Source organism: Aotus nancymaae, unplaced genomic scaffold, assembly GCF_030222135.1.
Source record: "Aotus nancymaae isolate 86718 unplaced genomic scaffold, 86718_ANA_hifiasm-v0.15.2.pri h1tg000016l, whole genome shotgun sequence".
Taxonomy (NCBI): domain Eukaryota; kingdom Metazoa; phylum Chordata; class Mammalia; order Primates; family Aotidae; genus Aotus; species Aotus nancymaae.
In genome coordinates this window covers 35,993,595-36,123,180 of record NW_026988428.1, presented here as the reverse complement: position 1 = coordinate 36,123,180, position 129,586 = coordinate 35,993,595, and the positions used below count along the sequence as shown (strand labels likewise).

The 129,586-nt window shown below is 52.2% G+C and overlaps 3 protein-coding genes, 1 long non-coding RNA gene, 1 other non-coding gene and 3 pseudogenes across 6 annotated transcripts; 5 read left to right on the top strand and 3 right to left on the bottom strand.

The window, feature by feature from the left end:
• The first annotated feature begins 7,355 nt into the window (after positions 1-7,355).
• LOC110567222 (keratin, type II cuticular Hb1) lies at positions 7,356-12,520 on the top strand. Its single transcript, XM_021666070.2, has 9 exons — positions 7,356-7,724; positions 8,519-8,727; positions 9,502-9,562; positions 10,319-10,414; positions 10,626-10,790; positions 11,052-11,177; positions 11,450-11,670; positions 11,951-11,982; positions 12,282-12,520. The coding sequence occupies exons 1-9, from the start codon at positions 7,356-7,358 to the stop codon at positions 12,518-12,520; spliced, it is 1,518 nt and encodes a 505-aa protein (XP_021521745.2).
• A 2,673-nt stretch (positions 12,521-15,193) lies between these two features.
• Positions 15,194-15,877, bottom strand: LOC105715984 (Krueppel-like factor 4; annotated as a pseudogene).
• A 19,712-nt stretch (positions 15,878-35,589) lies between these two features.
• On the top strand, positions 35,590-44,133 carry LOC105715983 (keratin, type II cuticular Hb1-like; annotated as a pseudogene).
• A 1,707-nt stretch (positions 44,134-45,840) lies between these two features.
• On the bottom strand, positions 45,841-61,421 carry KRT7 (keratin 7). Its single transcript, XM_012450252.2, has 9 exons — positions 61,044-61,421; positions 59,394-59,605; positions 57,232-57,292; positions 55,969-56,064; positions 53,106-53,270; positions 51,596-51,721; positions 49,095-49,315; positions 46,545-46,579; positions 45,841-46,169 (listed from the first exon to the last, which is right to left on the bottom strand). Exons 1-9 carry the CDS (start codon positions 61,365-61,367, stop codon positions 46,000-46,002), a joined length of 1,410 nt encoding a protein of 469 aa, XP_012305675.1. The 5' UTR covers positions 61,368-61,421; the 3' UTR covers positions 45,841-45,999.
• Positions 61,422-61,990: 569 nt separating this feature from the next.
• On the top strand, positions 61,991-71,075 carry LOC105715982 (thiol S-methyltransferase TMT1A-like; annotated as a pseudogene).
• An 803-nt stretch (positions 71,076-71,878) lies between these two features.
• LOC105715824 (uncharacterized) lies at positions 71,879-85,152 on the bottom strand. Its single transcript, XR_001107139.3, has 5 exons — positions 85,055-85,152; positions 83,928-84,040; positions 83,049-83,488; positions 74,004-74,055; positions 71,879-72,310 (listed from the first exon to the last, which is right to left on the bottom strand). It is a non-coding gene; the product is annotated as an uncharacterized LOC105715824 (long non-coding RNA).
• On the top strand, positions 82,511-91,353 carry LINC02874 (long intergenic non-protein coding RNA 2874). Its single transcript, XR_010342911.1, has 5 exons — positions 82,511-82,578; positions 83,191-83,299; positions 83,485-83,538; positions 89,561-89,690; positions 90,025-91,353. It is a non-coding gene; the product is annotated as a long intergenic non-protein coding RNA 2874 (transcript).
• A 12,729-nt stretch (positions 91,354-104,082) lies between these two features.
• KRT80 (keratin 80) lies at positions 104,083-125,966 on the top strand. Of its 2 annotated transcripts, none has more exons than XM_012450247.2 (9): positions 104,083-104,382; positions 110,378-110,586; positions 115,022-115,082; positions 115,378-115,473; positions 122,135-122,299; positions 122,722-122,847; positions 123,500-123,720; positions 124,210-124,265; positions 124,402-125,966. In XM_012450247.2, the coding sequence occupies exons 1-9, from the start codon at positions 104,083-104,085 to the stop codon at positions 124,524-124,526; spliced, it is 1,359 nt and encodes a 452-aa protein (XP_012305670.1). In that variant the 3' UTR covers positions 124,527-125,966. The 2 variants fall into 2 exon arrangements, with proteins under 2 accessions (XP_012305670.1, XP_012305671.1); XM_012450248.2 differs by having other exon boundaries at positions 124,367-124,471.
• The last annotated feature ends 3,620 nt before the right edge of the window (positions 125,967-129,586 follow it).

Genomic DNA, 129,586 nt, shown 5'->3' with positions numbered 1-129,586 from the left:
CCAATTACTCTGATTTGATCAGTACACATTTTATGCTTATATCAAAATATTTTATGTAGCCCATAAATATGTATAACTATTACATACCCAAAAAAAGAAACATAAAAATAAATAAATAAAAAGTTTGAATACATGGCATATTGGTTAAGCAGACAGACTCAGATTCCAAACTGCCTTGTTTCAAATTCTAGCTCTGCCACTCTCTAGCTGTGTAAACTCAGGCAATTACGTAACCTCTATGTACCTCATTTCATGATTTCTAAAATGAAAATAGTAATAGTACCCATCTCATAAAGTTGTTGTAAGGATTAAAAGAGTTAATCCATGTAAATCACTTAGAACTAAGCCTGACACACTCTTAAGTGTGTCATCATGTTAGATGTTGCGGCTGCTGCTGCTGCCGTGGACATAGCAGCAGCATTGATGGGATATACTCACCCACATGCCTAAACTGCCTATGTCTCTATGTCCAGTTCCCATTATTGTACCTATCTTAAATGACTTGTAGAAGGATTAAATGAAATAATGCATGGACAATGTTTAACAGCACCTGGCACATAGAAAATGCTCAATAAATGTTATCTACTAGACTCTACCATGGGAACAAGTCCAAGGGGCAGAGGATCTGAGATGTTTGGCCATGGTTACTTCATTTGCCCTAGAAAAGAACCCCAAAACAAATGCCCCTCCTTCAATCTCTGCTCCGGCCTGATTCCCTCAGAGAAGGTCTAATGAGAATATCTTTTCTTTGACAAGGGAACACATCACCAGTCCTTGGGCAACCACACTACTGGATGAGAAGAGAGGCTTGGATAATCTGAAAAGTCTGTAATCCATGAATAATTATTTATTTATTTATTTATTAAATGTGTATTTATTATTTGGACTTAACAGACCATCCAAAGTCCTCAGTCATAAATCAAATAATGGCATGCTCACTCATCTTGCTTTTTGCCTGATCCTAAAACCTCCTGATTGGTCAGTAGCCAGATGATTTCATGAAGCTGAGGATAGGGGATACGGCCTTGATAGTTCATCCAAGTATAATGGCGCTCCAATGAGAGCAAGAGAAGGCAAACTTTCATTGCAGATGGACAAATGGAAGTTGGAGTTCAGGAAGAACTTCCCAGGAGAGAAGTGGTCATGATTTTCTAAAGGAGCTTGCATTATCTCTTCCATTTAAGGAAGCTTTATGTAAAAGAAAGACATTTATTCTGCAGTGGCCACCATTTTTGTGGAGACAAGGTGAACCAAAAGATCTTCAGATCTGGAGATCAGAGTTTCTTCTTTTAGCCCAAGTGGACCTTTATTTCAAGGGCACCTGTAAAGAATGGGCAAATTGGGTGGTTTTAACATTAGGAAGTTCTTGTTCAATTCTCCCTTCAGTGCATCTTGCTCCCTGGAGGGTATTATAAGGCAGACTCCTCAAGATAGTTGATCACTTGGACTAGATAACATCTTCCAGCTGGGGGACTCAGGAATTTTGTGACTGATATTTCCTAGCTGTATGTTCAATCCTGTCTAAATTTTGGAGGGAAGGAGGAACTAAGAGGAGGAAGGAGACATGGATTCTGGAGCTCCCAGTCTGGTGGAACATACCTGAATTCATGAGAAAGGCCGGAAGTCTAAAGAGGGCTGCTTTTAAGATGTACTAACAGATACTGAGGAATGCAATACCTGCCGACAGTGTCCATTCTGGGACAATGTGCAATTGCAGCTAGTCTGATGGGAAAGGAAAGAAAGGCTCTCTAGAAAGGGCGAGGACAAGCTTTAGGCAAAATGCAGGCAGGACAGCGTTGGTGAGAAGATGTGCATGGAGGCATTTCAGAGAGTGAGACACAATGAGACAGGGCCAGGGGCTGGACAGCAGGGGATCCTGTGGGTCCTTGCATGAGTGGAGAGGATCATGAGCTGCTGCAACAGTGGAGAGAGAAGAAGAAAGCCAGTTGAGGCACAGCCCTTATAAGCAGGGCCAGTGTCATCCCTGAGACTCTGCTTCACAGCTGTGGGCTAGAAGACAGCCTGTGGGCTCTACATTTGGAGGGTGTCAAAGTATCTGCATGCTGAGCTTACAGGTGTCCAGAGGGTCATGCCCTTACTAACCTTGCAGCTAGCTCATGCTTTCTACTCATAGAAAGCAGGTGCAGGCCAGGGTCCAGTGAAGGAAGTTGAGGGATAGTGGGGTGGCTGCTTACACAACACTTGGACTGTTGAGATGTTGATGATGGAGTTGACCCCAGGCCAGTTGTGTGGGTCACTGGGAAGAGGCCCAAGTCAGAGCCCTGCCTTCTCAGTCAAGATAGCCCAGGACACTAGCCAATTATCCATTAGAACTCACCAGAGAGGAGTCCCTCTGGACAAAGGGGCAAAAGACCCTTGTGGGATACCTGGGTGGGGCTGGAGCCTGACTCAAAACTCCACCCCGGTGAGGTTGGTCCCACTAACCAGCTTAGTGCCTGCACCTTCCTCACCCCATGTCCCTGCCCTGTGAGGGTTCATTACTATAAATCTGGTGCTATGGTGCCCATCTCTTCAATGGGTCTACACGCTTCCCCTTGGTGCTGTGCTGCTTCCCCCATCCACCTCCTCCTCCTCTGCTCTTCCAACCCTGGAGTGACCCCTCCACCATCCTCCCCAGATCTTCTCCCATTTTTCCCCCACTGTCCTCCAGTACCTTCCTCTTCTTGACTATCTCCTGAGATCTCTCCCTCATTTTCTTCTCCAGCCATGGAGAACCCTCCTTCCCTTCTTCTAAGTGGCCCTCGAGAATAATAATCTAAGACCAAGTATTGCCTTCTCCCTCTTTTCCTAGAAATACTCTCTGATTCGCTTCTCTCTTTCCCTCACGAACCCAACCCCTGGTCTCTACGCTGCCCCAAAGCCTTCAAGATCCTTGCTTTCATTGGCTGACTTTCACTACCACCCCCTTAGAGCCCAAGCCAAGGACTTCGTTTGGGTTAAAGACACATCTCACTCACTTCATTCTTCCTTCAGGCCCCAGAAAGGAAGATCACCCCTCTCCACCCCCACCCCCAGGAATGACCACATCATCTGCTTCATCTGTCCCCACCCTATCCTACCACAAAGCTTTGCACAATAAACCACCAAGCTTCAATGGCTCCATTACTCAGCACTTAATATGCAGCTGGTAGTCTTTTCATTCATTCAACAAATATTTATTGAGCACCTACTATGTGCCAAGCCCTTGAAATATGCTCACGAAGAAAACATTTGTACACATTGATGTGTTGCAGGGTTTGCATTTTTGTTCTTGATCTAGATCTGTGTCCAACTTTCCTCTTAATACTGAAAGCTCGCCAAGAACAAGGGTGAGCTCTCCTATACCCTGAACCCTGAAAGCAATCTGCAGGGCGCTCCAGAGGGCACGGGACAAGATGAGTGTTTGTGTTTGTGTGTTATGTACAAACACCAGCTACTGTGTGACCACTGATGGCCGATGGTGTACAGATGGGAGTGCAATGGGGCAAATGCATCCCTTCCTTTGGGATCAGACACACAGGCTCTGGATGCCAGCTCTGCTACTAACATGCAACCTAAGCCTTAACCTCCCTACATCTCAGTGTCCTCATCTATAAAACAAGAATAACAACACCAACCTCAGAGGTTAACTGTAAAAATTAGATGAGTTAATGCATGTTGGGCTCTTAAAATAGTATCTAGCATGGTGCAATATGAACATCAAAAGATGTTATTATTAAGTTTGGAAGAATATTCATGAAATAGTTTTCTATATGAAACATCTACTATTTACATAACTTTTTTTAAAAAATGGTCAAATACCCCAGAAAAAACTCTTACATAAACACACCAGACAACATGGGAGAGGATGTTCATAGCAGGTCTGTTCAATCTACAGAACCCCGGAAACAACCATGAGGCTATTGAGGTAGAAAGGGGAATAAACTACAGTATAGTCATGCAAGGAGTGCAATCCACAGTGAAAATGAACACAGGAAGCAAATTTAATGAAAGAAACCAAATACAAAAGGATACATGCAACATGATTCCATTTATGTGAAGTTCAAAAGCTGGAAAATGAAACAATGTGTCACTGCAAGGTGGATACATTGGTTCCACAACTTAAGTAAGGCAAAGGAATAATTAAATACGAATTGCAAAAGAGAAGTCACCCTAACAAGGTATATAGGAAGCTCCTGAAATCTATTTCCTCCTATAAGTGGTAGATATTGGGACAGATCTAACCACCTATACATTCTTTTGTGTGTCGAAATATTTCACAATAAAAACAATTGTTCCTCCATAAAGTTAAAATCGATTCTCTTTACCTTGCCAGAGCCAAGGCCATAGACTGGAGAGTCTGCCAGCCTCTTCCCTCCCCTCCTCCCTTCCCGATGACAAGGAATTTTTACTCTAAAGAAAAAGTTGAATGTCCTTTTAGGTCTTCCAAAATTAGCAGCAATTAATTCCTGAAGCTTAATGAAATGGTGTCACATTTGAATTTTTTAGACCTTGTTTTGCTTCTTACATCTTTCAAATTGCTTAGTAAGGGCCAGCCATTAGTAATTAGCTTGTGTTTATGCATGTCGTTTTTATAAGGAGTTATACTGGTTGAAAAGGTGAAGTGTGGATGAGATGTACTTTGACTCACAGCACTCCTCAGGACACCCAACCGCTGGTTTGCTGGGGACACCACTGCTTAATTGTGGGCAGTGCGCAGAATTGCAGATGAGGGTACAAAGAGCTTCAGAAGTGCTGTCCCAGCTGCCCCAAACTCGCAAAGGGACAGCAGGTGCCATACTCTTCTCTGGGGTGACTAGATAGCTCAACATAGTCCGTGACCCTCCACATCTGTCCTGACACAAGGCCACACTCTGAATGTTTTGCACAGATGCCCTGAGCCCTACTCTCTTCTCTTTTCCTCCTCTCTTCTCTTTTCCCATCAATCCTACCACTGTTCTCATTCCCAAAGGCTGCTCTGCCTGTCTTTGCCCTTGAAGCACAGCAGCTCTGGGGGGCTACAAACCAGGTCATTTCACTTCTCTTTTTGTCTCCTCAATTTAATCCAAACCTCTGTACTTTAGAAGATAATTTTTCTAGGACCTGCTCTATTGGAGTGAGGGTGGTTCATGGGTAAGCAGAACACAGTACAATCTATCAAAGTATTGCCAAATGCTAGAGGTATGCAAATAACTAAAACTGATGTTTTCTACCCCATCCTTCAGTTCTTAGCCACCGATGCTGCACATCTAACTCGTACTCCTTCCCAGCCTCCAAATAGCCTCACATCGCCATGTGCCACATGTCCCTCACTGGCCCCTCATGGTCCTAACCATCCCAACCCACTCTGACTCTGCCCATCTTCCTTAGATTGACTCTCCCACTCCTAAATTCACAGATATTCCCCTGTAAACAACTTTCTTTACCCTGTTGAACTTATCCAAGGATTAGGAAGTCAATGGGTAGTCATCGCTTATAGGCGAGAAGGCATTGCAATTCCTGTCACTTACCAGCTGGGAGAGTTTGGGCAAGTTATTTAACCTCCCTGAACCTTGGTTTCCTCACCCATAAAATGGGGATAATGGTACATACTTCGTATGATTGATGTGAGACTTAGAGATCATTTATGATATATAATGATGATCACATAGTAGGTGACCAATTAAAAAGAAACATCTTATCAAACCAGGATCTATGCTTCTCTACACAGTTCTTTCTAATTCTAATTCTCTACACAGTTTTTCCTAACATGGGGAAATTTACTTAAGTGATCCAACCTCCACCTCCCAGGTTCAAGCAATTCTCCTGCCTCAGCCTCCCAAGTAGCTGGGAATACAGGTGTGTGCCACCACACCAAGCTAATTTTTGTATTTGTAGTAGAGATGGCGTTTCACTTGCTCTAGTCTTGAACTCCTCCACCAAGGCTGGTCTTCAATCCTGACCTCAGGTGATCCACCTGCCTCAACTTCCCAAAGTGCTGGCATTACAGGTGTGAGCCACTGCACCCAGCTGTGATCCAATTTAGCACCACCAATCTGACATTTTGTGCATCCTCAAGTGACATAATAAAAGTTATACAGCATCTCTTATGAAGTATTCTGCCCAACAGTGTCGAATTTAAACCTAATCCAGCCTCTAACCCAGTGCTGTCCAATAGAATTTTATGTGAAAATAAACAATAAATAAAATAAAAACAAATAATAAAGCACTGTTCTTTATTTGTTCTTTAAGGTAGGCACTACTTATGGGTAGCTGCTGAGGACTGAAAACATGGATAATGCAACTGATAACTAGATTTTTAACTTATTTAATTTTAACTAACTGAAATGTAAGTAGCCACATCTGCCTATTGTCAACCTAATTGGACAGCCCAGTTCAAGATTTTATTTCCAGTTTATAGAAAACACAAGGGCTAGAGCCACAAATTAAATTATGCAAAATCTGGTTTTAAAATTCTTAGGACAATTAGGAAAATTGAATCTGAGATGAATAGTAAGAGGTGCTCTGGAATTATTGTTAATTTTCCTGCATGTGAAAACAGTACTCTCTTTATTCTTAAGAAATTCATGCTGATGTATTTAAGGGTTACATGCCATGCTTTCTGCTACTCAAATAATTGGGCAAATGTGAAAGCAAATAGGGCATAATGTTAACCATTGAATCTGGGTATCCAGGTGGAACATCAATGCTTGTGTGTTGTATTATTTCAAATTTCTCAATGTTTGAAAGCTCCCATCATAAAAAAGATAAAAGACAAATATTTAATAATCTGCTGACTGCTGCCATGGCAGGAAAAGTGAGATGGTTTTCAGCTGCCCACTGAAAAAGCTGGAGATGGGGAAATCCAGGTTTGTGTTTTGGGAACACTTTAGCCACAGCTGGGATGGAAACGTGAGATGGTATTTATTAATGCCTCAGCCTTTCCTGAACCCCCGTCCCCACATCACTTTAACACACAGGCCTCCTCCCAGTTTCTCCAGCACCTGGCCCCCCTTCTCCTCCGCTTGTCAAGAGCTACTCCTCCTTCTCCTCCTCACCCCTGCCCTCCCCAATGCCTGCAGATGAAGGAATGCCCTGCTGGCAAGACACTTTGAAGATGAAACATGCTGACTCCCGCTAGAGCCCAAGGCTGACATCCTTTACAAAGAAGAGGGTGCAGGCCACTCCACCATTAAAGCACTTTCTGGACAGGCGTTGGACCCGGCTAACCACCCAAGCCCATAAAGCGAAAATTGCCCCAACACTGTCTTCAAGCCAAGCCCCTTCGGAATCTGCGCATAAATAGGGCTGCGGTGCCCTGAGGAGCACATTGGAGTTTCCACCAGGACTCCAGGTCCCCTATCCTCTCCTCTGTAACCCAAACGGCCAGGAGCACCATGACCTGCGGATCAGGATTTGGCGGCCGCGCCTTCAGCTGCATCTCCGCCTGCGGGCCCCGGCCCGGCCGCTGCTGCATCACCGCCGCCCCCTACCGCGGCATCTCCTGCTACCGCGGCCTCGCCGGGGGCTTCGGCAGCCACAGCGTGTGCGGGGGCTTCCGCGCCGGCTCCTGCGGGCGCAGCTTCGGCTACCGCTCCGGGGGCGTGTGCGGGCCCAGCCCCCCATGCATCACCACCGTGTCGGTCAACGAGAGTCTCCTCACGCCCCTCAACCTGGAGATCGACCCCAACGCGCAGTGCGTGAAGCAGGAGGAGAAGGAGCAGATCAAGTGCCTCAACAGCAGGTTCGCGGCCTTCATCGACAAGGTGGGTGTCCTGGATCACACCCTTCCTGAACCACAACCACCACCTACACAGCCAGGGCTGGGCACTGAGGATGGAGTCAGAGACAGAAAGACCTCTGCCTGCCTGAGATCCGAGTCTGATGGGAGAGGCACACAGACAGACAGACACACACACACACACACACACAAATACACACACACACTCAAGACCCAGACTCAGATAGGGGGAGCTTGTGGAGGAAAAGTGTGACCAGGCTGCTCTGGGGCACAAGCTAGACATCAGGGAATTGGGGATGGGGACCATGTGACCACTGATGCTCAACTCAAAGGGGTCTGGGGAGCCCCAGGGTGAGAGTAGGGTGCACTGACTTCCAGATGACATAGGGGAAGGGCTGGGACAGCTGAGCTCCTTTCCAGATGGCCTGTGACATCCTCTGCCTGACACCATCCCCAGAAGCCCCATCTGTGATCTGAACCTGGACACTCTGCCTGTGAGGATTGCTGCCTTACCCGGCTTCAGAGTGAGGGGCTGAGCCTCCACTTGTGTTCATCTGCTTGGAGTCACTCGACTCCCCTGAGAGCAGGCACTGACACCCCACCCACAGCCCTTGCTCCATTCTTGAGTGGAAAATCTAGACACAGATCAGGGCCAGGAAATCCAGAAACTGTCTGTCTCCCACTGCCCACCTCTACTCAATCTCAGATAAGCTCCAGACTTGGGAATTCCCATTAAAGCATCACCCTTCCTCCAGGCCCCCAGAGCTGGCTTTGGGGCACCAGAAACCATCTGCCCCTCCTTCCCACCCTGAATTGCAGGTGCGCTTCCTGGAGCAGCAGAACAAGCTGCTGGAGACCAAGCTGCAGTTCTTCCAGAACCGCGAGTGCTGCCAGAGCAACCTGGAGCCCCTGTTTGAGGGCTACATCGAGACTCTGCGGCGGGAGGCCGAGTGTGTGGAGGCCGACAGTGGGAGGCTGGCCTCAGAGCTCAACCACGTGCAGGAGGTGCTGGAGGGCTACAAGAAGAAGTGAGTGCGGGCAGGAGGGATACTGGGCACAGGAATGGGTTTAGGTTAAATACACTGAATTAGACAATAGGAAGAACTCCCAGGTGGGTTCAGTGGCCATGACCACTAGGTTGACCGAGGATGGTGGAGTCTGGGTCTTTTCCTTTGTGGAATCTTTGCCCAGACACCTTTGTAAGAGGAGGGCTATGACTCCCACGACCTGTCTCTATCTCACTTCAGCCCTCTCTTCCCTGAGCCACATCACCCAGCAGCTCTCCCCTGTGCTTGATGGGAATGAAGCCTCTGTGGGGTCCAGGCTTCTGTCCTGCCCCTCAGACCCTACAGTTGTAGCACCTATCAGATGTGAGCCCAGGGTCGCTCAGGTGTGACAGGTCTGGGGCGGTTCTGGGTGTGTCTGCGGGTCTGGGAGGCCCCCACACCTGATCTAAGATTGGCACCAGTGAGGGGTGTTGGGGCTACAGGCCCTGGGAGGCCATGCTGTCTACTCCCAGGATGGGGCTGGGGGCTGAGTTCTATTTGCCCCCTGGGAGAACTCATAGCCCCTTTGGGAATAGGACTGGGAGGTCCCAGATAAGCCCTCTCCATCCCCAATTCAAAATGGTGAGGGAATCCAAGACACATCCCACATCGAACCAGAAAGGACTCAGCTGGACTGCCAGGGCCTGCTGTGTGGCTGTGTTCCTAGTACTGCCCCCATGGCTGTGATCAGGGTTGGGGCTCTGCAGAGACCTGCCCTGCTCTGACTTCCTCTCTCTGCCCTCTGCTCTGTCTCAGGTATGAGGAGGAGGTTTCTCTGAGAGCAACAGCTGAGAATGAGTTTGTGGCTCTGAAGAAGGCAAGTGACACAGGATTGAGAAGCACAGACCCTTGGGATCTCAGAATGCCAGGCTCTTCCTGGGGAGACACAGGGGATCTCAATCTCAGTGTGGGGTGCAATGACTTTTCCACAGCAGTCTGGGACTGTCCAGATGGAGGCCATTGGATAGAGCATCCAGGGCCTTGACAGAGGACAATGACCTTGGAATATCCACCAGCATCTGTCCTGGGCAGGGGGGTGGCTGCATTGACCTCTGGGTGTCTTCCTCTGTTCCAGAGGTTGTGGTTTGTGGTTGAGTCCCCTGGAGCCTTAGTAGATTCTGTCTCTGCTGAGGGACAGTGCAGTCCGTCTTGCATTCTGAGGAGTCTGACCTTGAGGCAGGGACACAATCCCAGGGTCTAGCGGAGGATGGAGCAGAAGCAGGATCAGCCATTAGGCTCTTGGAGCACTGCTGGGGGACAGGAAAGGGTCAGGGTTTGAGAGCTGGGGGGTCAGTCTGGGCAGGCTTCCTGGACCAGGAGAGGGGAGAAAGGAGATATGGCAGGGCAGGCAGGGGTGAAAGGCTGGTGAGCCATGCCCAAGGCCACAGGGTTTGCCCTTAGAGGGAAGAGGATGCTAGATCATTCCGGGAAGGGCCAGAAGGGAACGAGAGGGCATGGGAATGGGATGCTGGGGACTGTTTTTCCCTGGCTGCATGGATTGGGTGGGATGAAAGAGTAGTCTGGGGACTAGATCACCAGGGTCCTTGCACTCCAACACTCCCCACCTTTGCAGGATGTGGACTGCGCCTACCTCCGCAAGTCAGACCTGGAGGCCAACGTGGAGGCCCTGGTCCAGGAGATCGACTTCCTGAGGCGGCTGTACGAAGAGGTGCGGGCTCAGGGGCCAGGCAGAGGCCTGGCAGCCAGCAGAGAGGAGAGTTGGGGGTGGGGTGTTGGAATGGATGTGGGTAGGGGCTGCGGTCCCTGAGGCTGTGTGAGTGGGCGGGCTGAGGACCAGAGAAGGCCTGAGAAGGTGGAGTCCAGGACATGGTAGGTGGGGCTGTGTTCTCAACTAAAGTCGCTGCCCTCACCTCCTGCAGGAGATCCGCGTTCTCCAATCCCACATCTCAGACACCTCCGTGGTCGTCAAGCTGGACAACAGCCGGGACCTAAACATGGACTGCATTGTCGCTGAGATCAAGGCACAGTACGACGACATTGTCACCCGCAGCCGGGCTGAAGCCGAGTCCTGGTACCGCAGCAAGGTGAGTGGGGCAGCACACCTGCCTGCTAGACATGGCAGTAGGAGGGATGTGAGGTATCTATTAAATAGGCTTCCTTTTCTGGGGATGCTGGTCCCTAAGGGTGAGAAGCGAAGAGCTGTCTCTCTGAGGCTGGGGTGGCAGGGCAGGACTGCCACGTGTGGTTGCACAGGCTGAGCACTGCACAACTGCACAACCATCCGTGGTGTCCTGAATGGATGGGAGTTCCCACCCTGAGCCTCATGAGCATCTCTACTTCCCCAGTGCGAGGAGATGAAGGCCACAGTGATCAGGCACGGGGAGACCCTGCGCCGCACCAAGGAGGAGATCAACGAGCTGAACCGCATGATCCAGAGGCTGACGGCTGAGGTGGAGAACGCCAAGTGCCAGGTATGGGGCATCTGTGCCCAAGGCCAGAGAGACTGAGTGCCAACACTTGTCGCACAGCCTATGTGTGCCCTTCCTGGATCTCAGCGTTCATTCACCAGCCCCTTTGTCCATGTAGAGTCCCTGGTGTGGTCTTTCAGTGAGTCCTAGGTGATGAAGGCAAGAGGCTCTGTTTCTGGGATGCTCTCAGCTTGGTAGGGAGTGTGGTCTCATCCAGGTAAGCATCAGAGAGACCCAGAGACTCTAATCTACCTTCTTCTCTCTGTTCTCTTCAGAACTCCAAGCTGGAGGCCGCGGTGGCCCAGTCTGAGCAGCAGGGTGAGGCGGCTCTCAGTGACGCCCGCTGCAAGCTGGCCGAGCTGGAGGCCGCCCTGCAGAAGGCCAAGCAGGACATGGCCTGCCTGATCAGGGAGTACCAGGAGGTCATGAACTCCAAGCTGGGCCTGGACATCGAGATTGCCACCTACAGGCGCCTGCTGGAGGGCGAGGAGCAGAGGTGGGTCCAACCAAGCCTGGCAGAGAGCCACCCTTCCCGACCCTTGGCACAAGCCTACCCTTGGCCTTGGCTGAGTAATGGCCAGAGCTCTAGGGGGCAGAAAATCATTCATAACTTCCAGTGTGGGGAGGGCTGGTGTGTGGATTTGTCTGGGGCAAGGCGTTCCCTCAGACTCTCTGTTCTTAATTGCCCGACTGTGGAGCCTACCCTAGGACCTGGGGAGCTTTTTCAGCCTCTCTGGAGCAGTTACTAACGTTGCCTTTTTCTCTTTTGCCCTCAGGCTATGTGAAGGTGTTGGGGCTGTGAATGTCTGTGAGTATTTGGGGCCCAGTGTAGACAGATTTAGTACCTCCCTGTGATGGAGGGCAGAGTTTGGGAAGAGGCGTGTCACTGAGATTGAATATAAAAGAGTGGGCTGGCATCACAACAGGAGAGACCTGGAGTCAGACAGCTGAAAGACCCCAGCTCGTGGACTAGATGGCCCTAGAATTGTCCACTAAAGATGCTTCTGACTTTCAGTACCCAGAGCTCAGGGCTTGGGCAGGGGAGGTGGTCAGGGAGGCAGGATGGCTTGCCCTCCAGAATTTTGACTCAGCCTTCGGGGTTCACAGGTGTCAGCAGCTCCCGGGGCGGGGTCGTGTGCGGGGACCTCTGTGTGACAGGCTCCCGGCCAGTGACTGGCAGCGTCTGCAGCGCTCCGTGCAATGGGAACGTGGCGGTGAGCACCGGCCTGTGTGCGCCCTGCGGCCAGTTGAACACCACCTGCAGAGGGGGTTCCTGTGGCGTGGGCTCCTGCGGTATCAGCTCCTTGGGTGTGGGGTCCTGCAGCAGCAGCTGCCGGAAATGTTAGGCACCCCAACTCAAGCCCCAGACCCCAGCACCTTTCCTGCCCTGCCTTGCTCGGTCCATCCAGCCCAGGCGCCTGGACCAAGTGCTCAGCTATTGCTCCTGCACTTTGAAAGACCCCTCCCACTCCTGGCCTCTCATTGCTCCATGTGATTCCCCCACTTCTGGGCTCTGCCACCCCAGCCGGGAAAGGTTACCCTAGAAAGAAGTCCCCCGGCACCCACAAGAGGAGCAGGGAGAGCCAGGACCAGAAACTCGCCCATGGCCACTGCCTTCCTGCCTCTCCCCTTCCTCCCCTGCCCTGTTTATCTCTGCCTTGATCTGTGTTTCAATAAATTAATGTAACCAAACTGGGTCTTGTCCGCATCTCTGTTACCCTCCTCAGGGGTCAGGGTTAGAGAGGGTCCCCAGAGTCACGTGGAGCAGCAAGAGGCCCAAGGGTCTTCAGTACAGTTCTCTATCCCTCACCTCACAGAAGGCTCAGATGTACCCAAGAGTTGTGCTAGGCCCCTACGTGATGTAACTTTATCCACAAAACCCTAATGATGCACCTTGTAGATGAAGAAGCCAGAACTCAGAAGCACTCAGTAATTGGGGCAGGGTCCCTGCTTAGTTGGGTGCTTCAGCTGGGGTTTAAGCCCTGTGTGTGTTGCTAGCGCTCATTTCACTAAACCGCAGCTATCTCCCAGAAAACACCTCACGCATTTCTGTAAACTGATGGATCATGAAGATCAGATTCACCAATCACTCAAAGCTGAGGCAACATCATCCAGTGCTTTGGTAGGGAAGACTCATGCCTGAGTAATTTATTGGAATTCTTTAAGGGGTGAATACATGAATATTATTTAAAGTTTCAAAAAGCCTTCGACGTGGCTTTCTTTTGTTTTTAATGGAGTCACTCTGGGGCTTTGGAGACCTGCCATAGTTGATACATTTCCTTAAAGACAGAAAACAGCACATAGCAAGATGATAGGGCATAGAGTGGGGAACATGGACTCCAGCCAGACTGCCTGGGCCCCAAGCTGGGCTCTGGTCCTTCCTACTTGAGTGGGGTTGGGCGGTGTGCTTACCCTCTCTGTGCCTGTTTCCACACCTCTAAAATGAGGATGACAGAAAGGGCAACCACCTCATAAGTTGATGAGAGGATTAAAGGATTTCATATATGTAAAAGGCTTAGATGGTTCATGCCACAAAATAATCATTCTGTTTTGTTTTTGTTTTTGTTTTTGTTTTTGAGACGGAGTTTCGCTCTTGTTACCCAGGCTGGAGTGCAATGGCACGATCTCGGTTCACCGCAACCTCCGCCTCCTGGGTTCAGGCAATTCTCCTGCCTCAGCCTCCTGAGTAGCTGGGATTACAGGCACGCGCCACCATGCCCAGCTAATTTTTTGTATTTTTAGTAGAGACAGGGTTTCACCATGTTGACCAGGATGGTCTCGATCTCTTGACCTCGTAATCCACCAGCCTCGGCCTCTCAAAGTGCTGGGATTACAGGCGTGAGCCACCATGCCCGGCCCTCTATTCTTTTTTAATCATTAGTATTATTCTTTTGCAGGATGTAAAGTAGAAGTCCCTCCAGGGATCAGGGCCTCTTATGGCCAACCTCTTATGACACTTGTATCTATGATCAGAGATCACAAGTACACAGAGAAATCTCCATGTTTACCAAGGGCTGCTCAGCACCTTCATGCATGGAAGTGTTCACCAAACACTGATGAGGTAGGGATGGGGGAAATGACAGCTCCGCCCCACTATGGGCCAAGGTGACTCCCTGAACATACATCTTTTTTTCAATATTTCAGGTTTATTTAAAACTTAATTTTCACCTTGAGTATGCAAAATACAAACTCCACAAAATGTTCATTTTACTTTGTAGTTTACAAGTATACAAAATAGACATTTGCTTAAATTTATATTACATATTTATTAAGGCAAGGAACTATATAGAAAAAAACATTTGTTCTGCTTAAGGCATACTTGGGAATAAACCATCGTACAAATTATTGCATGTCTGAAACCACAGTGCATAACAGACTGTCTGCATAAAAATGGTAAAGAAGTAAACCAGGTGTATTATCTGGCTTAGGTCACAAATGTAGATCAGAAGACAAATATAGATGCTCCTGGTCAAAGTTTGCAGCAGTTTGAAAACTTTGGCTCTCTCATTTGGTACCTTTAGAATCAAGACTCACCAAGAACCATCATTTAGGCTATTTAAACATGTTTCTGTACCTGAATTTCTTCCTCTTCTAACATCATAAAAATGGCTTTTAGAAAGTAGAGAGAATACAAGGCGATCTTTTATGCTTACATTGCATCCATACACAATTCAAGGGAATTCTGGTCTTCCCTACCCCAACTCACGGATATAATTTATACCCTGAGATCCACAACTTCCAGTCACCCCCTTGGCATTTTGTAAGTCCAGGAATATTCAAGTCGGATTTAGAATTGGAATGAAAGAAGATCCGATCACAGACCTCAGCTGTTCTTTGCTTTTGTCTTTTGGATTCCTCATTTTTCCTGATTATCCACTGACAAATTGACTCAGTTGGGAATTTGATCATGATTGTAGTGCTTTCTGGCTGAGCTCCTCCCCTCATCAGGAAGACAATGTGAAAGGTAAAAAATACTGAATTCTCTTCCGGCAATGTGGGTCATATCCACTGTCTGGGATTTAAAAATGCCTTTTCCTGTGTAAGGTGAGGTAGTCCAACCTGGAAAAGGCTCAGTGGCATTTCTGGCACTGGAATGGGCGGTGCCCAGTATGTTTATACAGTAGTGCCTGGTCAGTTCATCTGAGCGGGCAAATTTCCACCCACAGCCTTCCCAGTCACAGTGATAAGGTTTCTCACCTGTGTGGGTTCGCAGGTGTGCCTTGAGATGGGAACTCTTTGTGTAGGTTTTGCTGCAGCCCGTGTAATCACAAGTGTGGGTGGCGGTCCTTTTCCGGGGCCACAATTGCCTTGCCCTCTTCAGCTTGGGCTCCTCCAGCATGTGGGAACCGGCTGGCATGGGCTCTTGGTAATGGAGCAGTGGGACTTGTGGCTGCATCTGGTCAGGCAGGAAGGATGAGTAATTGGGCCCCGGGTGGGGATGGAAGCTAGGGGGAAGCAGTAGGGCAGGGTGACACCCCCTCTCAGCAATTCCTCAGGACCCAGGGTCAGGGTAGTCCTGCTGGGGAGCTGCCGCCCCAGGGGGAAGTCGTGTGTAGCTGGCCGATGGTCATTGCTGAGAGGGTTCCAGCGCCCAAGTGGGTGCACGAGACGATCACCTCCTGCTTGATCTTGGGGCACATGCATGGCGGCCTGCCGTTGTAGGACGCCACCAGCACCAGGTGGCTGCCACCCTGAACATACATCTTTACACCAGAGTGAATCTCTAAACTTCCAGTCTGAGGCCCAGAAAATGCAGCAGAAATGGAAGTCTCACACCTCTACCCTTCTGGACACTAGAGATGATTAAGAATATTAAGAGACCAAAAGCATCTAGACTAAAAATACAAAGTCTCTTGTAAAAGGTAGAATCAAACCAAGGTCTCTCGGCCACCTCTGATGAAATTTTTAGCAGGACAGAATCCTGGAAAGTTCCAGAATTTGTCATCGATCATTCACACCCTTTATGCTGTAACATCACACAGCTCTGTGACATCACACAGCTCAGAAGCTGGCCCTAGGCTGGGTGCAATGGCTCACACTATAATCCCAACACTTCAGGAGGCCAAGGTGAAAAGATTGCTTGAGCCCGGGAGTTAGAGATCAGCCCAGACAAGATGGTGAGACTCCATCTCTACAAAATATAAAAGCATTAGCTGGCGAAGTGGTGTGCACCTATAGTCCCAGCTACTTAGGAGGCTGAAGCAGGACAGTTTGAGCTCAGGAGGTGAGGCTACACATTGAGCCATGTTTGCACCACTCCCTTCCAGCATGGGTGACAGTGCAAGACTCTGTTTCAAAAAAATAAAGGAAACAAGCAGCAGCAGCAGCAGCCCCTGTCTGGAGTCCAGACACCAGCTCCATCCCTCCCTAGCTCAGAAGCCAACTGCAACTCCAGTCCTGATGAACTTCTCACCTCTGCCAACTTCCCCACCCTTGCGTCTCACTGGCGTCATCAGCCCAGCTGGGCCTTAGAGACCTGCCATATTTCACTCCCTCACTTTCCCTCTAGCTCTGACCCTGTCTTCCTTCCTACTCCGGCCACACATCCCTCACCAATTTCTAGGTTCCCATTCCTGCACAGACATGGGCAGAGGAGCAAGGCGGGAATGAATCAAATACATGATGCCCCTGGTGCAGAGTGGTGAAGAAAAGGAACATCTCACTGTGTGACCTTTAGCAGGTCACCTCCCCTCTCTGGGCCTTAGTGTATCTGCTAATGAAATACAATGTTTGGATTAGGTGGCTGCTAACATCCTTTACCAATTTAAAGCTCTATTATTCTTTGGGAGAGGTGGGACAGGACTAGGAGCTAGAGAGAAATGCGTGGTCCAGGTCTCATGCAACTATGCAGTGTATGCACTTGTTGACTGTATATTCATTCTGCGTTGCTCCATGTCTACAGGTAGCTGTGAGTGGAACAATATGATTGCATCCAGGTACATGCATATTCCAGGCACCTGTGTGGAAACACGTGCATGTGAGAGAGATGGTGAGGGTTTCTAAATGTGTGATTATGTGTGTGACTGTGTGTGCTATGTGCTGAAAAGGGGAGATTTAGCCAGGCGCGGCGGCTCACACCTGTAATCCCAGCACTTTGGGAGGCCAAGGTGGGTGGATCACCTGAGGTCAAGAGTTCGAGACCAGCCTGACCAACATGGAGAAACTCATCTCTACTAAAAAATAAATAAAAATAAAAAATTCACTAGGCATGGTGGCAGGTGCCTGTAATCCCATCTACTCAAGGGGGCTGAGGCAGGAGAATTGCTTGAACCTGGGAGGCGGAGGTTGCAGTGTCATGCCATTGCACTTTAACCTGGGCAATAAGAGAGAAAATCTGAAGAAAGAAAGGAAGAGAGAGAGAAAGAGAATGAGAGAGAGAGAGAGAAAGAAGGAAGGAAGGAAGGAAGGAAGGAAGGGAGGGAGGGAGGGAGGGAGGGAGGAAGGAAGGAAGGAAAAAGAAAGAGAGAAAGGAAGGAAGGGAGGGAGGGAAAGAAAGAAAGGAAAGAAAGAAGGAAAGGGTACATGTGAATATGAGTGCAGTGTGGGCACACGGGTAGACACGTGTGCTTGTGAGGCTGGGGTCACCAATGGGGAATGGGGTTAAAGTGGGAGTAGTGATGGGCGGGTGCTGCTGGGGGTCATTACCAGGGAGGTGCCCCCTGGCTAAGGAGCCCTTGCTGTAACCCCTAGGCATCCCTACTTATTCCTCCTGCCCTACTGTCACTCTCACTCCAGGTGGGGCAGAGGGAGTTTAGCTGGACTTAGACTTTGTAGAGCTTTCTTTAAAGGGGCTCCAAACTCTTCCAAAGAATTCCAGTAAGTGAAATAATAATTAGACATATATAACTCCCTATGCTTTAAGCACTTTACATGTAGCAATATCTTTCTCAAACAACTCTCTGATAGCTACTATTCTATTTTGCAGCTACTCTTTGGCTCAGAGGGACTAAGTAGGGAAGAAAATAAGGAAAATGGAGCCAGGCAAGTGGCTCACACCTGTAATCCCAGCACTTTGGGAGGCTGAGGCAGGAGGATTGCTTGAGCCCAGGAGTTCAAGGCTGCAGTAAGCTATAATCCTGCCACTGCACTTCATCTTGGGTGATAGAGCAAGACTTCATCTCTACAAAAATAAATTTAAAATTAAATAAAGGGAAAAATGGATCTTCACGATTTAAATCTAGAGGAGAGCAGGACTGAGGCCCAGAAATAGGTGAAAAGTGTGGTCAAGGTAAGAACAAGACTGGGAACAGGATCCAGGCCCTTCCTTCATTACTTCAGGCTGGTCTGGTTGGTATTTTGCAGCTGAAATCACAGAGGGAAGGACTGCATTTAGATTCCACAAGAGACTGCAAAGGGGTTATGCAGGATGCAACATGCTAATGGTCAAAAACAGGGCCCAATACATCTCAGGACAGGCACACCAACCAGGACCATGCAGCCTCAGCCCTGTCACATCTGCTCTGAGGCAGACCCTAGGGATGGATGAGACCTTCACTGCCCTCCAGGGGCTCAGATAGAGACATGATCACAGCTAAGTCAGCCTCTGACATGTTTAAGTACAATGAACTGTGAGGCAGTCACAGAGAGCCAACAGAGGACTCACGCCTCATGGTGCCCTTCCGCTAAGAAGCAATACTGAACAGAGGACAGTCCTCCTCCCATCAGAAGCCACCCCGACTCACGATGCTTATAAATGGGCTGGTGAATGACTCTCCATAAATGCACCGGGCAGTTTCCTCCCACCCCGAGCTGGAATGTGGCCCATGGCCAGGGGAGCCTCTCAGGGAATTAGTCTCCAAAGCACAAAATTGCTTGTGACCCACATGGCCCTGGCCCAGGAAGAAATTCAAACCTGACCCCAAAGCCCTTGGGATCTTCTGGATTGACATCAGTCAAGTCCAGGTTCAGTGTTTAAAAAGGGAAGATGTGCCAGGCGTGGCGGCTCACACCTGTAATCCCTGCACTTTGAGAGTCCAAGGCAGGTAGATCACAAGTTCAGGAGTTCGAGACCAGCGTGACCAACATGGTGAAACCCCGTCTCTACTAAAAATACAAAATCACTTTCAGCTTTCGGCTTGGAGGAGGCCAAAGTGCAACTTCCTTTGGTCAACCTGAATCCGGGTTCATCTGACACCAGCTGCCTCCCTCGTGCTGCCGAAGTTTGACCCCAGTGAGATCAAAGTCATATACCTGAGGTGCACTGGGGGTGAAGTCAGTGCCACTCCTGCGCTGGCCGCCAAGATCAGCCCCTGGGTCTGTCTCCAAAAAAGTTGATGATGACATTGCCAAAGCAATGGGTGACTGGAAGGGCCTGAGGATTACAGTGAAACTGACCATTCAGAACAGACAGGCCCAGATTGAGTGGTGCCTTCTGCCTCTGCTGTGATCATCAAAGCCCTCAAGGAACCAACCAGAGACAGAAAGAAACAGAAAAACACCAAACACAGTGTAAATATCATTTTTGATGTGATCGTCAACATTGCTCAACAGATGCAGCACTGATCTTTACCCACAGAACTGTCTGGAACCATTAAAGAGATCCTGGGGACTGCCCAGTCTGTGGACTGTAATGCTGATGGCCACCACCCTCATGACATCATAGATGACATCAACAGTGGTGCTGTGGAAAGCCCAGCTAGTTAAGAAGCACAAAGGAAGATATTTCAATAAAGGATCACTTGACAACTAAAATAATAATAATAATAATACAAAATCAGCCAGGCATGGTGGCGCACATCTGTAATCTCAGCTACTTAGGAGGCTGAGGCAGGAGAATCGCTTGAATCCAGGAAGCGGAGGTTGCAGTGAGCCAAGATGACGCCATTGCATTCCAGGCTGGGCAACAGAGCGAGACTCCATCTCAAAAAAAAGCGAGGGGTCAGGGGTGGATGTGAGCAACCAGTCCTGGGTGACACAGGTTGCAGAATGTACATCCTAGATCCTGCCTACAATTCCCACAAAGTTCCCTTGTTGACATGATCATCACAGCAGAAGCTGGAGAAAATTGGCCTTGAATATCACAGAACCTCATGACCCCCTAGCAAAATGCGAGGAGCACAGAGCTAGACTAAAGAATCTTGAAAGAATCTTCAGGCAGCTGGTTTGCATTTGTGAGTGTTGGCAGGTCAGAGTTTATCAACCAGGGCTGATGTGTGAGCCCAGTGGGGCCATACCCCCTACCCAGGAGGGTGGCAGCCTGCCAGCCAAGTTTCAGTCCCATTCCTCTTGCATGAGACTTTTCTGTTTACACAGGAAGAGGGCCTTTTGCATACCTGTCCTCTGGGCAGAACCCAGAAGAACACAGCAGACACTCTGGCACTAGAGTGCCTTAAAAGGTAAAGCCCAGGCCTCTGGCCAATGACGCACTTTAGCCCCACCCAGAGACATGGAAAGCAGAAACTATTGTTGCATTGATGATGTAATTTTATGCAATAAAAAGGAATGTGGGCTCACTGTACAGAAGCTTCTCTTGGGCTGCGTGGTAGAAATCCAGCCTTTCTCTAGCCACCCAACTCCCTAGACTGGTCTACCTTCTGACCCCCAAAGTCCAATGCCTTGTAAAAACTCAGACCAACTTACACCCTAGATCTGAAGTAGAGACAGAACCGGAGCCTCCCTCTGATTCCACAGCCCACACTTTCCTCCACCATAGTGTGTTGTTCCCCTGCCCACCACCAGATCATATTAACACAACTGTGTGGCCCAATTGTGTGTTAAACCAGAACCCAGGCTTGGGCCACCCAACTGTGCTCATATCCCTCCAGCTCCCCATCTGCAAAGGCCACCTGTCCTCAAGTGCCCCATCAAGGTGGTAGAAGGCACTGGCCCAGTCCCCATCCCACCATTTTCTGTTTCTGCTCAGCTTCCTTATCTATGGCCCACCTGCCCCCTCCAGAACCTCATCTCCAGGGGTCCCAGAGTGTCTTCCTCGCCATCGTGTCCCCTGTACCAAGCACTATGAGGCCATTCAGTAAGTATGTGTGGAGTGAATGAATGGATGAAGAATGGAATTCTCAGCCCTGCTGCCCAAAAGTTGTCTGTGGGCCCCAGGCTAGACCCTTCTGCATGAATGGACCACTTCTCTGGCTCTCCCCCAGACTCTGCACTCCCCATCCTAAAGACCCTGGTTCTATAATATCGAATCACTATACATTTAAGTCACATAGACCCTCACACCAGGAAGGGAGGAGGTTGCTTCCTGGTACCGTTCCTGCCCTGACCCCTCCACACAACCAGGTTTGCCTGTGCTCCGGGAATAGCCCGGAGAATCCAGGTTTAAACTCCTGGCAGCTCAGACCACTGCACAACTTTTTATTGCAGAAAAGTCCCTGGAAAGAAGGGGTGGCGGCAGTTCAGAGGGCCAGGGTTCTTGGTCCAGGTTAGTCACAGGCCACGTCTACCCAATGGCACCAGCATCCAGGCCATCTGCACTGGGGATGGTCAGTCACGGTTCTGTAAGCCGTGCTCCCACACCTCACGCTCCGGTGTAGGAGGAAAAAGGAAAGATGTTGTAGGGTCAGCTCTATGGGAGGGGGCATCTAAGAAAAGAGGGCTAAGTCTTTAGGGCAGAAGCTGAGGGTTCCTTGTCTTCTCTGGAGCTAGGCAGGAACGGTTCAACATTTGTGAGAGCCGCGGCAGCTGAAGCCCGCGACACTGCCGGGGGAGCCGCAGAGCGCGCAGCCTCCGCCAGGGGCGCTCGTCTCCAGGGCGCCGGAGCCGGTTCGGGGCTGGGGCATGGAGGCGGGGCCCGGGGCTGCGGCAGGGAGGCGGGGCCCCGGGCTGGGGCAGGGAGGCGGGGCCCGGGGCGGGGCCGGACTGAGCGGAAGGCGAACCAGGAAAGCCCTCCCGTCCCCCCAGCCCCCGTCCCCAGAAGACAGACATGCTGACTTTTCCTCCAGAGGACACAGACCCTCCTCCCCACCAGGAGACGAATGTACAAACTCCCCCAAAGGAACAGGTACACAGACCCCTCCCCAAAGAGCAGACTACAGGACTCCCTTCCCCACACCTACAGAGTTACCCCCAAGAGAAGATATAGCCCTTGACCAAAGGAGAGGCACAGAGGGAGCTGACAGTCACAGGAACAGAAACACATCCCTTCTGCCTTCTCAAAAGGAAGCACGCCAAGGTGTAGACGGGGAAGGAGAGAATAAGGAAAATAAGATATTAAGATAAGATCCGACGCCAGCTTACCCAAATCCCAGACCACGCCTGCGGGAAGAAGGAGAAAGCAGGTGAGTCCACCTATTTAGCAGTAGGTTTCATATTCTGCATTCCCCAGGACACACACTCCTGACCCTCCCAGACAGCAGTCCTTCCACCTTGCGAGCTCCCTGGCGCGCTCTGATCCCTCCTGCCTTAAATTCACATAACTCACTTTTGTTGATGACTTTTTGGAGGAAAGGGAAGACAAAAACAAAACAAAAACCCGCACTTTCTTTGGCCTGACTTGATCTTGGAAGGTGAGACCGTGACATTTTTCAACTTTTAAAGGAGACCCCAGAGCAGATAGCTCCATCATCTGAAGACTAGTGTTCAAGCCTCACTCACTCTACCTGTGTGTCCCTAAAGCTGTCACTTAGCCTCTCTGAGACTTAGTGTCCTCATCTGTAAAATGGGGATAATAGGATCTCCCTGCCAGGGTTTTGTGAGGTGTGAAGGATGTGATCAAGGCAATGTGCCCGTGTATCAGCCCTTGTATCCTACTGTTGTCTACTGAGTTAAAAGCCAAACCCCACCTGGTCATGTAACCCCACCTTCCCCAGGCCTGGGGAGAGGGGCAGAGTTGAAAAGAAGGTACTTCACACAGGGATCTTATTCCCACTGGCTAGGCCTTGGTCCCTGCTGCTGTCTCCATGGACAAACGGCCCCTGGTCTCTGATACTGGGGTGGATGACTATGGGTCACCCCATCGCAGGTGCCATCAGCTAGGACCTTTTGTTCAAAGTGCTGTAAGATGGTGAGAGAAAACTAGCTCTAGAGGAACAAGTCCCTGGATACCCAGCTCATCTCTCCTCACCCTTCCCTGACTGTTGAGGGTGGTAGCTGCCCTGTGCCCCCGCACTCCTCACCACAGCCACATCTGAAGCACTTCCCAGCCCAGCCATCGCCCACTCTCCTCACCCTCCAGCAGCTTGTGGTAGGCGGCAATCTCAAAGTCCAGGCCCTGCTTGATGATCATCAGCTCCTGGTACTCGCACAGCTGCTGCGCCACAGTCTGCTTAGCCTGCTGCAGGGTAGCCTCCAGCCAGGCCAGCTTGCTGATGGCACTGCCAGAGCCACCCTCCTCCTGCAGAGCTGGCAGGTCCTTGGCTATCTCTAGTTCACAGGACTTGGGGGGTGCAGGGCAGATCAAGGACAGAAGAACATTCTTGGCCCTCGCTCCTTCCCCCTTAAAGATCCAGACCTTTCTCTGAGGCTAGAGGGCCAATGAGGGATTGGAGATTGTCCATGATTGCAAGGAGTGAGCACACCTGTTCCAAAGCTTGTGTTTGTGTGTCTTCATGGCAAGGTGGAAGAACCTGCCCACCTGTCTACTTTCAGGGTGAAGATTTGAAACCAGACACCTAGGATGGCTGAGAGAGAGCTTTTTACATCTAGTGTGGAGAAACTTCTAATATGAGCTAGGATCCCGGGAGCATCCAATGCTCTTGCAGGTAATGCTGTGGTTGTTGTTTCCTAAGGAAAACTAGCAAGAAGAATATCCATTCCTCACAGGAGCCTAGAGTTTATAGTCTCCAGGAGGAAAAATATTAAGACTTTGGTGAAGATCTTAATTTGCTGCTTGGGAAACCAGAGCAGCTGTGGCTGGAGGGAGCCTGAACCATGACAGTCCACCCAGTCACTCTGTCCCCTCAGAACCTCAGCAGCTTCTCCCTCCACAGAGTCACTTATTCTTGCACAAGGGAAAGCCTCTCCATGAATATCTTTCCCAGCCTGAGACACCTGCATCTGCAGAAAGCAAGAAAAGACCAGGAACAGGAGCCCTTCCCTCCCTGGTGTGAGACCTGAGCCAGTGGGGGTGTGAAAGAGCTGGGGGAGGGGTGGGGTAAGAGAGGAGGCTAAAAGAGAATGGGAGAAAGCATCCTGGGGGACCAGCTCCTTATTAAGGCTCACAAATGCAAATGCCTGAAGGGGCCTGGCTGGAAGTATCAAAAGGCGAAGGCTGAATGCTAAATATGTATCAGGAGTACCCAAGTTCCACAGAAAACATCTGCCCTCTCCCATTTCCTGAAATCACCAGGACCTCTTTCACATTTTCAGACTTCCGTTACTCTACTTCAGTGACATTGACCCAGCACCTTTTCTCTTCTTCAAGGATAATAACATGCAACCAGGGTGGTGATAAATGGCAAGGGACCCTCTGCCTCACACCCAAAGGATGCGATTGGGAGTGGTGGGGACTGCGGCACACAAGGGGGCCTATACCCTGTGTGAAGAAGAGGGAGATGAGAGAGGCCTCTCTTCTCTAGCTAAATGCTACCATTTGAGAATGATAACTGAACATTGCCAGATCTCCACATTTTGAAAGAGAACCCAGAAAACTGGGTTTCTAGGTAATATCTTGCAATTTCTGAAGACGAGTTCAAATTTAATGCTGAGTAAGGAAAACACAAAACACAGACATAAAAATGAACATACACAAGCAAAAAGATAATGATGTACAAACAAGCACATGTCTTGATACAGATGTACCTACATGTTCATTACTTGCATAAAGTGCACAGGGTCCTAGGCAAAGGTAAACATGTCATACACAGGCAGCTGCACTCCTGTGTGCTCAGACATTCACTAGGAGAAAGTCTAGCCATCTAATCCAAAGGGTCGGTGGGGAGGGGCAGGTGTCATAAATGGTCACCATCCCGCCGTGGCCACTCTGTTGCCCCCCACTCCCACCTCTCACCTGACTCTCAGCACTGCCCACCTCCACAGTCAGCTGCTGGATGGCCTGATTAAGCCCATTCAGATCCTCCTTGCTGGGCCTCAGGCTCTGCATGTGTTTCTGCATGGTTGCCTTTAATTCCTCACACTGTGGAGTGGGTGGCAGAGGGGAGATGTGGTCAGGAGGTAAGGAGGGCAGACAGGGCCACCCATTCACCTGCTGTCACTGGTGGTCACCTAGCCTCTCTGGGCACCCCTTTCTCCAACTGTCAAGTGGAAGTGATCATTTTTCCTATCCCCAAGGGTTGCTGAAAGAACACAATGAGCTTGCCTTGTCCCTATGGGGCCAGGAGATGCCAAAGAAAGCCTGAACTCAGGCAGGAAGGGCAGCAACACAGGGGAGCGATCTGTTGAAGGGAGCTTTGGGACAGAGATCACATAGGTTTATCCCAGGAACAGGGAAAGTTAAACTGTAGGAAATTGATTATTGTAGTTTACCACAAATAACCATCTACATTAGCAAATTTTTTTACTAATCTACATTAGTAGATTAGTATAAAAAACATTTAATGAAATTCAATAATTCCTAATTTTAAAAACACATTTTAAAAACTAGGATTAGGGCTGGGCACAGTGGCTCACTCCTGTAATCCCAGCACTTTGGGAGGCCAAGGTGAATGGATCATCTGAGGTCATGAGTTCGAGACCAGCCTGACCAATATGGTAAAACCCCATCTCTACCAAAAATGCAAAAATTAGGCAGGCATGGTGGTGGGCGCCTGTAGTCCCAGCTATTTGGGAGGCTGAGACAGGAGAACTGCTTGAACCCGGGAGGCGGAGGTTGCAGTGAGCCAAGATCGCTCCATGGCACTCCAGCCTGGGCGACCGAGTGTGACTCTGTCTCAAAAAAAAAAAAAAAAAAAAAAAAAAAAAATTCTAAGATTAGGAAGCAATGTCCTAAGTTGAATGCCATTAATCAGAAACAGGGACAGTGATCTAGATTCTAGCTTCTTCCCCAAACCCAAGGTCACCATGGGAAGTGCTGTCTATGAAATCAGGGGACCCTTTCCCTTCTTGCACCTCGCCCCGCATATGCATTCAATACACGAACAGCCAGGGAACAGTAACTCACACTTGCGCAGTGCCTGCTGCTTTTCACAGGCTTTTGCTCCACCATCTCACCGGGGCCTCACAACCACCCATGAAGTTGGCCAGGGTGGATGTGACTTTTCCCATTGTCTTTCCTCAGGCAAACGGGCTCATTCCAACCACCACGTGGCAAGAGGGGAGTGAGTGGCCCTGCCACCCAACAGTTGAACCAGACTGCATTTTAAGCCCGTGCTCTGTGCTCTCCACCAAGGTCATACACACCCCCTCAACCCAGAGAGCAAGAACTATTCACGCCAGCCTGTTGCAAACTTCCTTCCAGAGCAGATGGTGTTGGGGGAAACAGATAGGAACTGACCTCAAAACATCATCTCAATCTCTGCCCACTTTCCTGCTTCTGTTCCCAAAAGCTGATGCCCAGCTGATCTGGGTGGAGTCCAAGACACCTCATCCCCATGTGACCAGGGAGCCGCATGGATGAGTCTCACCATGGTGTAAGAACTATGGCCTTCTCCAAGCTCTCTTGAGCCTCGAAGCCCTCCAGCCCAAGAGCTCCCAGAATCCTTACCACTGAGGACTAAGCCTTTTCTTTCTGGGGGCTCTGTGACCTCACCTCATTACAGTCACAGAGTTCCACCCAGGAGGCCTCAGAGGCATGGGGTAGAAGGGGGCTATACTGTGATCCCAGATGGGAAAATAAAAGTTTCTGGGCTGAAGTAGAACTTAAAGGAAAGTGGAAGAGGGGAAGACTACCTCAGGTGAAGGAAATGTGAGGAGCTGAGGAGCTCGGGCTTCTGGATGGGCACTGGGGAGCCACAGAGGGTGTTTGAGCAGGAGAGTGGCCTGTCACAAGATGTGATTGTCTAGGAGCAGTGCAGAAGATTGACAGGATGGCAAGAAATTAGAACTGGGGATGCCAGTCTCAAGACTTGGTAGGAGATCTTGGGTGAGGCAATGACTTTAACCTGTAGGAGTGCGTAGGAACTAGAGAGCACAAGCCACTGAGAGCATTTTTCCATTTGTTTTATAAATTTCTCATGCATGCAAAAGAGTATGCAAAACCTACATTTATTGATTTAACTAGCAACAATAATAAAACAAATCCTTGTGTACTCACCAGTACCTTCAAAGCCCCCTGCAGGATTCTTGCTGATCCATCTCTATCCATCTCTAATCCCATCTGATCCCCAAAGTAACCACTGTCCTGGGGTTTATGTTGGTCATTCCCTTTCTTTTCTTTATTACTATGTCATTATTACTCAAAACTAGCATTGAGTTTTGCCTACCTTTAAGCTTTATATAAATAGAATTACACCTCGTACGTTTCTGTGACTTGCTTTTTCCTCAACATTCTAGTTTTGAAATTCAGCTTTCTGATGCATGTGGTTTTATTTCTCAGTGCTGCATAGTATTCCAATGTACGACTATACATATACACACACACATACATACATGTATCCATTTTCCTCTAGGTAGCACATGTGATTTTTGTTTTGGTTATAACAAGGCTGTCATGAACTTGCTTATACATATCTGCTGGTGGACCTCAGCAAGAAGTTCTTTGGGGTACTAGTTGTCAAACTGTTTTTTAAACTCGACTCTAAATGAGAAATATAAGTTGTATCATGAATCACTACCTACATACAAATACACACACATATACTGAAATAAGTTTCATGGAAAAATCATTTACTTCTACTGTGTGTAATGCACTCTGATCTAACCAATCACCTTAACACATTCTTTTACTTTCAACTTATGTCCTTATGTTTTAAGTTTATTTCTTATAACTAGCATGTTACCTTATTTAATAATACAATGAAAATGAAATACTCATGAACCCACTTACTGATCCCAAAACTAAAACCTTACTAGTAATTTACATCTAGCTTCATGCTCCTTCCCTACCCTGTCCTCTCCTAATCACCCCAGAGGTGACTGCTTTCCTAAAGTTATATAATTCCTTTGTTTTTCTTTATCATATACACGCATATGCCTAAATATCTATTTGTTTCAGTTTTCTGTTCATTTTTTTATAAAAAGGATGTCACACAGGGTCTTGTTTTATTCAACATTATGTAGCTAGTATTCCTCCATTATAGTATACAGAATTCCATTATGTGACTATACCACACTTTATGTAATTCTATTATTGTTTTATTTTTTTCTCTTACAAAGGTAGTGCTGTGAACATTTTTCTACATGTCCTCCAATGGGCGTACATGAGAATTTGTGTACAACTACAAACAGAACTTCTGACTCATAAGATGGTTAGTATCTTATAAAGGTGTTAACTTTATAATACAAAATTATTTTCCAAAGTTGTTATAACAATTCATACTTTGCTCAGCAACATGAAAAAGATTCATATCCTCTTTAATGTGTCTTAATTTTCAACAATTAAATAATGCAATCTCATTTTCGGTCTTGTTTTGTATTTTCATGATTACTGTTAAAGTTTAAGATCTCTTTAAATGTCTATTACATGTATATTTCATTTTCTTTTTTCCGTTTTTTTCTAATGAGTTTTTGCCTTATTCTGGAGGACTATAAGTGTTCTTTATATTTTGGAGTATTACTAGTACATCATTTATATATTCCACAAGTATTTTCTTCAAGTTTACAGCTTATCTTTTTATCACCTATTTTGAAAAATAAAGTTGTTAGTTTTAATGTAATCTAATTTATCAATCTCTTATGTTAAGCATTTTATGTGCCTTGTTTAAAAATCCTCTACACCAAAGTAAGAAAAATACTCTCCAATCTTTCTTCTAAAACCCTTAAAGTTTTGCTTTGACATTTGTGTTTTAAATTAGTTTGAAATTGATTTTGTGTATAAGAGAAAACAGGAATCTAATTTTATTTTTTACATGTGGATAACCAATGCATAGTCCTTTTCACTACATACCCCCTCTATTATACAACAAAATCATTTATTTATTTATTTATTTATTTATTTATTTATTTATAAATTTAGGGGCTATTTAGTTCCATTGGTCAATTTGTCTATTCCTGCGTGGGTACTATACTTTCTGAATCACTACAACTCCACAATACATTATCCTCCCTGAAAGGAAGAGCACCTTTGTTTTCCTTTTCATCATTCCTTAGCTAGTCTTGACCTTTGTTCTTCCCCATAAATTTTAGAATCAACTTGTCAAGAATTATGTAAATCCTTGTTTGGAATTTGAGTGTTGTTGCATCAACTCTGCAGATCAGTTTAAGGATAATTAACATATTTATGATAATAAAGCTTCCTAAGAACATGGTATAGCTCTTCATTTAATTAAGTCTTCTTTATCTTTCCTTTCCTATAACATCTTGTATAATGTTCATATTTCTCTAGGTATAAGCCTTTCACACTTTCATTAGATTTATTTCTAAGTATCTTATGCATTTTAAATCATTATTTTATCAATTTTATTGAGATATTTGCATACAATTATATCTCAATAAAGTGCACACATAAAGTGCATGTTTAACTTTATAAGAAATTGCCAAGTACAGATCAACAAATTTTGACAGATGTATGCTCCAATATAATCACCACTGAATGGAAATATAGATTTCCATTATCTTAGAAAGTCTCCTCATGCCTCTTTGCCATCAGCTTCCCAATCCCATCCCAGGCAACCACTGATCTAATTTCTATCACTGTAGATTAGTATTGCTAGTTGTAGAACTTCAGATGAATAGAAGTATACAGTATATATTCTTTGTATCTCAATGTTTCTACTTAGCATAATGTTTTTGAGATTATCTATGTTGTGTCATGAATCTAGTTCATTATTTTTTGTTGCTGAATGATATTTTATTATATGACTGTATCTCAATTTGTTTATCCATTCATCTGCTGGTACACATTTGAGTTGTTTCCAATTTGGGGCTATTATAAATAAGTCTTCTATAAAATTCATATACAAGTCTCTGTACAGATCTGTTTTTTGTTTTTGTTTTTGTTTTTTCTTAGTAAATACCCAGGAGTGGAATTGCTGCATCATTTGATAAGTGCACATTTAACTTCATAAGAAATTGCCAAACTGTGTCTGTCTGTCTGTCTGTCTGTCTGTCTGTCTGTCTGTCTGTCTGTCTTCCTCTCCCATCAGACTGGGATCTCAGGTAGGCAGAGACTTGCCTGCCTCTGATTGTTTCCTCAGTGCCCAGCCCTGGCTGTGCACATGGTAGGGGTTCAGGAAGCGTGTGATCCAGGACACCCACCTTGTGGATGAAGGCAGCAAACCTGCCGTTGAGGCACTTGATCTGCTTATCCTCCTGCTTTATGCACTGCATATTGGGGTCAGTCTCTCGGTTGAGGGGTGTGACGAGGCTCTTGTTGACCAACACGATGGTGATGCAGGCAGTGCTGGGCCCACACGTGCTGCCAGAGTGGTAGCTGAATCTGTGTCCACAGGAGCCAGTGCCAAAGCCCCCAGTGAGGCCGTGGTAGCAGGGGCCAGCCGTGATGCAGCAGCAATCAGGCCAGGGCCCGCAAGATGCAGCTAAGGGTGAGGTTGTAACCATATCTCCAAGTGGTCCCACAGGACCTAGATTTGCAGACTCCACTCAGACTCCGCTCTAGGCAAGACATTCTACAAGTCATGGCAGCTCTCTGCTGGAGAAGATGAAGCAAGAGGAAGAAGAGAAGGACTCTGACCTCTCCCTTACTGCTAGCACCTTTTATAAACCCGGACACCTGGGTCTGTCTGCTTCCCCATGTGGAGAGGCCATATTGTCACCTTTATGGGCTTGGGAAATTTCAGCCGTTTCTCCTCCCTCCTGGGGTAACATCATCAAGATGGGGCTTTGGAAAATCCTACACTCAGGCAATTACGAAATGTTGGCAGCATTTCTTCCACAGCTGAGGGCTGACAGTGCCCAGGAGTCAAGGTTAGCCAAAGCCTGTGGACTCCACACTTTGTGAGGTAATTGTGGAGCTGGGGAGAAGCCAGGTTGGGATGCTTCCTTTCAGGTCGTTAGCTGAGCTCACAAGCTCAGTTTTTCAGTTTGGGCCATCAGATGAGCTGCAACCAGGGACAAAGGACAGGCCATCCTCACTCCGGGTGGTGGGCCCTGGCTCCTTCAAGTGAAAGACCCTTCCAGAAACTCCCCAGGCAGAGCCCCAGGGCCAAGTCCTAAAGGCAACCTGTGATACTTGATTCCTGGCACGGCCAGTAGGAGATTGTGTCTACCTCTACGAAGACGTGGAAAAGTCAACCATGCAACCAAAAAGTTTTGTTCAGCTCTTCTTGCCACAAGAGCCATGGAGTGAGCATGTGTGTAAGCATCTGGTTTGAGGATTCAAGTATCTGGATCCCTGCACCTGCCCACCCACCTCCCTCCTTTCCCATGTGCCTTCAAGATTCCTCACCCCCACCCGACAGTGTCTCCCTCAACTCCACCAGAAGCACAGGGCCATGCTCTCCAGTATCTTGCAAAGGCTCCCTCTTTATTGGGGGTACCCTTCAAGAGAGCTTGTCTCATCAGCTTTGAGACAGGCCCACAGGAGCCTAATGGAAGGGTGGGAGTGGGGGTCCCCAGCCAGGAGAGCATCAGTGTGTAAAAGGCCACAGCCTCCAGACCTGAAAGAGCAGGGCAGGGGGCTGGGGGGTCTGGATGGTGACCAGAGCAGTGAAATAACAACAGCTCTCAACAGTGGCTAGAATGTACGGACCACTTACTGTACAGCAGGCAGCATGCTAGTGCTTTACACACCCCTCACCGGATCCTTACCATGTCCCTGGCAAGTTCTATTACCTCAATTCTACATACAAAAGAAACAGAGGCTCAGAGAGGTTCTGTGCAAGTTTTCACCCACATTGTAAGTGGCAGAGTCCAGATGTGTCTGATTCCAGAGACACTTTTGATCACTATACTATGAAGAATGAAGAAATGTATTTCTGAAATGGACACACTGGTGTCCAAGATAAACAAAGGTACCAGAAGAACACAGACGGACATGCGTGCACACACACGCTTTTACACATATACACTCTGTGTACGAGCCCCATGCCCCATTTACTCACACACCTCTGAGCATGGCACCTCTAGCACTTTGCTTGACATTCTAAGCCCACCCTGCCAATCCACAATATCACCGTGTGGCCTCCCCTGCCCTCACCAACTCCTATTTTTCAGTCAAAGCAGATGACCTGCTATTCCCTTCACATCTTCTGGCCTCCCTGGCTTGCTATCGTTGCTGACACCATTCCCTCTGCCTGAATCCTCCCCTCTCTCATCTCAGCATTTCCAGGTTTCTCACCTTCTTCAGGCCAAACCAAAGTGTCAGCTCCTCCAAGGACCCTGCTCTGACCCCTGGTCCCAAGCTCCCATTGCATGGTATTGCTCCACTATAGCCAAACCCCCTACAGCTTTGCACCAGGGTCCTCTGTGTGCGTGCCTGCACTGCCTGAGGAAGGCAGTCTCTCCTTCATGCTCTGAGCCTTGTTCCTGATGGGTATTCAGTAGATGTTTGCTTCCTGCCCTGGGACCCACCGGGAGGCTAAAGAAGAGGCATGGTAACCCAAACAGGACATTAGCTTTTCACTGATAGGCTGGTATATTGGTGATAAAAGAGGTGCTGGGGGTGATTTCTAGAAGATCCGGCTGAGAATGAAGAAGCCCTCCTCTTCCCTGGCACTTGTGACAATCAACCCACTCTATGAAGAAGTATGTCCTTAATTGTTTCTGAAATTTCTCGGGCTTCAGCCTGTTTCTCTCCCCTGAGTTCTAAGAATAATAAAAAGACCACCAGGCATACGTTTCCCGGAGGCTGGGCCAGGGATGAGCATTAACACTGTGGAGGACCACTCTGATCTAGGTGACAAACCTCTCCATTCCAGCCCCTTCACATTGTACTCTTAGCGGGCACAACCCAGCCTGCAGCTCTTCTGTTTCTCTGGATTTTAAATGCATGTAATTATCTGAGTGGATGAAGGCTGATTATTAACATCCTCATCGATTGTGATAGCATAGAAAGTCCAGTCCATCCACCCACCAAACCCCCGAAAGGGATCCAAGCAAGAATCATGTAAGTGCCTCCATACGTCTAATTTAAATCCCCCATGCTTCAGGTTAAGTCCAATTTCTCTTGTCCAGGAAACACCAAGGGAAGACTCCTTCAATACTACTTATTCCCAAAAGAAAATTGTAGTCAGAATACACCATCCTGAAGCCAAGCATTAGTCACACAACTGGTGACTAACAGAGCAGGAGCACCGTCATCTCGGACAAACACCGCCCCTCTCAGTTCCAGCTCCCTTTCTAGCCTCATGCATTGCAAGGAAATCACTGATAACTACAAGCAGACATTCCCAGTCAGGTAAATGGGTACAATAATACCCACCTCAGAAGGACACCCTGGGAACTAGACAGTAAAACACAGAAAAGACAGCTCAGGCACACAGGGAAGTAGGGGGAAATTCTCATGGGTTAACTGCCAAACTTCACCCTCATACAATGGGCCCTAGTAAAACAGTGGTCCTGAATAAGCACATTCCTTTCCCTTCAGGTGCACTAAGATAGGGAAGCTAAAGGCAGCCTCAGGGTACATGCCTGCAGCTGCAGAAAGATTTTTGGAAACAGACACACGCTCTCCCTCCCAGATAAGCACAACAAAGACACAGAAACAGTCCAAGCCTCCAATAAACTCTCCCACCCTAAATCCTGAAAAACTCTTAGTCTGTAAGAAGAGTGTGCCTCTGACCTTACTCAGCCAGATGTCCCTCTCATGTTTGTTTTCTCTAAAATAAACCTGTCTGACTGGCAAGCCACCTTTTGTGTTTCTTTCTTCTTTCTTTAATTCTTACAGACTCCCAGCTGAAGCTGGGGAAGAAGCACAAGCCTGTGGAGTTGGGCTCCAACTTCTACAGAGGACTGAACTAAGGTTGGCCTTAAGCTGCTGCAAAACAGACCAAGGCTGAACCAAAGGAATCCAAGCCCATGAGAGTGCAGAAAAGACAGGAAAAGGGTTCATAGGGCACTCCCTGGAAATGAGATGCCAGGCAGCTCAAAGCCAGGACTGGCTCCGATGACCTCTGGAGTTCTAAGATTTAATTGCTGCTTTCACAATAATAACTCATATTTAAAAGCAAAGGAAGCTGAGGGTGATTTGTGTGCTTCTCTTTAATGCTGGCTGCTGAGTGCACACTCCTGGTTTCCTCTGCAATAATTAGACACATAATTAACCTCCTTTATAATAGATTATGGCCTTCTAGAGTTGGTGACCATGACCAAGACTCAGTTAAGGGGAAGGTCTTGGATCGACCAATTTCTCCAAGGGCCCAAAACCCAGCAGTCTGTGCTCCTGCTGCCAACAAGAACTCAACCCTCATTCAGCCCCCAAAGATTCAGACCCTGGGTGAGACCCATGTAGAGGAGGGCCTGGGAGAGGGGTCTCCTCTCAGATTCTAACTCTGCCCCTCTATGGAGCCATCTATGTATGACCTTAAACAAGTCACTGGGCCACCCTGAGCTCACCTTCCCAATCAGGTGGGCACAGTAATACCCACCTCAGAAAGATGCCCTGGGAACTGGAGGAAACAATACAGTATAAAGAGGCCTCAGCACAGTACTAGGCACATTGCGGGCACTCCATAAAACAACTGCCTCCCCCTCGCCCAAGCAGAGTGGAGAGAGGTACAGGAAGGAGGGACACTTGGCCAGAAGAGGAGGTATGAGTTGAGTCCTGAGATAGACAGAAGAGAAGAGAAAGTTTTTGCCTAAAGGGACACAGGATGAATGATAAATTAACAATAGAATAGAACAAATAATAGATAAAGAAACAAACATTTACAGAGCTCTTACTAAGTGGCAGGTAGGGCCCTAAATGCTTTCTGGTTATTATCTCATTAGATCCTGGCGACAGCCCTCAATGCTTACTATTATTATCGCTATTTTGCATTGAGGAAACTGAGGCTCAGAAAGGTAATTCGGCTGCCCAAGGTCATGACATGAACCTGCAGGACTGACTTCAGAGGCCCCACCCTCTCGACACGCACGCACACACGCGCCCCCCCACACCGTGCAGGGATGTGCAGATAACTAAAGCCAAGCTTCCCCGCCGGCGGGGGACCAGGGCTAGGGGGACTGGGACCCAAGTGGGGGCCGGATCCAACGAGGCAACGCTCCGAGTCCCGGCAGAGGGGCGACGAGCGGAGGAGTTACATCCGCACTCCCGCAGCGCAAGAGCGGCTGAGCTGATCAGGCGCTTCCAGGCCCCATAAAGCGCGGGCGGGAGGCGAACGCCGTTTTATGGAGGCGGCCTGGCCGTCCGGCCCTCTTTGATTCCCGGCTCCGCGAGGGGCGAGGACCGAGCCCTCCAAGCTCGTAAACGCCTGGCCGGCGAGCTCCCTCTCCGGGCCCGCGGGCAGCCGTATAAGGCGCGGCGCCGGCCTGGAGTCCAGCCGCCCGCCCGTGCCGCCGCGGCACCATGTCCGGCCTCTCCTCCCGCCTCGGCGCCCCCTTCGGGGTCCGCGCCTTCAGCTGCATCTCGGCCTGCGGGCCCCGGCTCGGCTGCTGCTGCATCACCGCCGCCCCCTACCGCGGCATCTCCTGCTACCGCGGCCTCGCCGGGGGCTTCGGCAGCCACAGCGTGTGCGGGGGCTTCCGCGCCGGCTCCTGCGGGCGCAGCTTCGGCTACCGCTCCGGGGGCGTGTGCGGGCCCAGCCCCCCATGCATCACCACCGTGTCGGTCAACGAGAGTCTCCTCACGCCCCTCAACCTGGAGATCGACCCCAACGCGCAGTGCGTGAAGCAGGAGGAGAAGGAGCAGATCAAGTGCCTCAACAGCAGGTTCACGGCCTTCATCGACAAGGTGGGTGTCCTGGATCACACCCTTCCTGAACCTGGAGATCCTGGGAGGAGATGGGCATTCCCAGGCCGGTCTCTCTAGAAATAGGGAATGAGGACGGCTGATAGTTTATACAATTTTAGGCGGTGCCGGCCCATAACATTAAATAACAGTGAAACACCTGGTGGGAAAATTCATCTGCTTTAATGTCTGTTTCAGTCCTTAAGATTAGGTGGGGAAAAGTCTCACTGGATGCTAATGTTTTTAGCATCTCTCCAATTCTTGCTTCCCTCGTGCTTCTAATAAAGAGAGCAAGCCTGGGGTTCAGAACTGTCTAGGACAACTGTGTCTGCTAGAATTTAATAATTCCCTTTATGTATGCCTAGTAATGATGGTTTTGCATCTCTGGTAGTAATATTAAGTTACTTTTTTTTTTTTTTAATTGAGACGGAGTTTCACTCTTGTTGCCCAGGCTGGAGTGCAATGGTGCTATCTCGGCTCACTGCAACCTCCGCCTCCCAGGTTCAAGCGATTCTCCTATCTCAGCCTCCGAGCAGCTGGGATTACAGGCACGTGCCACCACACCCGGCTAATTTTTTGTACTTTTAGTAGAGACAGGGTTTCACTATGTTGGCCAGGCTTTTAACCCCATACATATAAATGTTAATTGAATCCACTTATAGATAGATCATGAGTAAAATAGCATATAGGATAGCAAAATCCTGAAGTCACCTTTGAGTGTCCACAGAAGAGAAAGGAGGCAGGGAGAGGGTGAGTGGCTGGCCCAAGGGCCCCCAGAGAGTGGGTGCCAGAGCAGGGCTCCAATCCCAGGCCCTCTCCAACTCTCCAGCCCCTGGGCTAAAAGGTCCACAGCTTGGGGCCCCAGCTGCCCCACTCCCTCTAGCAAGGGCTGGCTCACCTCAGCAGGCACCGCACCCTGGAGAGGTGACCAAGAAATGGCTCGTGGAATGCACGCTGGCCCAGGAGCAGGTGCCCTGGCCTCCATGCCCATTTCCTCTACTAATGTACTGTGTGGCACTGGGAAGAGGCTTCCCTTCTCTACCCCAGTGGCCTCCTCACCAGGGCTGTGTGTGGTACAGCATGTGAGCTGGCTGTGACTAAAAGGGAAGATGGGGGCCAAGGCAGCCATGAGACCCCATAGCCAAGACCACCTAAAATTATCCCATGTAGTCGGGTGCGGTGGCTCATGCCTGTAATCCCAGCACTTTGGGAGGCTGAGGCGGGCGGATCACAAGGTCAGGAGTTCGAAACCAGCCTGGCCAAAATAGTGAAACCCCGTCTCTACTAAAAATACAAAAAATTAGTTGGGTGTGGTGGCGGGCGCCTGTAATCCCAGCTGCTTGGGAGGCTGAGGCAGGAGAATTACTTTAACCCAGGAGGCAGAGGTTGCAGTGAGCCAAGATTGCACCATTGCACTCCAGCCCGGCAACAATGTGAGACTCTGCCTAAAAAAAAAAAAAAAAAAAAAAAAAAAAAAATTATCCCGTGTAATAGCCACAGTCCCCATTCCCCATGTCTACAAGTTCCAACCTGGGAATTCCCAGCTGCAGTCATGGAGTTGGATAAAAAGGACCCCAGGGCAAAAGGCAGGAGGACATCTCCTCTCAAATGTATGAGAAGTGGAAAACTGGAAGCCAAGGGACCTAGTTTGTTTGCTGACATCCTTTCTGGCCAGCACAATGTATTGTTGCCATGTGTTCCTCCAGTTTCAGTGAAATCCAGGAAAAGCGTACAAGCCTCACTTTGCTGGGGTCCTCACCCTCCCTGTTTTCCAAAACCTCCCCCCATTCACATTACCTGCCTGGCCTCCAGAGACACATGACACAGTGTTCAACATAAAGGGTTCAGGCCACCTAGGACCATGCCCCACACATCCCCATGGCTCTTCAGGCCCCAGGCGTCCTGTCTGGTAAGAGCCTAGCCTCTTTGACCTCCCCAGCTAGAAAGCCCTTCCCACCTTGACCATCCATTCAATCAAATGTTCACCAAGCCAAGGGCTGGCTATGAGGATATCAATAAATAAGCCACAGGCCCTGCCCTGAGGGAGCCTATAGTGAAAGATATCCTCCCTACTCTATCCCTCCCAACGCTGCTCTACATTCCTTTCCTCCAGGAAGTCTTCCCTAATTATCACTACCCACTACCCCCATTTGTCCCCCGTAGCCTGACAGTGACATCTGTCCCTCCCAGGCCTCTCAGTTGCTCACTCATCCCATCCAGGCCCAACCTGGATAGACCCTCACTCAGACCTGAATAAGCAATTATGAAACAAGGATTCTCCAGCTGCATCTTCCAGCCAGGAGAGGCCAGCAAGGGCCATGTGGTCTACCCCTTGCCTCTGCACATCTCACTGCTAGTTCTGTCTTGACTCTGGCTGTTCCCCAAGGAGGGCTGGGGATATTGGCTCCTCCCACCAACTTTTCTCCCACTTCCACACCAGGTGCGCTTCCTGGAGCAGCAGAACAAGCTGCTGGAGACCAAGCTGCAGTTCTTCCAGAACCACGAGTGCTGTGAGAGCAACCTGGAGCCCCTGCTTGAGGGCTACATCTAGACTGCAGCAGGAGGCCGACAGTGGCAGGCTGGCCTCGGAGCTCAACCACGTGCAGGAGGTGCTGGAGGGCTACAAGAAGAAGTGAGTGCAGTGAGAAGAGGGTCTGGAGAAACTAAATGGGATTAAGTCAAAGTATGATAAGTTTGGGTTAGACCACAAGAGGAACTTCCCACCAGGAAGAAAATAGTGACAATAATCCTGTGGGATGGGGGGAGTTTCTTTTCTAGGCTGGGAGTTTAACATTGGAGATTCTGAACTGTTCCATCTGCTTCATCATTGTGTGTTTGTTTCATTAATTCATCAAACATTTTATTGACCATCTACTCAATGTTGTAGGTGGGGAAGGAGTAAGGAAGTAAGAAAGAAGGGAAAGGAAAGGTACCAGGGCTGGGCAGAGTTCCTCCCCACCCCCCGCCACCAAGGGAGTTACAGCCCAGAAACAGAGAGGAGGTCTTTGAAAATGTGCAGGGCCCCCACCCTGACCCATATCAGGAGTGAGTCCTTGAAATAGAGCTTTGGGTAACATGGGTTGGTTTGAATGCCCACAAGGAAGGGATAGACAAGTTCCCTTCGGTCCAACATTTTTTTGATTCTTGTGACAACCTCCAAAAGATCCAGTTCCTGGAGTGTTTGCCTGTACCTTCGTTCCCATTTTTTTCCTCCCTCAATCTGAGCCTTGTGTATTTTGTCCCCAGGTATGAAGAAGAGGTGGCACTAAGGGCCACTGCTGAGAATGAATTTGTGGCCTTGAAGAAGGTGAGTGACCCCAGAATCCTCATCCGCTATTTCAGAACTGAGGTCAGAGACAGAAGGGTCCTAGACCCAAAGGTTTGAGCTGGGAGGCCTTGGCTAAAATCAGGCTCTCTGTAATTCGGAGAGGTGGAGGGACTCCCTTAGAATCACACGACCCAGCTTCTTTCTATTCCTTTCCCCAGTGCTCCAGTGCTCCCTGGGTGCCTCTGGCAGCAGAATACACTGCTTCAGGCAGGGCAATATTCTCCCGCATCCGAAGTTGCTCCCATACAGCCACTGGCTTTTCACCTCCTTCGGCCCTGCGCCTGGCATAGAGTGTGCACCCTATAAATATTTGTGAGTGAAAGAGCATGTGAATGGTAGCCAATGGCTGCATCCTCAGGCCAGCAAAAGCTTGGAAACAGGCGGGGACAGTGACCATCATCCCTGGCCTCTTAGACTTGGCTCTGTACAAGTACCGTCACATGGACTCTGATTAGGCCCTCAGCCACCTCCATATGAGGAAGGCCGGATTACTGTGAGAAAGTGAGGCACAGAGGTTAAGGGGACTGGTCAGAGTCACACTGACTTGGAAGGGACAGAGTTGATCCCTGAGCCCTCTTCTGACCACAGATGTAGATTTATCTTCCATGAGATTTCAGAGTGGAGAGGGGTGGACCATCACTAGAACTGACCCATTGTATACTAGACCCTAAGTTTTGGTGATAGTGCACAACATGGGTTCTAGAGGAATCATCCCAGTGGGTACCTGAGGAAGTGCCTGCAAACCTCAGCATCCCCCTCCCTTACCCAAACCTGCTGTTGACCCCACTATTAACCGCATAAGGGGCTTCGCCACGGCATGATACCAGGCTTTGCAATGAGCATCTACAGAGGGTTTCCAGGGAAGCTGCTCAGCCTGATGGGGCACCCCTCCCTGGCAGGAAAAAAAAACAAGCGTTCTGCTTTGTCTCTCCAGGGCAACTCCTGTGCCACCTTCTCCCCTTTAGGACATGGACTGTGCCTACCTGCGCAAATCAGACCTGGAGGCCAACACAGAGGCCCTGACCCAGGAGATCGACTTCCTGAGGCGGCTGTATGAGGAGGTGCGGGGCCACAGAGCAGTGGGGCAGCAAGGAGGATATGAGTTAGACATTGGAAAAGGCTTGTTACCATTCAGCTTCTGAACCCCATGGTTGGGCAAGGGGAGAAGCCCCAGGCAGGTTCCCCGTGAGCAGGTGAAGAAGTGTGGCTTGACCTGCCACTCCCATGCCCCAGGCAAGCTGGTGCTCCTGGTTACCAAAGTGACAGTTGCCACAAGGCTTCAAACTCTGGTTCTAGACCCAAACTTTCAAGCTGGAAGGCCCTGATTGAAATCAGGTACTGGGCCTCAGACATGGACTCTCTACTTCCGAGTCCTCTAGGCCTCAGGACTCTGGGCTTCAGGAGTCCTGAGGGGGTCCCAGGGTTGAGATGGAAGACTGTAACTGGGAGGGTGGGGCTTCAGACACTGAGGAAGCAGGGAAAGGGGACAGGGGACGATGATGAGCATGGGCTACCAAGAGTGGGGCTGGTTTAAGAAGCTCTTGCCACTCCCCCTCTCCTGCAGGAGATCCGCGTTCTCCAATCCCACATCTCAGACACCTCCATGGCCGTCAAGCTGGACAACAGCCGGGACCTGAGCATAGACTGCATCACTGCTGAGATCAAGGCTCAGTACGACGACATTGCCACCTGCAGCCGGGCAAAAGCCGGGTCCTGGTACCACAGCAGGGTGAGTGGGGCAGCACACCTGCCTGCTAGACATGGCAGTAGGAGGGATGTGAGGTATCTATTAAATAGGCTTCCTTTTCTGGGGATGCTGGTCCCTAGGGATGAGAAGCGAAGGGCTGTCTCTCTGAGGCTGGGGTGGCAGGGCAGGACTGTCACATGTGGTTGCACAGGCTGAGCACTGCACAACCTGCACAACCCTCCGTGGTGTCCTGAATGGATGGGAGTTCCCGCCCTGAGCCTCGTGAGCATCTCTACTTCCCCAGTGCGAGGAGATGAAGGCCACGGTGATCAGGCACGGGGAGACCCTGCGCCGCACCAAGGAGGAGATCAACGAGCTGAACCGCATGATCCAGAGGCTGACGGCCGAGGTGGAGAACGCCAAGTGCCAGGTATGGGAGCGTGGCCCACCCCTCAGTGTAGGAAGAGAGTAGGGATTTGAGCAGAGGGATTTGAGTTAGACCCCTTGCCAATGTGTGGGGACATGGGCAAACACCAAGCATGAGGACAGCCTCCTCCATGGAAAAGGTTCTCCATTCTCACTGAATGCAGGCATTGGAGCAGTATAGAGGGAATGAGGAGACAAGGGCTTTCCTGCTTCCAAGGGCAGAATGGGCCAGAGGAAACAGCACCAGTCTAAGGGGCAGGAAACCTGGGCTCTCAAACCAGCTCTGCCACTAGCTTGCCCCGAGACTTGGGAAAGGCATTTAACCTCTCTGGCCTGTTGTTCTAGATCAGTGATCGCACATTCAGAGATCAACAGAGGTTAGTAAATGAGCGAAGCAAGCAAGCTGTTCCCAAGGCACTTGGGTATGGTAGGGTCTATAGCAAACTGGAAAGCACAAAGGGCAGGGCTAGGCAGATCCAACTGAGGCAGGCCATGAAGAAATGCAGGTCCAGTGTGGCCAGATCCTCTAAGCTTTTGAAAGAAGCTTTGAATTTCAATTATGGTGTTAAATTTCCAAAATTGAGGACACTGTACAAACACTCCTGGGAGCACTAATTTGCAACCCCTGGCCTAACAAATAGAGAAGGCCTCTTCCTCTGCTAGTCAATGGTCAGTGGTTATCTGGCCTCTGACCCTGAGACCAGAACAGACACACTTAATAACCCTTTCTTGCCTCCCAGAACTCCAAGCTGGAGGCCGGGGTGGCCTAGTCTGAGCAGCAGGGTGAGGTGGCCCTCAGTGACGCCCGCTGCAAGCTGGCCGAGCTGGAGGCCGCCCTGCAGAAGGCCAAGCAGGACATGGCCTGCCTGATCAGGGAGTACCAGAAGGTCGTGAACTCCAAGCTGGGTCTGGACATTGAGATCACCACCTACAGGCGCCTGCTGGAGGGCGAGGAGCAGAGGTGAGGACCACAGCTATGGGGAGGGTGTCCCCTCAGTTTCCCCAGGTAGTGCTGCAGTGCTTCAACAGCCAGGAGCATGTCTGCAGATTATTTACTTCTACCTGGAGGAGAGAATTTGCAGAATTTGCAAACAGATTTCACCAGCTTTGGTCCCCACAACTAATTTCTGTCTCTTTGCTTTCCCCATAAGGTTGTGTGAGGGCGTTGGTGCTGTAAGTGTCTGTAAGTAATCTATTTTGTGGGTTCCGAAATAAGAGCTTGGGGTTCTGGGCAGGCAATCTTTCTTAAAGCTTCAGACAGTAAAAACTTTAGGCTTGTGGGCCACGCAGTCTCCGCCTCAGCTGCTCCGCTCTTGCTGTAATATAAAGCAGCCACAGCCAAAGGCAAGACTTAAAGGATGAGGTGTGACTGGGTTCCAAGAAAACTTGATTGACAGTCAGCCCGCATGTGGCCATAGTTGGCAGACTCTAAAAACAAAGACGGAGTGGGGCAGTGAGAGATTATTGTAACTTAATTAGCTACAGTCAGGCACCACATAAGGACTTTTAGGTCAAGGATGGATGGAATATAGGACAGTAGTCCCATTAGATTATAATACCATATTTTTACTGTGCCTTTCCTAGGTCTAGCTCCGCTCAGATACACAGATACCTACCATAGTGTTACAGTTGTCTGTCTTCAGTCTTCAGTACAGTCACACGCTGCACAGATTTGTAGCATAGAAGCAATGGGCTGTGCTATAGAGCAAACTTGTGGAACCTGAGGCCAGAAGGCTGCATGCAGCCCAGGATGGCTTTGAATGTGGCCCAACACAACTTTGTAAACTTTCTTAAAACTTAAGAGATTTTTGTGTGTGTGATTGTTTTAAGCTCATCAGCTATCATTAGTGTTAGTGTATTTTATGTGTGGTCCAAGGCAGTTCTTATTCTTCCAGTGTGGCCCAGGAAAGCCAAAATACTGGACACCCTTGAGGCCTGAGTGTGGTGACTTACACCTGTAATCCCAGCACTTTCAGAGGCCAAGGCAGGTGGATCACTTGAGGTCAGGAGTTCGAGACCAGCCTGGCCAACATGGTGAAACCTCGTCTCAACTAAAAACACAAAAATTATCTGGGCGTAGTGACGGGTGCCTATAACCGCAGCTACTATGGAGGCTGAGGCAGGAGAATCGCTTGAACCCAGCACGCAGAGGTTGGAGTGAGCCAAGATCACCACACTACACTCCAGCCTGGGCAACAGAGCAAGACTCTGGCTCAAGAAAAAAAAAAAAGATTGGCCACCATTGCCATAGAGCCCATGTGTGTAGTAGGCTACACCATCTAGGTTTGTGTATGTGCACTCCATGATGTTTACACAATGACAAAATCATTTAATGCTGCATTTCGCAGAACATGTCCCTGTTGTGAGGCAAAGCATAGCTATGTCTGCCTAAGAGAGGACCTGGGCTAACAGTATATCAAGACAAAGGAACCAGTGCCCATAGGAGGGTGTTGAGGGGAGCGGATAGAAACAGGGGAGAAGCTCTGAGCACAAGGGGCCTCCGGCCGCCAGGAGACTGAGCCCTGTCCTCCCCCTCCGGCAGGTGTCAGCAGCTCCCGCGGCGGGGTCGTGTGCGGGGACCTGTGCGTGTCGGGCTCCCGGCCGGCCGGTGATGGGCAGCATCTGCAGCGCCCCCTGCAGCGGGAACGTGGCGGTGAGCACCGGCCTGTGCGCACCCTGCAGCCAGAGCTGCGGCAGCGGCTGCTCCGTGCGCTTCGCCTGAGCATCCCGCTTTGTACCGACGCCACCCCACCAGCAGCAGCCGCAGCAGCCCCAGCCTCCCGAGGCAGCCCGGAGCTCCCACGGCCCCCAGATGAGTGGAAGAAGGGCTTCGGGGCTCAGCCGCCCTACCGGCCCCCAACCCGCGCCTTCTGGTCTCACATCCGCGCCCGCTGACCCCTTCACTGCTTCTGGGAGCACAGGGCTCCTGGTCCGCAGCTCTCCCAACCTCGCGTCTAAAGGACTGTGTCCTCGCAGCCCAAGGCAAAGACCCGGGTCTGGAGGCCTGGAGGCCTGTGGCCTCTGAGGGACAGATGGGCCTGGAGCCCCTTGGTGTGGACTTGCTGTGCCTTCTAATCCACTTGCGGGACAGGCCACCTCTCACGCCTGACTGCCTGGCTCCCTCCCTCTCCTCTGTCTTTGTCTCAGCATTTCCAGTAAAGCTCCTGGTGATATGCAATGTGTCCTGACAGTCTCTCCTTCCTCCTGCCTGCTTCATCTTCCCACCAGGTTTCCCATCAAGGGTGGACAGAGAGCTGTGCACAGCAGTGGAGGGAGGGCTGGCCCACCCCTGCACCCTGCCCCACCCACAGATACTGCATCCTGAAGGGTGGCCCCCAGAGCCAGCAGATGGAAGGGCAATGCGGCAAGCCTTAGTTGGGAGGTGGGAGGGGCTGGATCTCCTGATACCTTGGGTGGGAACCTCATCACTGTGGCTGCTAGGACATCCCTGGTCCACTCCTTCCACTCTCCACCCTCAGCCCCCACCTTAGCATTTGAAAGTTCCCTGACCATAGGGTCAAATATACACACTTCCCCTCAGAAGCCAACACATCCCAGAGAGCTCCTCCACCCACACCACCACCATTGCCCCCTGGGGTCCCAGACACAGAGACCTCCCCACTGCTCCACAGCGCCCATTATACATGCTGCTGCCCGTCAGGGACACATTTCACCATGAATAGGCCCTGCCACAGAACACCTGCCACACTCACAGGCACATAGACCTGTGTATTGAGGACCCTGACATATAGAGTTCCCCATCAAGCACTGACCTAACACACAGATGTCCTTCCCCACTCCCATGGATCCAGGTGCAAACCCATCCCTCCGCCAAGGTCCTAGGCACAGACCTGTTACCAGGGATCTAGACTCTAGGGCCCTCCTCCATGCACACACACCTCCTCCCCCAGCCACCACCCCCACAGAATTCGAGATGCAGAGGACCTCTCCAGGGCCCCGCCTGGCTGACATGAGCCTGGCAGACCCAGCACCAGGAAGGGCTGAGGACGGCTGGCGTGAGAGTTGGCTAGGCCGCCCGAAACTGGGGCCTGGGTGGCTGAACGTTTGTGGCCTCACAAAAGGAATGTGCTCTGGCAGCTCCAGGCATAGGGGAAGGGAGGCACACAGCCTTCCCACCCCCTTAACAGGGCAGCACTCCAAGGCCTGGTTGCTGGCAGAGCCTGCATTTCCCCGTGGCTCTTATGGGCTTCCTTAGGAGAATCTTTGGGATCAGCCCCAGCCCTGGAGGCCAAGGCTCACCATAGGAAAGCATCCTGCCCCTTAGTGCAGCACCCCATCCCACCATGTGCCTTCTCAGTCTCCTGCACAAAAGGCTTCCTAGTCACCAGGGGGACCCTGCCTTCTCTAGTCCCCTGTCTTTTCCCCTGCCCAGCCTAATGAAGCCAGGATACCAGGCACGGGCCACACGGATCACTCAGGCCTCAGAACGAGGCTGCTTTATTGGACACTATTCTGATATCACTTTCCAGACTGTCTCACGGTCTTGGGAACAGGCATGGGAGGCAGGGAGGGGAATCTTCCTGGGACTGTGGGCAGTGGCTGGGGGAATGGAGGGGTGGGAGGCAGCTCAGTTGCGGGCGCTCCTGCGACTCGTGGATGTGGTCCGGATGGAATAAGCCTTCAGGGGCCCAGGACCCGCACTGCTGGAGAAGCTCAGGGCATTGCTGCCCATGGTTCCCCCGAAGCTCAGCCCCATGCCACCACCACTGCCACTGCCTCCAGTGGAATTCACCACAGCTGGGAGAGAAAAGAGGAGGGCTCTCTTCAGTACAAGACTCCCTACCAGGGACCCATCCCTTCACTGCACCCCACCCTCCTGCCCCAGCTGCCCCTCTCCCTCACCCCTGCCCCTCCATGGGCCAACCCAGAAGGAGCCTCCGACAGGGGTAGGGCTACTCCCCAGGTGCTCCTGGCCCCACCCTGCCCTGTTGGACTGCTTCCTGGGCCATTGAGCCTGCCTGTATGTGCTCCAGGTGACCTGCCAGACCCTGTGGAAAGAAAGGAGGCTCCTGGCCCCTTCGGCAGAGCCCTGGGCCAATCTGCCATTCTCTAGACCCAGCCCATCTGAACAGCACAAGGGTTGCTTCCCGTGGGCCGCAGCCAAGGACTTACAGATATTCACAGCTCCCACTCCATCTCCGGCCAACCTGGGGGCAGAGGACAGACTGTGAGGGCAGCTCTTTCTAGTGCTGGAGGGAAGCACTCTCAGCCCCCTCTCCTTCCAGGCCCCAAGCAGAATCATTGCTTTTCCTTCTTGCCCCACACTTCCAGCCTGACTTCAGCCTTGTAAAAGGATCGAGGAGGAGTATAGGAAGGGAGTGTTCGCCTTGGCCCATCTATCCCCTGGCCACACGACCCCAACAATGTCTCAGAGCCTCCATTTCCCACTTATACCTTGGGCCCAACTACAGGACCAAATTCATGGGCTTGTTTGTGAGGGTTAAATGACATAATTTGCCTAACACCCAGAGCACCTAGGATCCGGTGAATGGTAGCTGTGTGTATTATTTACATAGATCGCTGCCTTTCCTCACCGTATCATAAAATCCTAAAGGTGTCTGTGGCCTATTGATACTTTTATCCCCAGCATGAGGCCTGGAGAAGTCATTGCTTACTATATGGCAAAATAATTAGTGAATCGTTGACTGATTGAATGGGGTTCCAGCCAGGACCGAGGAGGGAGCCGGGAGTGGGGGTGGTTTAAGCAGCCAATGGGGCTGAAACAGGTCTTGCAGTAGAAATTAAAAATCCATTTGAGACAGCTGGGTATGTTTGTTTTGTGACTCACAGCCCCATTGTCACCAAGCCCTTGGCCTTGGGGATCAGTTTGCTCTGTGGGGGGAGGGAGGACCTCACTTTGGAGGAGAGAATGAAAAGAGCCTCCCTGGCCTCTGCGGCCCCAAGCCCAGGAAGCAGGCAGAGCAAAGGCAGAGGGAAAGAGAGGCTTGCTGAAAGCTTGCAGGGGGCTTGCTTAAATGGCCCTTGCTGGTGCTGGGAGTTGCTGGCACCTGTGGGTGGGGAGAGGGAGCCAGGTGGCAGCCAGGCAGCAACTCTAAGAATTTCTGGTCCAATGCCTAAAGCACTCAGATGGAAGAGGGCGGAATGTCCAAGGCTCTAGTAGTCTGTGTGACTTTTCTCATTCTAAGTAAGTGTTTTTTTGGTAATTTTGTATTCTTAAAGTAGGCCTCCTAGTTTGAGTGAGTTTCTGGACCACAACCCTGATAAGTTAAGGGATAAAAGCGAGATATCCACCTCCATATCCCCCAGGGTTGGGGGGACAGTATCCTCTCAGAGTACCCAGATCTAAGCCTGGTTATAGCAGCTCAGACTGAGATTAAGGGGATGTCTCTGCAGGCTGTGTGACCTTGGGCACACTACTGACCGTTTCTGAGCTTCAGTCCCCGTTTCTTCCCATGGAGGAAGCTGGATCAGGTACTACTCTAGAGTCCCCCAGCTGACTTCTATGACAAAAGGCCCAGGGTACGGGTTCTAGAGAATATGGGGGCCCTGTGTCCATGGGGAGGAGGAAGCAGAGAGAGGCATCTTGGCTGGAGCTCCCCGTGCCCAGATCAGCTTCTGTGTTCCCAGAGGCCTTTGGTGTTCAATTCCTCTTCCCACAAAGACTCAGTGCTAACCCAGGGAGGAGGCGGGTCAACTGCAGGATAGAGCCCCTTCCTCCTCCTCTCCGCCTCCCACTCATACCCTGCCGCCCTGTGCCTCCTCTCCTCCCAGCACCCAACCCTCCCCCAGCCCTAGCACCCCTTCACTCCCCAGTCCCTTCCCAGCTGCTCCATTCATCCTCCATCATGTCTCTCCCTGGCCCCTCAGGAATCATGCTCAGAAAAGAAAAGGTTCTTGTTTACACTCAGCATTGCACAAATGCAAGTTACTGGTCTCTGGGGGTTTCCTTGGCAGATATTTTGTCTCCTCCACCAGTCGGCAACCTCCCTGAGGGCAGAAACATGACCTACATATTCTCTATCATCATGGTGTCTTATAACAAGCCGAGAATGAAGAGGTTGAGTTCTAACCCAGCAATATGCACACGAAGGCCCAGCTGCACAGACAGAGGCACCATGGGGTTCATGAGAAAGGTCCTATCAGACTCACCCACTCCAGCCTCCTCTCTGACTGCAAGTGAGTCTGCAAATATCTCTGGAGACAAAATTATCCCCGCCCCCACCACAGTCAGTCAACACCACATGATGAAGCACTTAGTTCTGTAGTGAGGAGCAGGCTGGCATCCTGGAAGATCCTTGGAGTGGGAATCAGCACACCCTGACTGCACACTGGCCCTGTTCCCTCAATTAATGGAACTCAACCACAGCTTTCCCCTCTGGAGACTAAGGATTCAATTATGTCTGACCTGACTGCCTGAATGTGTGCCGAGGATCAAATATGATAATCCTGAGAGCCACACACACAAAGGGACTGTTGCCACTTCAACCTGCCCACTGAGCTTCACACTCCACGGTCTTTCCTTCTAGAAGGTCATCTCATTGAAGGCAAAGACACAAGCATCAGTTCTGGGTTCCCTGCATCCCCACACCCAACGCCCTTCAGAGGAGGGGCATACAGGAAATGCTTATAAATGAATGAATGTCGAGGCCCAGACCCCACGGAGCCCCAGAAGGATCCCCTTTCCAGCTTCCCTGTCCTCACCGGCTCTCCTCGCCCTCCAGCAGCTTGCGGTATGTGGCAATCTCGATGTCCAGGGCCAGCTTGACACTCATCAGCTCCTGGTACTCACGCAGCTGGCGTGCCATGTCCTGCTTGGCCCGCTGCAGGGCGGCCTCCAGCTCCTCCTGCTTGGCACGAGCATCCTTGAGTGCCAGCTCCCCGCGCTCCTCAGCCTCAGCAATGGCGGCCTCCAACTTGGCACGCTGTGGGCAGTAGTGCAGCTGTGAGCTGAGGCTCACCAGTCTGCCTTCCTGCCTACCCAGCCTGCAGTGAGCACCTGGGCAACTTGCTTAAGGTGGCTTCATTGGCACCACCTACTCCCCCAAGCACCAGAGAATCCCAAGGGTTAAACACATAGGTTTGGATATCCAGTGCCTCGGCTCTGGCTCTGCCACTTACTAGCTATGTGACCATGGATGAATCAACCCTGCTAAGCCAAAGTCTCCTCTTTTCTAAAAGAGCAAAAATCACAGTGTCTACCTCATCAGGAGATTTTGAGGATGAAATGAGATAATATACAAGATGTCCTTGGCGCAATGTCTAGCACATAGCAAGTGCTTAATAAATGCTATTGTGATCATTTTTAATGAGTGCTACTTTGATTTTCAAACCCCTAGTTCCCCAGCCCCAGCCCCCAGCGGCAGGAGCTCCAAGACACTGGGATCTTGAGTCCCCAAATGTCAGGCAGCTGACAAGGACCAGAAACCACCTATAAAATAGGAACCAGTTGAGAACAGGCCCAGAACAGGAGGGCTTGGAGCAGAGAGACCCTCCTAGATGCTCCCAGATGCCATGAGATGCATGACTCACAGACCCCAGGTTTGGTCAGGGATGGTCTGGTTCCAGACCTATGCCTGCCTGGAACAGCTGCCACTTCCTGCCTGACCTTAGAGTGCCCTCTGCTTGGGCTTAGCCCCCACTGCCAGGAGCCCGCATAGTCCTAAGCCTCATCTTGTTTAGCTCAGACAGCCACCATCCCTGTCCCCTGGGCAAAGACTTCTCCTCTCTCCCTTCTCACCGGCCTTTCTCTGTCCTCAGATCTTCTTCCCTCCACGGAGGCAGCCTGCCTCTCTGCCAGAGACAGCATTCCCCAGGAGGCCCTCTGATGCTCTGCCCCTCAGCCACAGCTCGGTGCCCTGCCCTGTCACACTGGTGCCCCCAGAGCCAAGGCCATCCCTGCTGCCTCTGGAGGCCCCTTCTAGCTTCCCCTGATGCCCCTCAGTGGTGGTAGACACCAGCTCTAGGCCTGGATCTGCCCTGTTGTGTGAGAGGAGAACCGGATGTGGTGGAGGCTGCAGGGTTTGGGAAACCACCATTTGTTATTCTGGGCTTCCCCTCCAGGCCTGGAAGCTGGCCCACTTCATGGGATGACTCGTGGCCCTGCATTTGTGCCACGAGGCAGGCTCCACCCTGCTGTAAACAGGCCCACAGGGCTCCAAAGGGAGGCCATTTCTGGATAAATCACTCCTACAGCCCCCCCACCCAGCTCATCTGGAAATCAGCTTTGCGGAGCTTCCACATGTGCTGCCTCCCGCCTCTCTCCACCGCAGACACCTGCACAGGCTGAGCTGCCCTGGTCACACTCTACTCAGCCAGGGCTAGGGGCCCTTCCCCCAGCAACACCTCCAACCCCAGCTTCCAGCAAAGCTCATCCTCCCAGGCAATCTCTCGTCTGAGACCCGTACCCCTGCCATGTGCCAGGTGCTGGAATAGAGGAGCAGTGAACCAGACAGACAAGGTCCCTGCTCTCCTGGCATTTGTTATATTCCAGTGGAGGAAGGGACCTTAGTGAATAAGACAGACATTTGAGAGAGTGGCAGGGGCTTCAAAGAACTTCAGACAGGCTGCCGATAGAGGGGCTGGCTGTTTGAGGATGCCGTCTCTGAGAAGGGGTCTTTTCCGAAACCCCAGGGAGGAGAAAGGAACAGCCATGGACAGAGCTGGGAGAACCACATTCCAGGGGGAGGTAACGCCAAGTGCAAAGGCCCTGAAGCATGACCATGCCTGGCAAATGCAAGATGCAGGGAGCAAGTTAGCATGGCCAGAGCATGAGGGGAGTCATGGAAAGTGAGGCTGGGGCGGGAAAGGGCCATGTGAGCCATTATAAGGTCTTCCGTTGGCCTCTGTCCCCGCAATGAACGATGAGCACCCAGGGACAGCACCCTGCACCCAGAACCAGATGCAAGCAGAATGCTCAGTACCAATGTGGAGCCAGCGGTGGCTTTCCTCTGGCCAGCCAGCCTGAGTCTCCCTCTGCAGGCTCTGTGCACATCCAGGACCCTTCTCTCATCAGCCCATGCCAGGACCTGGCCAAGAACATTCTGTCCTGGAGAGCGCACAAGGGAGTCTGAGACTGCAGCACTGGGAGAGCGGAGCCTTTGGCCCGGAGAGGGAAGCCTCCTGCTCCTCATCCTGAGTTTGGCCTCAGCTGGCCACACCTATATGCCCCAAGGAGCAGGGGAGGCCAGGAGGGCTTGTCCCACCTGGTTCTTGATGGCGTCGATCTCAGCCTGCAGCCTCTGGATGGCCCGGTTCATCTCTGCAATCTCATTCCGGGTATTCCGGAGGTCGTCCCCATGCTTCCCAGCCTGGGCCTGGAGGGTCTCAAACTGGAGGGGCCATACAGAGGGTTACGGCAGGGAGGTGGACAGTGAGCACAGGTAACTCATCCCTCTCCCCACCCAAGGAAGGTTCATCCCAGCTTATATTTTCAGATGGACCATCTGACTCCCATCAACCTTTGCCCCATTCCAGGAGACCAGATGGTGGGCAGCAGGGTGAGGAAGGGATTCAGTCTCCTCCCAGCCAGGTCGGAGGACAGACAAGGCTCCCCAGACCCATCCCTATGGATCTTAGGGCTCCTCCACTCCCACAATGCCCTTCTGCTGGAGAATCACCGAGAGTCTAAGATTCTCACCTGTTCAACACCCAGCATGCCCATCTCACAGGTGAAGAGAGTGAGTCTCAGAGGAGAGAAAGCACCATCAAGGGACCACACAGGCAGTTAGTGGCAGAACAAGGGCCTGAGCCCAGGTGTCCTTGTTGGCACACCTGTGTTCTCGCCCATGCATGTGAATGACTCCCTATCTCTGCAGGGGCAGACCTCTCAACCCTTGCCTCGGGACCCCTTCTCTGGGAATGCTGGTTCACTCCCCTACCCCTCTTGCTCCCTCAGTCCCTGCACCATCAACTGTCCTGCCACTATGATGTACATGTGATGATTAAGCCTCCCAGGTCTAGGGCGCTTGCATTCAGGATCTAGTCCCTGCTCTTCCATCTACCAGCTGTATACAGTTAGGCAAATTACTTAGCCTCTCTGTGCCTCAATTTCCTCATCTTTAAATGGGGCTAATAGGCCGGGGGTGGTGGCTCACACCTGTAATCCCAGCACTTTGAGAGGCTGAGGCAGATGGATCACCTGAAATCAGGAGTTCCAGGCCAGCCTGGCCAACAGGGTGAAACCCTGTGTGTACTAAAAATACAAAAAAAAATTAGTCAGACATGGTGGCACGCACCTGTAATCCCAGCTACTCGGGAGGCTGAGGAACGAGGATCGCTTGAACCCAGGAGGCAAAGGTTGCAGTGAGCTGATATCACACCAGTGCACTACATCCTGGGTGACAGAGCGAGACTCCATCTCAAAAAAATAAAAATAAAATAAAGTAAATAAAATAAAATGGGGGTAATAATGCTGCCTATCTAATAGGGCTATTCTGTGGATCACAAGAGTCAACAGTGGCAAAGCATTTGAAAATTGCCTAGTACTGTGTAAGTATACCACATTTTAGCTATTATAATCACTAATCCATATCTCTTTCCTCTGCCCTGTCCTCCCACCATGGGATTTCCTCCAGGGCAGAGCATCACAAACTTCACCACTGGTGCCTGCCAGAACAGTGGGACCCAGGCCCTGAAGGCTTGAGATGAGTTGAATAAGGGAGGCTGCCACCAAGGATCCTGGCAGGAGGAAGTATGCCCCCAGTAGCTTCATACCTTGGTCTGGTACCAGGCCTCAGCCTCAGCCCGGCTGCATTTGGCCATCTCCTCATACTGAGCCTTGACCTCAGCGATGATGCCGTCCAGGTCCAGGGAGCGACTGTTATCCATGGACAGCACCACAGACGTGTCCGAGATCTGGGACTGCAGCTCTGTCAACTCCTGCAGGGACCAGACAGAACATCAGGCTTAGGGCAGGATCCATCCCCACCCACGCTCACCTGGGATTCCCCACTCACAGAGGAAAGAAAAAAGAGAACAGCCTGGAGTGGGCTGAGTCACCAGGCAACAAGGGCCAGACCCAGCACATTAAGTTATTTCATTCTGCCCACCCTTGGCTCCCTGAGAGCCCCTTAGCAGTGTCTTAAGTGAGAATCAGGCAAGATTAAAGGGGATAAGGAAAGGGACAGTGTGGTGCACTGTGCCGACTTCGCACTGTGAGGTGCTGTGGGCACACGAGCTGTATTGTGAGGGTGGCCGTGAGGAATGGATGAAGTTATCGTATTCCACCCTGTTACAGAATACTCTGCAGTCTGTACACTGATAGTACGGCTCCAAGTACCTATGGGGAATGTGTCAATGATGTTCTGTTGCATTAAAAAGGCATGATGCTATTTTTATTGAAAATGTATATTTCCATATCTCTATGTACATGTAAGGACAGAAAAGTCTGGAAATGTAGACACAAAAATGGTAACATTGGGTATAAGTAATCCATTTTCTCGTTTTTTTTTTTCTGAGACAGAGTTTTCTCTGTCACCCAGGCTGGAGTGCAGTGGCACAATCTCTGCTCACTGCAACCTCTGCCTTCTGGGTTCAAGTGATTCTCCTGCCTCAGCCTCCCGAGTAGCTGGAATTACAGGTGCCCGCTGCCACACTCAGCTACTTTTTGTATTTTTAATAGACAAAGGGTTTCACCATGTTGGCCAGGCTGGTCTGGAATTACTGACCTCAAATGATCCCTGCCTTGGCCTCCCAGAGTGCTGGTATTACAGGCGGGAGTCACCTCACCCAGCCGCGTAATCCATTTTCAATTTATGATTTACTTAATTTTTCAGATTTTTTCAATAAGTGTGTATTACTTTCACCATGAAAACAACTTTATATATATATATATATACACACACACCACATATGTGTGTGTTTGTGTGTGTGTACATGTGTGTTTACATGTAAAGAAACTGTGGTAGACACAGGAAGACCTGCGCGCTGAGATTAGAAGTGCCTGAAGCAAGCCTCAAAGAAACTTCCCCTGAAAGTGGGGCACAGTGGTTCATGCTTGTAATCCCAGCACTTTGGGAGGCCAAGGCAGGAGGCTCACCTGAGGTCAGGAGTTCAAGACCAGCCTGGCCAACATGGTGAAACCCCGTCTCTACTGAAAAATACAAAAATTAGCTGGGCGTGGTGGCAGGCACCTATAATCCCAGCTACTTGGGAAGCTGAGGCAGGGAGAATTGCTTGAACCCAGGAGGCAGAGGTTGCAATGAGCCAAGATTGCACCACTGCACTCCAGCTTGGGTGACAGAGCGAGATTCCGTCTCAAAAAAAAAAAAAAGAAAAGAAACTTCCCCTGAAATTCACAAATGTGTGGACATTTGCTCTGAGGGGCTAGTGGAGAGTGGACGTGCAGACAAAGACTAGACTGAAGAACTGGACTGTAAACTCACATGCTAATTATGCCCAGCCTAGCCTCTGCGAGGTGACTGGCCACCCTACCTTCTGCCTAAGGCCAGACACTCACACTGATGAGAGTGGAGAGGTTTTTAAATCCCCTTGAAGAAAAAGAGCTGGAAACCCTGGAGGACAAGGGTGAGAGGGAGAGAATGAGAAGGGAAGGGAGGACAGAAGAGTGGTGAGTTGATGGGCAGCTACCCACCCAGCCCCTTCGGGAGTAAACGCTCAGGTACTCCAGTCTCTCCTGACTTGTGCTCTCCTGCTGGCCCCACCTAGCCCACCTTTGAACCCTGTCACAGCCTGGGGTACCCTGACCTCCTCCTGGTTCCTTTCAGTCCCACCAATCCCCCTTCCTTAGAAATGCTTCGACCGTCTCGTCTCTCCAAGGTCAACCCTGATTGACTCACCCCGCAGCTCTTCCTGAACCCCTAGCCCATCTTGAATTCCTGAATCCAGAAAGGATAAAGAGCAGGATAAGTGCTTCCAACACTTGATGAAGGAAATAATGTATATAGTGGTCCATTTCCAAGACAAAGTGCCTTAAATTGGCTTAGGTCAACAAACTACAGAAGAAATAGAATGTTCTAGGCCCCTGCTTGGATAGCCAATGCCTGCTTGTCGGCCACCCAGCCTTTCTTGCCCTCACCTGAACCAAAGAAGTTTAGTCTAAGATGAAGGTTTACTAGCCTGCAAAATAGCTCATTTTGTCTGCTCTTATCAGCCTGCCCAGCTACTTAGATCATAAGTCAAATACTTAAATAGCCCTTGAGCTGACTAGGATTGCAATGCATTGTGGGCTGCAACAAAAAGCAGCAAGCCAACCCCAAAGAAAACACCTAAAGCCCCTACCCAACAACCAATAGGCTACATCCAGGAAGATCGTGACCCCATAGTACTCAGCCTGTGAGGAACTGGGGAGGGACCTGCGCACTAGGGGATAAATTGCTTGCTGTGGCTGTGCTGGGTGTGCCTGCCCATCAGACACCTGATCTTGCAAGAACATCATTAAAGGCCTCATTTTCGCTGTTCTCCAAGTCTCTGAGTCCATGCTTTGGGTTTGGATGGGTGAGTTTGTTTCTTACACCAACACACATCTGGACTAGCCCAGAGGCAGGGGGCTAGACCAGATGGCTCCCCAGTTAGAATGGGTAGGATAAGGCATGTCACCCAGCCCCATGGTCCTCACCGTCTCATGGAGGGTCCTGAGGAAGTTGATCTCATCATTCAGGGCGACCACCTTGGCCTCCAGCTCCACCTTACTCATGTAGGCAGCATCCACATCCTAGGGGTTGGGGCAAGATGGGCAGAAGGAGACCATGTCCTCAGTACAGGGAACATTTAGTAGGGGTGGAAGCAGGCCTGCTCTGTCCAACCCACAGCCCAAACACTCCCGCCCTACCCAGAAACAGTTTCTCCAGCTGCCTGACATGGTCACAGCAGGAAGCTTGCCCTGCTGACCCTCCAGACTGCATGGTGGGCATCAGCACTGGTATCCCAGAGGAGCTGAAGCCCCAACCTAGCACTTGACCAGTTCCTAAAGACCTAGATGGTTTCAACACACCCCTAGCTCCACCTACTAACTGTGTGACCCGGAACAAATCAACTTCAACTCTGGGAGTCTCAACTTCTCATCAGTCAGTAGCAGAACACAAAGTCATTTGGATTTCCAGTCCTCCTCCCAGAGATGGAAAACCTCCAGCCTAGGTGTTTAATTTGCAGCATGGTAACTAAGATGCAGGCGGGCCTCAGATAACACCCCAGGTGAAGATGGTGTCTGGGCCGCTTCCAGCTGCACTTTCCTGAGGTTAAACTCCTATGGACAGGCCTCACTTTTACTCATCCCTGAATCTCCAAGGGCCCAGCTCCCAGGGGCAAGTTGCACTTCTGTGGTTGGGCTTGGAATACCAAGTGCTTGGTGTTTTGAAGAGAATCTTAAAGGGCATGTAGACAAGACCCCTAAGATGTTTCTGAGGCCTTCCAACCTTGCACATCTCCAGGAACAGAGAGCTCATGCTGCCTCGAGGCAGCTCATTGCATTCATTCAGCAAATATTTCAGGCCAGCCAACCATCACTTTTGTGATGAAAATGTTCTGGCTTGAATAGAACACGTCCTTATTCAGCATTGAAATCTCCCTCTATGACCTCCATCCTTTGCTCTTAGTTCTAACCCCTAGAGGCCTAAAAATGAGTCTAATCACTTAATACACACACACACAGACACACACACACACACACACACACACACACTCACGTGCACCCATTGGACAGGCTATGCAGTAAGGGCCTAGCTTCCAGACTTCTCCCTCCCCAAGCCTATTGCTTTCCTCTTGGACAGCCCAGGCAGGCCTTGGCCCCAGGTCCCATTGGCCACTCAGGTGAGAGGACTCTGTAGTCCTTTGTCCCATCTGTTTTTAGACAACTCTCCTCCAGCCTGTCTTCCCCGCTCACCTTCTTCAGCACCACAAACTCATTCTCAGCAGCCGTGCGGCGGTTAATTTCATCTTCATACCTGCAGTAGAGGAGGGCCTGGTGTTGGTGCAGCGCTGCCTCCACCCCGTCATGTGCAGCTGTGAAATCTGCCCTGCCTCTCTTCCCCAACTCTTTAAAGACACACCTGAAAAACTGTGTCAGCTACAAAACTAAATTTCCCTGACTTCCACGTGATCATTCCTAGGGCTTTGAGTTTCGGCATGGGGGTTGTTGGCAGGGCACACAGGAAACAAGGGAATCACAGCACAAAGACTGAGTGTCCAGGGAGAATGAAAGCAAATCATAATAGCTATATGCATGGCCTGTGTGCTACGGGGCGTACGCTATTATGTGCTTCCTGTGCATGAACTCCTTTCATCCTCACATCAAACCTATAACGATGGTACTGTGGTTAGCAGAGAAGGGAACAGAGGCACAGAGAGGCAGAGTCATCTGCCCAGGTCACTAAGCTGCTAAATGGCACAGCCTAGACTTGAACCCTGGCAGCTGACTCCAGCCATGCCCTTACAACTACCTAATCTCAAGGGGCAAAGTAGGGGTCTGAAGGGGAAGAACCTTGTAGTATCAGGATGAAGGATACACAAAGTCCTGAAAGAACCAGGTCCCCACCAGATGATCCAGCCTCCATCCCTCCTCCCACAGCTCCCATCACTCTTCCTCCCAAGGAGCCACTCCTGGCCCTTAGGAAGACCTGGGCAAACAAGGCACAGAGGAAGAGACCACACCGGCCTAATCTAACGTTTATATGGAGACTCAGAAAAGGTTGTTGGAAACAAGAGCTCCAAGAGCTGCTGGGAGCAACGGGGGCAACCTGGGGTGGAAAACAGGACATCCAGATAGGCCAGGCCTCTCCAGAAGCCCAGACTCAGGGTGGGAGGTGCCCACACCCAAAAAGCTGCACTCCTTCAAGTCCTATAGAAGCTGTAGCAATATCTGCACGGCTGCCTGTCCACCCCTGCCTCGGCAGTGCACAGCCAGGTCCAGAGGGTGGAGGGTGTACAGATCGGAACTCCTGAGCAGCTGCACACAGGGACCTTCCCTGTACCCCTTCCCCAGACCCCCGTCCAGCTCCTCTTTCAGTCCCAGCCCGGATCTCAGCCTGGCTCCACAGGAAGGTGCTCTGAGGGTTTGCGGTGGGGGTAGTACGCAGGGGTGGCAGGTGTGCACACGCACGTACACAGCTTGAGTCCTGACAACAGGCCTTCGCTGCTCTGCACCTGTCTGGTTCCACCTGCTGTGGGACTAATCCTGTTGACTTTTGCCCTAGGGAAGTGGGGGTGTCGGGGGGGCACTCCACAGAGACCTTGTTTGCTCTCCTCCAGTCAGAACCAATGTACCTGCTCCTGCTTAGTCACACAGCCACCCGCAGGGGACAGAACTCACTCACTTCCCCTGTGCCCCCCAGGTGTGTCTGGGTGGGGCGCCCAAGCTTCAGGTTTTTGTTTCTATTCAATGAGAAAAGAGCGCAGGGAGCAGGGAGCACCTCAAAGGCCTGTCCTTAAAAGCCCCAGTCCCGGCCTTCCTGGGCCTCCTTCTGGCTCCTGCCCTGACCAGACCCACCCTCAGCCTCTGTGGCCCTCTGATGGCTCACGATGACAATTTTCCCTCCCCACTTCTTTCCTCCCCAAGCTGGGTCCGTGTCCCCTCATAGGAGTCAGGGACCTAAAATTCAATTCCCAGCTCTCCCAGCGACCTTTGCTGTGTGAGCTCAACCAAGTCCCTAAACTTCTCTGGTCTCTAATCCTTCACCTGAACAAAAGAGGGTTGTTCTAGGGCAATCTGTGAAGGTCATACAGGTTCTGAAACACCCTATCAGAAGACACCTTCTGCCCTACTCTCTCTCGGGTCAGGCACGAAAAGGAGATAGTGCAGGGCTGGGCCGAGACATGACACTGGGACTGAGTCAGGGGAAAAGACCAGAATGACTTGGAAACAGCCCCCAGGGACAAAGAGGAGAGAGGAGAGGCAGGAAATGTGTGGGTCAAACTGGCCCCTTAGGGAGTTATTGGACAGAGCAGCTGCGTGCTGACTCCTGAAGCAGGGGGACTTGCAGTGGGTCAGCTGATGAGGGCCACATTGGCCCGCGGCAGGGGTCCTCGCAGGGGCACTGGGGGCATTACTTATTCTTGAAGTCCTCCACCACATCCTGCATGCTCCGCAGCTCCGCCTCCAGGCGGCCCCCATCCACCTGCAGCGCCTCAAGCTGCCCCCTAAGGCCAGCAATCTGGGCCTCAAAGATGTCTGGGAGGCGGCTGCTCTTGGCTGACTTCTGCTCCTGCAGCAGCGCCCACTTGGTCTCCAGCAGCTTGTTCTGCTGCTCCAGAAAACGCACCTAGAAAGTGCAAGGAGGAGGAAACTCAAGAGGAGCCAGAGCATGCCACCCACAGCGGGATTGAGGAGCGTTGCAGCTAGCCACTTAGCAGAGCCACATTCCCTCTGGCTGTTCCCCTGCCTGGGGCCCCCAGCCCCCTCCCCTTGGATTCCAAATCAGGTGTCCTACAGAGTGATCCAGAAGCAGGTCTGCCTGGTTCACTGATGTGCCCTAGGGCCTCCCCTCCACTTCACTCCCCATCACATTACAGGTGGTCTCCACCTCCCTCTCTGAAGGGCCACCACTTCCTGTCTATGGATCATGAGGATGACCAGGCCTGGCCTCCTCCTGGGACCTCTTCTCTTCCTTCCTCAGTATCCTTTCTCTCCTTCCCCTTTCTCCAGCAAGTCCTCAGGATGTGTCAATCTATGGTAAAATGAGCCCAGCCCCAGAGCCAAAAAAGGCCCTTAAGGAGTAGCTGGTTTGACTGGGGGTGGGAGGCTAGAGAAGCCTCTGCAAAACCAGCAGCTCAAGGCCCCAGGCCCTGGGACCCACAGAGAGCAAGACGGTTTGGGGAGGTCCCCACAGAATCTAAAAGACCCATGTGGGTGAATGGTGAAGGAAAGGAGGACATGAGCGGGGAGGTTTGGGAGTAAACTTGGTCTAAGCCTGAGGAAGGGGGCCCTGGCCAGAAGGGCCTAACAGGGCCAGCCCTGAGTTCCTGGATTTGCCTGAACTCTTCCCAAATCCACCAGTCAAGTCTGCCCCTTGCCCTCCCCGCTTCCGGGCCCTGTGTGTGGCAGAGGCCAACAGCCAGGAAAAATATTTCCAAAATGGCCCCTTTTCGGGGCCCCTCTCTGCCACTCCCTGCCCCCCACTGGGCTGTCTTCAAGGGAGGTGTAACCAGGCCTCCTGATACCTAAGGGAGGCTGGAGGACCAGGCAGGTGGGAGCGGGGCGGGGCAGGAGCTTCCCCCACCGCAGCCCTCACCTCCAGCATCTGCACCCTCGTCAGCATCTGAGGGAGCCTGTATCTCCCTCGCTGGGAAGGGCGTGCCTCCCAACCCCTTCCCTGACTCCACACGGTCCCCTCTCAGGGAAAGGGTCCCAGAGAGAGAAACTCCTGGCCTTGGCCTCTGCAACTCCCAGCCTGATCCCGGGGGCAAAACTGGTCCAGGGGACCCACAGCCAGCCAGCGAGGGCAGTCCTGCAGCACCCAGGCCCGCACTCCTGGAGGAAAGGGAGGGGCAGCTGGGCAGCTTGCTGGAAGGGAGGGAGGGCTGGGAGATCGAGGGGATGAAATAGCCACGGGGTTCACGCGGAGGAGGAAGGCCGCCCAGATCTAGTCCCCAACATTGGTGGAAAGAGAGAAGGGCGACAGAGCGCAGGCAGGAAGAGTTAGGGCTGCTGGTGTGACTCGGGGCGCGGCTGGAGGCGAGGCGAGGTCCAGTCCCGCTCACCTTGTCGATAAAGGAGGCGAACCTGTTGTTGAGGGTCTTGATCTGCTCACGCTCCTCCTGGCGCACCCGCTGGAGGGAGGGGTCGGTGTCCAGCCGCAGCGGGGCCAGCAGGCTCTGGTTGATGGTGACCTCGCGGATGCCGGCGCCCACCGGGCCCCCATAGGCGGAGCGCACGGCCACGCGCGGCCGCGAGGCACCCAGGCCGTAGAGGCTGCTGCTGCCAAAGCCGCCGGGACGCGCCGAACTCAGGCGCACCTGGGCGCCGCGGCCGGAGAAGCTGGCGGAGCGCGAGCTGAACAGCGGGGAGCTGAAGTGGAGGGACATGGTGGCTGGGCCGGGCTGGACCTAGCGGCGGGCGAGGAGGAGCGCTCACTCGCTGACCTCGGGGGACACTCGGCGCCTTTTATCGCAGGCGCGGGCGGCTGGGCTTCCACAGGTAGGGGCGGGGCTGGCCGCGGGCCACAGTTCTCTGCCGCCAGGCCCCTCGTGGGGCCGCCCTCCGCCCTCTGCCCGCCCGCCCCGCCGAAGCCCAGGCTTTCAGTCCCAGCAGGAATGGTCCGGAGAAGGCAGGAGCGTCATCCATAGACGGCCGCAGAGAACAGCGGGGACTGCAGTTGCAGCTGATCAGAAACAGGGGCCCCGCAGTTCCAGCGGCTCAGTGAGGGAAGGCTTCTTGGAGAGGAGGTGAAGAACATAGAGATTCCTGAGCCCCGAGCAGAGAGACCCAGTGGCAAGAGACTGGGGGAAGGGGTGGCCAGAAAAGTTCCAACCCACGAGTCAACGCCCAGATGCCCCCACCCTCCAGGCTGCTGAAGCCAGAAAGGCATTCCCTGCTGCTCTCCTTCACTCATTTGTTCAGCAGTCAGACCCCACCTGGCCCAGCTAGTTTCCCTGGCTGCGTTCCCTCCTACTTCATTTCCCATGGAAACTAGGCTGAGGGGGACACGATGGCACTTCTGGCTCCTCCCCTCCCCACTCCAGTAGGCGTCGGAAGCCCAAGGGCCTTGGGAATGGTTACCCCGGACCTGCACCTCCCCCACTCTCCACCATATTCCTGCCCATTTATTTTATGTGTCCCTGTAGAGGAAGGGGACGCTTGTGTGTATTTGTGACACTTTGTGGATATGTATGCACGTCTGTGTGTACACACCTGCAGGCCTCTGCGCTCTGCTTTGCTCACGCCCCCAGGCATATGCACGCGTGTGTCTGAGCCTGCTTACACAGATAGGGGTCTGTGCGGGCATCCTGGGCAAGGGGGCAGCTGTGGCTACACAATGGCACACATTCACATGCCTGCCTGAGTGCTTGTGCCTCTGCTGGCATTAACACCCCTCCCTCTCCCTCCACCATTTTTCTGTTTAAAGGCCCTCAGCAGTCATCATCTTCCTCCTGTGAAGCCACCACCAAACATTTCCCAGCAGTTTCAAACCCAGTCAAGGTGAGTGAGCCTTGTGCTGGAGCAGGGAATACCCGACAAAGCCTGAGTGCTGGCCTCACTTCCCAGTAGGCCCAGCCACGCTTGTCACACCCTCTCTTCTCAGGCCTGGCTTCCTCTGCCTTTAGCCCACCCCTAGCCCCTCCCAATGAGCTGGCCAGATTTGTCACCTCAGACCAAGCCCTTGGGGGAGCCGAGGGTGGGGACGGAATGTCCTTCCTGGTTGGCCATTTCAGTTAAAGCACAAGGACTTCCAGCAAGGCTAAAGAATGTCACCCTTTCTCAGTGATCTTAGTGGAGACTCACCAGCCCCCTCCCTGCCTCCTCCCGACCCTAGCCATGGGCGTTGGGTCAGCTTAGGCCAGAGGCAGAGGGGTGCTCAAGGAGACCTGCTGTGGCATTGGCCGCAGAGCATGTATGTGTGTGTAAGAGAGAGAGAGAGTCAACCTGGAATTGCGCCTGGTTGTAGCTTGAAGAGCACACGGATTACCTGGCCCTGTGATATTTGCATTCACAGGAATCTCACTGCCCTCCTTCAATGCCCAAGCAGGCAAAAGAGACCAATTGTTTAATTTACACACACACACACACACACACACACACTCCAACTTCCTTACCCCTCAGGGCTCATCTTCAACTCTTTTTTTCACCACTGCCCCTCACACAAACGCCTGCCTTCCCATACCTCCCCGACAAGTTCTGCCTCTGGCCCTCTCATCCCTCCCCCACTCCAGCCCCCTGTAGGATCTGCACTCTGGAGGCTGTGCCCACCCAGGCCAGGAGTTCCTGCATCCACTTCTCCCCTAAAGCCTGGCTGGGAAATCTTTGTCAGGACACTGCTGCTGCCTTGGGGCCCTGGACACGTCACTGCCCCTCCCTGGGCCATGGATTTTTTCACCCAAGATGAAATCCCCAGATTCCATACCTGCAGAGGGCTGGGGAGGACAATGGGAAGGAGAAAAGGTCTCTGGGCTTTTTCAGGCCCACATCTGGGTTTTGGGGAGGCACTTTAAGCAATATTTCCCCATTCCAGGGCCTGCCTGACATTCACCCCTTGTCCTCTCCTCCCCTCCCTGAAGCATTCCAGGCCGTTCCAGCCCCAGCCAGTCTCCTCCTGCCTCTCTATTCACAGGTCAGCACTAGGAGCCCACTCGGTGCCAGGCAGCGCACACAAACATCCTCTGGAGGGCTTCCCAAGGCACTGCCAACTCGAGAGGCTGCAGACAAGATTCCTGCCCACAGGAATTCACAGTGCAGCCGTCCATCCAGCCTCTGTCTCCATTAGCCTCGCCGAGACCACCTTAGGAAATCCTGGGCAGAATTGTGAGGCAAGTTAATCCCACAGTCTTTCCCCATTGGTCATCTGCCTGCTCCAAACGTAGGCTCCCATCTCCATGGCACTCTGTTACACACACAGCCAAACACACCCCCACTTTCTTCCCACCACCCTCCTAGCTGTCCCACCTCACCCTCTAGAACCGAGCTGTGAACTCCAGGCAGCCCCCGGTCCTCTTGCTTTGCCTGGCTCTGCTAAACCTGCCCTAGACTCCTCTGTCCCCACAGCCCCTGCGACTCCTTTCCCAGAGAGGAGGCATTCTGTTTGCCTCCTTGCTGCACTTTGAGAACTATTACTCATTGTCTATCCCCTAAAAACATGTACTCTGACTCATAAAGAAACAAACATTTTTTTCATTATCTTGGAATGTGAATTGGAATGTGGCATATTTGTGAAAAAATAGAGACATCCTAAATGCCTGTCCATAGGTAAGTGAAATGAATTGGTCAATTCATTTAATCCTGTGAATTGATCATTCACTGGAATACTATTGGTTGAAAAGAAAATCCTTCATGTACTGATTGAGTTTTTAGCCTTTATATATTGATTGCACAGATCACTGTGGTTCTAAAACTCCTGTGGGCTCCTGCCATCCAGTTCCACCAGGCCTGCCTGAGGCTGATCTCTGCTGGCCCCACGCCACCTCCTGACCTGACTCCCTTCATGCTCACTGGGGACTCTGGCACCTGGGTCCTGCTTCCTCTCCACCCTGAGCTCCCTCACTCTCAGTGCAAATGGCCCACCTAGCATCTTATCCTTTGAGTTCCTTGAGCTCCTCAATTCTTTCACTCGCATCCTTTTCCTCTTGCCTATACCTGAGGTCACACTCTAGATCCTAAACTGCAGGGCCATTGATAACAACTCTCACTGTCATGGGTGGATTCTTCAGCTACACCGGAACCCTCAGTCCTGAACTTGGCTGTTCCATTTTCTCCCCGTCCCCTACCCTCCTTTCACCTTTCTTTCCAGCTTGGGTTCCCTAACCGTTACCCTCACGCTCTCACCCCTGACTCTTCAGTCCCCACCTGGATAAACCTCTAGCCCTATTCTGCCTAAACCTCAGACTCCTCTCCTCGAGCTCTAGCCTGGAGAGCATTCGTAGAGAAACCACATCTTCAAGGTCTGGTGTGACCACCAATGCGGTCCCCAGCTCAGCGGCGTCCGTTTTGCCACTGGGCACTTCTCTCTGCCTTTGGTCAGCAGTGTCTCCTGGGCCTCCTGGTTGCTATTGCAAAGCTTCTCGACTCCCTTCCTATCCCCTACCCTCCACCCTCACCTCTCATCCTCAACAAAGAATCATAGCATCCTTCTTCACTGCGAAAATCAAGACCATCTGGTAAAAACTCCTTTACCTTCCTTTCCCCACCCTGCTACCCTTCCTCCCTCCCTCCAGCCTCTAGGGACAGACTCTCCCTCCACCTATGCCCCAGACACTGCTCTCTCTCACCTCCCTCATACTGCATCCCATCAGTTGTTCCCCTTCCTGATACTTCCACCGCATCTTTCTCCCCTCCTCTTCCTCTCCCTCTGGCTACTTGCCCCTTTCCCTTCAGAGCTAAGTTCTTGGCACAATTGGCTACATGAATTTTGTTGGAGCTGTGGGAGAAGAAGTCAAATGTCAGGAGCTGAGGTTTCAATGGGGAGAGGAAGGAGAAACATTGAGTGCCAATTACCAAATCTAAGCAAGTTCCGTAGGAAGAAAAGCTGGGATGGAAAGTAAGCTGGATGAAAAGCAAGCTAAAGGAAAAGATGGATTTTAGAATGGGGGAGACCTGAGCGTAAGTTGGCAGAGAAGGAGACAGAGACATGTTTAAGAAGTTGTAAACATGAGAGAGAGTGAAGCTAAGTAATAGAGCAAGGTCCGGCGAGGTGGGTTTAAGAGTCTGGGTGAGGAGCGATAGCATGGGGAGAAATGCCAGATATAGGTGATGGGGAGGAAGGCAGCAAATCACGCTGCCACGTGTGTACCTATGCAACAATCTTGCATGTTCTTCACATGTACACCAAAACCTAAAATGCAATTAAAAAAATAAAATAAAAATGAAAAAAAAAGAGTCTGGGTGAGGCCAGTCGTGGTGCCCAGGAGAGACACCTTGATGTCTATGGCAAAAAGGAGGAGCTGACAGTAGCCAGCGATATAGATATATATCCACAGGTGGAAAGGAGGCTAGTTCAGAGAAGGCTCTACAGACGCTAAGAGAAGGACTAGTTCTGCTGCCAGGGGAGATAGAAACAACACTTTGTAGGTCTGTTCTGTCCAACTTCTCTACACTTGAACATCCTGCACATATGCTTTCTCTGGTCTCAGTCCACGTGACAGTTACTCTCCATCAAGGAGATCAGTAGTGTCAACACTACAGTGCTGTGGCAGAAGGCATGGACTCTCGTTTGACTCAGAATACCTCTTCCTAGCTACATGACCTTGTAGCTGACCTCTGTGAGACTCAGTTTCTTCATCTCTAAAACAGGAACTCAATAGTGATTATCTCATGAGGTTTAAGTATGGAAGGAGATAATGTATACAATACACCTAAAGTTCTCTGAACACATTTTAAAAAGCCAACAAACGGAAGCTGTTGTTGAAGTGATTATAGCAGACGGTCCCTGAGACATCTGCCATGTTTGTGGATATTCCTAGCCTCTCTTTCCGGTGGGGGCCCAAGAAGAATGGGACTAGGGACATCACTTCCCTTAATTTGTCCCTTATTTGGCCACTACGTGGTTCTCAGGGAAGGGATTCTACAGTGTCTTACCTTCCCTCAACATGCTCCCCTCCTCCCCATACCTGTGGCTGTGGGTGCGCCTTTGTATACACTGACAGTCCTCACTCACCTTCTCTTTCTGGCCATTGGCATCCTAGCATTTCCCATGTACCTGCTGAACTTTCTGGGGCTGTGGAGCTGGATGTGCAAAAAATGGTTCCCCTACTTCTTGGTGAGGTTCTCTGTGATGTACAACGAACAGATGGCAAGCAAGAAGCAGGAGCTCTTCAGCAACCTGCAGGAGTTTGCGGGCCCCTCCGGGAAGCTCTCCCTGCTGGAGGTGGGCTGTGGCACTGGGACCAACTTCAAATTCTACCCACCTGGGTGCAGGTGACATGTATTGACCCCAACCCCAACTTTGAGAAGTTTTTGATCAAGAGCATTGCTGAGAACCGTCACCTGCAGTTTGAGCGCTTTGTGGTAGCTGCCGGGGAGAACATGCACCAGGTGGCCAATGGCTCTGTGGATGTGGTGGTCTGCACCCTGGTGCTGTGCTCTGTGGAGAACCAGGAGCAGATTCTCCGCGAGGTGTGCAGAGTGCTGAGACCGGTGAGTGAGTGGGGGAGATAGGCGAAGCTGAACAGAGCATCAGACTGCATCAGGACACCTGTGGTTTCAGGCACAGCTCACACTGAGGGTGACCTTAAATGAGCTACGCAAAGACACATGGCTCACAAAAATGGCAGAGACACAACTAAAACTGAGGCACCTTAATTTCTAGGCCAGAGATTTTCTCAGCATGCTGCTCCACTGATGGCTTTCAGCCTGGTGTCTCCCAAATCCCATCACAGAGTCCAGTTTTCTAAAGGTGAGAATTACCATTCCCCTGTAGTGCATGCCAGAACATCTCCCTTCCCTAACAAATAAAAACTTGTAAGTGCACAGATAGCCATCTTTATTTGCATCGTATGTTATTCGGTTCTTACTCTGGGGCCTCACGAAGTCACCTACGTGCCATTCTCTAGCCCTTTTCCCTAGTGACAGTCATTAGTCATTGTTTCTGGGTAGTGGGGAAAGCATACAGGGAAAGAATGTAAGAGATGGAAGAAAGGAGTTTCTCCAAAGACCTTGCTTATGTCACCATGGGGTGTCTTTGAACACTATTAACTTTTCAGTGTTTCTTACTTCATTATTTATCATTACGAAGGCAATTCATCAATGCAGCCTCATCATTAAAAATAATTCAAAAATTAAAGAACACTGGCCAAGTGTGGTAGCTCATGTCTGTAATCCCAGCACTTGGAAAGCCAAGGCAGGCAATTGCTTGAGCTCAGGAGTTCAAGACCAGCCTAGACAACATGGCAAAACCCTGTCTCTTCAAAATATACAAAAAAAAAAAAAGAAGAAGAAGGAGGAGGAGGAGGAGGAAGAGGAGGAGGAGGAGAGGAAAAGAAGAGCTGGGCGTGGTGGCATGCACCTGTGGTCCCAGTTACAGTTACATGGGAGGCTGAGGTGAGAGGATCTCTTGAGCCCAGGAGGCAGAAGTTGCAGTGAACCGAGATTGTGTCACTGCACTCCAGCATGGGTGACAGAGTGAGACCCTGTCTCAAAAATAATAATAATAATAATAAAATAATTAAAGAACATGGGAAGGAATTGTAGCTACTCAAGTTTCCCCTCCCTGGTAGTTGGAAGTTTTTCTATCTACCACAAGTCTACTAATAGTTACTTTCATCTTTCAAGTTATATTTGAACCCATATTTCACTATCATCATACCAAAAGCATATAGTAATGTAATCACCTCAATTTAGATCACACCTAGAGCACATTTTATTTCCCCATCCTCATCCCCACAAGCCCCTCTATCCCAAATCCTGAGTTTGGTGGGAATAATCCATCATTTTAGTTTCAAACTATTACTAAGGGTTTTTCTTCCTTGTCTTCTCTCAGAAACTCTTTCTAATTTACAGTAGTTTAAAATCACTTTCTCAATCATTCATTTATTTAGTACACGTGTCATTAGATTTTTTTGCTCTCCACTGTTTCTGGTGCTTTTTGTCTTCCTCTATTGTGAGTTTTAAATTGTTTTGTTCATTTCTCAAATTTAAGTTTCAATTGCCTAGACTACCTTCTTGGATAGTTTCCTTAGGAATGGTTCATGGGATGCCTTTGTATATCTGAAAATGTCTGTCTTCTCCCCTCACACTTAAATAACATTTTGGCCACGATTCTTAGATCTGAGAACTTTCCCCGGAAATTGAGTATTATTCCATGGTCCTTGGGCTTCCCAAGTTGCAAAAGACGCCTTCAGTGGCCTTCTGATTCTCTTTCCTTTTCAGGTAACTGGTTTTGTCGTTGGTTGTTTTTGCATCTGGAATTTTTTAGGATTTTTTTCTTTTCCTTTGAAGTTCAGAAATTTCACAGCATGTGATTACGTACGGGTCTTGTTTCGTATTTCTAGGCACTCAAAGAATGCTTCTGAGCTCAATACTCAAGTCTTCTCTGGGTCAGAGACGTTTTCTTGTTCTGTTTCTTTCTTTATTGATTCTACTCCGTTTGTTCCTTTCTCTTCTTCTGGAACACATACTCACACACAAGATCTCCTAGCTTTAGCATCACTGCTCTTATCTTCTCACTCATCATTTCCATTTCATTATGCTTTTGTTCTGTGTTGAAACAGTTTCTCCATTTGACATTCTAGATGACCTCCCCCATGGCCCAGCAGTATTTATTCTACATTTTACTTCCTCTGCTGAATTTTAAGATTTTTTTTTTAATTGCCAAAAGCTTATTCTTATTTCCAGATCATTTCTTAGTAATATGCTGCTGGATGACCATGGAGGTTATATTTGGTGCTGTGGATTGTTTTAAAGTTCTATTTTCTTGGTCAGGCACAGTGACTCAGGCCTGTAATCCCAGAACTTTGGGAGGCCAAGGTGGGTGGATCACCTGAGATCAGGAGTTCGAGACCAGCCTGGCCAACATGATGAAATGCCGTCTCTACCGAAAATACAAAAACTTAGCTGGGTGTGGTGGTGGGCACCTGTAATCCCAGCTACTCGGGTGGCTGAGGCAGGAGAACCACTTGAACCCAGGAAGCAGATGTTGCAGTGAGCCAAGATTGTGCCACTACACTCCAGCCTGGGCGAAAAGAACGCAACTCCATCTCAAAATAAAAAAAGAAAAGTTCTATCTTTTTTGTTCCATTGTCCTCAGTAGGAGGCACCTGTTTGATTCTTGGTTTTCTCTTTCAGGCTGGCAGCACTCTGAAGAGTGAGGAGAGCCCCCAAGTTATATGGCTGCTCCAGGTATAAACAGATAAGGGCACTTTTCTCCCAGCTTAGGTAAACAGAGTGAGTCTCTCTCTAGAGCAGACGGTGTCCATAGATTTTACGGCCAGGGCTGGATCCTTCTCTTGTTCTGAGAGAGTGGATCCACCCAGCTCAGGTAACTCAGAGGGTCTTGGCTCTACCAGACAAATAGGCTTCTCCCTTTGGCTCCAGGGTTCAAGGAACTCAAAGCCTCTGATGAAGCTGCTTTGGGCTCTAGCAAAAGACCAAACTTCCCCATCCACCATCACTAGCTCATTAGCTTTTTATCCTGTTAGCTGAGTATCCCAGCACAATGGGGGAAAAAAGTCACCTTTCTCCTCTTCAGCCACCGCTTTCCAATATGCTCCACAGATAGATAAACATCGATATGAATATATACATTTTTATCAAAGCTATACATGCTGGCCAGGCATGGTGGCTCATGCCTGTAATGCTAACACTTTAGGAGGCCAAGGCAGAAAGATCAGTTGAGTCCAGGAGTTCAAGACCAGCATGGGCAACACAGTGAGACCCTGTCTCTACAAAAAAAAAAATTTTTTAAAAACAAAAGTGGCATGCACCTGTAGTCCTAGCTACTCAGAAGGCTGAGGTCTGGGAGGATCACTTGAACCCAGGAGACAAGGGTTGCAGCAAGCCGTGATTGTGCCTTTGCACAGCCTGGATAACAGAATGAGACCGTGTTTCAAAAAAAAAAAAAAAAGTTATACAAGTGTGGTTTGAAGAAGTGAACCATAAGACTTATTTTGAAAAATAACAGCTCTTACCTCCACACAATGTCCACTCCCCAATGGCAACCACATTCAAGTTTTAGCCTATTTCAAATTTTATATCCATATCTCTAAATAACATATTTATACTGCTACTTCTCAACTTCTTAGGTTTGAGCATTAACTATTGATTTCTCACTCTGCAAAGTAAGAATTTACTTCTCTTTAACAACGATCCCAGGACCACCACATCTCCCACCTCCCCTCATCCTTATAGAATCATTTCATTAATTGATACTCAGAGCAAAGGGGTATAGTATACTTCACTTACTTTTGGAACCATTTAATCCATATGCTTCCCTGCTTTCACTTTTCCCAGAGTTAATAAATCATTCCAGAATCTCCTTCACTGATAGATTAATTGAACGTATCAACTATTCTATCAATTTTATCATCTGGAGCCATTTTTCCCAGAGTGTCTCCCCATTCCCACCTGGACTGGGTGCTCTCCAGACCTGACGCACTGTTCTCACCCTGGTACCTCGTGTCACCATCATCAGGCTGGGATTTGTCTCTTGCTGGAGACTTTCTGTCTCCTACAGTCTATCTCTTCCTTAGTTTACTTTATAGTTTTGATAGAGCATATCCTCTGGTAGCCTTCTGAGGTTTGTGAGGAAAATGTGTGGAGAGTATATGTCTGAATCTTTTTATTCTCAAGACTAATTCATAGTTTTGGCAGCTGTGGAATTCTGAGTTGTAAAATGCTTGCCCTCGATATTTTGAGGGTGTCCATTGCCTTCCAGCCACCAGTATCACGCTGAGAAGTCCGAAACCATTCCGATTCTAGATTTGTTATGTGAAATCTCCCCCCAACCATAAGTTTGTTGAATCTTCCCTGTCCCAGTGAAATGACTTGATCTTTTGGGGATTTAGGGGACTATTGCAATCAACAAACTCGTATCTTTCTGTTCTGGAAATTTTCTCAGGCTATTTCTTTGAGTTTTCTTCCTTTACATCTCTTTGTTTTCTCTTTCTGGAACTCTCCTTATTCAGTTGCTGGAACTAACTCCTGAACTGGGTCTCTGATTTTGTATTCCTTGCTCTCCTGTTTCCTAGAACTTTGTCCCTTTTCTCTACTATCCAGATTTCTTTCATATTCCCTTCAAAGGCTTTTACTAAATTTTGCATTTCTGCTATCATTGTTTTAACTTCCTAAGGCTCATCTTGTTTTCTGACTGCACCATTTTTATTGCATTTTGTTCTTGTTTCCAAGATGAAATATCTTCTTTTTCTCTCTGAGAATGTTAATAAAAGGGAGAATATTGGTATTAATTAATATTGACAATTTTATTTTTACTTATTTTTACTTTATTTAAATAAATTTTTAGTATATTAATTTTTAAAATAATTTTTTAAAATATTTCCATCTTTCCACTTAGTCTCTGCTCACAATTTTTTTTTTTTTTATTTTTTGGGTTGTTCTTGTTGCCGTTTGTGGTCTAAGCTTACATGAGAGGCTCTTCTCCGATGAGGAGTGACTTATGGATGACTCACGTTTCAGGGGATATCACTAAAGCCTGGTTAGTCACTCCACAAGCATGAATGAAGCAGGTCAACCTTGGTGAACTAGCTAAACCGTTCACATAGAGAAATCACAGTGTCAAGGTTTTGGGGATTTCTTTCTCAGCTGGTCATGCACAGAGAAGAATCTTCCAAATCACTGCCTGGAATGTATAAGCTTGGCTTCCGGCTGTCTGAAAACAAAATGAGAAAAGAGGACAGACAGGTCTCAGCATTCGGTTGTAAACTTTCACTTATTCTTTTATCTCTTCAGTAAAGTGTCTATGCCCTCAATAGGATGTACCATACCTTGTTACAAAGACCCTTTATCTAGCCATCTCCAGAGAATAAACCTCTGCTGAGGTGAGGACAGACAGAATTTGGTTATTCTGAGTGGGGTAAGGGATCCCAAGTTCCAATAGCTTATTAAACAGACTTCAACCAATCCTCAAGGATTTTTTTTAAATCGACTTTTTCGAGGTACAGTTTCCTCATGTCTCTGTGTACACTATTAAATAAAACAAAAAGAACACATGTAGTTACCACAGGACGTCAGCAACTCAGGGGCTCAAGGCCTGTCCTTTATCAGTCATGTTCAATAAGAAAACAATACTCACATCAGTTACTCGAACAGAAAGAAGTAATGTAATGAATTATTAACTGAGGCTGGCACAGTGGCTCACATCTGTAATCCGAGCACTTTGGGAGGCAGAGGCAGGTGGATCGCTTGAGCCCAGGAGTTTGAGACGATCCCGGGCAACATTCCAAAACCACGTCTCTACAAAAAAATTTTTAAAACTCGTCAGGTGTGGTGGTATGTGTCTATAATTCCAGCTACTCAGGAGACAGAGGCAGGAGGATGGCTTGAGCCCAGGAGACAAAGGTTGCGGTGAACCAAGATCACGCCACTGCACTCCAGCTTTGGTGACAGAGTGAGACCCTGTCTCAAAAAATAAATACATAAATAAGAATTATTAACTAGGTATAGAGTTGTTGACTGGGTAAGTGAAAGAGAGTAACTAACTCTAAAATATCACAGAACTAGCAGAAGTAGCTACCATAGCTAGGGCTGTGGTGACAGAGGGAAGAAGTTAGAGGTTATAAAAAGTTGGAAACTGGCAGGACGCGATGACTCAAGCCTGAAATCCCAGCACTTTGGGAGGCCAAGGCGGGCAGATCACCTGAGGTCAGGAGTTCAAAACCAGCCTGATCAACATGGAGGAACTCCATCTCTACTAAAAGTACAAAATTAGCAGGCATGGTGGCACATGCCTGTAATCCCAGCTACTCGGGAGGTTGAGGAAGGAGAACCACTTGAACCCAGAAGGCAGAGGTTGCCATGAGCCAAGATCGCACCATTGCACTCCAGCCCAGGCAACAAGAGCAAATCTCCATCTCAAAAAAAAAAAAAACTTGGAAACTTAGAGGAGGAGAACTCAAACTTCTAAGTTGAGTTTCAGGGGCTCCTCCTCTAAGTTGGGTGCTAAAAGCAGGGCCCTGTGGGCCTGGGACCCAGAGCTCTAAGAAAGGGTACCAGCTGGCTGGTGCTGGCATCTCTGAATGGGAGGGCACAATGAGGCTAATTCTCCAAGTGCAGGGAAAACTGCCAACTGGATGGCAGGGTGAAGACACACCGCTCACAGAAACAGCAAGCAGAGGGGATGCCCACAGAAAGCAACGCCTTGCAGTCTCCCTCTGGCGCCCCCTATCTGCACATCCCAGCCAGGAGCCAGCTGACAAGGTGCACGTGTGAGTCATAGAGTGGGCTCCAGCACCCCAAAGCTGAGAGTCTAAGCGTGGGTTTGGAGCTAAGAGACAGTAACTTCATAATTGTCAGCTGGCAATGCCACCTACTGTGCATCACATTTTCCCTGAGCTGAGACCTACCCATTTTTTTGGCATTTGCACCCATATCACCAGGGCTTCTCCAGCACAGCCCCTGAAACCATCAGCTGAGTCATGGGTTAGAGTGATTGAAGTGCCCTGGTTCTGGCTTTCTGGGAGAGTCATATAATACAAACAGCTTCCATTCCTACCATCATTCCTGGTACACAGCAGTTACCCCCAAATATTTATTGAATAAAGCTAAGCCTGTATTCAACTATGTGCTGATTAAACCAAGATACTTTTGCCTAAAAAAGCATCAACTATTTTTTTAAATAATAATATATTATTATGGTATAAGTCTGGCATTCAAATTAGGGCAACCCTTTAGAAAAACAATCTGGTTAAAAGCCATATCCATGAAGATGTTAATCACAGTGATATTTATAGAGTGAGAGATAGTAGCTCATGTGTCCTACAACAGAGGCGTGGTTATGTTGTGAAACCATCTCTCATTAGCATACTATGTCTGCATGTAAAATCAGAGTTATGGGAATAGTGGTGTACTATCAAAAAAATACTTATGCTTTGGGGAGGTTGGATACCACAATGGGTAGAGCAGAGGTTTCAGAGTCAAAGCTGTCTGGGTTCCAATGCTAGCTCTATCGCTTATCCGAAGTACAGTTGAGACTCCTTGAGCCTTGGTTTCTTTATCTCTGGTATCAGGAAAATGCCTACTTCCCAGGATTATGTTAAGGATTAAGTGAGAAAGAGAAAGCAATCTATACAAATCTTGGTACATGCCAGGTATTTTGTAAGCAGTGAATGTTTTTATTGTCTAAAGTAAATATGCAGAATGGAAAGAGGTAGCACCATTACACTTACAATTATGCTTACAAGAAAAACAGGTGCACTGCAGGAAAAAACTAAAAGGAAATACATTTAAATACTAAACAATGATTGTATTGAGGGCTGGAATTATGATTGACTCCCTTTCCCTGTTTTCCAAATTATGTCATAATTCAATATATATATTGGATCTCTGCCCCTAGCTTCTGACACAGAGCTCCTAAACCCTTGTAATATCCTGAGTGATGGGATGCTAGGAGCACCTTTTGTTCTAATATTTAGTCTTCGATCCCTGTTCCTGACACAGAGCTCTTAATTTCCTGGACAATAGGAGTAGGATTTTTGTTCTAATGAGCTGACTGCCGGTGGGCTCCTGGATAGTATCAGGATAGGAGCTGGTCATAAGAAAGGTCAATGTCTGATTAGAAGCTTGGAACTTTCAGCCCCATCCCCCACACTCTGGGGAGGGGAGTAGAGCTAAGGGTTGAGTAATAATCTATCATGCCTATGTGATAAAGTGTCCGTAAAAATCACGCCTGTAATCCCAGCACTTTGGGAGGCCAAGGCGGACGGATCACGAGGTCAGGAGATTGAGACCATCCTGGCCAACATGGTGAAACTCTGTCTCTACTAAAAATAGAAAAATAGCTGAGTGTGGTGGCGCATGCCTGTAGTCCCAGCTACTTGGGAGGCTGAAGCAGGAGAATCACTTGAACATGGGAGGCAGAGGTTGCAGTGAGCCGTGCTGCACTCTAGCCTGATGATAGAGTGAGACTCTGTCAAAAAAACAAAAAATAAAATCCCTAAACTACAGGGTAGGTGAGCTTCCAGGTTGGAGAATACATCCATGTGCCAGCGCCAGGAGGGCGGAGCATCACAACTCCATGAGGACAGAAGCTCCTGCACTCAGAACCCTTCCAGACCTCGTCCTATTTCCTCTTCATCTGGCTATTCATTTCTATCTTGTACAACCTCCTCTATGATAAACCAGCAAACCTAAGGAAAGTGGCTCTGAGTTCTGTGAGCCATTAATTATTGAACCTAAGGAGGAGTACCCAATACTTGTGATTGGCATCTGAAATGGGAGCGGTCTTGTGGGACAGAGCCTTTAACCTTCAGGCTCTCCCCTACCCTGGGTAGTTAGTGTCCAAACTAAAATCGTGGGACACCCAGTTGGTGTCTGCAGAGAACTGGGGAATTGTTTTGTGCAGAAAACCCGCACATTTGCTGTCAGAAGTGTTGGGCATAGAGAAATGGTTTTCCTTTGCATATATATTATTCATGAAATTTCGTACTTTAATAATGGCAAAACAGGCCGAGCATGGTGGCTCACTCCTGTAATCCCAGCTCTTTGGGAGGAGCTCAGGAGTTCGAGACTGGCCTGGGGGAACATAGAAAAACCCATCTTCACACACAAAAAAATTAAAATTACAAATAAAGTATTGTTTTTAATAATAATTTTAAATTTTAAAATTATTATTTTGAAATTTAAGTGTGGTATGAGCCTGTGGTCCCAGCTACTCAGGAGGCTAAGGTGGGAGAATGGTTTGAGCTTAAGAGGCAGAGGTTACAGTGAGCAGGAGCATGCCACTGCACTCCAGCCTGGGTGACAGGAGTAAAACCTTGTCTCACAAAAAAAAAAAAGGCAAACCTATCATTTTTAAGAAGTTATAAGCAAAATATTCCAAAGATCAAGAAAAGCAATGATTCATTGGTCAACAAAAAGTCCAAAGAGTTGCCTGCCTTCCTGAATAATTCAGTCCCAAAGCTATTAGGTGGAGCCAGGAAGGCAGGCATCATGCTGGGACATCAGCAGGAGGGTGTTTGTCCCAGTAGAGACAAGGGTACCTGTGCTGGCAGTGGTGGCTACACGGAGAGACTGGTTATGCACACAGGCATGATGGAAGACACGCTGAAGAAGAATGTCTTTATAAGTATGGAAAGGGAGGAATTGAATTAACCATGTGATCATGGGTTTGGTATTAGAGATTTCAGTGTGGACTCAAGGCCTTCAAGATAGACAGGCAGGTAGACAGACAGACAGATAGATAACAGATATACAGATATAAATTGTGTAGATGTATATTTACATAAACACATAGATATGTACATATACATATATTTGCTAACTCCACTGATGATTTTATTTCCTATAGAATACTATTTATTCAATCAATAGGTTATATATCTTTTTTCATTAAAAGTCTCATTCTTTCCATGTTGCCCACCACCCAAACAAGCCTTAGAGTTGCTGGTTTAGAATGTTAAAGCTTAAAGGCAACATCCTGTCCCTGACTCCAGTCCAAGAATCACTGACAAACTCTCAAAAGCAATGAGGGGAGCTAATGCCAAGATCTCTGTTTCTATATCCCATTCTCCATCAAGAGAAACGACTGTACCTTGGAGAAATGGCCAATGTCACGGGTGAGACAGGGAAAGCACAAGATGTCAGGAACATCTTGTTTCAGAAAGCGAGGAAGTGCCTGAAGAATGGAGTGGGGGTCACAAAAAGAGACAGAAGCCTGCTGAAGGGGTGACCCCTTGGCCAAGCTGGGAGATTTTCAGCATCAAAATAAATAATGAGGGCAGGTGCTGTCATCCCAGAACTTTGGGATACCAAGGCAGGAAGATCACTTGAGGCCAGGAGTTCAAGCCCAGCCTGGGCAACATAACAAGACTCAGTCTTAAAAAAAAAAAAAATTAGCCAGGCATGGTGGTGCACACCTGAAGTCCCAGCTATTTGGGAAGATGAGACAGGAGGACTGCTTGAACCCAAGAGTTCGAGGTTACAGTGAGCTATAATCACACTGCCATACCCCAGCCTGGGTGGCAGAGCAAGAGCCTACCTCAAAAATAAATTAATTAACAAAAATAAATTACAATTAACAAAATAAAACCAAAATAAATAATGAGTAAAAAATTCCTGAATCTATACTAATATAAATAAAAATATGAATAAATAAATGCAGAGAAGATAAAGTATTTTTTTCTTTTATTACAATTTTTCTGTACAGAAGATGCCAACTAATAAACGCAGAAGTAATAGTGAACTTGGCAACTATCACAGTAATAATTAGGCCAAGAAACATCCATGGTGCTAAAACTAGTGGGAGGAAGTTTGCTGAAGATCAAGATATTTAAAGATCTCTCCATAAAGTGCTTTTTAATTACAAAGAGGAAAAAAGTAATTTACCTTGGAGAAGATTGGCACACACCATCTTAATCAAGCCATCAGAGTTAGCATCACTGGTCATAGAACAAATTGAGATGGTGCAAGGCCTGACGGGACGCCATAGGAAGAATACAGCATGATGTCCGTGAATTTCCTTCCAGAAACGCAGAACCAGAATCGATTCATGAAGAAACATCAGCAAACCCCATCTGAGGGACGTTCTACTAAATAACTGACATGTCGCCCTCACAAGTGTCAAGGTCATGGAAATCAAGACAGAGGAATTATTTTAGATTCGAGAACACTAACCAGACATGACAGCCACACGCAAGCACGCCTGAGTCTGAACTGGAGCCTTTGCTCTAAAGGACATCATCAGGACAACTGAGAAAACTCATGGGGTCTGAGGACTCGATGGCAGCAACGTATTGAGATGAAATTCCTGGTGTTAATGGCTGCATTGTGGTTATGTGAGAGAGAGAATGTCCTTGTTTGTAGGAAATACACATTAAAGAATTCAGGAGTGAGGGGCCATCAGGCCAGCAACTTACTCCCAAATGATACAGGAAAAAAAAGTTCTTGCAACTTTTTCATAAGTTAGAAATTATTTCAAAGAGAAAAAAAGTCCAAAAACTTTATTTTGGCTGTGGCTGAAAGCTTCAACTCTTCCTTTATCTTACTAAAAGCAAAGGCTGCAGCCAGTTCAGGCGGCCAAACCTGTTCATCCTGACTGTCTCGGGACAGGTTGCCAGGTGCGGGCAGACAAGCACCTCCCGGTGCAGGGGTTCAGGCCCCGGGCTGGCCAGGGAGGGCTGGCTGCTGGCTGCTGGCTGCGGGCCAAGGCTGCAGTGAGGAGCCTCAGCACTGAGCACTCCAGGAGGAGGTCGGACGCCTGTGGCCTCTGGGGCTTGGAATAGGAAGAAAAACAAATGGGAACTTTTCCTACTCTCCACTGGGACCAAGACCTTCTCATCAGGCCCTGAAGTCTCAGAGAAGGGGGAGGCTGGGGAAGGGAAGAAGGGAGAGGAAGAGAGGAAAGAGAGGAGCACCTTTGCTCTCTGGTATTGTCACATTTTATATATATATATATATTTGTATTCATTTTATCTAAGTCACCAGACCCTGTTGTCCTTGGCCCTCTATGCCATTTCCCTACACTGTTTCCCCAGCAGGGGTGGCAGGGCCCGGCCGGCACAGTTGCCAGTGGAACCAGGAGAGGGCTGCCTTACAAACCCGTGTTCAGTGGCCCGTCACTAAGGGTTTCTGAGGTTTGTTTTTCCCTACAGCAAAGCTGCTGCTTCACTTTTGCATATTTTAACAGGTTTGATGTTTTCCCCAGGATAGTCTCTTAAATTTCAGAAATGGAAAAGCAGTGTTTGCTGATGCGTATTTTCTCCATATAACTGTGAGCTGCTAAAGGCAAGTGCTGTGCAAACTCACTTTTCTACCCACTCCCTCCCAGTGCCTAAGAAGGCTCAGTCCACAGCAGGCATTCAATGAACGCTTTGTTTCTCTGTTCGGGTGTGTGTGTGTTCCTGCACTGCCTTTTTCTGCACATCTGGGAGTCAAAGAGATAAGTCCCATCACCACGCCACTTCCCTCCATGTTTCAGCCTGCAAAGGCTCTATCTGAGGCACCTAATTCCTAAATAAAGTCGTTCATGTTAGTGACTGTCTAGAGCGGTGTGCTTAGTTCCCGAGAGATAGATAAGCCATCGTTATCTGCCATAAGAAACAAGAGAGACAGTGGCTCCCAGCGATAAGGAGCCAGGCACTGGGCATGTGCCTAGTGTGGTTGAAACATTGACTATTGCACAGCACAAGCTCACCTCCACCCGACCCTCTTATGAGCACTGTCCATTGTACTGAACAGTCACAGTTTGCAGCAACAGGGGATGATGGACCCCGCTCAGAGTCAGAGGTGTGAGAAAGAGGGTTAAAATAGGAATTTCCACTCCTCATATGTTCTCTAAAACCTGGTGGAAAGCGCAACTGGGTCCTTACTAGTGACTGCGATGATCTAGATAAAGAACAGAGGCTCTCCGGAAATCAGAGATGGGCTCTGAACTGGCAGGCTAGCTTCGGGAGCTCTGATGGAGGTGATAGGGGTCCCCAAGCTGGGCAAGCTCTAGGGTTGGGGGTTCTGTCCACAGCAGCAGCAGCAGCTGTGAAGGCAAGGCCTTCGGGGGCTTGCTGGACCTTTTCAAGCTGTGCTATCTGAAAAGCATCTATGCATCATACAGCCCACGTCAACAACATTTCGGCTCACAGAGCTGGAATGCTTCATTCAGCCCCAGGGCCTTAACTTCTGAGATCCAGTTACTAGCAACGGGCATCGTGATAAGGTGGCAGCCAGGTGCGTGTCTGATCCTGCCTGGGTCCAGCATCTGACCCCAATGTGACCTCCCTCCTCTCCAACCTGGGCCTGACTCATGCTTCCAGAACAGGAACTCGAGGATACCTGCTGCCCAGCCATAGTTGACTCATAGCTGGTCCAGGAGTTGCTCTGGAAGGGGCTCAGGACAGCTGTCAGCTCTCGAGGAGGACACACCTTTCATTTCCTGAGCAGCTACCATGTGCTAGAAACCAGGCACACCTCTGAATTTTATTGGTACCATTACCTTGTAGGGGATTTCTGATCTTTCCTAGAAAGGGGAAAAGTAAGGATCAGGCAGAAGTGAATTCAAAGGCCAATCTCCCAGCACTGAGCACAGCCATCCACTCACCCTCAGTGCATTCTCTGGGGCCAGTCAGCACCATCCCTGGGAACTGCTGTTTCTTTAAAAAAAAAAAAAAAAATTGGGCCGGGAGTGGTGGCTCATGCCTGTAATCCCAGCACTTTGGGAGGCCAAGGCAGGCAGATCACTTGAGGTCAGGAGTTCAAGACCAGCCTGGCCAACATGGTGAATTCCATCTCTACTGAAAATAAATACCAAAAAATCAGCCAGGAGTGGTGGCACATGCCTATAATCCCAGCTACCTTGGAGGCTGAGGCATAAGAATCACTTTAACCCAGGAGGCAGAGATTTCAGTGAGCTGAGATTGTGACACTGCACTCCAGCCTGGGTGACAGAGCAAGACTCTGTCTCAAAAAAAAAAAAAGCATAGAGACAGGGTCTCACTGTGTCGCCAAGGCTGGTCTCCAACTCCGGGGCTCAAGCCATCCTCCTGCCTCGGCTTCCCAAAGCCCTGGGATTACAGGTGTGAGCCACCTCACCCAGCCCCACTGTTTCTTCACTCATTACTCCAGCCCACAGTTATCGAGGGCTTCCTCCCCTCTACTTCATGGCCGGTCAGTCCCAGCAGGCAGACTTTGGGAGGCCCATCAGCTCTCCTGAAGGAGCCAGGCTTGGCTGGGAAAGGGGGCACCTGGACCCCAAGTCCACCAAGGCAGAGACAGGTGTCCCCACTCCTTGCAACCCTCTCTCAGCCATGGGGTGGGGCTAGCATGGCCTCCGTGGCTGCAGAGGGGTCTCTGGTCTGGACTGCAGCATCGTCTTGGCCGCACACCCCTGCACCCCGCAGGTGCTTCGGGGAGGCATCCTTGCTCTTCCCTGGCATCAGCCCTACAGTGGGTAAACAGGTGAGGAGGCAGAGGCAATGAGACCACCTCTCATTCCTGTGGTTTCAGGTGCCTGGCTGATGTCAGGCCTGAGTGATGTGGCAGCAGGGTGGGAGGGTGTCACTGTGTCTCGGGCCTGAATGGAGCTGAGGCTTTCCCTTAAAAGCTTTAAATCATTAAATATGTCCCCTTTCAGCACAGCCACTTCCCTTGGGCCCTGCTCACTGTTCACATGTGTCTTTATGGCACCACAGACCTCCCCGGGGGGGGTCTCGTATCCCTCAAAAGTGCAGTGAATACAGGTGTGTGCACATAACTCACACAGGCAGATAGTCCCTCTCGGGCACACAGGTGCATGCTATGAGCAGCCTTGTGCAAATGCCCACAGCCCCTCCCACCTCACACATGTCCACATGGCTTCATGCTATTCCCGTGCTCACTGGCATCCCCAGGCACAGACGAGCAGACACTTGGCAGGGCACTTAATCTCCAAGTATGCAGGAAACACCTGACTTTGTGCTATCACACATGCTCCCGAATGTACACACTCACAAATATATAAAGTCCTCAGGAGCCTGAATTCCTACACACTCCTGCACACTCATGTGCACTCAACAGTCACACACACACAGCGGTTCCCCGGGGTGATGCTGGCTGCTGCGCCCTGCCTGGGCACACCCACCCAGGCAGGAGGTACACACTCATGCACACACACCAGACGCACACATGCATGCATGAACAGTAGACTATGCCCAGGTGTCCACACAGCATTCACATGCTTATCCCCACCCCTAGACATACAGGTGGGGTCTTCAGGACATCAGGAGTGAGTACAGCAGGGAGGGAACTGCAGCTGGCAGGATGCTGCAATTCCCAGCCTCGCCTCTGGGGACCGCAGTTGGGTCCACAGCGCAGCCCTGGGCTCCGAAGGGCAGGAGACTGCCTGAGGCACAGTCCCACTGGCATGAGCCAGCAGGTGGCACAGCTCAGGCTGGACCCAGCCAGCCTCTAGGAGGGAGGAGAGGGACATCGTGGTGGCCCTGGTCTCCCTGCAGGGTATGGGATGAACTCTGCTGCCAGATGGGCAGGGGCTGCAAAAAGGAAGAATGGGCAGCTTGAACTCAGGGAGGGCGTCTGCGGTGGGGCAAGTAGTTGAAGAGAACTCCGGAGGGTGGAGGGGGAGATGGAAAAGGGAAGGTCAGGGGGTTAAGGAAGAAATAAAGGAGAGAGAGGGCAGGACTGTGGGGAGGAGACGAAAAGGTTGAGGCCAGGAGGGGAGTGAGAGAGAAGAGAAGAGAAGGAAAAGTGAGGAGAGAAGAGGGGCCAGAAGGGGACAGAGCAGTGCTGGGGTGTGAGAGGGACGGGCACGCCCTGCATCACCAGCCATACAGTCCCTGTCCTGCCAGCCCCGTCCCCCGTCAGGACAGACAGGCCAGGGCTCTGCTGCGCTGTGCTGCCTCCCTTCTCCAGACCCAGCACCTCAGCATCCCTGGATCTTGAGATCCAAAAGGCACAGCTCAACTTACCCTGCATGGAAGGCAGCGACTCACACAGATGAGCCTGCTAGAGCACCTTTTCCAGCAGCAGAGACCCTCCAGGGTGGACGGGAGCTTGCTTTCCCCTCTCCTGGGTCTGGCGGGAACACCCCCCTCTTACCCCAACTCGCAGTGACCCCCGGAGGGGGAAGCGATGGGCGGCACACTCTGCTCCAGCACCTGCCGCCTGCCTAACACACACATGAGGACAGCTTCCAACAAGACGCAGGTGGCAGACAAAGGTGTCCCAGGATGGCAGGTGGGGGAGGCTGAGAAGAACTGGGGAATGGACACCCCCCATCTCCCACAGGCTCAGTGGCTCCCTCAGGACATGGGGAAAGCTGGGAACCCTGAGACAGCACTGGAAGTTCTTGTTGCCTAAATCTCTCCTGCCTGCTGCATATGGACCCCATTTCTTCCAATTGAGGGCTCTGCAGAGGCAGAAGATGAGCAGCAAAGATCTGATGACCTTCAGAGCTGGGTGAGTCCAGGGTCCTCACCCCATTATGCCTAAGCTATACCCCCATATTCCCTGTCCTCCCAGCCCTGAGGGACCTGGTCCCACTGCACAGGGGTGGCTCCAATGCCCAATAAGCTGTAAGAGTCTGAGAGAGCACCCTATGTCACAGAGAACGGGAGGTGGCCTTGGACCTGGGATCTTGTTTGCGGCTCTTTATCATGGACACACTCCCAGAACTTCCAGTCCCTCCACCTCCTCCTGAAGTACTCCAAGAGCTGGCCGAGAGCCCACCTCTGGCCCTGGCATGGCCCTCAGGGACCTGGTGGGTCATGGGCTTTCCTCTCCCACTTCCTGTGTCCAATAACTCAGGGCCCAGATGGAGACACCATGACTGTTGACTCATCAGATACCTGAGTGTGTAGGAGAAAGGCCTTGCCCGCTCTGTTCTTCAGATGAGAACACCGAGGCTCAGTGAGGTGGCATGCCTTTCTGAGGGCCAGTGGAGCAGACCAGCCTGGGAGGACTAAGGGAGGTGCCGGAGGAGCTGAGGCCGCAGCTCCCCCACCTGCTCTTGCAGTCCAGCCCTCCACCCCACCCTTCCCCCTCCCTCAGCCCTGCCCGGGGAGCAAAGCCCGACCTGGTGGAGTCCCCACACTCTCCCACCTGGGCGGCCCACCTCAGACTGCCTGCGCCAGACCCACACACTCCATCCCCTCATCACTCCCCAGGAGCATGCCCCCCTCATCACTCCCCTGTTCTGTGAAATCCAACGACAGACCGCCCCCATCCTCCCCATTCCCGTAGCACTGCAGCCCCTGCATCTGACCACATCCCTCCCTGCTAAAAACTCTTCAACAGCTCCCAGCTTCCCTTGGGACAGAAAGCTCATTCCTCACAGCAGAGTTCAAGAGCCCCTTTTACTTTTCTGGCTTCATCTTCAGCCACTGTCACCCTCCCCCGCCCCCACCCCCCACCGCTCCACAGCTCTTAACACCCTGGTCTGCTCTCCAGCCACACAACTGCCGGCAGGTCCCCGGCTCAGCCTGCGGGGCCCAGCTATGTCTCATCCCCCCGAAACTTCACAGGGCCATTCTAGGGAGCCCAAGTGAAGCCCTCAGCGTTCCCACGGCCCCCAGGCTTCCTCCCTTCCTGGTGCATATCCTCTGTGTGCTTGTCTGAATCCCTTTCTAAACTGTAACCTCTCTGCAGGCAGGGGCCCAGCCAACCTTGCCACATGATTATCCTCCACACCCAGCACACCACTGAACACCTAGTAGGTGTTTAAGAAATCCTGTCTAATATTAGACTCTAATTAATTCATTATTCATAATTATTTCATCCTCGTGGACCAAGGAGACACTCAGTCGGGGGTAGGGGAAGCTGACAGTCAAGGTCCCCTCAGCTCCCACCTCCGTGCTCCCTCTCTGGGAGATGGGCCCCACCATGAGGTTCCCCAGCAGCAGTAGGCCCACCGCAGTGCCTGAGGCTCCAGGGACTGTCCCTGGGAGAAGTGGCTTGCCATCTTTTCAACACCAACCTCCCCAAGCTCCTTAATCACTTCAGACCCTACACAGCTGACGGGTAACCAAGAGGACGTGAGCCCCCCCCACCCCGACATTCCCTCTCCACCTGCCTACAGGTCCCTGGGGCCTCTGCAGAACCACCCAGAAGCTCCAACTACAGGTCCCTGGGGCCTCTGCAGAACCACCCAGAAGCTCCAAAGTATGACATCACCAGTTCAGCAGCCTTGCCCACTCCCATCACTTCCTGAAAGAGCCAGAGCAAGAAGATGATGCATGTGAGCCCTGCCCTTGGGAAGCTTCCAGGTTGGGAAATGAGGAATGAGCCTGACACCCAGGGCCCAGAGACCAGCACAGAGGTGGGTCAGGAGGCAGACACGCCCTGCCGGGTGATGACGACAGCACCATCATCACGGCTACCTCTCGTTAAGTACTTACTAAGTGCAAGACTCCAAGCTAAGCAATTAATAGAACTTTCCTTGTTTAATCCTTACCATAAGTCCACAACTCCATAATCCTTATTTTACAGATTGAAAAAGGAGGCCCAGAGAGACCTAGCAATGTGTGCAGGATCACACCGCTGTCAGTGGTAGAGCTGGAGTTTCAGTCCAGCTCTGCCGGCTCCAAAGCCCCTGCCCTTTCTACCCACTTCAAGCTCCAGGTGGGGGTGTGTTACTTCCCTTCCAAAAAGCCTCATGGGAGCCCCATTACCAATAACATAAGCCCCCCACAGCTGAGGCTACCCCGGTTCGACCCCTGCCTGCCCCTTCACCGTTGCTCCCAACACCCCCCCATCACACCTTAGATTTTCACACTGCCTTTTTCAAAGTTTTCCCCTCAGAGTCTTGGCTTCTGCTGTCTACTCAGGTTCAAAAGCCAGCCCCACTAACAGATAACAAAACAGAGGACTAAGAATGTTAAGTAACTAGCCCAAGGTCACGCAGCTAGAAAGCAATTGAGCCTGGTTAGAACCCAGGTCATTAAAGCATCAAGTAATCAAGCATTAATTTGTGTTACAGACAATTAGAGAATGAGAATTAGCAGGACGTGTCGCTAATGGTGCAGAAGATGTTAGGGGAGAGGAATCGGGCAGGTTCCAGAGTGAAGGAGGGCCAGGCTAGGCCTTGAGAAACGGGTAGGTTCTGGTGGGCAGGTCCTGGCCCACCCACCTTGAAAGGGGAGGGCATGAGAAAAGTACAGAGATGACAGCAAAGAGAGGGAGGGGGAGGAAGAGGGGGAGGAGGAGGGGGAGAAGGAGGGGGAGAAGGAGGGGGAGAAGGAGGGGGAGGAGGAGGGGGTTGTCAAAATCAGAGGGAGAGTGTGGCATGGTGGACAGAGCTGTGAGTGGGGGTCAGGGGACCCAGCTGTGTCCTCCAAACTTGCTGCGTGATCTTGGGCAAGGTCCATCCGACTCTGGGGAGTGCCTTGTCTATCAATGAGGGATAGATGCACCTAGGTGGTCTCTAGGATCCCACCTGGCCCTGACATCCCAGGACTTTGTGTGTGTGTTGACCTTGGAACTTGAGACACAGAATCTGAACCCAGATCCCTGGCACGGGCACAGGCTTGGACACCAAGCGCAGAGAGGGCCAGCAGCCGACATGACACCTCACAAGGAGCACCCGAGGGCTGTCCCCAGCCACACGCAGTCATTCACGTGCCCCTTCTCCCCATGCACCTGTGCTGTTAAGCATGTGTGGACTCGCTGCAGTGGATCCAATTCTGTGGAAGCTGAAACGTGGCAGGGGCAAACAAGTCAAGGTGGGAATCGTGGTTAGAGGGAGGAAATAGGATACGCCCACCCCTAGCTAAAGTCCTAGACTCTCGTTTATCCTCAAGGAAAGGTGAAGGGAATGGGGGTCCTTGGAGAAGGGGCAGAGAAAAATTCCTGAAAGTAAGGGTGAGGGTTTTAGGATTGGAATACATGGTCTGCCAAACTGGGGGACATTTGAAGAAAAAGAATGGTCCCCAATCAAGATAGCACTGCACCCAAACGTACCTCCCAGACCATCAGCAAAGGAAACAGTCCTCTCTTGGGGGCCTGTGCTCACAACAGACCCTGCTGGAGAGCTCAGAGCTTGTGGAGGCAGAAGACGCGTCGAGACTGTGGACACACGTATCTGGCACACACACACACATGCATGCACACACAGGTGCTCGCACACAAGCCTGAACAAAGACCCCAGTGTGGGCTACCCATCCTCCTACTTCCAGACTGAGCCCAGGAAGCAGCTCTCCCTCTCCGGGAGACACGCCCCTCACGTGCCAAGGACACGCAGCCCTGGAAGTCAGAACGTCTTGCTGTTTCACCTCGCTCCCTCTTGCCACAGTTCTGATGTGCGTGCTTCTTTTCTGACTCAAGAGGTGCCAAACAGAAACAAGCCCACCCACCTCTGCGTCCTAACTTTTGCCCTCTGCAGCATGAGGTCAGCTCTTACCTGCCCTGCCTGTTTGACCTCCAGACCCTGGCTTATTCACGACTGAATGCTAAATGATGGATGATGGGCACCCCGGATCCCACGTGATCCTCTAGTGGCCAGCTTTACTCTACCCTCAGGATTTATCCCATGGCTGGAAGCTCAGGGCGAGCACCAGCTCCTCTGCTCACTGGCTGGCAAAGCTCGGCCTGAGTTTCTGTGTTCTACAAGGTCAAGTGAAGATTACATGAGAACTGCCTGCAAAGCACTTAGCACAGAGCAGGGCGCAGAATAAGCCCTTGAGGATGAGTAATACACTTATTATTAATATTTGTCCCCAATTTTAACTCCCTGTGCCCTTATGCCACCATCCTATGTTGAGTAGGAAGTCCTTCTTGAAGTCTAATCTCAAGCCTTCGTGCCACGGATTGGGCCAATGCTCCCCCTTTATCGGAGCCTGGGGACTGAAGTGGAAAAGGCAGAACAGGCTGGTTGGAGGAGCCACCTCCTTGCAAGGGGCCAGGTAGGAGATTACAGAGGCGCCAGGCCCAGAGCTCCAACATGCACCTGCCGCAGCTCCAAGGGAGATCGGGGGCCTGCCAATTTACCCCGCCCCATGATCTCATGGCTGTGTGTGCCAGGCACTGGCTCAGGGAGCAGGTACTGACAGCAGCACCTGGGCAAGATGCCCAAGACAAGAAGACGGGAAGCCTGGAGAGAGCCGACAACAGAGCCGTCCCCATGGGGCTCAGACACGAGGTTCCTCTGGCCTCCACATGTGGCCTTTAGCTAGTGACTCACCATCTCTGTCCCTCCTCCCAGGCCCTTCAATCCTCCCCAGTAGCCTCCCTGTGACAGTGGGGGAGGGGAGGGGAGGCTCTCCTCCTCAACAGGGGCCAGTCCCTCCCCTGCATCTCTTTCTGCTGACCCTGGACAAGACACCCTTGTTTTAAAGCACAGGAGGTTTGCTGGGCAGGAGATAGGTGGCCAAATGCTGTCACTCCTGAGGCTGCTGCAGGCACACACCTAAATGCCAGCTGTAAAGAAACTATAATCCCCAAAGAGATGCCTCTCTCTCTCTCTCTCTCTCTTTCAGGGTGTCCCTAGAGGTCACACAGAGCAGGAGTCAACCCCAGCCCCAAGTTCTCCTGTGTCTTGAGCCTCAACCTCTCTTCCCCCAGCCAATTCCTGGATATGTCTCTCCCCAAATTAGCCCCTCCACCCACCCCAAAACCCACTTTGGGGGTCCAGAGACCCTCCCCTGAGCCTGGCTGGACAGGCTGCAGCTTCTGGAGTACAGCATGGGCGGGCCTGGCTGGCAGCCCCAGGGAAGGAGCTGTCTGGTCCATCTGGACCACCAGGGGCTCCCTTTGCCTCCTGATTACAGGAAGAGGCCTCCACATGGCCCAGAGCTCTGCCCTCGGGGTGCTCTCTCTGCTCCCCAATTCCCTGTCTGCTCTCAGGCCTTCAGCTCCAGTGCAGCCAGACACATGTGCCTCCTTTTCCCCACCAAGGAACTCCCTGCCTAGGTCCTACCCCTTCCAGCTTCCTGGCCCTGCTTCCTGGCCTACTCTTCCTGCAGGGTGCCACCTGGGCTCTGCCTGTCTCTCCCTCCCCAACCACCATCCCAGCACTAGAGCCGGGGTGCACTTGCTGCCCCCACCTCAGACCTCAGCCTCAAACCAGCCTCCCCCACCCCAAGGGAAGTCCTCAAAAATCAAAAACCTCATAACCTGGGTCCATCCACCACACACACACACACACACACACTCTCTCTCTCTCTCTCTCTCTCTCTCTCTCTCTCTCTCTATCCTCCCTTCCCAACCCCTGGCCCCCACCTCCCTCTCTGTAAGGAAAGTGAGGAGACTCAAGTCCCCTCCCACCCAGGAGCTCTGTGAATCTGAGGTTTCTCTCCACAGCCTCAGGTCCGGGCTCCCGCCCCGGATGTAGCCGGGTCTGAAGGCAGCTGACCACAGGGCACACACCCTCCTGACTGGCCCCTGGCTCCTGAGGAAGGAGGCAGCTGGCCTTGGTAGCATTCCCCACTTCGCTTCCCAGAATCTCTCTCAGCTCCACCTTGACAGAAGTGCACTTTTCTTTCCCCAGCATCTCACAGAGAAGACACTTGGATGGGCCACAGGCCAAAACTGGGCCAAAACCCTGGCAAAGAGGACCTGGCTCAAGGCCACACCACATTTCCACGTCATTTTCCAGTGGCACCAACTGGGCTGGACAGGCGTGTGGCTGGACAATCCCCACCCAGGAGGCAGGGCGAATTCCCAGAGTACCAGGTCACTGAGCCGTCTCAGGGGTAGGGCTCCTAGGGACTGGCTGGTTCTGGAACGATGCCGCTGGGATGCCAGATTTCGGTTGCTCCCCCTGCCTGTCCTAACCTCAAGGAAAGCCTTGTCCCTCCCAGACCATCACAAACTCCCTGCTCTTGGAAGCTTTCCCTGGCCAACCCCACCCAACTCTTACCACTTACTACACTGCTTACTCTGCATCCCCTCGGCACTTAGATCCCGAGTTACCCTGTGCTCATTTGCCCTTGTTTATGTGTTACTTTGCAGATGTTCTCACAGAGCTACACACGCCATGATCATCACTATTTGTAAGAGTCTCCAGTGTGCATTAAGCCCATTTTGCTGGAGAATTAGTCCCTGCCTTAAGGAGTGCCAAGGAAGACTTTGGATTCTAAGTCACATCTCCCCTGCTGCAATTTTTTCCTCTTGATAATCTCACTGATAAAACTTCCAATAAGGAACATTTCTCCCCATGAGCAAGTTCTTGCCTTCACTGCCAGGGAGGCCCCAGCTAAGGTTGGGGAAGGACTACTGGGGAAGGACTCTCTGGGGAGTACCTGGAAGAGGTCAGCTTCTCCTCAAAGGAAGCCTCTCCCGCTGGTGTACTGCAAGCCCTTCCAAGACCAAGTTCCCCTCTCCTGGCCTTTGGAACCAGCCTGTGTGCCAGTGCTGTGTCCCCAGTAACACACATTTCCCTCGGAAGCCATAGGAGGATGCAGAAAGAGACCAAACTGAGATTGATTCTCAGCCCTAGCACTTACTAATTGTGTGGACATAACCGCTCTGGACCTCAGCTTTGCTGTCTATAAAATGAGCACCATAATACGAACACTTAGGGAGAGTCATAAAGACTGAAGTTGATCTGTGCTGCACCTGGCACAGAGGCCTCCCTCGATAAGTGGCAGCCATTGCTATTGGGGTGTCCCAACACCCCTTGCCCCTACACACCACTGGCTCCCACTTGGGCCCACACTGAGGGTGTGGCTGTTGTGTTGGGGAAAGGAAAAAAAGGCCATGCCTGTGCTGCAGGGCCCCCACCCCCAACTGGTCTGCTTTTGTGGGAAGCATTTTCTGATGCCCTCACCCTACCCCTGGGCTGGCTGGCTAAGTGTCCAGCACCATGGGGAAAGGAGCAGCATTCAGGGACAGGTTAGTTCAGCCCTGAAGCTTGTCCAGGCCTAGGTCCAGAAGCGAGCCATGCCTGGGCTTCCCTTGCACCCTCACCTGTCCTGCAGCAGCCTCCACCCTGCAGGCCGCTCCTGGATGGCGTAGCACCTTGGATGTCAAGTGTGGGCCTTCCCGGGCACATGACATGAGGGGGCACTTCTGTGGGTTGTTGGGGGCAGGAAGGGATCTGTCCCCAGCTGGATCTGGGTTCTCCCATTTTGGGACCCAGTCATGCCAGGGCAGCACACATGGGCACTTAGCACACACCTCATGATGGAGCAGAGGAGGAACAAGGCAAAACCAGGGAGTCCCCAGGCCCCTGCTCCTGCCCTGCCCAGAGACAGTAGAGCAGGTGTCTCCAGCTTCTTAACCTCAACACACAGGAAGAAATACATTTTATAGCAACTGACAGACACACACATTCACAAAGTGATACTCTGTAATGCACTGGGATGGTTTTCTATCGTCACGACCCTCTAGTGAGTCACAAATGAGTCTGAGAAATCCCTCTGTAAGTAATGTAAGCAAGCCACAGTCCCTGGCTGGCAAGTGAGGGAGTGCCCCACCAGGACAGGGACACCGAGGCAGCAATGAAAACAGCCGCAGCAACCACTCCTTCCTTTTCCCCCCACTCAGCCCCTCATGGGTGAGGAGAAAAGCAGAGGGCTCTGTGAGAAAGATGCCGGAGCTGCCCCACTCTGCAGCAGGCGCTTCCCGTGGCGTAATCCTCACCACAGCCCCGAGTAGCAGCAGTTGTCTGTCCCATTTTGGAGAGGAGGCAATGCAGGCTCAGTGGCTTTAAAAAGATTCACTGCATGCTTGCCGTGTGCCAGCATGTTCTGAATGCTTTCTGTAATGCACAGTGTTTACCTAGTCCCCAGAGCAGCCCTAGGAAGTGGGTACCCGTGCAGCCACACATGGCAGAGGAGGACGCCACAGCTCCCCAGCTCGAGGTCCCACGGCCAGTTCCAGGCCTGCATCTGTCAACCCGGAACACTTTTAAGGAGTCCCTCCTGCCCCAGACAGAGTCCTAGGCTTCCCTGCAGACCCAGGTAAACTTCAAGTCGAAAGAGGCCTGCCTATAAGTGGGGAACATCAATAGGAGGGAGCAGATTGAAAGCTAGAAGAGAATATGAACAAGAGGCTGTGGCTGTGGGCTCACAGAAAGGGGGCAGCTCTCCTCCAGAATCCAGAGGCTATTTTAATTCAATGTTCATCATAAAAAAAATATTGACAGCTTGACTGGTTAAGGCTTCGCAGTGGCCTCCATGCAGGCAGCCTGCTCTGGAGCCTATGGTTCACTGGCTGCTCCAGACCCCCTCGCTCACCAGGGTCAACTGCAGACCAGAGCCTCCTGGGCACAGAGAGCCCTGCTCAGAAGGGACATCTCCATTCACAGAGGTGAGGAATCCTGGGGTTTCATGGTGGAAAGGCAGAGACCTGTCTTTGGGATCTGATGTGCATCTGTCTGCCAGGGTCTAGGGGCACCTGTGGGGAGGGGCAGCAGCCGCCCAGCTCTGCCAGAGACAGAGGGCAGGGCCAGGCCTGGGGCTTCCCACCCAGGATGCCATCAGCCCGCTGAAATTCCAGCCCACACAGGTACCCCAAGGGCTGTCAGGGAGGAGTGGGATTTATGACTTCCCCACCCCCTAATGCCCCAATGGGAAATGTTTTGAGCTGGTCAACATCTCTCTGGTCACAGGACCAGTGATCCTGAGGCTCCTAAATAATGGGGCAGGAGCCAGGTCATTAGGCAGGGGAGACTGTCATTAGTGCAGGTGATGCCACCACCGCACAGACAATGACAAACAGTCATTAGCAGCTGTGTCACCGGGGTGAGGCAATGCTGGCTGGCTGGGGGGGTGGCGCTCCCCCAGCCACGCACTCACACACACACACACACGGGGAGGAAGCAGACATGTGCCAACACTCACCCACACAAGGACATCTATAGACACACGCACTTGCACACTCCCACAGCCACACATGGGGGCATGAGTGGGTGTGTCTGCACACTCACATGCTCACAGGTCCACACACATTCACATGCAGGATGTGAGCCCACATACGCTCCCATGTGTTCCTACAGTCACAGGAGCACAAGCAGACATCACATTTGCACACTCATGTGTTCACACAGAGGAATGAGTGAGGACCCACGTATGTGCTCACACACATTCACATATGGGCACAGGAACACATGTTCACACACTTACAGTCATAACAAATTCACACACATACACAGGCACACAGCAGGGCCATGAGCAGCAGGCATACTCGCATGCTCACATTTCCACACTCACATGCAGAGAGACACGTTGCCCAGAGAGGCACACAGTGTCTGAGACACCCCCCAATACACACATACCACAGGGGCAGGGCCCTCGGATCCTCCCCACACCAGGCACCCAGACACCCCCTACCCTGAGATAGACACACAGAGCCTCAGGGGCCCCCGAGGAGAGACCCAAAGACACCCCCGCATCCCACCCACCCCTGCTTCAAATGACGCAGCAGCCAGGAAGGAAAAACCCAGCGAAGTGTGGAAGCAGCTGGATGTACCTGGGCAGACGTCGTATCAGCTGTGCTGTTGCAGTGCCCTTCACACCCCCAGCCCTGACGGCCAGCACAGACCTGTCCCCCACATAAACTCCCAAGAAAGCGGCTGCTGTAGGCATGTTTCTCTGCCCCTCACTATGGGAGAGGGACAGGAAGGGGAAGGCTGCAGTCGGAGGAGTGGAGAGGAAAGCAGCTGAAACCCAGCCCCTGGCCCTGAGTTGAATCTCTCTCCCATTCTCACCAGAAGGCTTTTCCCCACCAAGCTGTGGAGCTGCCGTTCAGAAAACACAGGCAGTGAGTGGGAAGAGAGGCGGAGAAAGTGGTGGGCACAGCCACCAGGCCAAGGGAGCAGCCTGAAACCCAGCCCTTCGCTCTGGGTTCAACGTCTAGCTCCACCACTTACCAGCTGGCAGGATTAGCTTCCCGCAGCTGCTGTCACAGATTTCCATGAACCTAGGGACTTCACGCAACACAATTGTATTTCTTTATGTAAATTAATCTTACTGGCCGGGTGCAGTGGCTCATGCCTGTAATCCCAGCACTTTGGGAGGCTGAGGTGGGCAGATCACTTGAGGTCAGGCGTTCAAGACCAGCCTGGGTAACGTGGTGAAACCCCATCTCTACTAAAAATACAAAACTTAGCCAGGTATGGTGGTGCATGCCTGTAGTCCCAGCTACTCAGGAGGCTGAGGCGTGAGAATCGCTTGAACCCAGGAGGTGGAGACTGCAGTGAACCGAGCTCTCACCACTACACTCCAGCCTGGGCAACAGAGTGAGGCCCTGTCTCTAAATAAATCTTACCACTGCAGCTCTGGAGGCCAGAAATCCAAAACAGTCTCACTAGGCTGAAATCAAGGTGTGGTGGGGCTGCGTTCCCTCTGGAGACTCCACAGGGGAGCACATTTTCCTGCCTTTTCCAGATTCCCATAGTTGTCCACGTTCCTGGTCTCCCGCCCATCTTCCTCATGCTGCCTCATCTCCTGCCTCCCTCGTCCAGTTGAAAGGACCCTCTTGACAACACTGGGCCCACACACATAATCAGGTTAATCTCTGCACCACGAGATCCTCAATCCCATTTGCAAAGTCCCTTCTGCCATGTAAGGGAACATGCTCACACGTTCTGGGGATTAGGATGTGGACATCTTTGGGAGGCTATAATTCTGGCTACACTGGGACAAGTCATTTAAGCTCTCAGAGCCTCAGTACCTTCAACTGTAAACTGGATGCCTTTGGAGAAGCTTGTGGTAGGAAGGGGTTGGGAGGGACCCCTGAGGCCAGTGAGGGTCCGTGTGGGCTTGGGCAAGGGTTGACAGTTGTAAGGACTGGGGGGTGCTGGTGTCCATGGGGTTCCCTGGGTCTGGGTGGCGATGAGCCCTGAGGTGAGGGGAGCCACCCTGAGCTGAGGACACACAGCTGCGGTGACCCGGCACGGGCGCAGGGGGCAGGGGTGCTTCTCCTGTCGGTTCCTGCCCTCCTCTCCCTCATCTACTGCCATCTGTTTGCAGGGCCCCAAGATCAGGGCAGGCAGGAGGCCCCAAACCAGGCTGCTATTACTCTGGGAAGTGCAGACTGCAGAACGATGACCCAGGCAGATAAACCCCACATAGAGGAATCGCCTGCTAGAAAACAGTCATTAGCCCCGATCCCGCCCGGCACTGCTTGCCCTCTCAGGAAGTAGCCAGTGGCTGCTCAGAGAGGAGCTGAGGTCATTGGATTCCCACCAGCCCACCCTGCGTCATGCAGGACCCCAAGCCCGGGGTCCGGTCCTGAGCCCACCTGCACCCACTGGCCCAGTCTGCCCCCCTCCCTCTGCTCCTCACCTCATCTCCACTTGCTGCCCTTCCCCAGACCAAACCCAGCTCTTATCCCACCCAACAGAGGGACTGCAAGGCCGGGGAGTGGCCAGGCATCTGGAGACGCTTATTTGTAAGTCCAACTAGCTCCCCTGAGCTTCAGCTGCTGCCTTCATCTGGCCCGATGATAGACTGAAACCATAGTCTGCTCCCTTTTGAGTGATCTGAGCCTGCCAGGGTGGCCACGGCACTCTGAGTGCTGAAGGATGATGTGGAACATCTGGGTGAAAACCCCATTCTTCTGGAAAATGAGGGTGCAGAAGCCCCAGGCCTGCCTGCTGGTGCTGGGGAGATGGCATTGGTCACGTGAGCAAGCACTTGCTGTTCTCCTAGGCACTGATGCTTCCTCCTGAGACACGGTGGACAGGGCTGGCCCCCACTGGACCTTCACAGACCAACTGCCTTGGAGACTCCCCACCTCTCGCTTCATCAAGATATCCCCAACAGGTGCTGGAGGAAGCATATAGAAGCATGGGGATGGGGAAACACAGCTTCCTGCACATCATAGGACTCTGATAAATAGATGCTGAATGCATAACGTTCAGCCACGGAGCTCCTACTATATGCCAGGCACTGTGCTCACTGCTGGAAATACCACACACCACAACTGACGAAGCTGCCCTTCTCCAGATATGTCCTGAGCCTCCTGGGAAGGCACTGAGGACCCCTGGATGGACGAAACGTCCCTGCATGGCAGGCAGCCTGCAGGCTGGTGGCTCCACACCCTGCGTCAGCTGGAGCAGTGCCCAGCGCCACCCTGGGTCGCTGCCACCCTGGCAGGCTCACAGATCGCTCAAAAGGGAGCAGACTATGGTTTCGGTCTATTATCAGTCCAGATAAAGCCAGCAGTTGAAGCTCAGGGGAGCAAGTTGGACTTACAAATAAGCGTCTCCAGATGCCCTGCCACTCCCCAGCCTTGCAGTCCCTCTTTGTTCTTTTCTGAAAGCAGCCCCAGGGAGGAAGACACCTCCTAAATAGCTGTGTACAGTGTCAGGGGTGGAAGGGTGAGGAGGCTGCAAGCAGCCGAGCAGCTGGCCCGGAGGCAGGGCTGGATGGAAAAAGACTCCAGAGCTCAGAAATTGCTGGTCTCAGGGACAGAGGCGCATCCAGAATTGTGGGGTGAACACCCATCACAACGCTGCCTCACTTATCTTTATATTTGCCCCAGTGCTCAGCACACGGATAGGCACCCAGTAGAGACTCAGAAATGCCCAAATAGCAGAGGTAAGGAAGATTGGCCGGTTTCTGCAGTGACCAGGATTCCAGGCATGGGAGACTAGGAGCAGGAGAAACAGGGTCCCCAGCCCGGTCTAATGGGGGAGGAAGGGAAGAGACCCTTGCCTAAGAGAGTCATAGAGAAAGTGCTAATAATAGAGGACATGCTGTGTCTTAACTGAACAACTGTTTACTGCATACCTGCCACGTGCCGGTGGCAATAGAACAGTGAACAACGCAGCCCTTGCTATGGGGGAGGCTGCTTTTGAGAGCTGTCTTGCTCAAAGGACAAGCAAGGGGGCTTTGTGCAGGGAGGAAGCAGGCAGAGGTGGCTAAGGCCCGGTGTGAAGCCCAGAGATAGAGGGACGGAGGGGAGATCCTGAGTGTTTGTCTGAGGCCTAAGAAATGAGGGCTGTAGGAACCTCCCTCCTGGGTCACATACAGCCAGGCACAATGGGTGGCATGGAGTGTGAGCACGACAGGACCCCTGTTGCTGGGACCTGGCCTCTCCTCCTGGGAGAGGACACAGATGCAAGGACATGGTGCTTCCCAGGGAACCAAGGCAGTCTGTGCCGCCCTCAGCCCTCCCTGTGAGGCGTGAGCAGCTGGAGGAAGTGGGGCTCCCCTGCCAGTTTCCCTTTGTGTAATCCTCCTTCCTGCTCCTCTCCACCCAGAAGCAGGCCTGGCAGCCGTGCCGAAATGCCACTGGCATGAACCAAGCACCCACACAGCAGGGCAGGGTCGAGGGTTCCCCAGGAAGGCTGGGGCTGCCCTACACCCGGACCAGAAGAAACCGACCAACCCACACGTGCTTCATCCCCGCATCCCAACTCTACGGAGAGGGACCTGGGGGGCCTATGACTTGGTCCCCACTCTACCCCATGTGCATGTCTAATAAAATGCTAGGCCTGCTAGGGCCTCTGCCATCTTGGGGAGGTTTCCTTCTGTTTCTTTGCTTTGCAAGAGGGACCCTAATCTTCTCACCCATCCAAGGCATTTGGCCATGGCCAGACTCTGGGCCAGAAGCTGAAGGAGCAGGATGCCAGGCCTCAGAGTCGAATGGCAGTGGTCTGCCTGACCCCTCTGGGCAGAGGACCCAGGGTCAACCTGGGACTTATCCCAGTGAGCCCAGTACAGCTAGCAAGGGTGGGGCAGGGGCCCCAGAGCTGGCTTCCAGAGATGGGGGACACCCCCCCGACTTGCTCCCACATCCCGCCTGGGCTCTGTCGCTCTACAGCATCCCGAAGCTCTTGCTGTTGTACCCTGTGTCAAAATCCAGTGTAACAAGGGCCCTGGGAGGAAGGATGGCCTTTTACTCATTCCAGAAAGAAATAGTTATCAAGCAGCTCTGATGCATGCCAGGCACTGTGCCAGGCATTGAGACACTAGAGAAACAAAGCCTCCACACATCCCTGTGCCCACAGAGATATGCAGAGGAGGCAGACGCAAACATGTAAACACCAACAATAAATAATTACAAATTGGGCTGAGCGCTGTGAAGACGGGAAAGTGTAATTAGCCTGTGCCACCTCTCCCCGGCTCCAGAGGCCTGGCCTCATTACAGAACACCCGAACCTGCCCAACCTCCCAGCATGCTGCTTGGCCAGGGACTGTGGATTGCACTGGAAGCTAAGTACCCGGCAGAGCAAGAGGGTTCACAATAGTTTGAGGAACATTTGTTGAACTAAACTGGAAAAAAGAAAAAAGAGTATCCGGTACAACCTAATTTTACAGGCCATCGAGGCCCAGGGAGGCCAAGCATTTGGCCCCAAGCCACACAGCTGGTGAATGGCAGAGCCCCAGACCAGAAACCAGGTCTCCTAAGTCCAGGTCCAGTGCTCCTGCCACATCCCGTGCTGCCTGCTGGACAATCTTGAACCCTTTCACAGCCTCCAGGAATCTGCAGCCTCCTGGCCCATCTCAGATGCCTGCTTTACAGATCAGCACTGTCCGATAGGACCACATGTGATGGTGGAATTGTTCTGTATCTGCGCTGTTCAAACAGTCACCTGGCACCGCTCAGCAGTGCAGGGAAAGGTGGCCAGTGTGGTAGGGTCATGGGGTGGGAGAATGGGCAGGGCTGTGAAGAGAAAAAAGGCATGGTGGAGGTGAGACACAGCAAGGAAGAAGGATTGGGTTTGACATTCCAAGGAATCTTCCATCCCCAGAACCACAGAGAACACTGAAGGATACTGTGACCGGAAAGGACATGCCTTGATCGCAGCCTCCGTGGGACCCCAAGGAAGTCACTGCTCCTCTGAGCTCTCCAGTACCTCTGGCACTCCAGTAACACCAGCTGGAGTGGTCATTCATTCATTCAGTTGTCATTCTTTGTCAAAATCCCACACAAACAATTTCTCACATCTGCAGCTTATAAGGCTGGCCAGCCTGAAATACCCTTCCCCTCCCCTGCCTGGATAGCTCCCGCTCTTCCTTCAGGCCTGAGCTCACTGTCCCCATCTGGGAAGGCATGTTAGATACCCTCATCTGGGCCAGTGCCTCTTCCAAGTCTCCATAGCCTGCCTGGTATGGGGAGGAGGCTTCATTTCTCCATCTTGGCTGTTACTTCTCCTTTCTTGACCCTTCCCACACCTACACTTCGGTCCCCAATCCCCAGCTCTGGGACCCTCAGAAATTCTGACCACAGGCAAGGCGCAGTGGCTCATACCTATAATCCCGGCACTGTGGGAGGCCAAGGTGGGTGGATTGCTTGAGGTCAGGAGTTCAAGACCAGCCTAGTCAACATAGTAAAACCCCATCTCTACCAAAAAATACAAAAGTTAGCCAGGCATGGTGGCATGCACCTGTAATCCCAGCTACTCGGGAGGCTGAGGCAGGAGGATTGCTTGAACCCAGGAGGTGGAGGTTGCCTGGGTGACAGAGTAAAACCCTGTTTCAAAAAAAAAAAAAAAGAACTTCTAACCAAAGTTAGAGTCTGCCAAAGAACCTCAGTCCCCAGCCTAGGTGAGCCCACTCCCAGGACCAGCCCCTGGACCAGCCCTGCTCAAAGGGAATATCCAGAGAAAAAAGGCCAGGAGTTGCTGACTTCCTGAGGGAGATGGCACTGACAGATCACGACCATAGAGGGGGACTCGCATTTAGGAGAGATGAAAGACCGACAGGAGCTGAGCAGGCTCCCCTGGGAAGGCTTCTCGGAGGAGTGGCTCTCCTTCCCATTGCGTCCTGCAGTGATACGAAGATTTTCCCCTGTAGATTCCAAACCCTTTGCTGGCTCCCCTGCCCAGAGAGTCCCTGTCTGTCTCCCCAAGAGTCACATCCTGCCCCAGAGCCCAAGCCAGGCTAGGATGTGCCCACTGGAACATTCAGCCAACAATGATGTCTTGCTATCCAACATCTCCAGAGACCTGCTGCTCCACAGACCAGGAGGCCTCAGGCCAAATGGGCAGCAGGGCAGAGAGGAGGCGCTGAAACTCTGACACAGGGATACCATTCTCATAAGGACATCCAGCTGGGCTGCAGGGGCACAAACCCAGTGGCCTCTGCCCTCACCCAGGGCCAAAAGGAAGAGCTGAAGGCCAGGACTCTGAGTGGGCAGGCAACTCCGAGAGGGACAGGCAGACGGTGAGATAAGAGAGAGAGCACAAGACAATGGAAAACGCAGAGGAGGTGGATGAGAATGCCAGGGAGACTGATCACAGGTTGGGAGGGAGTGACGTGGAGAAGGAAATGGGAAGAGGAGAGAGGAAAAAACAAGAAAACGCCCCCTCACTTCAGGACCAGTTCCAGGAGGCTCTGGCAGCCCAGCCCAAGCCTCTTCCCGCGTACTCACCTCCAGACAGCCCTGCCTTTCCCCGCTCCTCACCTCTGGACAGCCCTGCCTTTCCCCGCTCCTCATCTCCGGACAGCCCTGCCTTTCCCCGCTCCTCACCTCTGGACAGCCCTGCCCTTCCCCACTGCTCATCTCTGGACAGCCCTGCCTTTCCCCGCTCCTCACCTCTGGACAGCCCTGCCTTTCCCCGCTCCTCACCTCTGGACAGCCCTGCCTTTCCCTGCTCCTCACCTCTGGACAGCCCTGCCTTTCCCTGCTCCTCACCTCCGGACAATTTCCCCGCTCCTCACCTCCGGACAGCCCTGCCTTTCCCCGCTCCTCACCTCCGGACAGCCCTGCCTTTCCCCGCTCCTCACCTCTGGACAGCCCTGCCCTTCCCCTGCTCCTCACCTCTGGACAGCCCTGCCTTTCCCCGCTCCTCACCTCTGGACAGCCCTGCCCTTCCCCGCTCCTCACCTCCGGACAATTTCCCCGCTCCTCACCTCCGGACAGCCCTGCCTTTCCCTGCTCCTCACCTCCGGACAGCCCTGCCTTTCCCCGCTCCTCACCTCTGGACAGCCCTGCCCCTCCTCTGCTCTTTCTCTGCCTCCTGGATCATCCGGATTGGTCCTGTCACCAGTGACAGGGGACCGGGGCAAAGGGGATAGACTCAAGAGTCAGGGAAGCGAGACGCAGATTCCTGTCCCTGGTCCATGTGAGAACATGAAGGGCAGGGCTCCTGAATCCCAGAGGGTACAGGATGCCCAGGTGTTCTTTCTAGCTGGGGTTGTCTGAGCCCATCCTCACCTGAAGCCCCAAGCAGGTTGGTTTGTTTGTACATCCAGGAGGGAGTTGGCAACTGCTTGGGTACCTAAACATCCTTAGAGAGACAGAAACCTTCCCCTGCTTTCCATCTCCCACTTCCTAACTCCCACCAGGCCTCCTGCTTCCCTGGGTGGGGGTCCAAGCCCCCAGGTGGTTGAGGAGAGAAGTGATGTCAGGTCCTCAGTGAGGGTGGAGATTGGCACTGGCCAGGACAGAGAGCCCTGCTCAGAGACAGCGGCCTGGACCAGGACCCCCAGGATGCCAGTTCTGGAGTAGAAGGAATAGAGCTCCTCACTCCAACTGTCCAGGCTCCCATCCATCACAATCACGTGGCTTAGCCTGGGCGCTCCAGCCCTCTGCGCCTCCTCCTCTATCAATTGGAGTGATGAGAATTAAAGCATCCACCTCAAGTGGGGGTTGTGGGGAGGATCACAGGTGTGCTGGGGAGGAAAGGAGATGAGGGATGAGGAGGGGAGAGGGAGGAGGCGGGGCTGGGCTGTTTGTGGAGTTTTGTTTATTTGGGGCTTTTTGTGGCTGTTCCTGTTTGGCAGCCAGAACAGTGACAGTCAGAGACATCTTCACCAACTGCACCCACGGGAGCCGGAAAGGAAGCAGCAGGCAGGCCCCACATACCTCCCCCAGGCCAGGGCCCCAGGCTAGCATGCCCTTCATTCTTCCAGGAAGGCGAACACATCTACAAGGAAAGCCCCCTGATGTGGGGCCCCAGAGGCAAGCCCTGCAAAGCCAGCCCTAGGAGCCAGGGACTTGGCAATTAACCACCACCTGTCAACTCTCAGGGGCTGACTGAGGCCAGAGGAAGGAAGCAAGAAATAGATTTAAGTCACGCACAGGCATTCGGCTCCAAGAGAATTAGGTGGCAGTGCTGCCCTAAACTTCGCCCCGGACCGTAAGAAGGCAGCTTCCTTCTCTCAGCAGCTACCCTTTCTCGGGGTCCTAAAACTTAGAGGCTAGGATGAAAGAGCTCCTCAGTCCAACTGTCCAGGTTCCATCATAATCGTGTGGCTTAGCCTGGGCACTCAAGCCCTCTGTGCCTCCTCCTCTGTCAACTGGAGTGATGAGAATTGAAGCATCCACCTCAATAGGGTTTGTCAGGAGGATCCAGGAGCTAATTCATGCAAAGCATCTGAGACATACCTGATAGTATCTGCTGTTTTTCTGGCCTTGGCAGAGCACAGATGCCACTGCTGCCCCCTCCCTTCCCCACAGAGCACACAGGGGTGACAGGGTGAGGGGCAAGGTGCTGTGCTTGACCACATGCCATTCGGATACCAGGCCAGAGTGAAGACGGTGGGAGGCCGAGGTGGCCATGAAAGTGGGTGCAGGGTGGGGAGGGCAGTGCACCTCAGTCACCCGGCAGTGCCTTGCCACCGTACCCAGCACCAGATCCTGCGATCAGGCTCAGGATGGACCCGTGGCCCCCGGACAGGGTCCTGTGCCCTTGTGAGTCAGAAGTGCCCAGTATGTGAGAAAGGTCTGCCCTGGGAGGTGGAGGCCCAGGTCCTAGCAAGTGGTTCTCCCCATCAGGGGCTCTCTCTTCCTCTGGGCCCAGCAGAGGGCTGCTACCCCTTCCATCTCTGACCTTCTGTGACTCTCCCAGACATGCTCCTCTCTCTGCTCTGGCCCCTGCCACCCAGAGCAGGGGTAAGCCAGGTCCAGGAAAGACATGCAGAGCCAGCCACCAGGGCCAGAGCATCAGGACCATCAGGGTTACCCACTGGTAACCCCCTGCGGGTAGAAGAGTGGGGTCTCAGGAACTATGGGAAGATAGGGGGTGCCCTGGCCTGGGTGGGCCCCTGCTGCCCTGTCAGAGGCTCCCTGGGGGCAAAATGGTGTCTTTTGTATTTCTACTTCACAGATGATGTAAAAGAGGTCAAAGGAGGCAGAGAAGAAGGAAGAGAGGGAAGGAAAGAGCCTGAGGGAGGCAGGGATTCTCATTACCTCGGAGCAGAGCTGAATCGGCCATAGCCATCACCCCTGCTAGACTCAGCACCCAGAAGGCAGCACCATTTATTGGGGCCAACTTTGTCCCTTGTCCTCCACCAAATGCTTTATCTACTTCCTGTGATGTGGGTGTTTTCATCCCCACTTTACAAATGAAGACAAAAGTCAAGTCACATGCCCGAGGTCACCGGAGTGGCGAGCAGCCCCGCTGAGTCTTGAACCCAGGTCTCACACTTCCAAAGCTGAGAGTGCTTGACCTTGACCATCTATGTCCTCCCAGCCTCTGAGACAGTGGCATGTACCTAGTAGGTCCTCAGTAAATGCTAAAGTGAAGGAAGGAAGGGAGGAAGGGAGAGGGGTAGAAGGAAGGGGAAGATAAGCCAGGGAGACTCTTTGGCAGCTAGAAAATAATACTAAGTGCTGTTTTCCAGTGCCAGGCTGGCACGATGCCCAGGACAGCTGCCCTACACTCGGGAGCTCAAGGCCTACGCTTGCCTCATCTTTTCCAGAAGTATGTGAGCCCAGATACGTCAGCCTTCAGGTATGCAGTGAGGTCTGTGGTGAGGCGCTCTCCCTTCTCTCTTTCCTCCTTGAATGGGCCTTTCTTTTGCCAACTCCCCACCCCTAACCCACCCAGCCAGCCCAGCCTTGACCCCCTCCCCAAAGCTAGGCCTGCTTTGTTGGGGGTGGAGGGTGGCTGTGGACCAGCCCCCTAAGCAAGGCAGATGCCTGTGGGGAGGGAGCCCTGCATGCTGCGGGGGGAGGGGCAGGAGCACCACATCATCCAACAGGTTGGTCAGGCTGGGAGGCGTCCCGCCCTCCTGCAGCTAATGAGCACTGTGCGACAGGTGTCTGCTCCTCAGTCCCCAGCCTGCCCCAGCTGTGACCAGAGCGACCAGAGCCCGCCGCTCACTGCCGCATCCCCGCAGAGGCTCACTTGCTCATCCCCCCCTCCTGCTTCCGGCCGGGGGCGCCATGACCTGCCGCTCCTGCGTGGTTGGCTTCAGCAGCCTCAGCAGCTGTGAGGTGACCCCGGTGGGCAGCCCCCGGCCTGGAACCTCGGGATGGGGCAGCTGCGGGGCCCCCGGGCCGGGCTTCAGCTCCCACAGCCTCACAGGCTGCTGGTCGACTGGCACCATCCCCAAGGTGACTGTGAACCCCAGCCTGCTGGTACCCCTGGACCTCAAGGTGGACCCTGCTGTTCAGCTGCAGAAGAACCAGGAGAAGGAGGAGATGAAGGTCCTCAACGATAAATTTGCCTCCCTGATTGGCAAGGTGAGCACAAGTCGGGATGGGGGGGTCCCAAACATGAAGGTTTGCCAGGCCCGGGCAGGTAGCCCGGCTGTTTCCCTGAGCATCGATCACCACGCCCCACCCCCGTGCACAGCCAATGGAGAGGCAGTAGCCTCGCTCTGAGCAGGTGCTGGAGGAGGGAAGTCCCTGATCCATCCTGGCATAGGGGGAGAAAGGGACCCCAGGATGGCCTTCGAGGGATGTCTGGATGATAACATGCTGCATGGCCTGGGGTCACCCACCACCCAGGCAGGGACTGGGAAGGAGCCCCTAGTGTGGCCAGGGGTGCCCTCTCACAGGAATGGCTGATGGAGGTGTGTTCTGCGTCCTACTCTGAGGCAGGTGGACAGAGGAGATGGCCTCCCAGGCTCCACGCTCCTGTTCATCCCTCAGGCCTCTGGCCCTGCAGCATCTCTCTCAGCTGCCCCAGCAGAAGAGCTGGTGGGGTGCAGGGGGCGTGGGGGGCTGCCAGAAGGAGGCTGCTGCCCAGACTGCTGCGAGTGAGGGTGCAGCTCCAGTGTCAGGAGATAGGAATGCAGGGGACAAGGCCTCAAGTCAGAACCGGGCAGCCAGTTGGGCCTTCCCACACCCCGTACCCCGCCTCCTGCCTGACTGCAGGGAGCACATCCTCAGCATCACAACCACACTTCCTAGATTCCACTGCCCATGGCTGGCAACAGGTCTGGGGCACTCGTGTCTATCTCTGCTCCCAGGGCAAGGGAGCGCCCAAGGAAGTCCTACCCACTTCCCATATCTGCTCTTTACTTACCTTCTCCAAGAAACCCCTCCTGACTCTGCACCCTCCTGCCTTGCTCAGGAATAATCATGATAGTACCAGCAGCCATTGGCTAATTGCTTACTATGTGCCAGGCACTGTGCTGATGCTTTTCATGTTTATCTCTATTTCTCTCAACAACCTTATGAGAGAAGGCAATTTTATGCCCATTTCATAGATGAAGGAAACTGTGCATTTCTGACTCTCCCAGTAAACAGAGATCCAGCCTTCAGGCCCTGGCTCAGTCCTCATCTGCTCTTGGCCTCTGAGTCTGTGTTCCTCTGCATGTTGCTGGTCACTCCCATAAGGTGGGAGCTCACGGAGAGGGGCAGAGGGAAGAAAGGAACATGCCTTGAGAATCTACAGGGAAATTTGGGGAAATTCAAGCCACACGGTTACCCTGCAGTGGCTGTTATGTTCCCAACGGTGCAGATGAGGAAACTGAGGACCGGCAACGCTAAGTGCCTTGCCCAAGGTCACACAACCAGCAGGTGGCCATCTGGATTTGAACTCAGGTCTGTTGAGACACAAAGTCAGTGGTCTCTGTGGCGGGAATCTTTTCTTTCCCTCTTCCATTCATGTGCCTAGACCAGAGTTTCCTCATCGACACCTGGGGTATCTCTGAGTACGAAGAGGGGAAGGACCACCATCCACCCAGCATCCTTTGCCCAGCCCTAGCTGCACAGAGCCCTGCACTGCTGGGCTGGTTCTCCCTTTAAGAGCAGCCCAGCTGCCCTGGGGAGGCAGGTCACTGCAGAGCCACCTTCTCACCAAACCCAGTTTAATCTCTTAGAAGGAATGCTTCGCTGAGCTATGTAATTTGGCTCAGATGGGTGGCTTTTCTCCCGCGAACGCCAGCGCTGTTATCACCCTGTGCCACTGCCACGGGGATGTGAGGATGTGAGCACCGGGAGGAGGCCCACAGGGTTGGGGTCCTGTGCCCAAGACCAGGGCAATGCCCTTGAAGTTCTTTTGCAGAATTGGAGCCTCCCAATCCTTAGCCTTGACCTTGTGATGGGGTGCCCTTCAGGGTGGGACACGGGGAGCTGTGGGTGCCAGCCCTTTGGGGGCCCTGGTTGCAGGACCTCTGCCCCAAGGAGTCCAAGCTGACTCTTCAACTCTACGAAAAAGATCTGTTAGCCCCACCCTTACCTTGCCTCCTTGTGGAGGCTGTGAGGACCCAGGTGGAGGCAGGCAGTGGTTAAGATGTGAAATCTGGAGCAGCATTTCGGGGTTGCAATCCCAGTCCACCACTGACCAGCTGTGTCATCTCAGGCAGGTTATTGAACTTCTCTGTGCCTCAGTACACATTAGGTTAATGGGCTCGTCAGAATCAAATGGGAGAATTTTTGAAAAGCACTTAGAACATACCTGGTACGTGTTAAGTGCATTATAACTGTTAAATAAAAAATGAAATCAATGGGGCTGGCCCCAGGAGCAGCTAGCACCCAGTTAGCCCCTTCCAAGCAGGAGCCTGGAGAAGAGGTGGGGAGAGGCTCCCTGCTGGACAGAGGAGTGAAGGGACTCAGTGGGCAGGGGGTACAGAACCGGGCTGTTGAGCAATGGATGGGCCCAGAGGAAGGCCCAGCGGTGAGATGCCGTGACCAGCGGGTGGGGGCTCTGGGCAAAGAGAGAAGAGGGGTGGGGGCCTTCTGGCTCCACCTCGTCCTGGGCCCTCCGAGGCACTGAGACAAGCCTGGGAGCACTGAGGAGGAGCAGAGACTCTCAGGAGGTGGCAGAGGCCCTGGAGCCACGTGGTTTCTTCCACTTGCTGGCTGCGTTTTCCTGGGCAAGCCATTCACCCTGTCTGCACCCCAGATTCCATTGCTCCGCTCTTCTCTGCCAATGGCCCTGAGCTCGTACCAGTGGAAGAACTGGTGAGGCCATAGTCACAAGATGAAGGGGGATGAGGAGAAGCAGCAGCAGGAGAGGCCAGGGGAGGCAGGGAGGGGGCAAGGCCGACCTCCAGTAGAGGCTGCTGGCTGGGCTACTTGCCTTCATACATAGTATGTAGGACAGAAGAGGGCATGGAGCAGGGGCAGGAGGCAGGACTGCCTAAGGTCATCCTGGGGAGGCTGTAGAGAGCAAACCCATGAGCAGTGGTAAAATGCCCAGAGACAGAGCGGTGGAGACAATGTCTTCACTGAGGCCTGTGGGACCTCTGGAAGGACTGAAGTCAGCCATCCCCCTGCCTGTATGCAGAAAAGCACAAACCAGCCACTCCTGATGAGACTTCGAGGCTCCCTGGCCAGAGTCAACATCTGGCTAAAAACCAGGGATTCAACGGCCCCCCTCTGAGGAATGGGACCTGCATGGCCTAGAGGCACTGGCCAGTAAGCTGGGGACCTCTGAGACATCTGGGCTGTCTCCCTCCAGGAGCTCCAGTTCCCCTAGAAAACAACATGTCTCTCCCCTAACCTCAGCACCGCACCTGGCCCTACTTTTCAACTGGGCTTCAGTTTTCTCATCTGTAAAATGGAGAGGTCCCTGCTACAGCTGCTACGTATGATCTAAGGGCAGGAGGCCGCGCAGAACAGAGAAGGAGGAGGAATCAGAGGCAAAGGCTCGGCAGCCTTCATGGTGTGAGGCAATTAACCTGGCACCTCTCAGGGCGCCAGGATTATCAGCCCTCCCTAGGTCTTTGCTCCGAGAGGGAGGAGGCTTTCTACAGGGAAGTTCCTGGGTGGGGGATGAGTTTCCACCCCCACCCACTGAGACAACCAGAGACTCCCCCAAGGGCAGCAGAACATGGGGGGGCTGTCCCTAATCCCCTAAGACCACAAATGCCTCTGGCTGGACTGGCTGGCCAAATGAACACCATATCCCAGCAAGCTAGTGCTGAAGCATAGGAAATTGAGGTTAGACTGAAGGAAGAACTTCCTGGTGCGAAGATTTTTCTGCTGCTCATGGGTGGAGGAAGGAGCCTCACATCTCTCCTCTCACTCCACCCTCAGTGTAAACATGGGGCTCCTGCTTGTCAAAACGGAGGGAAGGTGGGGTGAGCAGATACCTGCCCCCCCTCCCAGAGCTCCCTCTCACACACACAGGGCAGGGCAGAAACCCTCTTGACCTCCATCCCTACTGAACCTGTTTGGCTGTGAGTGCAGCAGAGAGCAGGCTTAAGGTTGGCTTCAAGCAGAACCTACCAGTACAGATACGCAGGGGAATGGCAGTCCACAAATACTGTCAAATGCCATCGTCCAGTATTCCTGCTGCCATTGTGTACTGTGAATGACAAAGGGTCATCAGAGCGTTTCAGGAAAAACAAGGACACCCTGAAGAAGCAGAGCAGAGGGAGAGAGGCAGTCCTCTCCTAACCCTTTGGGAGCCCACCAAGGTGCAGAGTGGGCAGTGGCCATCAGATGGGCCTGTCTGGGAAGCTCAGCCACCAAGTTGCTTTATGACCCTGGAGAAGTCACTTGATACCCCTGGCCTCCATTGCCTCCTCTGTAAATGAAGGGCCAGCCCAGCTGATCCAAAAGGCTGCTGGCAGTTCTTTGAGACTACGATTCTGGGAGCCGAGGCCAGCAGCACCGGCAGTGGCGGGAGAAGGCCCAGTACTCACCTGTGGCCGTAGTAAGCATCACTGGGCTGGTGATCACCACATCCTTATGACAAACAACCCACACTGACAGGAGCCAGGCCCCAGCCGGGCCTCCCACCTCATCCCCTACCCACATCCCTGGCACTGATGGGGTAGAGGCCCCAAGGGGGAGCAGATGGCTCCCAGTGTGACTGGGAAAGTGATGGGTCAGGACAAATGAGAAACAGGTAAACTGAGGACCTTTCAAGATATGGATCATGGAGGGCTTCCTGCAGGAGGAACAAATGGGAAGGATGGGAGGGCCTGGTGATGGGAAGGAGAGTGCCTGAAGGAGGCTGGAGCCCAGAGAGGACAGGCAGGGTGGGGAGGAGGGAGGCAGTGAGTCCCAGGCTGAGCTGGGCTGGACTGGGTGGAGGGAGGGCAAGGACCTCGAAGGACCCTGCCAGTAAGAGGCATACGGGAGGCTGAGTTTGCGAGGAGCAGCAGGGCTCAGAGCCCTCCCATGGTTTCACCTCCATGCAAAACTGTCCCTAAATGGAAGCAGAAGCCAGCCCAGGAAGGGTAGCTGGGGTCCCAGGGCCCACAGGGACTCCGGCAACACACAGGAGGCATGTGTCACAGCAGCTAAAACATTCTAAACCCAAAGTGCCTGGATTCCAGGCCTGGCTCTGCCACTTGCTAACTTTGTGACCTTGGGCAAGTTCCATCACCTCTGGTTTCCTCATCTGCAAAATGCAGCTTATAATAATACCACCCATGGGGATGCTGCCGGGAGTTCATGGGTCAAGCATTTCGAGCAAGGCCTGGCACTCAGCAGGGGCCACATGAGCACTTGCTGTTGTTCCTATCACAAAGCACATCCCCAGGTGTCCCCTCAGTCTCACGGGGAGGGTGGCAGGTCAGGACAGAGGAGGAGCAGGTAAACTGAGGGTGTCTGTGCTAGAGGGAAGTGGGAATCTTTCAACATATGAGTCACAGAGGGCTCTGGCAGGAGGGAGCTGGAAGAATAGGGAGGAGGGAGGGCCTGGTGATAGGAAGGAGAGTAGAGAGGACAGGCAGGGTGGGGAGGAGGCAGGGGAGCCCCAGGCTGAGCTGGGCTGGACTGGATGGAGGGAAGGAGAGGACCATGCAGGCAGATGTTATCACTCCTAACCTCTAGCTGGGGAAACGGAGGTTCAGAGAGGCTGTGTTATTGAGAGGATGAGCACTTAAGCCCAGTACTAACCAGGCCCTACCCTGCTGAGTTTCCAAGACAAGAGGAGACCAGGCTTGTCACGTCGGGAAGGGGGCAGAAGGGCCTCTGACACTCCATGTTCCCTGGGTTCTCCCGCCCCAGCCCCAGGCAGGCACGGAGAGCCTGTCGCATGCTTGGCGCTCTCACCCTCGTCCCCACTCCCTCTGCCAGCCCTGCCCTGCCCTCCCCTGGAAGCCTTTGCTAATTGGCTCCACCTTGCCCCGATCCTGTCCTTATCTTACCATCTTCAGTTTTAACAATCAGTCATTGGAGATTCGTTCTGCTGAGTGAGGGCCCTGGGTGGTGTACACAGATGAGCTGCCACTTCCCAGGGAGTCCCCCAGGGGCTCTCGCCGGTCAGCCCAGGACCTCAGCCCCCAACTCGTCCACACCTGACCCCTTCACCACCCTCCTGCTCTCCCAGGTGCAAGCCCTGGAACAGCGCAACCAGCTTCTGGAGACACGCTGGAGCTTCCTGCAGGGCCAGGACTCAGCCGCCTGCGACCTGGGGCATCTCTACGAGGAATACCAGGGCCGGCTGCAGGAGGAACTGCGCAAAGTGAGCCAGGAGCGGGGGCAGCTGGAGGCCAACCTGCTGCAGGTGCTGGAGAAGGTCGAGGAGTTTCGAATCCGGTAGGCAGAACCCCATGGGAGCCATGAGCAAGGCCAGAGGGCTGGGACCAAGCTATGCTGAGATGGGAGGCACTTAAGCCAGAGAAAGAAGAAAGACGTTCTGGAACATTTCTCTACCTATTTATGAGGGACTGGTCTGTGCCAGGCAGTATTCTAAATACTGAGACTATGGCCGTGAACCTACAGCTGCCCCCTCCCTAATAGCGACTCTTGCCACAAAGTCAATCTTGCGCTGGCTCCCAGCTAAACCCATGCCTGCTGGCCCTTGGGCATAATCATAACCCACCCCCTGCCTCGAGCAGCCTCCTCTTGTACCTATGAGCACACCTGCTCTTGCCCACACGTTGCTCTGGCAATGGGAAGTTACGTTACTAGCTAGAACAGATGGGTTTCTGTTTTAGATGTGGCTTTAGATTTGGATCTCAGTTGGGATGGAAAGGAGAGGAAAACCACCAGGATGCAGGCAGGGGATGGAAAGAGTGGGGTTTATTTGAATAGAGAAGAAATGCATGCCAGCCATCAGGGGAGACTTGGAACGAGACAGATACGGAACAGCCTCAGTATGCAAGGCGCCTTTACAACTTGGTGGGCAGACAGACAGACAGACAGACAGTGGCTGGTCAGTACATCCCAGCATTTATGGACCCAGCTTGGGCATTAGACCAGGATGAGGTTTCATCTTTGCCCTCACCCATCACTAGCTTTGTGACCTCCAGTAAGTTGCTTCATATCTGAACCCGTTTCCTCCCGTGTGAAATGGGAATGACGATGGTTGATGGCAACCTAGGGTAGGTATCTAACCTAAGGAGGGAGTTGAGAGTGTGGCGCGGTGGCTGGCAGTTATGAATGGCAGGTTTTTTCTATCCCTAGAAGGCTGAAGTTCTCAGCACACAGCAGGTCTTTGACACAGGTTTGCTGAACTGAATTTTCCAGTCTAAAAGGGAAACCTGGTCACTCGGGCTGCTTAGAGGAGAGGTGACCCTCTCTGGCCAAGCAGTGGGCAGGGCTTCAGGAACAAGGAGGCTGAGGCAGAGGAGAGTGGCTGTGCCCTGCACCCACCTCCTTGGGTCTGGTCTCCTTGCAAGGAGACTGCCAGCCAGGGTGAGGGGAGGATGGTGCAGGCTGAACCCCTGGCCTCCCTCCTGCAGTGCTGTGGTCCAGCCCCAAACCCTGCCAATCTGAGGTGTGACCCACAACCTCCAGAGCAGGTGGCCAGGGCTGGAGGGTGGAGGGCACCTGTCCAGGAGTCCAGAGACCCGAGCTGTGGCTGAGTTTGGCCATCACCTCTCCCCAGCCCTGCCCTCACAGGCCTAGGGAAGCACACAGGGCATCTGAACACCCCTCCTGGGAGCCCCAGCTTCCCAGCACCTGACCATGACTGAGCAGTCAGGTCAGTTCACCAGAAGCTGTGACCCACTTCCCTGATCCCTAGTAGATCTTCAGCCCTCAAAGGAACAGAGAATGCCAGAGCTATAAGGAGTCCTGGATCCTCCTTTTACAGGGAAGGAAGCAGGCCCAGAGAGGGCAGGGCTTGTCCTCAGTTACACAGCCTGGCATGCTAAGTCCCATCCCTAACCTCAGCCAGCCGCTGGGTAAGGCTGCTCCCACGAGCTCCACCAGATCACATCTATGGAAGCACTTCATACTGGGAGTTCTATACACACACTACCTGTTGTGTTAATCTGGCACAGCCCCCTCATTTGGCCTGCTGCCTGGTTTCTATCCGCCTGCTATCTGTCTCTACTGCTTATGCTCAGAGCCTCTCTTCCTCTCTCTGGGTAGGGGATCCACCCGAGTTGGGAAGGAGAGACTGAGCAAACAGCTTGGCTGGAGAGCACACCAGAGCCAGGGGAGCTACAGGGTGGCTGGCTATGCAGAGCCTAGGGCCCCAGGAGCCCAGAGACGCCAAGCCGAGCCCCAGGAGGGAAGGGCTGTGCCCTGTCTCTACAGAGCCGATGAGATCAGCCTCACTCACTCCCAGAAATAAACAAGCTTGCGGGGGGGTGCAGGTGTGACAAGCTAAAAAAGGCCTGAGAACGGGTTTGGGAGCTGGTGGCTGACAGACTGGCAGAGGACCGGGAGTGGAATAGGGGACCTAACCCTCTATGGGGACGGAGACTTCCAAAGGCTTTGAGGTTGCAGAAACCCCAAGGATCGGCAGTCTTCCCCTCCTATTTACTAAGGACGAAGCAGCGACTCAGCAAAGGGAAGCAACTTGCCCAAGGCCACACAGCAAGTGACTCAGGGATGCCACATACAGCTGTGCAAGCTGTGCACTGCATAAGAGTGCATGGCTGAGGCAGTGGATAGGGGCTGAGATCCAGTCAAGCATTAGGCCATCTGGACTGGTACAAGGTCAAACAGCCTGTCAGGAAGGGGGCTTGTTTCTCACTGACACAAAGGCTGGAGATGAAATGGTATTGGCCTTAAGGGGACTGACTCTAGACTGGAACCCAGTGTCCTGCCTCAGTCCAGCAATCCCCACTGTCCTCTCCCCTGGGGCTCAGTGATGGCTCCCACCTCACCCACACAGCACACCTAGAAGTCCAGGACCAAGGCAGACCTGGCCTAGGCAGGACACCATGAGGACATCATCTCAGTCCATACTCCTGGTGTCCTTCTCCACCAGGGGAGGTTTCCCAAGGCAGCTGCCAGGCCCGTCTCCCTCGACTCACCCTACCTATGTTCCCCCAGGCAGGGTGAGTGGCACAGAGTCGGCCACTTGTGCTCCGCAGCAAGGCTTCCCAAGCCGAGGCAGAGGGGCTGAACCCCAGCAGCTGCTGCCCCCCGCCGCAAGCACCCTGTGGGTTGCCCTATTTAATCCTCACTGTGCCACTGTGATCAGGGCCGCAGCACATAGGAACTCACCCACGGACACAGCTGGCTAGCAAGGAAGCCAGGATTTCAGCCCACATAGCCTGGCTCAAGGCTCCTTGCTTCACCAGCACGTTCTAGGAGCCCCCAGCCCTTCTTTGAGCCTCCATTTCCTTATCTGTAAAATGAGACCAATGGGACTTCCCTAACTGGGGGCTCTGAGGGCCACAGGCGACAGTGCAGGTGAAGCCCCCGGCACCTGTCATTCCCCACTCAAGTCCCATTTTGTTCTCTCTGGGAATGCCTAGACAGCAGAACGTTCTCCCCGGCCCACTCCTCTGCCCAGATCCCCAGGACCTGCACCATGATGGCCCCTAACAGACTCTTGGCAGCCAAGGCACTGGCCAGGGAGGGTGTGGACCCCCGGAACGCTGAGACCAGAAACCCACGTGCCCTGCAGTTGAGTCCAGGCCCCTCAGCCCCTCGGGTGGGCTGGTGGGAGAGAAGAAGGCATGAGGGAAGCCAGATGCAGACAGCTCACATGGGTGATGAGTGACGTGGCCCTGCTGGGAGGCCAGGGCCTGAGGTAGGCAGGCAGCTGTAATTAGAGCCTCCAGTGATTCAGGCATTCCCTGAAAAGGAGGGAAAACAGAAGCTGCTGAATCCCCACAGCCGCTGGGGCCAGCGAGAAGTCTGGGGCCAGCAGACACCCACCCCGGGGGCTGAGACAAATGTTTTGACTGAAGGAAGATGGTCGGGCCAGGGATCGGGGGACCTGTCCTCCCCATCCAACAGTGTCCTTGTTCCAAAGACAGGTGGGCATGAGTAAGGAGAAGTCCACACTGAGAAGAGCGGTGCGCTTTGTTGAGTACGGCCTATGCAGTCTGTAGCTAGCCGTCACTGCATCGGAGTGGGCTTTGTCAGCCCCCTGTACACATGGGCACACATACCCCTTAGAGACAGGAAACCAAGGGAGGAAGGGTGAAGCAACTTGCCCAAAAACACACCAGGGATCCATCTGACACAAAGGCTGGAGATGAAATGGTATTGGCCTTAAGGGGACTGACTCTAGACTGGAACCCAGAGTCCTGCCTCAGCCTATCCTCACGCTCTTCCTATCCTCCCTTTGGAGGGAACATGATGGGATGGTGTCCTACCAGCTCACAAAGCAGAGGGGAGGCGGCTGGGACTGCAGGGAAGGCGTGGAGGTGGGAGAGGTGAGGTGTGAGCAGGATGCTCCCAGCGGACTTGATTGAACCTGAGACTGTCAGGGAAGAAGGTCAGGTAAAGATGAGGGGACAAAGTGCCAGGGTGAGGGGCTACACAATCAGGGAGGCCTCCTGGAGGAGGTGGATGTGGAGCAGAGCCAGGAAAGGGAAGAAGCCGCTGGGAGAGGGCTGGATCATCAGGAAGGAGCAGGGAATGGGAAGCCAATGCCAGGAGGTCGGGGGAGAGAGAGAGGCCCTGTCATAGAAGACGCAAGAGGGAGGACAGGCTGCTTTTTTCTAACTGGCAAGAGACCGCAAGTGGGATAGCAGAGGCCCTGAGCCCCAACCAAGGGGAGTTCACCAGGCCCAAGCCCCAACCACATCCAGCTGAGCCACACCTCTCTCCCTCCCAGGTATGAGGATGAGATCTCCAAGCGCACAGACATGGAGTTCACCTTTGTCCAGCTGAAGAAGGTAGCCTGCCCAGCCCGCCCCAGGGGCTCCTTCCTCATGGGCCCTGGGCCCTCTTTCCTTCCAGATCACCTACTCTCCTTTATGCTCAATCAAAGCCCTCAGAGGCTTAAGTCCCAAGACCAACATGTAGACAGGGAAATACCCCCATCCCCATCCAGCTCCTTTTTCCGGGCTCTGAGCCAGATCTCCTCTGGAATCACCCCCACTCTTACCCAGGAGACAGTCTCCCCAGCCCACTCCCGCCCTGGGACCCTCCATTCCCTCTCCCACCACTCACCAGTGCTCCCAACCCCAGGACCTGGATGCAGAGTGTCTTCGTCGGACTGAACTGGAGACCAAGTTAAAAAGCCTGCAGAGCTTCGTGGAGTTGATGAAAAGCATCTATGAGCAGGTGAGTGACATGGGGCCAGTGTCCTGCCAAGCCCAGATCTGGCTGGTCTGTGGGTAAAGGACACAGGGGACGCGCAGCCATCCAGCAGGGCATGGAGCCTCCAACAGTCACTTACAATTTCCAGCCACAGCAGAATAATTTCCTGAACCCCTTCCTGTGATGATGTCTCTAATCCTGCATGAGCCCTGGCCATTCAGCTCATGGAACACGGGCCGCTTCCCCAAAGGCCACTCTTTTTGGAATAACTGTATCTTTGTGTGCTAGAGTACTGAGGGTCTTGGGGGACCAAGTGCCTCTGGCAAGGGTCAGGAAGCTGGCCTCAGGGGCATGTATCCCAGGGGCCTGGAACCAGCATTCTGATTGAACTGATCTCTCTCTAATCCCTGTAGCCTAAACCACAGGCACCCACGGTGCTAGTTCTGATAGGCCTGCCTTTCCCTCTTCCCCATTTTTGGCTAATGATCTAGTAAACACAGACAGAGGAAACAGTCGCGTTTGTTTCCTAAGTCCTCAGCCAGGCCCGGTACACAAGGGCCCAGAACAGCATAGCCTGCGTCGGCACAGCCGTCAGATGGGCACAGCCGCTGGCTTCCGGGCGTCGCTCCTCCATGCCAGCTGCTGACTCCCAGGCCCCCTTCAGGATATGCATCCTCCTCTCCACACCGCTTCTTTCAGGGGTGAGGAGGTTTAGGAGTGGTGCTCCTGGGCTAAAGCTGCTTCCACAGAGGTCTTCAGCTCAGCTAGAAGCAGGCAGCACCACTCTGGGGGATAACAGGGCTTGGCCGCCTAAGTGCCTCACACTGCTGGCACCGAGCTATGGCACTGCAGCCAGGGTCAAGGCAGAGATCAAAGCCGCCGCCGCAACCTAAAGATTCTGCTAAAACGGCCCTCTGGTCTGCTGACCACGGTTTCATGGCTGCGCCCTGTGGAAGGGAAGATCGGACCTCGTGGCCTTGTCATGGGCCACACTCCTTTCCAGCAGTCCCAGCCCCCAGATGGGGCTTCCCTGGAGCTGAGTCTTATTTGTGGCCACGAGATGGAGCACAGGAGAGAGAACAGCAAACCCCTGGGAGCAGCAGGAAGGAAGCCCTCCCAGGCAGTCCACTCTCCCCACAGCCCTGAAAAGCTTCCTGGCCCTAGCAAATTCCTCCACAGCCAGGCCAGCCACTGTGGAGCTGACCAGGGCACGATGTCCACTGGCTGGGTGGGAACTGAGCCAGGGGCTCCTCTGCTCAAAGTCACTGTGAGCTGGTACAGCCCAGACAGTCATCAGCAGGGCCATCTCCCGTCTCCACTGGGCTGGATCTCCGCCACCCTTGCGCCTCCACCCACTCGTACCGCCTCTGAGAGGCTGAGCCTATGGGCGACTGCAGAATCGGCCAAACCCAGAGGTTCAGAATCTGCACTCCACCTGCTCACTGATTTCTCAGCAATTTCTCAGAGCTCAAGCTCTAAGCCAGGATGCCAGCCCTGCAGCCGTAGAGACATAACTGGAAGAAGGCTGGGCATAACCAGTGATGTTCCTGAGCCTTGCCGGGTCGCACCCCACAAGACTTCTTGGCTCCTACCCCAGTAACCAGGCCTGTGGGTTCCCTTTGGATTTTGCAGACCTTGGACCCCAATCTCAACTTGGCCTCTTTTTCTTTTTTACTATTTCTGTGACTTTAGGCAAGTTATTTCTCCTCTCTGTGCCTTAGTGTCCTTATCTGTAGCATAGAGAGAGTAGCAGGACCAGCTTCAGAGGGCTGTGAGGAGGACTCAGCCTGCTCATTCATTTAACAAATGTTTACTGCATGCCTACTAAGTGCCAGGCACTGATACCACAGCCTGAGCAAGGTCTGTTCTCTCAAGGAGGGCATGACTTACCTGAGAGAAGTCATAAGCAAGTTAGCAAATATCTGGACAAGACGGCTTCGCAGGGTGACAGATGCTGGGATGCAAAGAAACCGGGTGCTGCGCTGAAGCTGGAGGGAGGGGAGGGCCTCGGAACCCATGGGTGGGGCCTCTCAGAGGCCCAAGGGTGGTGGAGATCCAGCCCAGTGGGGACTGGAGATGACACGAAAGAGTTGTGCAAAGCCCCTAAGGCAGGAGGGAGCCTGGCGATTAAAGGAGAAGAAAAAAGCGTCTGGTCAGAGCAGACGGGGCAGGGTGGGAACCTTAGGTCAGAGACACCTGCAGGGCTGGCTCATGACTTGGACCTCATTCCGAGTGTGACGGGCAGCCGCCGGTGCGCGCTGGGGCAGGGCGGCACACAGCGGGTTTCAGCTGTGGTTGTGCTATCCTGAGCCTGCCATGAAGAAGGGCCTGCAGTGAAGGCAGTAGGGGCCAGGGCACCACAGCAGTTATTATTACTTTTGGAAGCAGCAAGGTGGGGCTGAAACATGAGGTTTATGTTTTTCTCCATATACCGCTGCAGGCTAAGAGGGCAATGCTGACTCTTTGCCAAAAGGATTCCCCATCCCAGGGGGTGTCTAAGCCAGTGCTGTCTGATAGAAATACAATGCGAACTGCCTATGTAATTTTTTCTAGTTGCCACATTTAATAACAGAAAAATTAATTTTAATAATATATTTTATTTAGCCCAATATATCCAAAATGTAATTATTTCAACGTCTACCTCATTGGACAGAGCAGCTCTGAGAAAAGACTGTGCCAGTCACACCTGCCTCAGGTGGAAGAAAAAGCTGGCAGAATGTGAGTGGCCCAGGAGGCCCCGATACTCTAGTTTCAACTTTGGAGCAGACACCAGATCAGAAATAGACGCCCACCCCTGTGTCCCAGAAAATAGCCCTCTCCTGTCTCCAACACACATATGCATATGCACACACACGCATGCATGTGTGCGTGCACACACACACACACACACACAGAGCTAGAATCCATTCTGAAAAGCCCTTCCCAGCCAGCTGAGCAGGAGCTCACGGCCATGATCTGCTCAGGCCTCATCTACTGCAAACCCTCCGCCTCTCTCCTCCAGGGGCACAGACTGCAAGGTCCCTGCAGCTTCTGAGGCACAGTCCAGCTCCCAAGTGTGTTTGGGGCCTGGCTGCATCCAGCTGGAATGACACCTACCCCACCCCTAAGCTCTGGCTCCAGGGAGATTAGTTGTGGAATCTGCTGACAACCCCTTGCAGCCAGGCACACCTTGTGGGAGGCCCATCCCTGCAGAGAGAAGCCAATGCTGCCTACACTTTCACAGGGAGGCTGCCCAGGGAACACTTCGTCTCAGCTTTCTCACTTTTACCAATTACCATAATAGAGTCCTTAACTACTGTTTAGTGAGCACCTAATGTATTCCAGACACTGTGCTAAGTGCTTTGCAGACTTAATCTCAGTTAATCCTCACAACAACTCTATGAAGTAGGGATAATGATTAAGAGAGCACAGATTCACTTTGGCAGGCCAAGGCGGGTGGATCACGAGGTCAAGAGATCGAGACCATCTCGGTCAACATGGTGAAACCCCGTCTCTACTAAAAATACAAAAAATTAACTGGGCACGGTGGCACGTGCCTGTAATCCCAGCTACTCAGGAGGCTGAGGCAGGAGAATTGCCTGAACCCAGGAGGCGGAGGTTGCGGTGAGCTGAGATCGCGCCATTGCACTCCAGTCTGGGTAACAAGAGCGAAACTCCGTCTCAAAAAAAAAGAGAGCACAGATTTTGAACAGCTTGGATTTGAATCCTGGCTCAATAACTGTGTGAACTGGAGCAGGCTATTTTAATCTCTATATGCCTCAGTTTCCCCATCTATAAAATGGGGACAATAATAGCATCTACTTCACTGGGCTGTTGTGAGGATTTGTTTTAACATATCCTAAAATACTTAGACCAGTAACTGGCACACAGTAAGCATTCCATAAACATTAGCTATTTTCAGCTCTATAATTGGACCCATTTTACAGATGAGAAAACCAAGGCTTAGACACATTTAAAAACTTGACCAGGGTCACCCAAATAATAATAAGTGATGGTATTCAGATAGTAACATTTTACTCTCTGTTACCCCATAAGAGCCATGATCTGCCCGATGTGGGGAGCACTGTGAGGGTCCTCACACACGCAGCAGCCTCCTAAGGGAAGCCCTAAACTGTATTTTGGCTTAATTCTTACCCATTTGGAGGTGCACATGCTCTCCAGGGGGCCCACCCTGTGGGGCACCTCCACACCACACAAGCCAGCATTGTCATACCCTGCGCAGCCCGCAGGGGCCTGCATGTCTGAACAGGTCTGCGGATGTTCTGAATGCTCCATTTCCTGCTTTTGTTTACCAAGCTCCTGCTTAGCCTGCCTGTTCCCAGAAAATGTCTCGCTGGTCTTTTCGCCCTGACTGGGAAGTCCTGCTATAGTGCGTCCTCACAGTGCACTGGCCTTTCCCGGGGCCAAGACAAATGCCAATTAGGCTTTCGTGTAGAAGTGCGCTGGAGGGCTCTATCTGGGGGTCCCCGCACCCACTGATACCCATAATGTGTCAACCAAAACAGCCTCAAAGCTGCAACTCTGAAACTGTCCCCAGCCAAGCCCCAGCCAGGGTGCTGATGCCACGTGGGAAATGTCAGCTAGTGGCCGGGGCAGCGGAGGTGAGGCTGTGGTAACGATCTTATTCTGTCACAGATTGGGCCATCAGCCCGCTTTGCCCAGAGATTTCTATTTTCATTCAAAGATCAACCAAAACCCCCCCAGCAGGAAACACCCAAGGGCAGCTGGCCACTGACCTCAGGGTCCTGCCAGCTCCAGGACAGAGAGAGGCATCCCCCAGAGGGGCTTCCGGATGCCTGCCACTGCCCCATCATCCTTGCCACCAGGAGGCGCTGGTGGGCAGAGTCCGTTCCCCGACAGGCCTTTGCAGTTGCCCACACAGCCCTAGTTGGCTCCTCATCCCTGTTGCCTACAGCTCAGAAGTCCAGCCTCCGCCTGGGACAGAAACCAGAGGCTTCAGCACAAGCTCTCTGAGCAGAGCAGAAAGAGGGATGGAGGATCAGGAGGGAGCCCAGAGTCAGGAACCAGGGTCAGAACACAGTCAGGAACTAAAAAGCTGAGCCTGGATCCCAGCAGGCAGGCCTCTGGGTGCACCGGCCAGTTTGCAGGAAATATTGGGGCTGAAGAGCACGTATAACATCGCACAGGGTACAATGATAAAACCCAGCTGTGAGGGACTCCGCAAGGCAGACAGCCAATGTGTTCAATAAGAATGATTGCAAGGGACGGAAAAGAGAGAAACAGAGATTACAAGACACCCAGAGACATATGGACCAACTGCAGTATACGGCCTTGTTTGGATCCTGATTCAAACAAACACATTCAAAATATGATGAGGCGGTCAGCAAAATGGGAACGCTGCCTGAAATGTGATGATTGAAAGAGGGGTCAAGGGTGGACTGTGAATGCCAGAAGTAGCACGATGTGTCTCTGCCAGCACCTGCCCCCTGACTGGCCCCTCCCCGCCACTGACTCGATCAGTGCGATGCTTGGTTGACTCCCCTCGCTCCTCCTTCCCACAGGGAGGCCCTACCCTTTTCAGCATATCCAGGGCAAGCTGCCCAGGGCCCCTTGAAGCCTCTTCTAGAGATCCCTGGTCCCACTGTCTCCCTCCACACCCCTGAGCATTCTGGCTAGAAAGCTGCCAGGCTGCGGGCAGGAGAGAAGGCCAGTCTAGGGCCAGAGAGACGGTGAAGAAGGTGTCAGCCCCTTGTCTCTGCCCACTAAGGCAGCCTCGCAGCAGCAGCAGCAGGGACTCTGGGGCCAACCTTGCCACTCACCCCTGTCTCCACAACATCTTTGTGCCTCAGTTTCCTCCTCTGGGGCTGCAGCAGTGCCAGCCTGTCGAGGATGTGTGGAAAGCACTCAGCACACAGTCCAGCCATAGGGAATTCCTCAAGGAAAGGTGGGTTTGGCCATTTCCAGAAGTCCCCAGGGATAGGGAGGAGACGGTGAAAATATTGTGGTCGTCCAGGCAACATCCCTTGGCTAGAGAGGGAGCGGGCAGTGAGTCTCCAGGGGGACCCTGAAGTCAGAGCACCGGAGGCCACGCCCAGGCCCCTCACAGGCTGTCGGCTTTCAGTGGCACCAGGAGAGGAGAGTGCAGGTTTGTCAGCCTCCAGCCCACCCCCACCCTGGTCACTCACTGGCTCCCCTCCCAACACTTCCAGATAAACTGAGCCACTCCTTTGCCAAACGTGGGGGCTCAGGGCTGAACACAGCTCTGCCAGGCCCACAGGGAGCTGTTAGTGGAAGAGCAGAGCTGTACCCCACAGCACAGAAATAATGAAGCAGTGAGCAAAGGGGCCCGACTCACAGCCCCAGAGCCTGACTTCTCGGGTGCTTTCCCATCAGCCAGGAGGAGGCTGTCCCTCCCAGGGAGAGGGCAGCAGGGCAGGCCATGGGGAAGCTTACAGGGCGGCCTTTGGAGCGGACAGTCCTGGCCTGCCCTCCACTCAGAGAGGGAGACCATGGATGGGTAAGCAGCAGGCAGTGAACTGCCTTCCGAGAGTTCTGGCTGGGGAGGTGTGGCAGGGAGGCATTCAGCCTACCATCATCTCTCCAGAGGGACAGGAAGGGAGCAGGTCTACTCTCCGCTCACCCCGGGGACAAAGGGACTGTGTGGGGCTGAGGGTCCTTGTGCCCTCCCCACCAGCCCTGAGCCCCTACATCTGTGCCCCGCCAGGAGCTGAAGGACCTGGCAGCGCAGGTGAAGGATGTGTCTGTGACCTTTGGCATGGACAGCCGCTGCCACATCGACCTGAGCGGCATCGTGGAGGAGGTGAAGGCCCAGTACGATGCCATCGCAGCTCGCAGCCTGGAGGAGGCTGAGGCGTACTCTCGGAGCCAGGTGGGGCTGACCACGCAGGGCAGGAATAGCAGCCTGGGAAGCTCTCCGGGCAGCAGGAAGGGCTGGGCTGGCAATGGCTAAGGTCGCCTGCAGCTCTGTTATGAGAGTCTATGAGAGAGGAATGGAGAAGCACAGGGGTGGGGCGGCAGGGGAGACCGTAGAAGCTGGCCTGTGCCCTCCAGGCAGTGCTGTTATCAGCAATGCCAGGCAAGATGTGGGCATGGCCCATGGGGCTCAGCTAGGGCAGCCAGGAGGAGGCCACCCAGAATGGGAGGTGGTAGGGGCAACAGAGGGATCCTGGCATGGGGGTGGGCTGCAGAGTTGGAGATGGGAGTGGGCGATGCAAGAAAAAGCAGAGACGGGTAACGGGTGCTGGGAGCGGCACTGAGCTGCCCCGCACTGAGACCTCCACACGCCTCCAGCTGGAGGAGCAGGCCGCCCGCTCGGCCGAGTTTGGGATCAGCCTCCAGAGCACCCGCAGCGAGATCACGGACCTCAATGTGCGCATCCAGAAGCTGCGGTCCCAGATCCTCTCCGTCAAGAGCCACGTGAGTACCTGGGGGATGCGCCTGGGGGCGGGGAGGAGAGCAGGGAGACACACAGTCATGTGTGCTGAATACAGGCCAGACACAACTGAGTGACCCTGGGTGGGTCGCTTCGCTCCTCTGTGCCTCAGTTTCATAACCTGTCAAGTGGGATAATAGCACAGCCTTCTAAAGTAGTTATGAGGATTATGTGAGCTTTGCATGCAAAAACGCTCTGTAAACTGGTCAAGGCTGCTGGAAGGTTAGAAAGCCCCCCCTACCATGCACACCCAGAGCCCACTGCCTCCCACCTGGGGAGGTTTGGGGGCCACTTAATCAAAGCCCCCCACCAACTACACAGAGAGGAGGGAGTAGAGGCCTAAGTCCCAGCTTCCAGTCAGAACAAACCTTCAGAGCGGGCACTGCCCTGTAAGGATCGCTGGGAAGGGCTCCTTCACTGGCTTGTGGTGCTCTCCTCTGGCCTTGGGAAGGTGTCTCTTCAGGTCTAACTGAACTTCCTCTTGCTGCGTGCCAACCCATTACCATACCCAGTCATGCCATTGCTCAGCCCTCCCTCCCCACACCCACCCCACCAAGGACAGAGGTGACTCCTGGCCCTGGCCCACTCCTCCTTCCCCTGCTCACTGGCCCTTTCCTTCTGTCCTCCTGCCTGCAGTGCCTGAAACTGGAGGAGAACATCAAGGCAGCTGAGGAGCAGGGTGAGCTGGCCTTCCAGGACGCCAAGACCAAGCTGGCCCAGCTGGAGGCTGCCCTGCAGCAAGCCAAGCAGGACATGGCGAGGCAGCTTCACAAGTACCAAGAGCTGATGAATGTCAAACTGGCCCTGGACATCGAGATCGCCACCTACAGGAAGCTGGTGGAGGGCGAGGAGGGCAGGTGAGAGCCAGGGCTGGTGAGGTGGGGCTGGAGGGGAAGGAGGGCTGCAGGCCCAGGCCTACACAAGTTCTACACAACAACTACCTGTTCTCCTTTCCAGCACGACACAGTGAGCCTGGCAGGCCTGGGTTCAAGCCCTGGCTCAGCCACTTACAAACTGGGACCTTGGCCCAGTTCATTTAATTCTGTTTCCTCATCTGGAAAATGGGCTGATAAACATCATTCACCTGTGGCAGGGATGATTAATGTGATTATGCATGCAAATACCTGTCAACGCTCAGTGCTCAGTGTTATTAGCCATTTATGCCACGGAGAGGGGACAGAGGCCCAGAGAGGACAAGCTGGCTAGCCAGGGTCACACAACAGGGCAACCCCAGGTCTGGGAGGGACCACCAAGAATTGGCCTCCACTTGCCGGCTCCCAGGGGAGTTTAAGCCACAGGTGCTCTTTACATCCCATGATATCCCCCTCTCCTACCCCGCCCCTCAGGATGGACTCGCCCTCAGCCACTGTGGTCAGCGCTGTGCAGTCCAGGTGCAAAACCGGTGAGTCCTCTTGCCCCAGTAACCCATGGTGGGGTGGGGATTAGGGTGCAGGGGCATCATGATCTTAAAGGCTTCATTTTAAGTGGCCCCCAAACCTCCAGCCCCTTCCCTCCCCTACCCCTTATGTTCCCTGTAGCTGCCTCCAGGTCACGCCTCTCCAAGGCCCCCTCCCGGAAGAAGAGGGGCAGCAAAGGCCCTGTGATCAAAATCACCGAACTGTCAGAGAAGTACTTTTCGCAGGAGTCGGAGGTCTCGGAGTAAGGTGGCTGGACCCCAGGAACCCCAGGGCACTCCACTGCAGCAGAAGGGACTTAAGCTAGACTCAAGAAAGCAGCTTGAAGCCTCTAGGTTGGGAGAAGAGGAAAAACCTGCCACTGAACCGAGCGGAGGAGGGTTAGAAACTGCCTGCCGTTTTGTGGGCTGCCAGGGCGGGAGAGAAGCATCACCAGCTGCTCAGAGCCACTCCGCTCCATCTCAGTCTCTCACAGCGCCAGCCTTCCAACCTTCTGGCTGGAGGTGTTCCTGATGGGTGAGCCGGAATTAGGGGTCAGTTTTGTCTCTACCTCCTCGTTCCTCTTAGGCTCCTCCTCCAGCATAGTGCTCTGCCGAGGCCCCTCTGACTCTTGCCAAATCCTTGCCCTGGACTCCTATCTCAAGCCTTGCCTTGCCTCTGCCTCGGAACTGAGGCTGGGACCCGGCTTGCTCACCTATGGGCTGGGGCCGAAGAGGATGGTGTGGGTCCTGTCCTGTATCTGGAGTTCCTGCGAAGACTGGATGCTGAAGACTCTCTTGGCTTTCCGGTGCTCCTTGGGCTCCCCAGAGACCTGACAGTATTAGGGAGTGAAGGGAGGAGGGGTCCTGGGTGTTTGGGACCTGAGCCTAAGGCTGGAGATCAGCCAGGAACACCTGCGCCCCTCCCCCTCCTGTGGGTCCCTCCTACTAGGCCATAGTCAGAACTAGAAGGGCTGCCTCCAGCCAGCTCCCAGACCTTCTCCAGAAGCGATTCTTGCCGTAATCAACTCCCTGGGAGTGGAAGCCAGAGGGCAGCTTGAGATTAGGGAGGAGCATCAGATCCTCCTTCCACCTCCCTGCCATGCAGGTGTCCCAGCCAGCCTGGGATCTGAGCTCTCTGCCCCTAGCCCAGGTTGTTCCCAGCCTGAACTCCTGGCTTTGGTGCACCAGGTCCTGGAGACCCCTGGTCCCACCCCTGCCATGAGGTGAAGCCCCAGGCCCACTTCCCATGAGTCCCACTTCTCAGAGCCTCTGTTCCCCTCTCCATTGGGCCAAACAGCCTGGTGCCCCCATCCCTGGCATTCATGGAGGAGCCCAGGAACTCCCCACACCTATGGGGTTAGAGCTCCTCCTTCCTTCTCACTCCGTCCCCTTCCTCCCTCCATGCCCACTCCCCCTGCCTCTGGCAGTCCAGGAAGAAGGCACAGTCCAGGGAAATCTGGGAGCCTCCAAGCCCTTGAGGTCCAGCTGTGGGGCCCAAATGACAGCCTGACAAGTGTTCCCCAAAGAGGAAAATTCTGCATCCCATCAGAAGACAGGGGTGTTGGCAGGCATACTCCTATCTCCTCCTCTCGGCTGTCAACTCGGGGGCTTGTAGAGGCATCCCCGCAGCTCCAGCCTCCCACTGCAGAGCTTCCTTCCCTCCTCTCTCCTCTCCCCTCCCTGCCCCTCACCTCGCCTCCTCTTCTAGACTCCACTGGATTCATTCATCTCATTTTCCAGGACATGCTGGCCAGAGGTCTGGGCCCATCCCAGGCCTCAAGGCCGTCCAGACCTGTAGGGAGCACTGGCAGGTTACTGACTCTCTGGCCATGGGAACTCAGACATTCTCATCCCTGAAGTCCCAAAAGAGGGTGCTGATCGGTGCTTTTTCTCAAGCTCTTCATTGGTTTCCAAGGGAGCAAATCCTCGGTGGGGATACAAGAGATATAAAATATATATTATTTTTCATAACTTATGTGGCTTTTAACTTATTGCTTCCTTTCCTGTTTCTGCATAATCAGTCTGTATGTACTATCTGGATAGATTACACGTGTTACAGCCACCTCACCTGATAGGCGACCTTGGGGCAATGTCCCCTTCTCCCTGCCACAGGATGAATAAACGTTGAGATTTGTCCATGGATAAAGCTGTGTGTCTGTTTTTATCTCCCCTCTCAGGACCTGTTAGTCACTGTCAATCAGGCTGACCATGGAACATTAGTAATTCTCCAATTAAGGGGAAAGGAGTCCAGGGACCTAGTTATACCTTCAGACCAGTGCAGCTTGGACACGCAAAGGCCTCCTGTCTCACCATCTGATATGGTTTAGATGCTTGTCCCCTCCAAATCTCATGTTAAAATGTAATTCCTGGGCCGGGCATGATGGCTCATGGCTGTAACCCCAGCACTTTGGGAGGCCGAGATGGTCAGATCAAGAGGTCGGGGGTTCAAGACCAGCCTGTTGGTGAAACCTCGTCTCTACTAAAAATATGAAAATTAGCCAGGCATGGTGGCACACACCTGTAGTCCCAGCTACTCCGGAGGCTGCGACAGAAGAATCGCTTGAACCAGGGAGGCGGAGGTTGCAGTGAGCTGAGATTGCACCATTGCACGACAGAGCGAGACTCTGTCTCAACAACAACAACAAAAAAGAAATGTAATTTCCAGTGTTGGAAGTGGGGTCTGGTGGGAAGTATTTGATCATGAGAGAGGATCCTTCATGAAGGGCTCAGCACCATCCCCTTGGTGATGAAGGAGTTCTCACTCAATTCACGTAGATGTGGTTGTTTAAAAGAGTCTGAGACCTTTCCCCTCTTTCTCGTCATGTGATGTGCCTGCTCCCCCTTCACCTTCTGCCTTTGTTGTAAGTTTCCTGAGGCCCTCACCACAAGCTGAGCAAATGTTGGTGCCATGCCAGTACAGCCTGCAGAACTGTGAGCCAAAATAAACGTCTTTTCTTTATAAATTACCCAGCCTCAGGATTTCTTTTTTTTTTTTTTTTTTTTTTTTTTTGTGAGACAGAGTCTCGCTCTGTCACCCAGGCTGGAGTGAGTGGGCCAATCTCAGCTCACTGTAACCTCGGCCTCCCTGGTTCAAGCAATTCTCCTGCCTCAGCCTCCTGAGTAGCTGGGATTACAGAAACCCACCACTATGCCCAGCTAAATTTTTATATTTTTAGTAGAGATGGGGTTTCACCATGTTGATGAGGCTGGTCTCGAACTCCTGACCTCAAGCAATCTACCTGCCTCGGCCTCCCAAAGTGCTGGAATTACAGCATCAGCCACCGTGTCCAGCCAGGGATTTCCTTATAGTCTGTTTAAGAACATCCTATAAGCACAGCCAGGCCCCTGGGCTGACTAATATGCTGTCCCACGTGGAGCCTGCACCAGTGTTGACCTATGTTCCTGCACCTCCTGACATATCCAGGCACCACATAGGCCGTTTTAGCCAGCACATATGCCAGGGATTCCCCAGTGGTGGCAGGTTACTCACGAGGTCATCAGCTCAGGCTCAGAGTGGCAAGGACCATAACTTTGGTCACTAGGGAGGAGAAAGAAAGCATTGTGGTGGCCTTGAACCATTTCTTACCTGCAGACTGCCTGCTATGGGGCAGAAAAAATGATCAAACCTAAGAGTTGGTGAGGCAGACACCAAAACACAAAATGATGGTAGGTTCGAGTAGGTACCCAAGAGGTGGTGCCCAGCCCGACTCCCCAGGCTCAGCCTAGATCAGAGCCCAGAGGCCTTGTGCCAGGACTGGCGAGTCAGTGCCCTGGTGGCTCTAGAGAAACCTCCAAGAAAGACCCAGGACCAGAGCCCTGGGCAGGCCCTGTGTGCTGCGGGCTGGCTGCACACTCCCCACCTGCCCCTTCTCCTGGTCTGTTCCGGCCTGAGGGAAAATAGCAGGGGGCTGGGTGGGGGCCGGGAAAGGTGTCCTCGTCCTCCAGTGCTGATGGTGGAGACCCACACGGAAGCAGAAGGACAGACACAACTAGAGCCGCCTGGGCAGCGTTTAAGACCTCAGTACTGGGGCCTGCAGTACAGGCAGGGAAGTTAGTCAAGGACAGATTCCTGGAGGAGGGGAGGAGGCTGCTGGGAAGAAGGGGTGATAGGTCTAGCAAAGAAGGGGGTAGAAACAGCTGGCAGGCCCAAGGGAGGTAAGTGGAAGGGATCTGCTCAGCCTTCAGCCTGAGGCTGTTGAGTTACCCGACAGGAGCAGGGGAGACCTGAGTTGAGAACGAGGAAAACTTGGGAGCACACGTTGTAATGTGGGGTGACCCCTGAAGCCCCCACAAAGTGTAAGCCAACTGGTGCAGAGACTGCATCTTACTCAGCTGTGTGCCCCAGTGGCCAGTAGTGTGCCAAGCATGCAGTTGACACTTACTAAATGCTGCTACGTGAACAGAGGCCTAAGTAGCCAGTGGCTGCAGGTGCGGAGAGATGAGAGGTGGGTCAGTCGCTGAGGATGTTTCAAGCACCTGCTCTGTGCTGTGCCCTGCAGTCAGCACAGTCGGCAGAAGGAGAGAAGAAAGGGGGAAATGGGGTCCTTGCCCTCAAGCGCCTCTGAACTGATGTGGGGTAGCCAGGACCTGGCTTGGGGCCCCCTGTTGTGCCCAAGTCCCCGCTGTTCTGGTCAGCCCTGAGCTGTGTGGGACCTGAGGCAAGTCATGTCCCTCTCTGGAGTTTCCTTTATCTGTGAAAAAAGATGTTAGACTGAGTGACCCCGCAGATCCCTTCTACGCCAGCACTGCAAAATTCTGTTGAGCCTCCCTACCCACCTCAATTCCTCTGGCGGACCCTGCCCAGGAGGTAGCAATAATCATCACGGAGATGATGGTCTGTAGAGCAAACTCTGGTTCCAGCTGTGTGGTCTTGGATAGCCACCAGGAGGTAAACAGTGTCTGTCTGCTTTGTAGATTTGTTGTGAAGCTTTAAAGCTATGATACATGATAAAAGAATTTAGCGGCCGGGTCCAGTGGCTCATGCCTGTAATCCCAGCACTTTGGGAGGCCAAGGTGGGCAGATCATGAGGTCAGAAGTTCGAGACCAGCCTGGCCAACATGGTAAAACCCTGTCTCTACCAAAAATACAAAAATTAGCCAGGGGTGGTGGCACATGCCTGTAGCCTCCGCTACTAAGGAGGCTGAGGTGGGAGAATCGCTTGAACCCGGAAGGCAGAGGTTGCAGTGAGCCAAGACTGCACCATTGCATTCCAGGCTGGGTAACAGAGTGACACTCCATCTCAAAAAAAAAAAAAAAATTTAGCACAGTGCCTGGCATGTGGTAAGTGCTTAATAATAACAAAATAGTAAGCATGCGGAACTTTTAA

Bases quoted from the DNA above. Each gene is read 5' to 3' on its own strand.
- LOC110567222 (XM_021666070.2), top strand. From the start codon at position 7,356: ATGACCTGCGGATCAGGATTTGGCGGCCGCGCCTTCAGCTGCATCTCC. The intron at 9,563-10,318 runs GCAAGTGACACA...CCACCTTTGCAG, and splicing joins AGTTTGTGGCTCTGAAGAAG to GATGTGGACTGCGCCTACCT. The intron at 11,983-12,281 runs GTGAGTATTTGG...CGGGGTTCACAG, and splicing joins TGTTGGGGCTGTGAATGTCT to GTGTCAGCAGCTCCCGGGGC.
- KRT7 (XM_012450252.2), bottom strand. From the start codon at position 61,367: ATGTCCCTCCACTTCAGCTCCCCGCTGTTCAGCTCGCGCTCCGCCAGC. The intron at 51,722-53,105 runs GTATGAAGCTAC...TGGCCCCTCCAG, and splicing joins AGGCCTGGTACCAGACCAAG to TTTGAGACCCTCCAGGCCCA. The intron at 46,580-49,094 runs GTGAGGACAGGG...CTCTGCCCCCAG, and splicing joins CTGGAGGGCGAGGAGAGCCG to GTTGGCCGGAGATGGAGTGG.
- KRT80 (XM_012450247.2), top strand. From the start codon at position 104,083: ATGACCTGCCGCTCCTGCGTGGTTGGCTTCAGCAGCCTCAGCAGCTGT. The intron at 115,474-122,134 runs GTGAGTGACATG...GTGCCCCGCCAG, and splicing joins TGAAAAGCATCTATGAGCAG to GAGCTGAAGGACCTGGCAGC. The intron at 123,721-124,209 runs GTGAGAGCCAGG...CCCGCCCCTCAG, and splicing joins GTGGAGGGCGAGGAGGGCAG to GATGGACTCGCCCTCAGCCA.